The sequence below is a fragment of the Aplidium turbinatum genome, chromosome 14, assembly GCF_918807975.1.
Source record: "Aplidium turbinatum chromosome 14, kaAplTurb1.1, whole genome shotgun sequence".
NCBI classification, from domain to species: domain Eukaryota; kingdom Metazoa; phylum Chordata; class Ascidiacea; order Aplousobranchia; family Polyclinidae; genus Aplidium; species Aplidium turbinatum.
In genome coordinates, this window is record NC_137485.1 from 21528366 (window position 1) to 21672544 (window position 144179).

Below are 144179 nucleotides of genomic sequence, written 5' to 3' on the forward strand. Positions count from 1 at the left end.
ATCAGGTTTGCGATGTCATCACATCATTACCCGATTTATTCTCACTGCCTTCTGCAAGAAAGAACACAATCGGTACCGTTTGTAAAGTCCTCGATTTGACCCGATCTGGAATCGGTCTCAGATCTACCAGCACTAGAGGCAAAAGCAAACCATTCGGCCACTGAGCTGGTCAGCAATACTGTGACGTGTTTTCACCAGGAATTTAGTGAGCTCACTTAGCCTATTCACTACGATCCCGGGTTCCACGCAACCATTATTATGCAAACAAGTAAAAATTGGGAAATGGCGGAATATTGACAACAGCAAAAAAATTATCAATTTCAATCTCACAATCAAGTCCAAAAACTAAAAAGCTAGTTGAAAACGAAACAAGCCACCCGCAAATCTGAAACAACTCAAAGAAATACAAGCCCAAGTTTGAGGAAAAACACAAGGTTGGCAACACTGTTCAACACACTTTTAAGCAGGGAATGGAAGACAGATTTTGGGATGGAAAATGCCAAGGATGGAAAGGAATGGAAGATCTTGAAGATGGAATGGAAGACAATCTTCCATCCCAATTCCATCATTAACTTTCTAACGCTTTATCAAGACATGCAAAATATTACTTGTTGTTTCTTTCTGTATTTATAGAATCAATCTACGCTTCTAGTTCTAACACCAAACGATACGTAATCCTTAGGAAAATACTGCTGTTAAATTTTTAGCTTGAATTTAGCCTATGGTTTTTAGGTTTATTTGTGGCATACTCAACGCGGAGATCACAAAATGTGAAGATGGAAGAGATTTCTAAGATAGAATGGAAGATTTCTAAAATGGAATGGAAGAAAATCTCAGGATGGAAGATGGAAAAGCGTCTTCCATTCTATTCCATCTCATACCCTGCTTTTAAGTACTAAACTTGCATTGTGAAATTAAAAAGCAGCATTATTGTATCACAAATCTTCAGCGCAATATTACAAAGCGTGCGAAAAGTTATTCTTGATGCGAAAATGAGGTGCAATTCACAAACTTTTATGATTTATTCCGCGCCTCCCTCAGTCCTATTGTACGCCAATGCTGGAAACAATGAGATATAATTTGTGATATCTAGTATATAGAACACAATTTCAGTATTATTCTGAGTACCACGCGGCCTCACAGAACAACATGGCAGGCCGCACTGCGGATTGCACATGTCTGCACTAAGCCTTCCAAACAGAATATTCAAACACAAGCGGCTTACCAATGACGAATATTCGTTTTTTTTTTTACGAAGAGCATAGTAGCCTATCCCTGCATGCCCCAGACTCAGACAGTCATGTTTTGAAGAAGTAAAAACTCAAGACCAATGTGCATTTTTTGGATCGTAATATTGTTGCGCCATCTCATGAGTTCAACCTCCTCTTGTTTTTTGGTAATCGGCTCAACTCAATCTCTTAATCATATTATCTTTGAAACAATTACAGCTTGTTAAGTGTTTTTTCTAGTCAGTATTATCAGGTAACGCCCAACAAGTGTTGGTGTTTTGTACCCGAGAAGATTGGCCATATTGACAAACATTTTGTTCCTATTTTCAGACTGCTAATACTGTTTTTGCACGTTTGTATTTGTGATCCATAATAGTCATGGTTCCTGTAAACGACAAAGGCAACTACAACGGACAGAGAGTAGGAAGTGCAAATGAGCAAATTTCCACAAAGCTATTAAGAGAGGTAAGTTTTTACTATCCTATCTATTCACAGGCCCGTAGCCAGCCGGGGGCCATGGGGCCTCGCCCCCCCTGAAAAAAATTTCGCCCCCCTGGCAAAATCCCAACATTCTCGAGCAACAGCTACAATTATAATGATTTTTCCCATCTTTCCCGTTGCAGAGCTCCAACCTAGGCCCAATTACCTACAATTGTTTTGTTTAGTTAACAGCTAAGATGATTATACAATTTCGCCCCCCCCAATCCCCTCCTTTGGCAACCTCAACATGTTCAATTCAACCAAGGCCAACACGTGTTAGGTTGGTAGAAAAATTGTCAGAAACTGTTTTGGGAAAGAATGATAACTTAACAAAGAGGGCATGGTTTTCCAGCAGGCCTACAAACCGGTACAAATTAGGCTTTTTGATATCAGCTGTCGCTATTCTCGGTACCATACCTAATTGTAAGGGTCAGTGATAACCAATTTGTGCAGTGATAAACCAAATTTTTGCAGTGATAAATTGCAAAATGTGCAGTGGTAAAGCAAGTGGTTTTTGAAGACAACGCATACAAAATATAAACCCGTAATCTTTCAAGCAGTGTTTATTTTTTTTCTTCAATCCAATCAGTGTAAATAAATTTTGTTTCTAGTTTTCTGATCTGTTAAGTGTTCAACCTTGCAGCAGATATTGCTACATTTGGATCTATATAGCACTGCCGTTTGTGAGTGTGGATTCTCAGTGTTAACAAGGGTTGCGCTCCCACTATAGACGGAGCATGTTACAACCACGACAGACAAACTTGGTGCTTATGGCCTTTGAATATTCTGTATCGAACTCTATCGATTTAGGCTTGTTTGTGAGACGGTTTGCATCCAAACATCCGCGACTGCAATTGCAATAGACTAGCTCACGGGTGTATAGGCGGAATGTAATCATAGGCTATATATCAAAATCCTCGGCACTAGCTTCTTTGAGCTAGTTAAAGTTTTTGCTCATAACAAGTAACGCTATTTATACAACAAGTCAACAATTGCTGTGTTATGTTGGTCATTGTAATATGGTTGCCGTGATTTAACTAGCGGATAAAATAAGAGACCAGTGTTGGTCTTAACATTAATCTGATATATTGCAATCTTTGTGGATACCGGTGTTTAAGAGGTTAAAATGCCAAAATCATTTAAATTTTTTCGGCCCCCCCTAACAAAAAGTTGGCCCCCCTTGCTCTGCGGTCTGGCTACGGCCCTGTCTATTCACTATCTTTTCACTATCCTTCACTTTTGTGAAAGATAGTGAATTAAAACTTTTTAGACTTAAAGAAGCATAGAGAGTTTACGAAGTGCATTGTAGTAGTAAGTTAAATGCAACAATGTGCGCGTGTTGTACTAAAAACTCACTTGATAAGAATTGAAAAGTATTGCAGCGCACTTGAAATTGGTACCCGCAAGGTAGCTAACATGCTATTTGTTTATGCTGATCCACAGCCGAAACACTTGTATGTAGATGTATTATGTGAAGAGCCTAACTCTCTTTTTCAAGGTGAAACTTCAAAGTTTTCTTCCCTCACCAATTTTGTTTTAGAGTTAGTAAAGTCAACAATTTTTTTTTGAGCAATAGTTTCTATCATCTTTAGTCTATTAATTGTCTCCGTTTCAAAAATGATTAAGCTTGTAGACCTTTAAATTTTAAATGTGGCCCATATCATGTTCAACATCAATACCGTGACCTTTGTAGCGGACGTCGAATTGTCTGAACAACCGCCCACCATACCTAGCTGTAATTGCTACAGCAACATCCCGAGTACCAGCTTGGTAGTGTAGATGATCTGAGGAGTGAGGAATGATACCTTTGTTTTCTGCAAGTATGAGGTTATTGCAAGGAAAAGAACGATCTTCCAGACCGAAAACGTTGCAGCCAAATAATGCCTTGATTACAAATAGAACGAATTGAACTGATTCGGAACATAAAAACTAAACTATAACCAAACTGACACGGTGACTTCCAAGAAAAGAATCCGTGGTGAACTGACGCACCACCCAATTGACTGACAAAAACCATAGGCTACTGATACCGACTTTTGTTTAACAGTATGGACCGGGTGCCCGCGACGTCCACCCTAGGTGAAAAAGTTACCAATTTCTATTCATACAGCGATGTCCGGTGGTATGTGGGTACTCATAATCTGGAAGTCTGCCGGGCCGCCGGTGGTGGGTGTGGAAATGGGGGGCATTTTTCATCGCTGTATGAATAGAAATTGGTAACCTTTTCACCTAGGGTGTACGTCGCGGCTCCGGTCTAGTAGACGGTTGATTTAAGGGAAGCTCAGTGTGATCAGAATGCTTCAAGCAATGCAGCATGCGGCAGATGCACAACGCTGAGACGACATAAAGCTACGTATATGTGTGTCAAACCCTAATATGTGGCACAATTTCTTAAGGAAACGCCCAAATTCTAGCCAGCGTTTCAAATTCCTAACAAGCACAGGTTTCACAATGAAATGAGACGCAAGGGAACATAAAGACAAACAAAAACCACTTTAAGAGACAATATAAATAATAATGTTTATCTAAAAAAATCAAAAAATCCGATTTAAATCAATAAAATCTATATTTTTTTTTAAAAGATCATGATTTTTTCACCTTGTTTCACAGTTTTACATTCATCTCTTATTGTACCGTAGGTGAAAACTTGTTCCAAACTGCTGGCCCCATGTTGTAGGCCTACCATATCGATTATTTGCAAGGACTTAGTCTGCAATATATTAGAATTTAAGGAGAGTTACTTCTTTATTGTTAGGCTACTTGATCGTTTACACATAATTATATCATTGAATGTTGTTGGAAGTAGCTTTTTTGAATATTTAAACATGAAAGTTGCAATCTCTGTAGTTTTCATGTGGTTAATTGATTTTAAATTGTTGAGTTCCATTACATTTTTTATGCTTTCTATGCGGTCAATGCAATACGAAGAAAGTTATTGCATGTACTTTGTTGCTTTTGCAATGTAATTTTGTTTTCATGACACCATGTCATGAAACAATACAATATTTGACTCTCAACTAGGGAATGGTAAATGGCGAGGATTCCGAGGAATGCTTGTTTGTTTGCAAAATTCTTTTTAAAAAAATTGTACAGCTTTGATAGAGAGATAACTCTTGAGTAGGCTACCATAGCCAGACGATTGATAACAACTTGATAGGATTGAATTCCATAATTCAAACACAATACAATACATTTTTAGAAACTGAAGTTTTGTCTTCAAACTTTTAGCAAGTCCAAAACCTTAACAAGTTCAAAGTTTGAAGACAAAACTTCAGTTTCTAAAAATCATGAAAATTTAAGACCATTCGGCCCGTCAGCTTAATGGTTAAGCGTCCGACTCAAGATCACGCTGCGCTGGTTCGGCTCTTGTGGTGTGCGCTTGAGCAACGCATTTCAGGACTGTTCTTCATTCAGCGGCGCCTAGTAGCCAGAATAATTATGCGACAACAACATTTTAACAATCGGAAACTTTACTCTGCCAATCTCGGTAACCGGCCCTGCGCCAAGAGCCTTTACAGCAGTGGTTCCCAACCTTTTTGTTGTCACGGACCCCTTTAGACAAATTATTAATTCTGAGGACCCCTACCTAAATTTTGCCTGAAACCCAATTAACATACTATTGACTATTGTAATAATTATGCTACTCAACTACTGTAGGGGAAGGTATGGACCCATAACCATACCTGACCCATGAACCACCCCCTTCCAAATTCAAGTAAAACCTTATAGTACATTTTTTATCAACTAAATAAGTTGCATTTAGTTCAATTGTATTTCTTGGAAAGTTCTGGATGGAATCTTTTAAAATTTTGCAAGTTAGAGGGTGGGGTGTGATTTTGAGGTGTTTTAGTAAAATTTCTCGTTTGCGTTTGGAGCTTTACAGAAACTTAAATACAGCTAGCATCGAGATATAAAATTCAAAAATTGTAATGGGCTATATAGTGCAGGATTTAGTACAGTTCATTTATTCCAATTCTAATTAATTCATTCTAATTAAGTAAATCTAAGATGGAACTTTGTCACCAACAGTTCTGACCGATGATCCACCAAAAGTGTTGTCCCTTGAACCACATAGTTCATGGGTTAGCACAATGCCTATGTGAGGGACAATAAACATGTTTCATTTATTTTCCATTTTAGAAATTATTGTGTATTGTAAGTAGAGTGTAAAGTATTATAAAATGACTAGCGAAGCTGGTGATGCCTTATCAATTGTTTTTGTCCTCCCCCCACCACTTGCAGGAACGACAAAACAAACAGTCGACATTAAAAAGTTTTGAACCGACTTTTCGCAGTTTAATATTGTTTAATCTATTTTTGCAAACTGTTAGCAGTGTGCGCATTTGACAGTGTATTTATTGTATCATAAAAGTTTGCTCTAAACATCTTTAAGGTCAAACTTACCAGAGTGGTTCAAGGGTCCATACCCGGTGGACGGTGGTTCAAGGGTCCAAACGCGTTTGCACCCTTGAACCACTCTGATCACCGTCAATGTTGTCAAATATTTTTGTTGATCTTATAATTATATGTGGTTGAATTTTTTACACAATATACTGAAGTGATCACACTATGTTGTGAGGAAGTTTCGTCATCATAGAGTGATTGGCCAACTATAGCTTTTAATGTGAAAAAGTGGCTCATCAGTCCATACCTTCCCCTACTGTGTCATATTGCATTGCCGCTATGACTCCTGCGGCAAATACCTCTGCCTCATTCCTCATATCTATTTAACTCCACAATGGTGTTTTCATTAAAATATTGACTATGACTATGCATACCACTCACCTATATGCTTACCGGTACATAGCCTACAGTGGCGCGGGAAGTATTTTTCTCTAGGGGGGCTGAAGCTGCCGTAATTTTGTCAGCTTCTGGGGGCTTCTCCCCCCATACTCCCCTTATGTGGGGGAATATTTAAAACTGGTAGTAAGCATTCGAACCCTCTTGTGTACAAAACCGACGCCAAAGAAAAGACACATTGTAAATTGTAACAAATTAATGAAGAACAGCAACAACAAAGCAGCTGTTCAGGAAATTAGAGTGGAAAGCGAACAAATTAGAAAGTGATATAAAACGACAGTTTGCGGAAATGAGTTCCCATACGCTTCCGAAGATTGCTTTTCGCTCAGGTGTTTTCTCTATGAACTGTGTCATGAGTTCTTTGCATTAACGCTAGATAAGTAGCCTAAGTCTTTTTGTGTCATTGAACTTCTCAACCATGTTTTCTGGCGTCTTAGAGCAGAAAAAGAGCGTTCTGATGATGCCGCTGAAACCGGGAGGCAAAGGCAGAGCTCCAAGAATTTTCGCTTTCTTTGAAAAAAAATAAGTTAGTGTTTGAGGGTTTAGTTGCGATAGTATCTCAGCAACCTTTTGAACGGAGTTTGCGGTTTTTCTACTTACAACATCGCTGAGCAAGGTAGCCTAAGTTCCGTTTTTAGGCGATTTTTTCTGATGGCATCGGTTAAGCTGATCTCAGTATCAGATCTTTCCTCACTGTTTGCTCAGCTCAGAAGGGCCTTCTCTCTGTTGGCTGCTGTAAGCAGATCAGCCTGGTCGAATCATCGATCAAGCTCAGCTTGAACCGAATTAAGGGCTTCAATGTATTTCCGTTTCCACGCTCAGGGGCGTTGACAGGGGAGTCTAGGTGGTGGCCTACTTTTGGACCCGGGCCCGGAATATTTAAGGGGCCCCGATTAAAAAAATTTTCCGCGACTTCAAACATAATCAAGATTTTAATATAATCAGATCTAAAGGAATTGCCATCAGAGGTTAAAACAGTCCTTTTAGCTGTCAGATGGTAAAGTACCAGACCCCCTTCTGGGTACCGGGCCCACTTCAGCTTTCTGGTGGTAAAATAGCAACTTCTGCCACCAAACAGTAAAATGAGAACTTAGTCTAGTATACCGGTAGTGATTTCCCTAACCACGAATATTACCCGAACCACGAATTTCAAAATAAACAGGCTAATATTAGTTCAAACTCAAAAACTGAAATGCCACAGGTAAGAAGATTACTATCCCTATTTCTGCACTAAAATTTAGACTTTTAGCAAATGTTTGACCGAGGCCCAAACACCTTTCTCAAATCAAATTGAAAACTTTCTGACTGTCTGCAGTGCTGTAAATTTTCTTTTGGTGAGCCTAGAATGACCAGTAAAACATCAATGGAATCGGGAAGTAATACTCTAGCGCCATGTGGCAAATAGAAGTTCAAAAAAGCAACCGCTAGAAAGAGATTTGCGGTTCAAGAAATTTTAAGATTACACAAGATTTGTTAAATGACCAAGCTTAAACGACATCAATAAAAGTTGTACAAAACCTTTATATTCATAACTTTGTCGATAAAGGGGGCCCGAAAATAAATTGTTACCGGGCCCGAGAAACCCTGTCAACGGCCCTGTCCACGCTCCTCACGCAGACGACAAAGCATCCGATTCCTCTGTGTTTCGAAATCTTGCCGGAGTTTTGCTCACTTAAGGATCCTTTGGCGTATTTAGGTTATTGGCAGCAGTGCTGTGTTAAGCCCTTGGTGGGCCCCAGGGCCAAAATAATTTTGGGCCCCTTATCAGCAAGCAGACTTATGATAATATAGTGTGTATTTTAACTGCGCTGATATGGAAAGGTGGTTCACTTCACTAGATTTTCTCACCAGTTGAGAAAACAAAACAAATGTAAATAAGAGCAAACACAGGTCTATCAAGTCATAGCTACACCTTTGCTTGCAATGAAAGCCAAAAGTGTTAACGATTTCTAAACATACTGGCAATGGTCATGAAGCGTAGGGGTCATTCAACCCAGATCTTATATCACACAGTAGAAGTTAGCATAAAAATTTGACATGCTTATCACATTGAGTTCATACAATTTTTTATATCGAACAAGAATTGACAAAATTATGAGAATTTTAAATTGGTTAGTTACATTTGAAAGCAATTTTTTTCAAAAATTACAATTGGCATTTGAAATTTCACTAACCTATTATTTTTAAATGTATAGCCATAACATAGCAAAACAGTTTAAAAGTGCAAAAAAAAGTGAATTCACAAATGCTTTAACAAACAACATTTTAACACTTTCACCAAGTGGTAATTATGTTTTGCCTTATAGGATCACCGGGGTGGAGGCTGACTTGGTGACCTCATAAGGTCTTTCGCTTCCTTCCTCTCTCACTTTTATGCAATGTACCAGTGCATTTGGTGTAATATTTTGTGAAAAAACATAAACCAGTGATTGATTGATTAAACCACTCACCATTACAATACTTTCAAAAAGCTACCCAAGTACCCATTCAAAATGCTAACATGAAAACTCAAGTGTACTCAAAACTCAAATGTGCATAATCAGGAACTTTAGTATGATAAAAACAGTAGTTACCAATCTAGTGATATACTTTCAATTCACAACAGAACAGTGTTAATTTATAACAGCACAGAATGGCGTACATGGTTTATTAACTAGGCCTACTCACACAAGATACACTATTATTAGAAACCTGTTGTTAATCATGCTATATTTCACTAAAACATTTTTTTTATTAATTGCTTTATGTTTGGAACATTGTGGTTGTTGAATTTAAGAAGCACAATTATTATGAGCAGCAGTTGCTGTAATCTAACTGTTGAATTAACTTTACTACATGTAATTATTTTTTTCATATGCAAACACCATTGGTCATGCTAAAAACAGCTGTTATTGGAATGGTGCATGGGCATGAATGCTGACTTATGTAGACGAAGTTTAATAACTTTATCACATGTTGCAACTACTTCACAGGAATCACAGCATGCATAAGAAAATTACTATGAACTTTAACAAAACGGAGCAATATTTACAGTGCAACACTAGTTAAGAGGTTTCTAGGTAAGGTCTAACAGCTTCATTACTCACTGACAACTTTGCAGTACTCAGAAAGCCTTTATAGATTACTGGTGCTTAATGAAATGTTGTAATGCTTACTGCACAATAACTACTACCTAGTTAAACTTTTATAACTTCATAAACAACCATCAACCCAGCAGTGTACAGAACACAGCAGAAATATAACTTATAGTAAACACAGGTCTATCAAGTTATAGCTTCATCTTTGCTTAGAATGAAAGAAATGAAATATAAAGCAGCAACGATTTGAAATCACAAACAAAATCCTGGCAACTGTCATAAAATACTTATTATACTGGTATCTAAATGTATGCTGGTTACACTTGCCGATAGCTACCTCTGTTAAGTCAGAGATATTTATAATTACGGGATTGTAAATGCTAAAAATGAAATGCTAATTAATCTATGAGAAATGCTATTTTGTTTACTGTTTACAATTTTTTAGCAGTAAACAAAATATGACTGCAGAAATGGAATAGGCTACAAATAAGACAAACATTTTTATGGCCTACATCTAAAGCCAGGTGAATTGATTATTACACTACTCAATGTCTGCTGTCCGCTTATTACTTGCTGACCTTTGAGGTCAGTTTTTGAATTGTTTGCCTTACTTTTGGTGGTCGTTCTTCAGCTTGTGGCCTGCTGGTCACTTTATCTGGTTCTTACCACAGCAATTAAAGACATGGGTAAAGATCGCATTAAATGCTTCATGGTTTCTGGTACATTCAAGGCTTAACATTTGGCTCAACATAACTTTTGAAAAAAAAACTATGCAAAGAGCTTTGAGAAAAACATTCCCTTGTTTGGAACATCTGCAAAACTTTTGCAGCACGTCTGCACCATTGGTAATCATAGTAAACGAATGTACTTCAATGGCAATAATGGCAAAGCAAAGTTTGCTTGGTTCTGACAAACCTCCATGGTCAGCCATTTCAAAGAATTCCTCTTTGAGAGTTTTGTTTATAAATCTGAAATGTTCAAAGCAAGAATGTCGCTAGTTCAAACAAGACATCTTCTTTATGAAATGCTGAATGAAATCTTGGTACATAGCAATGTTACACCATTCTAGAACTAGACTACCAGTTGTAAACCAGTAACATTCACTTTGAAGTTAACTTAAGAAAACAAAACACCCTGTAAAACCAAAACGTTAAGCTAAAAGTGCAACAGCCTTAATGCAGCTTATGACACTTCAAAAAATACTTTTACCTTGCAAGTTATAGGCTACCAGTAGATGTAGAAAAATACTTTATTGTTAAAAGGGATATCAATAGACCAACCAAACTTTCAGCTAGTCCAGTATTACAAAAAGTATTTTATGTGTCTTGTTTAGTTATTGGCAGACTTCAAAATCAATCGTACCTCACTCTTAAAGTTTATGCTAAAGAGAAGGTAACCTACAAAACATGAACGCTTTCACCTTACCCGGTATGCTAAAGAAAGGTTTCAAACTATGCTTTTGCAAAATTTAGACAAGGCATTGCAATTAAGTTATGCAAATGTCTTATATACATAATTTTCCTATTTATGACAATCATTTTAAAATGAGCTGTCTACTTTGTGGTTTAACAGTAGCTTACAAAGTATGGCGATCCTACTAGTGTATAAAGTGGTTTCAGTTCAACAGTTGCCAATTCCAAAGTTCTACCACAAAATACGAAAAAATAAACAACCAAAATAATTAAAACACATTTATCTTAAACACACCTTTGTGGGAATTGGGCCCGTCTTGACTTCAAGTATTCAATTGCAACCAACCTGTTTTATTTCAAATATATACAGGTAATTTTACTAATGTTGTCATATTTTAACTTTTCTTTAAGATAATGAGGTGTTTTTAGAAATGTTTTGGTATAAGGGCCCAGCATCTCATTGGTACCGGGCCTAAATTATCTTCTTAATTGACAAGTAGGCTACACGCAGTAAACTTTAACAACTAAAAAACACATTGTTACTGAAACGCAAAAGCCTATTACCTGTGGGCCCCCTGAAATTCCATCACAAAATAACTACAACACATTTATTTTAAACACACCTTTGTGGGAATTGGGCCCTTCTTGATTTCAAATATTCAATTGCAACCAACCTGTTTTGTTTCAAATACAAATGATTTTACTAATGTTGTCGCAGCCGATTTTAACTTTGATTCAAGATAATATGGTAAGTTTTGAGATATTTTGGTACAAGGGCCCAGACCCGGCATCTCATTGATATTGGACCTAAATTATCTTCTCAATGGAAGTACACGCAGTAAACTTTAGCAGCTAAAAAACATGCCACTGACGCGCAAAAGTCTATTACTTGTGGGCCCCCTGAGATGGTGGGCCCGGGGGCCGGGCCCCCCTTGGCCCCCCCCTTGACACAGCACTGATTGGCAGACGCAAAGACGTTCGCTGCTTTCATAAGCTTGGAAACGGATTCATCTTTTCTGAGATTCTTGATCCGTTTGCGGAGAATGGTGATGGATTCCAAAGCTAAAGAAGCAGAGATCTTGTTTTGGAGCTGTCTTGCGACGGCTTTTGCAGGCTGAAAAACTTCACCGCTGCAGGTAATCGCAAAATAAAGCCGCATCGTGTATGCCTGTTTTACCAAGCCAAATATCTTTGCACGTGCGTCTCCTCTCATTGCACTAACTTCTGTCATGTCGGTCAGACATTGCAACAGGGTAGGGTAGCACTTAATAACACGAGCGAGAGCAGAAGCACGAACGTACCAACGAGTAGGACACAAACCCAGCAAATTGCAGGCAACTTCATCGGAACCAAAAAGTGATATAAATAAAGATTTATGTTTACTTTAGACCAGGGGTTCTCAAACTGGGGTACATGTACCCCCAGGGGTACATTTCGACTTTTCAATGGGTACATTAGATTAAGTATAAGGATATTCTTTCCATAACTTCTAATCTGCCTTAAAATATTTTTTATCACCTGTTGATGTTAATAATTTGAAGACATGAGGTTAAGAACTCCTTAGTAAGTCACACTTTCACCGGGGCAGTAGAAGCTTTAACTACAACTACAGTAACTACCAAGTTCACATGACTTATTTTGTCCAATCACAGCACACAAGACAAAACAGCTGATTGATTGCTATGAGAACCGTACGGTAATTACAAAGGCTAGCCTGCACTGCAGGCTGGGACAGGGATGCAAGAGGAACTGATTGAACTCCAACATGATGGCTTTGCACGCGATGTGTACTCTGAGAGAAATTTAAGTGATTTTTGGTTTACGATGTGCAAGTCGTACAAAAAGATTGCGGAACCTGCTATTCATGCATTGTTGTTGTTTTCATCAACATGGTTGTGTGAGTCAACATTTTCAGTGCTGCTTGGAATCAAATCAAAAAACAGATCACAGCTCAAAACACCTGAACATGATCTTCGTTGTGCTGTTGCTAATGTTTCACCTCGTATTAGTGAGCTTGTTGCTAAAAAGCAGGCTCATCTATCACATTAGCTAGGATTGCTGGGCTTATTCAGCCGATATATTGTTTGTTTGATTGATTGTAGTGTTTGTTTAACCTTGGATTACATTGTTATGAATAACTTTGTGTGCTTTGATTGGTAAAAAATATCATGTATGCAGTCTTCTAATGCAGCTCTACTGTTAATTTGTTGCAATATCTAAACTTTCTAAAGCCAAAAATATGACAAAATTTTGGGGGTACACGAGCGAATCTATAAATTGACCAAAGGGTAGGCTACCGATGAACAGAAAGTTTGGGAACCCCTGCTTTAGACGATTCGCAAAATACAACTGCAAAACTTTGAACGAAGTTTACGGCATCGGCAATAAGCCTCACCTTCTTTACAACGTCTTTTAAAATCAAATCGAGAGCACGATTACTTGATTGAATCTTTATCCTCGGACTGGGAAAGCTTCTTGCAGAGCTTAATCCTGGCAGTTTCGCATACTTGTTTGAATCACTGACGCAGGGCCGGTCACCGAAATTGACAGAGGGAAGTTTCCGATTGTTGAAGTCTTGTTGCCGGGGAATTATTCCATCCATTAAATGCCGCTGAATGGAGAGCAATCCTTAACGTGCGTTGCTCAGGCGCACACCCCGAGAGTCTAATCAGCGCCACTTGATCTTGAAGCTTCATCGTTCCAGAAGTCACGCGCTATAACCAACTGAGCTATTGGGGCGGACTGCTATTACTGCAGTGAATGTATAACGATCCAGGGCATAATGCTTTAAGTTTGACCCGCACTCCGTTATAGCAACCAGACATATTTGCTGCACCGTCAAAACAAGTCGGTAACAAAACAAAATATGTTATTTACCTTAAATTGTCAGAATTTTCCAGGGCGGGCTGAAGCAATTATCGAAAATTCTAGGGGTGGCTGAATTAGTTCTAGGGGGGCTGCAGCCCCTTGAGCACCTCTACTTTCCGCGCCACTGGGTACATATCTACTGGCCTACCAGTACAGCGTAGTTTCTAACTGCAAGCAGTGGTGTCGTTCCCGCCACTATGAGGTAAACTTTGGCTGCACCGCATGCTTTCTATTACGTAATAGACGACCCAATCCTGATTTGACTGTAATCGACATGCGTTGTGGTAGATGTAGTTTAAGGTCAATGTACACACTCTAGGCAGCAGCATAGATTTATTTTAATGCATACCGGCACAGTTTATTCTCGCGGGTTTGAGCTTGACACATTTGCATTTAAAGAGAGATATGAAAGTAAAAAGATCGATTTTCGTTTTTTATTTTTCAAAAATTCATCAAGGTAATCACGGACCCCCAAATGCTTTCTCACGGACCCCAGACTGGGAACCACTGCTTTACAGGTAGGTTATGCGAAACTACCAGGAATAACCTATCAAGGTTTTGTCAGTCCGAAGATAAAGATTCAAAACCAACCAACCGACTAATATTAATACAAATAGTACATTAAATATTTGTACAAATGTAGCAAAGTATAGGAATTGACAAAGTAAACAACATTGTATGTATTGGACTACTGCAGCAGGTGGAAACGTTTAAAGTAGTGTATGATTTGTTGCAAAAACTATTGATTATATTTGGCGCATTATATTTATACCAATATACCGAGGCCTGGGTCTCGGCCGGGGTACGGGGAGAAGTTAACACGTCCCTGTAATTATATCATTCGTGATGTCGTTTGTAATATCATAGAAACATTTGTTTGATGTAAATACAGTATATGTCTGATATACACTACAGTTGAAAAGAGTTTTCCTACGCAATGTGTTACTTCCCCACCAGGCGCAAATTTTATTTGCGATTGCCGAATGCCGATGTCTGCTGATAATAGCCTGCCCTTCTGTGATTGCTGGCTGCTGCATACACTTCAGATAATCTCCAATTTATCAGTTGTCTAGGCGCAATACACACACATGCGCATGTATTGAGTGACTGTTAATCATGAAGTTACCAATGCCTTAGCACGCTCGACTCCCTTTCAAGCACAGCGAGAAGGGTTGGTGGTTTTACATTGGAATGCATCTCAAATGGTTGGCGACACTGCTTGATTCAGAGCGTGATCGGTCACTGAAAAACTTACTTCGAAACTAAGCGAATTGAAATTAAGAAAAATACATTATTAAGTGAAGTAAAATTTCACACTATCTTATATCAGGGGTTCTTAAACTTTTTCTTAACGCCGGTCTCTAAAAATTATTTTTTTGGTTTGTGTGGACCTCCTTTGTGGCCTAGCACAAAACAACTATAGAACTGCATGAAAACTGGACAACACGCAATAAAATTGGTAACAAAATTTATGCTTTAATACATTGAACAAATAGCGAAAGTAATTTGTTTTCCAAAATCTTCGATTTAATCTCATGAATGTGAAGGGTGCTGCTGTTTGTCTTCAACAAGAACATGAAACTGTAGTTTCGTCTTTGATAGGGCTACACGCGTGTCATGCTTTGCATCGAACCTGACTCTTTGTTTTGGCTATCACCAAAGATAAAGATTCTGACTCACATAGTGGCAAAAATTCAGACACTATGTGGTCGCAAAAGGGATTACAACAGCCATGACTCTCTCTGAAAGAGGGTTTGCTTGCTTCAATGAAGTCCAAAAAATCGCCAATACGTTTCAAATTGAAGGATCTAAATAATTCTATTGCCCTCAATTCCATGAGCTCATGTCTTGGAAGATTCTTATCACTGGTAGACTCCAGTTCAACAAGGAATTTTAATATCCTCTGCGCTGAGCAGTTACCTTTGAAAGAGTTTTGCAATGCTTCCAAATGTCTGTGCAGAAACGATGCCAGAGCATTGCAAATAATTATTTACTTTTTTAACTTTTTTCTGTGTATGGTTTTAAAGATTATAGACTCCCAAATACCATCGCGTAATTGAAATGAAGCGTTTAGAACGAAAAGTGACTAAGTCACATTTTCACTCGAATTGAATTAAGTACAAAAACGTATTGTTTTCATTGTCCTTTGTCACCAGACACAAAAATATTTTGGTATGAAGTTTGCTAGGTCATCATTTTCGAATACAGGTTTTGAGCGGAAAGGTCATTTTTTCTTCTAAAAGTAACTAAGTCAGTTCTGACCATTAGCGTCGAGTCATTTAACCACGTGACATGATTTTTATATTGCTTTTTGATCGGGTTCCATTTTAGAGGACATAAAGCAGAGTTGCCAGATGGCTTTTTTAGGCCAAATTCCAAAAATCTGGCCTTTTTAAATTGCAGTTGGCTTAAAACAATTGATGCAAATAATGCCAGAAAATCTGGCCTTATTTGGCCTTTTTTATGGCTGCAAATTTTGACCGGTTAAAGAACCAATTTTATCAGAAACAGTTTTATTTTAATCATTTTTTTGAAAGGTTAAGGTGTAGGGTTTTACGTTCTAATTGTTATATTTTTTTGTTTATAAAAGTAAAATTTAAAAGGATAATTTAGGCTTCTGGCGTCTAGTCTAGGGGTATGACTTCCTACAAAAAGCAAACGAATTAAATAGAATCATACATTTTATTGTTTATCAATATTACAAGTTTTAGTATTCGGGGAGTTGAGAAAATTGACTAACTAATCTAGTTTATTGAGACGGGTGTCGGATGAGTGACATTCTCCCGGCGTGAATTTAACCTTCTCGTTCTAAAATTCAGTCCGTTCGTTTTTCCAGTCTAATTTCGAATGCCTGTCCTTTTCAATTCCCCGCTTACTTCATAATATACCGGTAGAGCCTTTTCATCAATAACAGCTATCGTAAGAATCAAGGGAAAAGCTATACCGGTTTCATAGTTATGTCGCTTTAGAAATACAGATGTGTTGAGCTAGATTCTGTGTGAGTGGCGTTTGTTAACAGGAAGCTTGACTTATGTTCTATGAGAACGTTAGGTTTTGAATTTGCAGCATTGAAATGCATTTTGCAATACTGATAATTTTCGGTTAAATGTTAAAATATAAATTTGTTAGTTAAAAACATGGTACATGTTACAAAGGTATAGCCTATTCCCAAGTATTGAAAGTGAGTAAGTATACAGTAAGTAAGGCATACTGATGATGAATTAAAGTGATAATGGTTTCTAGTTTTTCTGCTACTACAGTAATTTTTTATTAAACAGATTATGCAAAGGAGAGAGAGAAACCTTTTATTTTGTCTGCTGAGAAAAATAGTATACGGTACAAATATATTGTACCAAACGAACCGGTCATTATGCTCTGACAGCTAAATTATTTTTTGTTATGCTTGATCGTTAAATGGTATTTACAAAAAAATATTTTAATTAAGTTGTTAGCGTTTATTTAGCCTTAATAGAAGTAAATAAAAAATTTGGCCCTTTTTGGCCTTATTTTATAATGAATTTGGCCTTAATATAGCTCTGGTAACCCTGATATAAAGTCATTAGCTGGTTACCGGTTATTTAGACTGGGACACTGCCTCTGGTTTAGGTAGGGTAGGTGAAGGGTTGGGATCATTGGTAGTGTTAAAAACGGTAGTGTTTTTATCAGCTTTTAGTTGTAGATATTTTGCAAATAAGTGATCAAATACCGGTAGTATTTATAGGCCTACTGCTTTCGAATCAAATTCAGCAGTCCGCAGGTCCAGTTTGCAAGAAGTTTAGCAGTGCAGACTTCAATATTCATGGGACATGATTACTGATTAGGCTACTCGATGGAGTGTTAGTGCCAGCAGATAACGAAATGAAGTACACTTAACCGAAGATTAAGTAGCCTATTAGATTGGACTATTATTTTTAGAACTTATTCTGTAAAGGTCCTAGCCTATCTACCAGTCTTCTTTACTTCTATACTATAGCCTACACCAGGGCTTCCCAAAGTGGGGGTCGCGACCCCCAGAGGGGTCGCGTAACGAACTTCGGGGGTCGCAGAAAGTATACAAATTTTACACAAAGCACTGCATATTATCGCTTATATGCAAGATGCTGTGAAAGTTTTTAACTATTAAGAGTCGTGCACTCAATAGGCTACCAGTATTTTTTAAATTTATATAGCCTAGTGAAATATGGAATAGGAGTTTAAAATCCTCTTTTCTGCATTGTAAACGTGGATTTCAAAACTAAAGCCAATGCTTTAACAAGTTATTAGTGTTAAAAAATTAAGTCGTGAATTTTCCAACGGAAAAAGTGTAGCCTTTGTCCGCCGTGTTTGTAAAGACGTTTTTGGAAAGGCTTTTCAAATTATGCTATTTGTCAGGTTTCCCTGAAAAAAGGAAACGCATTTAATTTGTCCTTCCAAGGAGAAAACATTTATGTTTTTACATGGAAATCTAAAGTTGGAGCGTTTATCAAAAAATTAAACATCTAGAAACAAACATTAAAAATGATTTATTTGAAATAATCTGATTTACTAAAAAGTTTTTGGCTAACAATGGCGAGGAATCAAACGTTATATTAAGCCTCTGGTTATCGACACTTGTCAAGACTGTTGAAAGAGCTTAAAAGTATTTTCTTCCAGAATTGGACAATACTTTTAGATTGGATCCAAAACCCATTTGGTTGGTTTTGAATCTTTATCCTCGGACTGGCAAAGCCTTGATAGGTTATTCCTGGTAGTTTCGCATACTTGTAAAGACTCTTGACACAGCCGGTTACCGAGATTGGCAGAGTGAAGTTTTCCGATTGTTGCCGGGGAATTATTCCATTCACTAGGTGCCGCTTAATGGAGAGCAGTCCTAAAATGCGCTGCTCAAGCGCACACCCCGAGAGTCGAACTTGCGCGCGTGATCTTGAGCTGGTCACGTAACCACTGAGCTATCGGGGCGGACCATGCAAAAACAAAGTATCGATTACCTCTCTTTCAAATCCCAGGAAAAATTTGCAGATCTATCTTTCAACTAAGTTGTGGCTTGAATTTTCTGGAAAAAAGTTTCACACTTTTTGGCTTAGCCTAACGTTAGACCAGAATATTCACCATTAGGCCTATTTGGCTTAGCAGTAACCGCACTCCTGCCGTTTGTCTCCACGTATATGTGCGTGTTAGTGTTTTCAAAGTTGATAAAATACCGTTCCAGCGTAAATAACATTGAAGCTGCCTTGAGACCAGCATTGACAAACATCGAGCGCCGGCTAGACTTGCTTTGTCGCAGGGAGCAGTCGCACCCATCACAGTGAATAAATGTGTTTACCTTTTGTTTGGTTTTGTTTTCAGCAGGCTACAAGGCCTAGTAAAGTAGTAGACTTCGGGTACGGATAGCTTGCTTTTAGTTTTCGTTCAAATTAAACCTTTCAATAAATATCACAAACGTATATTTCGCATTGTTTATCCTTTTAACCGTAAAGGGGGTCGCGGAAAATTTTAGAAGATTAAAAGGGGTCGCGAGCAAAAAAGTTTGGGAAGCCCTGGCCTACACTATTAATGAAGGGAAGAAGGTTTTGAGAGTGTACCCAATTATTATTATGTAGTCTAGTTGGCCTAACCCAATTATTATTCTACTGTACATTGCCAATGAAGGTGGGGAAGTCTCTGTACTTTACCTGTACTTCAGTGGTCATGTAGGTCACGCAGTAAATCTTTGAAGGCACAAAACAATACAAATGTTTGCTAACTTGCTTGTACAAGATGATAAAGTTTTTCAGATGACTTGGCAATTTTAGGAGTAGGGTGTCTAAAACTGCTGATAACTAAAAAACTATACCACATAAAAATGTCATTTTATTACTAAAACAAAGATGAATAATTTTTAGGAAAAGTCATAAAACTTCAGCTAATTTGAGCCAGTAACTTTTATGTAATCGATGAAAGTTTTAAGTATGGACGAAACCCATCCACCCGTTAGTCCGAATAGGGTTAAACCATGATATTATTCAAGGGCAGTGCTATTTGCTTATTCGCTAAATTTTGTATAGTCGCTCTTTGCAAAAGTGCTTAAGTCCAGCATTTGTGTCTAAAAGTGCCTAAGTGCCAATTTTGAAGAAAAGTGCATAAGTCCAAAAAAGAATATTATCAATATTTTTTGACAAGTTCAACTAAAAAATCAATTAATAGTGCAATCAGAACTAGGTTGGGGTTGTAGACACTGACATATGGTAAAATCAAAAAAATCTTTTAAATCATGATTTTACAATGCAATTGAAAACTGTATATGTCAATATCTCCTTAGTAGTATTTTGTGACTTAGTCACTTTTCGTTCTAAACGCTTCAAATGCTTCTTTTTCTCTGTTCTTACCTTCCTTTCCTATCTCTTCAGGGTTGTCAGATTAGTTGTAGCCTTCCCTTCCAGATTGCATGTCAGTTTGATTCTAATTATTCTAAAATTTATTCTAGACATTTCATTTTAAGTCTAGAACAAAATACCATTAAATACGCAGTGTACGTTGTAAATATACAAGTAGTGGCAAGAATCTTCCTGTTGAAATGAAAATATCCCTGCGATAAGATGGTGCCAGCACATTCTTTTTATGAAGTTTGTCGCCTTTGTTCGCCCCATTTTTATATCTGTGCCTGCGTACGGTACTTGTTGAAAAAGTTTGTCAAATGATTAGCAGTGTTAAACGATGTAGGCCTATCCTAACAAATGAACACAGTACCGGTAAGTTAAATCGAGCAACTGTTTTTTCTTTGTATCATTAGAATTCTTGAAAAATGTACGTAGGGTTGCCTCCTGCTGAGAAACCTTGCCCAGTTTTTGTCCGTTCGTGTAAGAGCTTCCTGTAAGTTAATACCGTAGCTGTTTAGTTTATCTGCTAATAAATTTCATACGAATATTACCCTAAAAGTGTTTCCAGAAAGCACTATAATCCATTATTTGAATGTAACTTTGCAAAAATTTTCCGGGGGGCATGACCTCGGACCCCCCTAGAATACGCGTACCTTCGGCACGTTATTACCCTCCACGAGTTTTATTGTTTCCCTTCAATGCCTTGCTCAACCCACCAGGATACGCCACTGCGTAGAGCCATATTCTTCCTACAATAAACTTCATGTAGGCTACTCTTGGATTTTTGAACTTCTAATCTAACTTCTTCGATGCAACAAAATATGAAAATCAATAAATACCGTACTTAACAATAACTACGGTGTAACAACCTCAAAACATAACAGATTAAAACTAGTAAACTTAACATACATGGAAATATAACCCAGTGTTAGTGTGCGGAAAGTCCTGTCAGCTAACTGAGTTGCGTCACATTTCTCACAGACAGGCGTTCGCGCCAGAGAACGTGCAATTTAGCAACAAAGTTTCAAACAAAGAGACGGAACTAGTGCAGAAAGTTACCCGCACGCGTTGCAGCTTCTTCTTCTTCGTTTGAACCTTGTTCTTCGCCACTGCAAGGGTCGAGGGGCTCTGCCTTTTACCACCCTTGGGCAGTGGCGGCGACGCGGTCTAGATGTTTGGGCAGGTGTCGAGCAGCCATTGAATTGATTCGTCATCCAATTCACGCAGACCACGCACACCATTTGGCGCATGGTAGATGGCGCAGTTACAGATGGTGTGGTCTACGGTTTGTTCCTCCATGCCACACTCACAGATCGCGGATGGAGCCATCCCCCATTTGTGCATGTTGAAGCGAAATAGTCCGACGCCAGTACGCAGGCGGTTGAGCCGCACCCAGGCCTTCCTTGGCAAATGCATTCCGGTTGGATGGTGGCTGGTATCGGAGATGAAACTTTGGAGTCTTGAGGAGTTCTTCTTCCACTCCGAGCTCCATTGGTGATCCGCCCACGTAGCCGCACTGATGGATTGGTCTTCAGCACTTTTCATCAGGAGTTGTGCGGCACGTACAAATGGGTGTCTCGATTTCAGTCGCAGGGGTTTCTCGTTCACAGACTCGTAGAGACTTGAGTAGAGCAAGTGATTGGGGTTCGTAGCGCGACGAGAGAGAGACAGGATGGCTTCTTCGCGACGAAGCTCAGCTGGTTGGATGCCTGCAAGGACAGGGAGATTTTCCGATGGTGTAGGTCGCAGGCATCCTGTCACGATACGCAAGGCGTCGTTTATGGCAGTGTCGATTTGATGGCAGTGGGCACTGCGGCTCCAGACAGGTGCACAGTATTCTGCTGGAGCGTGAACTAGCGCGATGGTGGCAATGCGCAGGGTATCAACTCCGGCTCCCCAGCCAGAGCCGGCCAGACGCCTTAGCAAAGCTGTGCGTGTTGAGATCTTTTTGCGTAGTGACTCCAAATGTTGACGGTAAGTGAGCGACCTGTCCAGGACTACCCCTAGATATTTAGGGTTTGGGCAGAAGGGCAGGGTTTTTCCATTGGTGCTGATCTTGAGCTCGCGCTTTGCTTCCCGGTTGTTTAAGTGGAAGGCTGTCGTCACTGTTTTGGTTTCGCTGAGCTTCAGTCTCCATCTCTGGAGGTATGCCGAAAGTGTCGACATGTCCTGGTTTAGAGTCCCTTCTAATGTTTGCCATTGATTCGACAAGTGTAGAATGGCCAGATCATCGGCATAGGCGTACTTTGCGGATACCGTGATTGGCAAGTCGTGGGTGTAGATGTTAAACAGAAGGGGGGCCAGGACAGATCCCTGAGGGACGCCATTCTTAAGGCGTCGTAACCTGCTTGGCTTACCACTTCCGGTGGTGAGGGTAAAGCTTCTGTTGTAAACGAGCTCCATGATCATGCGGACCATGTGCCTGTCCGGGAGCAGGCGGAGCAGTTTGCAGGTGAGGCCTTGGTGCCATACGGTGTCGTATGCAGCTGTGAGGTCAAGAAACACAGCACCAGCCTTCTTCTTTGCCTCAAAGCAGTCTTCGATGTCTTGAGTCAAGAGAGTGACTTGGTCCACAGTAGATCTTCCACGTCGAAAACCAGCTTGCTCCCGGGGCAAGAGTGGGTCTATAATTGGTTCGACTCGAGTGTAGATAAGACGTTCGAAGATTTTAAAAGGGATGCAGAGAAGAGATATAGGTCGATAGCTCTTCGGATCCTCTTGTGGCTTATGAGGCTTAGGGATCGCGACTACTTTGGCTCGTCTCCAAATTTTGGGGATCTTGAGTTGGCATAAGCAGGAAGACAGGAATTTTCGCAGCCAAGACTTCATGGCGGTGCCAGCATGGAGTACAAGTTCGGGGCAGATGTTATCGGGACCAGGGGCTTTACGGGTCTTAGTAGATTGTAGGGCAGCGGTGAACTCATCTGACGTAAACTCTTCAGAGATGCTTTCCTCGTCTGGTGTTGGGATTTTCCAGAGATCAGACGTTTCCCTCTTTACAAGTTTGGAGAACTTGCGATCGCCTGTTTTGTAGGTCCCATTTTTCACCAGTTCTGATGCGATGTTATTGGCAGTAACGGGGCATTGGCGGGAAGGGCGTGCTGAACGACCCGTAAGGTTGTTGACAGTACTCCATGCTATCCGGCTAGAGTGTGTAAAGTCGATAGTGTTGACGGTGTTTTTCCATCGCTCTAGCCTCCGTGAGTCTAGCCGATCGAGCAGTTTTGTTGCGGCTGAGGTAGAGGCAGCACCTGGTGAGGCACGAACGTAAGAGCGGTATAAATTTTCGCACTCTGAATCCCAGCACGGCGTGTAGTTCTTTCGGCGGCCGCGAGGGATAGCTTGTTTAGCTGCGGATTTGATAGCACGGCAGAAGTCTTGGTAGGCCTCATCTACGTTGGCGGTAGAAGGTGATGGTAGTTCCGCCACATTTTGATTGGTTATGAGGTTGTAGCGATTCCAGTCGGCCTTTCTAAAGTTCCATCGCTTCACTGGGGCACTTGGGATGGGAGAGACAAGCTTAGGGGCAGTGATGAGCGAAGGTCGGTGTTGGGAACGTGGGAACTTCTCTAGCACACGTCTGTCAGGAAGAGAGCTGTCTGTGTCCATGCTTGCAAAGGCCAGGTCAGGGTTGGTGCCCGTTCCCCAGCGTCCGGACCAGAAGCTGGCTGGATCTTTTGGGTTGTAAAGGAGGGCGAGGTTGTTGTTCGCAGCCCAAGTAGCCAGGCATTCTCCGTCGCTGTTGATGTACTTGTAACCCCAGTCGGTGTGCTGGCAGTTAAAGTCACCAGCATAGATACTGGGTGAGGGGAATGCGGGTATAGATGATGGGTTCAGGCGTGAGGATGGTGGCTTGTATACATTGATGATGTTGTAATTTTCAATGCTCACACAAACCCATTCTATTTCTTCATTGACGGAGGAGTTTGCAAGCGTCCAGTTCAAGCTCTCATGGACGAACGTGGCGAGGCCATGTTTCCTGCTTTGGGTTGACCCAGCTAGTGAATAGTGTGGAATTACTAGCTTGTCTGCAGAAGTGCAGTGGGTCTCCTGGAGGAGGATGACAAGAGCTCGGTTCTTATGAGCGAGCTGCTCGATCACATCAATCTTGCTGGATGTGATGCCCTCAGCGTTCAGCTGTAAGATGGTGGGACGACGGTACTTGTCGACAGTGAGACTGCCGCGCTCTGAAAAGAGCGGTTCTCGTGGGGTCTTGTGCTGAGCGCTCCGGGTCGAGGTTCGGTTTTGACAGTCTTCGTTTCGCATATTTATAATGCTACTTACAGGGGGGACCGCGTGAAGGTGACTGTTCTTCCCCCCCAAAACATATATAGCTGCGTTGCAGCTACGAAATGCAATGAAAAAAAAGACAATTACCGAAACAATCTAGACTTGTCTAAACAATCCCAATTTGCTTCTAAAAATTATTCCAGATTCCAGACATTTTTTTTCCCTACTAGACAGTTCGTTTTGATTCCAGATCTGGAATCAATTATTCCAAACTGACAACCCTGTATCTCTTCTTGGATTTGGAACTACTAGCAGTCGGTCGCTGCGGAAACCACACAGTTATGACAAAACAAAGTGCATTATTACCCCAAAAGTATAAATTATTTATACCTTACGCAAGGTTCACTTGAGCACCATAATAGTATGCAATAAAACGATTATATAACTCTGATGATTTTTGCTCTGGCCAATTTTGATAAAAATCCGTAGAAATGTAAATACTGATAAAAATGATACATTGTCTGGATACTGTAGGCTAATGGTCAAATTTTCAAAAAATTTTTGCATCCGGCCGAATGGGCATAGTGAACCCACCTTGCCCCCCCCCCTAGCCGAAAACCTGCGGACGCCCATGGATGTGGGCCCACTAACCGGGGTTTTGGAAGCGGTAAATAGGGCCTTGCGTGTTCCTCTATCGCCCAACTCATCAAATTTGTTACGTTTAGAGTTTCTTTGTTTTATTGGTCAACAAAACAGATTTTCGCTTCATCACTCGCATCACCATATTTGTTACGTTTCCTATTTTTATTTTATTTTGGAAACTTTGAAAAAATCAAGCTTGTGTGTTCGAAATCAACTTTTCGTTTTTCTCTGTGTGAAGACTTGGCAGAGGCTGCTAACTTGTTCATTTGCTGGTATGGTTTAGCAGGTTTAGAAAAGAGTTGGAAAGGCAGTAATTTTATTTTGAGTAACTGCTTAGGTGTATATTTGATTATGCATGAAAATTTTTGTCAACTTGATTCCTGGAAGCATATATTAGCCTAGATCTAAACGTACCTAATTTGAGCACTTGGTTTTTTAGTCTATTAGTAATCCTGCCCATGTGGACAGTTTTTGTGGACCAACTGCAACAAAAGGATGTCATTGACATGGTGGCAGAGGTTAGCGAAGCCATAATATAAGTCAGTTGATTAGGTAAACTGTAATACTAACCTTATTTTTTTAGTATTGGCCCTAAATTGTACCGTACGGTACATTGTATTAGCTGACTAAAGGTGACATTTTGGTCTTTTGCTGCCATTCTTGCTGTGCAAATAATTTTTATTCATTTGCCAGCAGAAAAAATAAATAAACTGAACTGTATTTCAGCATTACAGTTTTTCAGTTACTATAAAAGAACAATGGAAAGTAGGACATTTTATGGTAAACGTAGGCCAAGAGTTCCATTATTTGCAACCGCTATTGCTGGAGGACATGCTGGAGAAAGTGATGATGAAAACTTATTTGATTCTGATGGGGAATACTAACCTGAATCTGAAGAAGTTGGCATTGGTGGAAGTGATGTTATGAATGAAAGTGATTCAGGTGAGGTTCGGTTCTTTGTTTACTATGTTTGATAATTCACTGACGGCATTTGATAACCTCATATTCATTGTGATGTTTATTGTTTTTTCAGATGATGATGAGAATGTGGTGGATGTCCCTATTCTAGATACTTCTAAGAAAACACTGTCTTGGAAGGAAATTAATGGAGCAGTTACATCTCGCATTGTACCACAATGGTTAGGAAGTCCACACAGGGCTGACTGCATCTTAGCACCCATCAACTATTTTCGTTCTTTTTTTGATGCTACTATCATGAGTCACATTGTGTTACAATCAAACTTGTATGCAGTGCAAGTTGATCCATCGAAACCGTTGGGAATTACTGCAGATGAACTTGAAAAATTCTTTGCAGTTGTAATGTTGATGTCGATAATTTATCTTCCAAACTCAAGACTTTATTGGTCTGTGGGCCTTGGAATAACTAAGGTTTCAGAAATTATGTCAAGGCGTCGTTTTGAAGAGATCAAAAGATTTCTTCATTTCAACAACAATACTGACATGCTGGCACCTGGTCACAATGAGTTTGATAAGTTGTTTAAACTGAGGCCACTGTTGAACCATCTTCAGAAGAAATATAATTCTATCCCAATGACACAAACACTTAGTATTGATGAGCAAATGGTCCCATTCAAGGGGAAGTTATGCATGAAGCAGTACATACCAAGCAAACCTCATAAATATGGCTACAAAGTTTTTGTTTTCTGCAACAGCAAAGGAGTCATGCATGACTTTGAGATATATACTGGCAAAATAAGTGTTCCTGTGAATGAACCTGACCTTGGAGCCAGCTCGAATATTGTGGTGCAGTTGTTGAAAGTTATCCCAGCTTGGTATTTGTTATTGGCTTTCAAACAGTTCAACCCAAGCAGGCCGGTGAAATACGGGTTTTTGTATTGAGAAATATCGCATCGAAAAGCACCGGTGCAGGTCGATCTCTAAGGAAGAAATATTTCTTTTGATAGATTCTACACCAGCATTTCTCTTGCAAACTGGTCGCTATCCCACAACATCACGTGCGTGGGAACTTTGCAAGCAAACAGGAGAGGGTTACCTGTTGAACTGAAAACCTGTGAAAATCGAGACGTTTACTCCTACGAATTGGGAAGAGCAGGAAAAAAAGATATAAATTTGCATTATTACGTCGTAAAGACAAAGAGCAAAGGTATGAGAAATGCCCTTCTTTTGTCAATAGTACAGCCATTGCTTGGAGGTACCAAAGACGAAAAGAAAAAACCCCGTCATTTACAAGCTTTACGACTTTACTAAAGGTGGTACAGATGTAATGGACCAGCGAATGAGAAATAGTAAAAAGACAGTAAAAATCAAAGCGATGGATAATCCCGGTAATTTCTGTTGGATGCTTGCTTGCCGCATAAATGCATCAACTGTATTTGCAATGAACAATGGGAAAGATCCTTGGAAATATTGCATTGTTTTGGTATTGACGGAAAAGACCTCAGAATTACCCCAAATCTCTACTGGGAACAAACGGCTGTAATACGTATACTGTAAATAGCGATCTTAGCGAATTCAAACTGATACGACGTGGCGTCAGACAAGGATGTGTCCTATCTCCAGACCTTTTCAGCGTTTACAGTGAGATGATTTTGAGAGACATTGGAGCTATAAATGGAGTAAAGGTTGAGAGACAGAATATAACAAACTTGAGATACGCTGATGATACAGTCCTGATAGCAGAATCTACAAACGATCCAACAGATTAATCATGTTTGATCAGCTGTGGCCTTCCATATGAACTTCCTCCATTTTGCTTTGTTTTTTCTTTTTGCTAGTAATTCTGGCATATTTTTTATTCCGGTAATTTGCTTGATATTGTCAAAATATTTCATACAGGACATACTAAATTTCGTTGTCAATAAAAATAAAAGCTTCGTATGCCTATGGTTCAACAAGACAAACTCTCTACCGAAGCTGTAAAAGTAAAACAATGGGTTTAGAGTTAAATTCAAGAAAAACAGAATGCATGACTGTATAAAAAAAGAAGACCATGGCCACCTAAAGATACGGCCTGATTTGTCACATTTTGCAGTAATTTCCAGGTTTTTCTAACTTTGAGCGAACGTTTAAATAAATTTTTCTAAAAATTAGATTTTTACGCTTTCTTTATTCTTTTCCCCAGATGACATAATAGGTTTTAACATACTCATATGTTGAAAAACAAAGAAAATTTGATTTCGAAGATTTTAGTCAGACTGTTAATTTTTAGGCGAGTAAGAAGTGACATTGGACCCGGACATTTTTGATAACAACCATTTTTTAGTTGCATGAGGCTTGTCTGGTAGTCACACCGACGGTTCCAAACTTTGGCAAAAATCGGACTTGGAGAACTGCCCCAAAACCGCATTTTAAATTTTCATAGCGCGGCCTCTAGCGGTTGTACATATTTGTTCTAAGTAAAATGCAATTTAAGTAGCATGTACACGTAATTAACACTCAAATAAGTGTATTAAAACTAGATAAGTGTATTAAATTTTTTTTAAAAAGGTTGTGATCATGGGTGTCGGCAGGGAGGGCACTTACCCCCCTCCCCCAGGATTATGATTTTACATGTAATTTGCTCGGGAGAGTTCAATTTTCAAAAATTGGATTTGTCTTCCACGCAAACACTTTCTCATAAGTTTTCAACCAACTCTACTTCAGTTTTTTGATTTCTCTAAATAGTTTTGGGCCGTAGGCGCAACAACCACTTCCATCATACGTTAAATAATAATTTTTTTCACAATTTTTGCACCTCACCACTCAAATGTTACTTCAAATTTAAAACTTTTCTTACCTATGTTGCAGCTTACAAGATGAATTTGGCTTCAAAAATTATGCCCTCCCAACCCCCGCTTCTCCCCCACCCCTGCATTTTTTCTGCCGACGCCCATGTTTGTGACGTATTTGGCCATATATTACAGTCTAATTATTTTCACGCAATTGAAATTGCCTACGTTAAAGTGTAATTCAAAATACGCTATATGACACTTCAACAACATTAGCAACTGAAACAAGTGGTGATACAACGTTGGCAGATGTAGAACCAACGTATAATAGAAAGATAAACATCAGCGATTTGAGAAAGTAATGCTTATAGAGACCATTTAATGTCGTTTATTCAGTACTATTGCCTTGCTTCAACAGAAAAGGCATCGTATATTTAATATATGCGTTTATTTTCATTTACAAATCATTCATTGCAACAAATATTTTACTTGCAAAAACTACCACAGTAACAATTTGAGGTCCCGTTCTAGGGATGCAACTATTTTTATTAAAGTAAATATATTTCTACACTCACAGCTCTTGGGTATTTAACACTTTTTCACACTGAGCTTCACAAGCACAGTGAATACTGCATTTAAAGCCTTTCTTGGAGCAACCACAAGATGTGTATAAACATTTAGCGCTCCTGCAATTGCGGCTATTTTCTTTCAGAAAGGTTTTGGGTGCACATTCATTATCTGTCATTATTGGGACCAGACCAGAAGCTGTTTGCTTATATCCATAGAAAGTAGGATTCAGCACAGTTTTCAAATGACGCCATGTTGACACTTGATGATGCACACAAAGGCTGTGAAAGTAGCATGCTCTACTTGTTGAAGGCATCCTTTCAACTGATATATATTTAGGGGATACAGCGTAATGGTAGCGCATTAAATTCAAAGTATTTATGGAAAACACTTGCTTGTACAGATTTTGGACAAATTCTTCTCCAATTCTGGAAGACGTGTCTTTTCTTTTAAAGCTTCCTTGTCTCCGAAGGCGGCACATTTAGCCTACGTTGCACTTTGTCAAGACCTCCCAAGATTTTAAGAACTTTTACTTTTCCTGTTTCCTAAAAGCAAGATGTTGTATTGCATCCAGAGAACGCGTGGCAAAATAGCAAAGATCGACACATATTTTCTCCGAGAAAGCTGATGTCGACGAATGGAAATTTTCACGTTAGACGTTATCATACAAATGCTGTTTCCGCATGGTGCCTGATAAAGCAAAAGGATGAGTATATCAGTATCGTCAGCCATCACAGTTAGATTATACTTGACCGCAGGTTTCATGTTCTTCCAAAACCTTACGAACGATAGCAACATCAGCGTCTCTTTTTCTTCGGCCTTGTCCACAGTAATGCCATTACTAAGTTACTAAGATTTTCCTAGAGTAAGTTTATAAATTTTTGCTTGTTACGTTTATTTAATAAAACGCGGGTTTATTTGCCGGGATGGGTGTGTCTAAGCGAATTGCTACGTCGGGACAAGATGTGGTCACCTTTATGCGCTTTTGCTTTGCTCCTTTGGTTGTTTCAATACCACAATTGTCAAAAACAACGCTGATATTGGTATTTTCCCCGCGTAGAAGATATTGAATGAAGATTTCAAACAAATTTTTCATATTCCCAACTTTTGGCCAGAGAAGTCGGTGAATGAGAGCACAGCCATCAAATACAATTGAAACACAAGATAATCGAGAATTAGTGCACAAAATATCCTCATTTTGTAAATTATGTATTTGAACAATGCAGATGTCTGAGATTTTCGCGTACTTCCGTCATCTGAGAAAAGTGATGGTGGAACATTGGCAAGTTCACACGGAAATTTATCCAGTTCCAGTGACCCCTGCGAACAAGCTATAGACAGTAATCTGTGAAAGATTTCAGTGGATGACATATGTATCTCTTCATCTACATATTTTAAGGTTTTTGCATCACGGCAAAGGTACTTGCTTGGTCAGATCTTTTTAGCGAATCTCCTTCAGTTTCTTTCCACATATTTTGCGAATAATATCGTTACCAATTAAGGCGTTATCCACATTTACACGAGTATCAGCATTAATGCCCTGTTGAAACGTTGTTGCCTACAAACCTTCTCCATCATTTTTGGCAAAGATTTCCATGCATAGCCTACACAGTTTTCCATAAATCATCTAAAGTCTAAACCACTTCTTTCCATCAGTTTGCACCCTACACGTGTCTATTGCTGAGTTCTTGCTACACTCGACTGCCGAGAAACAAAGGACATGAAAACCACCAAGTCGTACCTGTCTTTGCAGCAGTATACGATCACGACTTGATTAAATTGCCAAAATTGCCTGATTCCAGTAGTTTAGTTGCACTGACGTGTAGTTTTTCAATAACTAGTGGTCGAGTTGCCATTCTTGGTGTTTGACAATTTATAATTCCCATCACATGCGTTGTATCATGAGTTCATGACCTGTCAGAGTATCTTCGTTAAAATCGAAGATATTTGCTACCCACTGACAGAAAGAGCCAGGATGACTTGTAGAGTCCATTACCTCATTCGTATTATCACCATTCGCTTGGAAAAAAGTAGCTGATCGTTTAAACCAGGGGTTCCCCTGGGAGCCATGGCCCCTAGTGGGCCATAAGCCTTTTTCAAGGGGGCCATGAAAATATTTGAAAAATAATAATTTTTTTAATCTATCATCTCTAAGTCCACTTCAACACTACATGACAAAAGAAATAAATTAAAATTTAACAAAAATACTTGTATATTTTGCCCAGACCTTTATAGGCTACTGCATAAACAAGTTTTTTTGATTAAAATGACGTTTCTTAATTTTTTCAAGATTGAAAAAATAGGGGGCCATTGATTTTTTCAAAGGGGGCCACGGTGTAAAAAGGTTGGGAACCCCTGGTTTAAACGCTATTACTTGACCATAACTTGCACAAAGACCAAGGGATGATAGTACATTCAAGAGAATACTCGACCTTGTGACCTGATGTATAAAAATGCCAATTGACAATAAAAGTCTGGCGATATTGCATCAACGTAAGAATGGCTACAACCTACCTATGTAACGACCTGTTTCTTCTGGTAAGTATTTTTGTGCAGCTTTGGCGATGATGTAATGGATTTAATGACTTGGCTGGTATGATGTTATACTTGTTATCCAACTCCTTAATTATGCTTTTTCTAAAGTCTTTTCTTTGTGAAAGTTCAAGGTATAAATCAATACCAAATTTTATGTGCCCATAATTTTCATGTTTGTCAGATACTTTGTAACAGACGAAATTACATTTTCCGAAATCAATCTTAGTTAATTGGTATTTTGTAAAATTTTACAACCGCTACACTGTGGGATGGCACAAAGGATAAGGCGTTAGATTTCCAATTATGCAAACCTGGTTCGACTCCCGGCTTCAGCTGGTTGTTGAAAACACCGCTCACCTCTACCTAGGGTGTAATAAATTGGGTGGGCATAATTGCTGCAGGAAAGGAGGCCGAGAGAAAGAAACTTGCCACCCTACTCTCCTTAGTGCCGAAGGCTTAGTACAATGAAAACCTTCTTATACCCAACACTTGAATCAAGTATGGAACCACCTTTTTACATTATCATTAGAGCCTTATTTCTGTTACATGAGGCACTCAGCAAACAAAATACGTTATTTTGCGTCGAATCAACGTAAAATAACAAATTTTGCTGAAGGGTTATTCTAGACACTATGTTAATCATCCTTGTTTCAGTTGAAATTGCCTTGCCTTTGCTAGCACTGGCAACGACAATCAGCTTCCGGACAGACGTGTGCTACAGAAGTTCCCTCGGTCCCAACACCGACCTTTCCTCATTACCGCAATACCGCTCAAGACACCAAATCCGAGTGAACCAGTCAAGCGGTGGAACTTCCGTAAAGCCGACTGGAATCGCTTTAGCCTCCTTACCAACAAGTTCACAAACGAGTTACCTCCACCTAACTGTCACAATGTGGACGAGGCCTACCAGGACTTTTGCAACACCATCTTAACATGTGCCAAACAAGCCATCCCTCGAGGTCGTAGAAGTAACTACACTTCATGCTGGGATGCAGAGTGCGAGCGCCTCTACCAATCTTTTGTTAGCTCTTCAGATGGTCAAACAACACCCTCAGCCGCCAAGGCTCTTCTGGAAAGACTCGATGCAAAAAGAAAAGAACGCTGGACAGAGACCATCCAATCTATCGATCTCTCGCACTCAAGCCGTACAGCGTGGAGCACACTCAATAACCTTACGGGACGATCAAGACAATCACCCCGACAATGTCCCATTCCTGCTAATAAGATCGCATCGCAGGTAATAAAAAATGGGATATATAAGCCGTGTGATCGTACCTCCGATCGGTTTGTTACCAAAGAAGTGAAAAAGCTATGGAAGATCAACACACCCGACCAGGAGAGCATTTCTAGCTCCTTCTCACGGAGCGAATTTAATGCTGCCCTCAAGCACCTAAAACCTGGTAAGCATAGGCGTAGAGTTTTAGAAATTACCGGGGGTGCAGACCAGTCAGGTTTTTTTTCGCAGAGACTTTTCGGTCATTTGTCCGAAAGTTAAGAAACGTTGTTTTTTCGGACATTTTGACCGAATTGACTACATTTTTTTCGGACATTTTGCTAAAAAATCGGTCAAGGACCGATAAATGACCGAAAAAAAAACCAGGGTGCAGTTACATCAAAATATCACACGTGTCGCATAAACATTAAATGGCAACCAACGAAAAAAATGAAAACAGCGAAACAGACTAACAATCATACAACAATTCAACCACAAAACGTATCTTTTCGAACTGATGTTTTAGCAATAAATTCTGCCATCAGGTTTTCTCTGTCGAGACGATCGACTTTTTCTTTGTGTACATTAAGCACACATACGTGGTTTAGCCTGTTTTGGGTCATTGTTGACCTCAAATATGTCTTGATCCGTCTGAGTGTGCTGAACGAACGTTCGGCCTCGCAAGACGTGCATGGCAAAGTCAAGTACAATCGTATGAGGATTGCCACATTCGGAAACATGATTGGTAAGGTGTCGTCTTCATGAAATAAACTACACATTTGTTGAGGAGTTGCTTCTGATACATTTTTTGATTTCAAAAAAGCTCTGAGATTCCCAACCTCTCTCAAATATTGTGACGTATCAATATCGGGAAATTTGCAGGAAATTTGTTCTTCCGTCAAACTTGGGGAGCCGACTGTCATTTTCCAGTTGTGCGACATGGGACAGGTTTTCTTTATCGAACCTTTCGCCTAAATCGTGAATGGCAGCCATGAAAGTTTCCACATATATTTGTGGAAAGTAAACTTCATCATCAGTTTGGGACGCTGAACGGCCGCGTGGGACAGTGGGTAGTTGCAATTTCAGAGATACTGATTCTTGTTTGACTAATTCAAGGAACTGATAGGCAATTGAAATGTTGGATTTGGCTGTTAAGATGGCAATTGTGTTTTCAATCAAAGTTTTGCACTTTCCAATTGTGATACTGCGGCTTTGTACCTGGACGTGTACCGGGTGTAGTTTCAACTGCTTACAACGCAATAACAACGCTCGAGCACGTGGTTAACCACAAGACTGCTACACCAGGTTACATTTACATTAAACATGCGTCTGCATTGTTACGTCATAGCGAATCGAAGTCATTTAATAAGCGTGAGCTTCAAACGGCGGGGAAATGAACAAGTCAGCAATTCTTGATGCAACAGCTATTGTTGCGTTTGACTTGCGTTTAACGATATTATTGCGTGCTTCGAATGACAAAACTGTATAGTTATTAATGGACCCTAAACCTCAGGCGTTGTTATAGCATGCTGCGTAGGAAACGAACCAAATTAGTGTGAATTTGAAACAGCTATATTTTGAATACCCTATTAAAATGAAAAAAAAGAATTAAAATACCGATGAGAGCAGGGGGTGCGCCGCACCCCTGCACCCCCGTACTCTACGCCAGTGCTGGTAAGGCCCCTGGTCCAGATAGGATATGTCCAGAGCTTATCATGCACGCTGGTTATGCTCTAAAGTCCTGGTTATGTGATTTCCTGTCGTCCTGCCTGCGCCGCCTCAAGATTCCTAAAATATGGAGAAGATCTCTGGTCGTCGTGATCCCTAAGCCAAACAAACCACTAGACGATGCAAAGAGCTATCGCCCCATCTCCTTGCTCTGCATCCCTTTCAAGATCCTTGAGAGACTGATCTACGCTCGTGTCGAACCAATAATTGACCCACTGCTTCTCAAAGAACAAGCTGGATTCCGACACGGGAGGTCAACTGTAGACCAAGTCACACTACTAACTCAGGATATTGAGGAGAGTTTCTCGGCAAAAAAGAAAGCGGGGGCTGTCTTTATCGACCTAACAGCAGCCTATGACACTGTTTGGCACCGTGGCCTAGTCTACAAACTACTCCGCCTACTCCCTGACAGGCACATGGTCAAAATGATCATGGAACTGGTCCACAACAGGAGTTTTACCCTTACCACCGGAAGCGGAAAACCAAGTAGACTGCGGCGACTCAAAAACGGTGTCCCACAGGGATCAGTCTTGGCTCCCCTCCTTTTCAATGTCTATATGCATGACCTACCATCAACAACATCTGACAAATATGCATATGCTGATGACTTGGCCATCTTGCACTCTGCGAAAGACTGGCAATCATTAGAAATGACGTTGAGCCAAGACATGACGACCATATCTGGATACCTTCACCAATGGATACTGAAGCTCAGCGAAAGTAAAACTGTGACGGCAGCCTTCCATCTCAACAACAGGGAGGCAAAACGTGACCTGAAAGAGACCGTTAACGGCAAAATTTTGCCGCCCTGCCCAGAACCTACATACCTTGGGGTTACACTTGACAGGTCACTCACATACCGTCACCATTTACAGTCACTACGCAAAAAGCTGACATCTCCCTGCTGAGACGTTTGGCAGGCACAACTTGGGGTGCAGGTGCTGACACCTTGCGCACTGCAACCCTGGCGTTGGTCCACTCCACTGCTGAATACTGCGCCCCTGCCTGGTGCCGCAGTGCCCTCACCCGTCTCATCGACAGCCCAATCAACGACGCATTGCGAACTGTAACTGGATGCCTGCGCCCAACTCCAACAGAGTATTTACCAATCTTCGCAGGCATCCAACCTGCTGAGCTTCGCCGAAAGGGAGCCCTTATACACCTGGCTCGCCGGGCGGGGGATCCTAACCACTTGCTTCATGCAAAACTCAACATCCCACCTCAGGAACCTCCCCGGCAATTAAAGTCAAGACACCCCTTTGTGCCAGCTGCTGTTGAATTACTACATCCGTTCAGCGATCATGCCATCAGCGCAGCACACTTCATGGAAGACAATTGGAATGCAGCGTGGTGTGCCACCGACACGAAACTACATCGTTTTATACCTCACCCGGTGGCGCGCCCCCCTGGTATGGACCTGCCTCGGCCGACTTGGGTCAAGCTCAACAGAATCCGAACCGGAGTCGGTCGCTTCCATTCCAACATGCACAAGTGGGGTTTGGCTCCCTCACCGGCCTGCGAATGCACGCGGAGGAATAAACTGCTGATCATGTCGTTCTCGAATGTCCGATCTATAAGGCACCAAATGGAACGCATGGTATAGCAACGCTGGACAAAGCTACACTCACCTGGCTCTCCATCACCTGCCCTGAAATTTGATTTGATCTAGTCTCAAACGAAAGAAGAAGAAGAAGACTTGAAATTCAGGAATTAGCACTACAGAAAATGCATATGTTTTTCTTCCGCTAGATGGCGCGCCGATCAATAATTGCCCTAGCCATAAAGACCTTTCCCCATGTCCGATTTTTGCCGAATTTTAGATTTGGGGTGTCAAACAGGTAACCCATCTTTTTATGAAGAAAAATGGTTGTTATCAAAAATGTCCGGGTCGGCTATTTTTATGTCAATTCTTACTCGCCTATTTCAATAACAGTCTGATTTTGCGTTTTTTAGCTTACTTTTTCTTTATTTCAGCTTACTTTGCTACTGCTTCCCCAAGGCAACAAAAAAGTTTTATGTCATTAGGAAACCGCAAAAAGTAAAAACATCTCAAAAAATGTCAGTCAAGCACTAGCAGTGCTTGACTGTCAAGCACTAGCAGCACTAGCAGTCAGTCAAGCACTAGCAGATCCGCCCCGATAGCTCAATTGGTTAGCGCGTCACTTCTGGAACGAAGAAACTTCAAGATCAAGCGGCGCTGGTTCGACTCTCGGGGTGTGCGCTTGAGCAACGCACGTTAAGGACTGCTCTCCATTCAGCGGCATCTAATGGATGGAATAGTTCCCAGGCAACAAGACTTCAACAATCGGAAACATTTTGGTGTGTTTTGGTTCCAATAATATGTCTTTGCCCATTGAAAACATTCTTTCAACTGCAGCGCTGGAAGGTATTGGCGGGTTGTAGCGAAAAAAATACATTAAAAAGTATGTGCTGACGCTATGCGCTAAAAAATCGCGAAAATTTTACGGCGTAGCCTCAAGCGCAAACTATCCAAAAAAATGTGGCCGTAAGCGTCAGCGTAAACAAAAAGTCTACGCCGCATACTTGCGGCGTAGAATTCGCGACGTATACGTACATCTCTGATATTCACACACATGGAGATTTGGAAAAATTAGCACTCTTTAGCATGATACAAGGAAAAAGAAGTTGAGGTCTGCAAAAATTAACTTAGTTGAACTGCTTGAACCAATGGACTGCAACGCAGCAATCAAAACTACCGATTTTATAGGAATGTCAAATGACAGAGAAGTTTGGAAGACCATGATCGCCAACGTCTGCATCAGATCAGGCACATAATCATCATCTTAATGTGACATTGCATCAAAAGCAGTTTGAATTAAAACCAATCAAACGTTTTAATCGGCTTCAAAAAAATTCTAAGTATTTTTTCATACTTTTCATTTGTTTTACTTTTTCTTATTAAAATGCAACTTGAATCGTAATCGCTTCTTAGTTTCCCAATAAAAAACTGGATTTAACAGAGTAGGTAACTTAATTGAAACTGTGATGCATAGCAAACGAAACCAAAAGCGAGGTAACCGGAAAATCCGCTTCTACTTAAGATTGTAATTTCATAGTTTTCAAGCCAAATGACATTATGTAACTGTTTTCGAAAAAAATGTGCAATTTTAAAATTTCTTAGAATTAGGTATGGAAGGAAAATATTTCTGTTCCCTTCTCTTTAAGTGTCTTGCCGAGACATAGCCGTGTGCTCTGGAGCGGTGTCGAACCCACGTCCTTTCGAACGTCGCGCAAACGTTTTCACCACTAGGCACGCAGCTGACGATCATCACTTGAAAGGAGTATATTTTGATAAAAATTTTATCAAGCGGAACAACAGCTACATGTCATTGTAGGCTGTACACTGTGTTGTGTCCATATTGCCAAAACAAAAAATGAAAGTGACAAACATTGTAGCTGAGTTTTGTAATTAATAAAAGGATGACGTTTTATATACAATGTATGGAAAAAACACTTCAGAAGGCTTTCAACAATGTAAAATCAAGTTTTATGGTGCAGTTCTTTGTAATAAAAATATCTCTTTCAAAACAAGATCTAGAGTTTTAAAATGCTATATTTATCCTGTTTTTCATTACAACTCTGAAACCTGGAATATTTCAACAAAAATGGCAGAAAAGATTAATGCTTTTGAAATGTGGTGTTTCCGTAGAATGCAACGCATTTCATGGCTGGCAAAGAAAACAAATAAAGAAATTCTACACCAAGTGAACCAAACCAGAACTCTGTTAAAAAGTATGAAAACCAGACAATATAAATTTCTCGGCCATGTAATAAGAAAGCAAAAACTGGAGCATCTCTCTTTAACTGGTAAAATTTTTGGAAAGCGGGCACCTGGCAGACAAAGACAAACACATCTGGAACAATTTAACGACAAGACAGAAACAATTATCCATGCAACATATAATAGGAACATTTGGTCTAACTATTCATCTGAGGCCGTCGATGCCTGGTTCAGGCAAGGCAATTGAAGAAGAAGAAGGTAAGCCTATAAGGAAGCTGGTTGCACATGCCATGCTTGAAATTGCCCACTGAAAATGAGATCTGAAATCTCCAAAATTGGTGATGGAGAATGAAAACTTGTTGGTAGATGCTGATTCACCGTTTTAATCTGAGGTACAACTGAAACGCTTGGTTGGATTGTTCTTCAGTTTCACCAAAAACTTTAGATTTTTGGTGTTACAGTATTGATTGATGTGTTGCTCCATTTTTGGGCTGCCGACATTTGCGTAACACCCAACAGCACTAAGTGCAAAAAAGCACGACACAACGCAACGAAATTCTTTGCAAAGATTACTAATAGCTTACTATGTCACAAAAAATCTGTATCAAAAGAACGGAATAACTCAGCTTACAGCTTTTTCAACACAAATCAGCAAAGACGTTGTGTTGCATGGTGAAAAAGTGAATTACCGACTATAGTCTAGTTACTTTTTGTCAGACCTCACATATCAGTCACAAGCAATAGGCCTATTGAAAGTAGGCTATTCCATAACAAAAACACTTTTTCTGTTAATTGACGTAGCTGACTATAAGAGCATACAGACACTTTAAAATGTTAAATTCGTATGGAGTTGTAGCGCTGTTAATCACAGAATTTACTTTGTTGCTCTCGTTTACTGTACGTTAATACTTTCATCCCACTTGCAGGACGAAGTTACATCAGGCGGGGAGATCCTACAGCCAGACGGAATACTTTGTGATGACGCTTTTTCAACAGAGGATGATCTTCCAATGCAAAGAGAAAAGTGGACTAGAAAGACCGACTTTATCCTATCGGTCGCAGGAGGGTTTGTTGGACTAGGAAATGTTTGGAGGTTTCCTTACCTGTGCTATAAAAACGGAGGAGGTAATTCATGTCTAAGCTTATATTTAACCTTCGCAATGCAAGCAGGTTCTTCACTTTAAATAATCTTGTATGCGGCGTAGTGCACATGCATAGTATATTTAGTTCAGTTTATAAAAAAGAGGTTGACCTTAAGTAGTCGGACGATTTAAATCTTGAAATAGTACATCCCATGTATGTACGGTACACTGTGTGTAAGCATGTAGGGTTGTAGGCCATGTACACGTTAAGAAAAGAACAAGTAAAGTTGGAAAACCAAAAATATTACTTCGCTCTTTTCTCCTCATTAGCTTAGATAGCAAAGACCTTAAGATGTAAATGAATACCAGAATAATGTCTTTTATGTCCCGTGGAGTGTGCCGCTACCATCGCCTAAAGTTATTTTACGCTAGGTCATCTTCATAGCGAAATTTGTAGGAGAAAACCATTAATAGATAAATATGTTGCTGTACGTTGCTCTGGAATTAATTTTCATGTTTGTATGATATTGCAAAATACCTAATATCAATTATGAAACGCATACTGAAGATCAAAGTGTATGAGTAGGAGAAGAAAATATTCCAGAAAAATGCAACAAGGTCACATTCTTTCCCTTATTGTGTTTGATGATGTTCGCCCTTCGTTACTGAAGATGGCCAACGAGCCTCATCAAGCTTTAGTAGGCCTATGTAGTTGACGTGCATGGGTGCGTAAATGACTGATGAGGCCTATCTGTGCGGTGAAGGTTTTGCTGCAGGATGGACATAGGAAGGATGGACATAGGAAGGATGGTTGGCTAGAGCTCTTGTTCAAGGCTTGGATATTGCGCTGTTCCTGTTTATTTTTTTGACAGCAGATAGCGTACGTTATTTCTCCACTGCTTCTGTGCTTTCAGAAATGAGACTGCGCCATGTTGGTCGTTCTGCGGCTAAGTCTTCCCAAGAATCAACGTCGATAGAAAACTCTTTTATAGAGGCTTTTAGAATGTCTTTAAACTGTTTTCTTTGACCATCCACTTGGTGTCTGCCGTTTGTAAGTTCATCGTACATCAGTTGTTTTGGAATCCGGTGGACATGACCTGCCCATTTAATTTGTGCCTTTTTCGTGGAAGTGAAAGTGCTGGGCATGTTTGCTCTACTGACAACTTCAGTGTCTGGAACTTTGTACTGCCATCGAATCGAGAAGTTTTTGGAGGCAGGAAAGGTGGAAGTGGTTCACCTGCCTTTCACGCCTCCTGTAAACAATCGAGGTCACACACGTATAAAGAAGAGTGGTCAAAATAGCAGCATTATACTGTATACCTTTATCTTTGTGGAAAGCCTGATTCTTCGTCTCTCCCACACGTTAAATCAGGGGTTCTTAACCTTTTTGTCTCCTTTACCCCTTGCCGAATGAAAAAAGTAAAATTTACCCCCACCGTTTTGGTGGCCCCTTGTGATGTCATCGTGTCCACTGTCCAGTCAACCATGCGAAGAAATACGCAACAAAGGAAGTTGCAATCTTAGCAGAGTTGCAATTCACTTTGTGGTTGAAGTCCTAATTAGGTTGTGTACAGTAAAAATGTAGCGCACATACTACGCTGCTGAAATGAAACTGGTACCGTAGTCTACTTGCGTGGAGATAAAAGAAAAAGACGAAAACTTACATTAAGCATAAATTTAAATCAAAATCGAGTGCAACACTACCAGTATTTAAATAACTGAAAAAATGAAGTTTGCTTTAATTTATGATTCAATAAATTTACCCCCTTGGTAGGTGAAATTTACCCCGGTTAAGAACCCCTGCGTTAGATCAATCCACCGAAGGCGATAGATGCTCTCGAGATTCTGTTGTTTATTTTCAAGTCAATGGTGGCTGTGTTAGAAAGAGTATTCCCGAATCACTTGAAGCTTTGACATACATGAAACTTCTGATCGTTCACTGTGATGAATGATGAGGTTCGTCATACGATTTTCCTGGGGCTGGTTGATACACTGCCACTGTTTATTAGTGCTGATTGTAAGTCCAAAGTTATCGCACGTAGAAAAGAACTTAGTCATTTGTTGTTGAATTTCACTTTGGGAATGGGCATTCAGGGCACAGTCAATACAAAAGTTTTGAACTACAATTTCGGTTACTGTGGTGATTACTTTGAAGCGTCTCAGGTTAACTAGTTTTCCATCACAACGATAGAAAATTGATTTTTGAAAGCATTTGTTAGCATTGCTGAGAACATCATGCAAAACAAATTAGGTGCCAAGACACAGCCCTGTTTAAAGCCATTTGTGACTGGAAAGGCTTCAGAGAATTCATTGTCATCAACAACGTTGGCCATCATTCCATCATGAAATCGTCTTACAATGGAGATGTATGTGTTTGGGCATCCGTATTTGTGCATGATCTTCCACAATCCTTCCCTGCTCCTGTATCTAAAGCTTTTGTCAATTCAACAAGGACAGTGTAGAGGTCTTGGTGTTGCTCCATGCATTTTTCTTGAAGCTGTCTGGCCGCAGAGATCATATCTACAGTTCCTCAGCCCTGGCGAAATCCGTACTGGCTTTCAGGAAGAAGGCTTTGCTCAAGATAGTTCAAGAGGCGGTTCAATTGAACGCGAGCAAGAATTTTTCTAGGAATTGACAGGAGGGACATTAGTCGATGGTTGTCGCACAATTGAAGAGTTTCCTTAAAAGGTAAAGGTGGTGCCATACTTGATTGTAAGCGTCGGGGATGAGAAAATATGGTTCTCATTGTACCAAGCCTTCTGCACTAAAGAGAGTAGGGTGGCAGTTCATTTCCCTCGGCTGACTTTCTTCGGCAATTATGCCCACCCAATTTATTGCAACCAGCTAAAGCCAAGAGTCGAACCAGCCTTGCATTGTTGTATAGCCATCGTTTTAAAATTTGGCTCTTGTTTGTGAGTAACAAAGTTGATCTATCGGTTGAAAGTAGGATGTGGTTTGGAAGTGGACGGGTCATGCACAGTGTAGGGTAAATCGTTTTTCAATTTTTTTTTTTTAATCGCTTATTAATAGTGCGGAAAAGTTGCGCACTGACATTGTAAGCACAACGCAAAAAGAAATTTCCTTTTGATATTTGTTCATGTTAATGTGCTGAAATGGATAAATATATATTGTATATGTATAAAGACGCGAAAAGCTCCAACCATTGAGCAAGCATTCCTCAACTGGTGACTTATTAGCGACAGCGTCGGGTTCTCAACTTTTGCACTCATTCTGACCATATAAATTTTGGGAAAGAAGTATAACACGAAAGAAGTACAATAAGTCACATTGTAAAAAATACAAATACTCGTAAGGCAATAAGGTAGTAAAATACTTGTCGAAACATATTCAAACCAAGGAATGCAGACTTTCAAAACGGGATAGAAGTTCGGCAAACCAGCCCAACAAAAATTAAAGTGAATGTAAATAAGCTATAGGCCTCCCATAATTTTAACGGTGGTTTTGAACAATGTTGTGTATATGCATATATTAGTTCTGGAAAATGTCTCTTGTTGGGTGCTCAGCCAACTTTTACAACTTGGTTCTTCATTTGGTGTTTAGTTTTTATTTAAAAAATATAAATATCCCAATTTGTAGTAGCGGTTAGATTAGATGAGGGATCTGGGCGATGGAATGGCGCTGCAGAACTTGGTGAGGTTGTCGCTAGCAAGCTACGACCAGTTTCTGGTGCAGATGCAATTAAAAACATTCACAAAAATCATTCATTTGTTTAAGGTGCTTTTCTCATCCCTTACATCATCTTCTTGGTGTTTGGCGGCATCCCCATTTTTTTTCTCGAAGTATCCCTGGGCCAGTATATGAGCGAAGGAGGTGTGACAAGTTGGAGACTGGTTCCAATCGGAACGGGTGAGACGTTGTTAGAATTTTTCTTTCCTTCGCCCCATCATTTTAACCGCGTTTAATGGCTTTAATGCCTTAGTTCGTTTCAAACTAGCAGATATTCAAAGCCTGATGTGATATGAAGGATTGCTGCGGCTTAATTGTCTACTATTCTATCGTTATGCGTAGATTTTAACAAGGTAAACAGCTTTTTTACAGGATTTACATAGGTGAGTAAATTCGCTGAAATTAACATTTTTTGCTTGTCCTGTTGCTGACTAACGTTTAAAGTAAACAAATATACCTGTCTGTGTTTGCTCACTGTTTTCATGGCATCTTCTATTGCTATTTATCATGATTAGTATACTTTGCGTATTCTATCAACTTACCTGCAGAATGATCGCTGAATATGTAGCCTACAGTAGTCTATTTAGTCTCTGAACCTATTCAATTGATTGAACTCACTGAACCAGTAAGCATTAACAACCAATCTTATTCTCCAACGACTTTCAGTTACATGTGGTTTGTTGGAAACACATAAATTTTAGGCTGTCAGTTTACTTTCATGGACTAAAGCGTTTGATATCGATGCCAATCAGTTACAAGTCCTGCATGCTTGTTGAACCTATCCATGGTTTGCTCTCTTTCTTGCTTGCCTTTGTACTATCGTCTAATTTTGCATGCCGAATGACGTAGTTAAAAATTCAAACGGTTACAGTAAAATTGTTCCAGGAATCGGGTACGCTTCCATGGTTATCGTGTCTCTGCTCAACATTTACTACATTGTAATCCTTGCATGGGCGGTCTTCTACCTCTCACAAAGCTTTACACTCGACCTACCTTGGGCACAGTGCGGGCATTACTGGAACACTCCGTGCTGTACAGAAAGATTTTCGCAAACACCACCTGGTGTCAATGTTAGCGGCACAACGCCTAATCCAGCTCTTCTCGTCACCGCCATGACGTCATACAACGACTCCAGCTATTGCAGTGGAAACAGGACGACACCTGAAACAGAATATTGGGAGTCAGTAAACTTGTTGCCATACTCGTTTATTGTGTGCAAATTAATTCATTTCAGTTTCAAATGATGATAATGCTACATGCGACATTTCGCCATAAGCCTTCAATTGCGATAAAGCTTTATCAAAATCTTATGAGTTTCTTTGATGCAATCCCTTTCGTACAACGTTTGAAACAATCGATCTGACAGACACAGCCCAAGGTTGCCAATTAGCAGAACTACTAAATCAATTGGTAGATTTGTACTTGATTTTTTTGTTAATTTTCGTACTCCTACCTACCCTGAAAATTACGTTTCACATGTACTATGGTTACCAAGTCGCAAAAATTGCCTTACATTGCACTTACAGTAGATTTTTGATTAGGCAACGTCATTTCAATTCAAATAAGCTTTTTATAGGCAACTCACCAACATATTGCAAGATTGAATAATATGATACGTTCTACTGGTGCAAATTAAGCTGATCTATCACATGATGTATAAAGTGACAATCTGCTTTTGTTTCGACGTTTCGTCAGTCGGACACGACTGACTTCTTCAGGGAAAATAAATAAAAGCAGATTGTTACTGTATACATCTTGTGATAGTTTAGCATAATTTGCACCAGTAGAACGCATCATGTTATTTAACTAAATGCCTGGTGGACGGTCTCATTTACTTTTCAGCATATTGCAAAATTGCCGTAAACAGTTTTCTGGTCTAAATTTTGTGGTAAAATACGATAAAGTGAAAATACAAATAATGTGAACATACAAAGCTTATAAGCACGATTCATGCGCGTGCGTGACATCAATACAAGTAGTTTGTATGAACCGTTGCTAAAAACTTTGGCTTAAAATTCAGAAAGAAAAAAAGAAATTGGCCTAATTTTATCGGTAAAGGTTTTATAAGAAGAGGGAGGTTATTTTCACTGCATGTGGTGAATATAGCTTAATTCTGCCTATAGATTCGGCCAATTTGTCGTTTTCTGTCAGAATTTTAGGCCATCTGGTATGAAGCTGGTTATAGTTGAAGTTGAGCCTCCGTAATTTCACCAAAACTTATCTCCAAAAATTACTTTTTAATAGTAAAGTTGCGTTTAGCTTCTTTTTGTTGTGTTAACTGATCAAAAGTTTTCGGCTTCTGTCTACAAAAATGTATTTTGCAGTTTCAGTTTTAGCCTTCATTCAGAGATTCTCCACTCAATCCTTTTTTATATAGCTGTATGTTTCATTTGCTGGTTTCAGTTTGATCACATAGATTGACTTGCCTTTGCTGCAACAACCTATCGCAAACCTCAGGCTAACAACTACTGCTCAAGTTGCTTCTTAGCAGCAATATTGAGTGTAGAGTGGTTGGTTATTGACGCGAGGTGGCTGTTAAAAAAGGACACCAGACAATGCACCAATACTATAAAGAGCACATTCAAAAGTATTTCTATATCCATGGATGATGGGATGCACAATTGCACATTTGACTTGTTTTATAATTATACAAGTAGGCATTTGTCACCACACATTGACATAGGCCACATTAGGTCTTGTTACAATTCCTTCTATCTCTTACACGTAAAGAGACCTGGAAAAGATTGATGACGTAGTTTTTTGGGATATCAAACGTTAACCATCCAATTGAATATCTAATAGTTCTACTTTTGAGATTGGGTATTGCTTATAGAATTACAGCAAACTTCTTCGTTTTCAAAATAGATATGCGCTACTACTTGCAAAAGCGACTTTACAATAGGTAATAACTTTCACTTTCACAATCCATTCAATATCGGCTAAAACTCTGCAATCGTCTTCAATATACTTTTCATTACGTCTTCTGAACTTCTAATCCCCATAACACACAACTCTCAAAAATCATACTCAAATCATGTGATTATTTATAACAGGTTTGCTTTAACCAGAACCTTCCAGGAACTATGGTAATATTACATCACAAGCAATGCTGTGTTAAGCCTTTATGGGGGCCAAACTAATCTTGGTCCCTCTACATGAAAATCTATGATTATAATTATCAGGGCCGTTGAGAAGATACTTTTGGCCTGGTACCAATAAGATTCTCGGGCCCCAAACTAACTAAGGAACTGTTAAGAAAAACGCACCAGATCCAACGAATACATGGAGGGGGGCTGGTTCCACAAGTTTCTGAGTCTCTTGGAAAAATTTAGGGCCCTAAAACCATCTCGGGCCCTGACTCAATAGTACTGTAACTCCTGACTCCCCTGCCAACGGTACTGATGATAATATAGTGTTTATTTTCACTGCATCAATATGGATAGATGGTTTACTTCAATAGACTTTCTGACCAGTTTGGAAAGCAACACAAATGTAGGCTAGGCTATGTAATAGAAAACACGGATCTATTATGTCATAGCTACACCTTTGCTTGGAATGAAAGCCAAAAGCATTAAAGATTTTTAAACAAAAATATACTGGCAATGGTTATGAACATTGGGGTCATTCAAACCAGAACTTATATCACACAATATGAGCTAGCATGTAAATTTGGCATGCTCATGAAATTGACTGATTTTTTTTCAAATGGATAAATTAGGAGAATTTTAATTTGGTTAGCTACATTTCATAGCGATATTTCTCTAAAATTACAGTTATTTGAAATTTTACTAACCTATTATTTATAAATCATTCTTTTTTTAGTGTCGTGCTTGATTCCAAGCATAGACTGCCTCTTGTATAGGTTTTCCTTTATAAGTACGTAGGCCTAGGCATAACAGAGCAATACATTTTGGGAGGCAACAAAATAGGCTATGGCTTTCACTAAAAACATTTGAACACTTTCACCAAATGGTTATTATGTTTTGCCTGGAATGCCTGATATGTTTCAACTCGGAATGGCCCGTTTCGGCTAGTACGATTGGGTTAGTCCGATTCGGCTAGTCCGATTCGGCTATTACCCTATTCGGCTACAGCCCGATTCGGCTAGTCCGATTTGGCTAGTCCGATTGGGCTAGTACCCTATTTGGCTACAGTCTTTATCAGTTAGTTCCCTATTCGGCAATTTTTTGAAAATCCAACGATAATCCTTCTGTAATCCAACAAAATCCTTCTATAAATCCAACGACGCCATCTGCTTATTTAGAGAATTCGGTATTTTATTCCACAATATCGTTTCTTTTGCATTCTTGCATTTTATCCAGTGTTTACCTTTGAGTGCCTTCCCAGACGGAAAAATCCGTCATTTTTGTTGTCTGGGTTCGTTTAAAATATGTGTTTTACATCAAAACAACATTTTTCATGATTAACAATAGAGGTTAATCATGAGATAAACAGAAGTGTTTAGTAAGTTGTTCGAGTGCGTTATTGTTCAAAATCATAGGCGCCTAACTATTTTTTTGGCCGTGGGGGCGAAAGCGTGTTTCATCAGCAGCAACGTAAATTCAGCAAATGTCACGCAGATGGATGATGTAATTATGCCGTCACACTAGGATTGCTTTTATTGACATACTCGGAGTTATCGCTACGTTCGACCTACCGTTAATTATTATAAACAAAACTTGACCACTTCGGTTGAGCAAGCACATGCCATGCGTCTGCGTTAGCTAGCGGTTGATGGACTGCGACTTTTTAAGCTAAGCACAACATAAAGTTTAGCAACGAACTAGATTTATTAGCATGAAACAAGAGACGAAAAGGTTTACTAAATGGAATGACAATGTTTTGAAAATGGAATGCAAATACTAACTTGATCATACGCTTGAAAATATACCTGTGGAAAGTAAAATCATTCATGTTTACATCCATTCAGCAGCACGTCACCTTAAATATATTTAAAAGTTGGTGACATCCGTAAGCAGCCCTTGAAAAATAGTTACGGAGAGACGTTTGATTAAGTTTTCGACTTGACATTGCTCCCTTTTCACTACAATATCGCAACTCTGACCGCTGTAAAACGCCCGTTTTCGCGTTGCAGATGAAACAAAAGATGCGCATATTCCGCCTTTGATCTGGTTTCCATGGCAACGGTCGTGTGTGCGCCATTCAGTGTGCGTGAGTCCGTTACTGCGTTGATTATGCGGCGTGTGCGCAATGCGGTTTGTACCAGCCCTTGTTGCGTTGGTTAGTGGTTACCTCGGGCAGAGACTTCAAGTTCATTTTCACAGCGAGCGATTCACTGGGCACCACGCAATTCACTGAAATGCAGAGGTTTCGACTTTCGAAAGCGACATCAAGTCTGTTTGCAAGCTCATAAAGCTAAACGCACGCTCCGTCTACGTAGCAAGTTATGTTTTTTTTTGGGTGCATTCAACATCTGATGACATTGAATCGACACAAAATGGTAGATTTTTGCTATGTCTCAGGCAGCAAAATCAATCATATTTACATTGATTCAACGTCTGCAGACGTTAAATCAATGTAAAAATGACAGATTTTGTTGTCTGGTGTGGGATTGTAGCATCGCTACTCGTTCTAGTGATTATTTATTGTGAAGCTGTTGCGGTTTGCATTCAAAAAATGGTCTGCTGCCGATCGCTAGTTCATCTATTGTTTTATGTATCAATACAGCATAAAAAGTTGCCCCCATGCAGAAATATGCGTGGGGGCCAGGCCCCCATGTTCAAAATACATGTAAAAACTTACATACGAGTTATTAATTACGGAGGTAGCATAAATTTGATGTTCTAAGACAAAGGCTTTCCAGAATTTTGTTATTGCTTTGTGATTGTGACAAGCATTTCTATGGTAAACAAATTTACCTCGCTTCCCACTTTTTTCTCCGCTATTCTCTTTTAAATACCGGCGCGCGTAGTCTTGCTCCTCCGTCAAGGGTTGGTAATTACGCAATTCATTATGACGCAACCGAAGGCTTTGATTTATCACACGGCTCACCCAGACAGTAAAATCCGCCATTTTTACATTGATTTAACGTCTGCCGACGTTGAATCAATGTAAAAATGACTGATTTTGCCGTCTGGGAAGGCATTCAAAGGTAAACACTGGATAAAATGCAAGAATGCAAAAAAAACGATAGCTTATTGTGGAATAAAATACAAAATTCTCTAAATTAACAGAAGGCGTCGTTGGATTTACAGAAGGATTATCGTTGGATTTTCAAAAAATTGCCGAATAGGGAACTAACTGATAAAGACTGTAGCCAAATAGGGAACTAGCCGAATCAGGCTGTAGCCGAATCGGACTAGCCGAATCGGGCTAGCCGAATAGTAGCAGACTCGTTTCAACTATCCTATTGTAAGCCATGCACAAATAAACGTACCTGGCTGCCAGATACTACAAGAGCACAGCAATTAATACTAGGCTAGTGATATCACTTACCAAACTGTACCATCTGTGCTTGTTAACATTACGGTACTAACACATACAACTGTTCCATTTAAATCAGTAGTTTGCTACAAGTGATTTTGCACCAAACAACTTATGAAAAAAACATTGATCGAACCATAGTTCTAACACTACCAAACGAAAACAATACTAGAGAATACTGAGCAAAGAGCATGCATGCTATAGCTAACTACTAACATTGTATTTGTAGGCCTACCGAACCACAAACATTGACTGAAAAGCCAAAAGACCATTGACTAACAATCACATTCCTAACGCCACTCACTCATTGAAACAAATAGGCCTACTAGAGAATAGCCTACCAGGGAAAAAAGACCATTGATTGAAAATCGTCGTCGTCGTCGTCGGCTCCAGCTCGTGTCCGAGCATTGGTTTCGTCTTCAAATTGAATTTGGTTTTGGATGGTGATGTCTTATGTGGCTTTGGAGGCCCAGTCTATGATTGAAAAGACGTGGGCAAAAGTCACATTGTATGGAGGGTGGGAGATGTGGTAGTTTTAGCTTTTCTTTTCTAGTGTTTCGTTTTTCTTGGGCTTTTTGTATCCTGTTTTTTTTTCAAAAATTTCCGTGCCTTTCCTAATTCTTTTTCTCCAGAGTGGTCTGTCACTAGCAAGTTGTTCCCATGAATCCAGATCAATGTTTACATGGTTGAGGGAGACTTTCAGCTGATCTTTGTATCTCATTTTCGGTCTTCCGGGGGGTCTTTTCCCTGTCTCTAGTTCACCATAAAGCATTATTCGTGGAAGCCTCGCTGGGTCCATTCGTATAACATGCCCTGTCCAACGAAGGCGGTGTTGCAATATGGTGGCTTCCAAACTGGGCAGCCTAGCGCGACCTCTACGATTGAAAATACATTGACTTCAAACCACACCCCTAACACCACTCATCGAAAAAGTTTCTAGAGAATAGCGTACCAGAGAAAACTGAGAGTAAAAAATATGCAGGACAAAACTAACTACTGACATTGTTCCAAACCACAAACATTGACTGAAGAGCCCAATGATTATTGACTGAAACAACATTGATTGACAACCACAACCCCTAACACCACCGATCGAAAAGAAAACTAGAAAATGCTGAAAGCAAAGATTATGCATGCCAAACCTAACTAGTAACACTGTACCATGTGTGCTTGCTTGCATTGACCGAACCACACTTCTATCAGAATGAAAGTTTAAAGCAGTGCGATGAAACATGTTGTTACTGAAGCATAAAAGTCTATTATCTGTGGCCCCTCCTGAGATGGATGGTTCTTACCTTGTCCCCTTTCCACCCTTTGACACGGCACTGATCACAAGATTTTAACAAGAACACATTATTCTAGTGAACATGGCTAGAAGAAATACGTTTGTGATGTCATAACGGCATACATTGCTTGGGGATGTTTCTTCAAGTAAAATACAAGTAGAACTTGGTTAATCCGGATGCGATTTGACCGGCGATTCCATCCGGATTAGGCGAAGATCCGGATTAACCGATGACGGTTCTATCAAGCCTGACGTTACCAAGATAGAAGGGTATCGGTAAAAATCACCGAAATTGAACGCATTAGTGGTCATTTGCCAATTCCGAGACGCGCGATCACATTAGCAACCCAGTGATAAAGTTCTTTTGAAATGCATGTAAAATGAATGTATTTGTAGACTCTGCGTCTAACGCAAGCACACTGGCAAAGTTACATCTTCAGACATGCGTGTCGGAATAATCTGTAGTCACTCAAAACTTTTGAAAACAGTTACCGAAGACGAGTTTCTATGAAAAACTTACAAAAAATCGGGCAAATCCGGATAAAGCGATAGACAAAGCGCAACTTTTGTCCGGAATAGGCGAAGATCCGGATTAAATAATCCGGATAATCCAAAGCTGTTTTTCAAGAAAAAGATTACAAATCATTTGTACTTCCAGTTTTATCCGGATTAGGCAAAAACCGGATTAACCAAATCCGGATTAACCGAGTTCTACTGTGACTTTTCTCGATTTGCACCTACAGTAGGCCTACGCGATCTTCTAGAAGCAAATTTCCTATAAGGTTTATGTAACACTTGAGCAAAAAGATACTTTAGATTACAATGAACGACAATAACATATCGTAATATTATACAATTAATCCTGGGCTACTGGGCATGACCAACAAACGGACCTTGTCATTAAACATTTTATACAACATGCAACATAGGCCTATACGATGATTAAAGTGGCTGAATTTCCAACAAACAGACATGTCCCCGCCATCTTTTTACATGTCCCCGCCATCTTTTTATATGTCCCCGCCATCTTTTTTCATTATTTTTATAATGTAAAAGGAAAAATATTAACCTAGTGTCACAATTTTATTGGTCAGACGTTTAAAATCTGTTGAAAGGAGGATAGCCCACAACATTTTTGTTTTAAGCGAGGAAACTCCGACCGTAGTAGAAATGTTTTATTATGCGAGGAAACTCTGGTGCATCTCGCAATTTGTTTTAGTTACGCCAGGGCCAGACAGCGCGGAGTGTGAAAATTCATTCAGTGTTGAACGTTTTAACAAAGCCTTGCACGGTGGCTGACATGCTTGAAGATGCTGAACTTTGTAGTGCTGAACTCCACCATCTACGCAATGAAGAAGAATTTCATCGTGCCTTTGTAAATGCTGAAAGGCTAATGGAGGATTGTAACCTTGAGTCATTGAAACTGTCAGGTCCCAAAAAGATCCCAAATCGTCTTCAGCATGGCCATGGTCAACCTCCTCAACTTTAAACATCAGAAACGAAATATCGGTCAGAGCATTTTGCACAATTTGCAGTCATTGACAGCGCGCAGCAAAATCTTACTGACTATTTCAAGTAGACCGATCTTGATCAGTGATCACTACAAAATTCTACAAGAATCACTCTTTATGAATTGCTACAATGACATGTGGTAGACGATTATCCTGAGTTCTCTGAAACGAGTCTCTTGCACAAGAACTATGCTTCTTTTGAAAGCAGAACAATGGAAAGTTGGTGGAAGATTTTCGAATGATATTCAAGAAGATGCCATCCGCTGATCTGCAAATGTTTCCGCAAGTTGAACTTTTTGTGCGACTTTGCTCATTTCACCAGCCAGCTCGTGTTTAGCCGAACGGTCATTTTCAACTTTGCAACGTGTCAAAACTTGGTTACAATCTACCATGACCAGGGGCGCCGGAAGCGGAGAGGCAAGGGGAACGATCGCCTTCCTGCCCTCAAAATTTCTCTGGATGGGGGGGGCAAGGGAGGCAAAGGTGCCCTTTTAAGGTCATGTGAGCTACTGCACATTTTTCAATATAACAACTTCTGTAGGCCTACAACATTTTTCAATATACCAATTTTCAATATAACAATCTCTTCCATGCCATTGTTCTTTGTATACCGGTATGTAGTTCTTGTAGGCTATCATTACTCGATAATGAGCTATTGTGTAGGTCACAAACATAATTTATTGAAATTCTACCACTCCTATGCTTCTTCAAAGACGGTTTTGTCACAACCATGTTTGATGTTACCACCAACTGTGAAAATCAAACGCCAATGATTCGAGGCACCTCTAAGGACCGTTTTGCATTGCATAGGACCAGTCCAAAGGTAGGGCCGACGGCGGGGTATTGTTCATGGCTGATTTATGAGAAATAAAAATGTTCGTCGTGGTCTTGGGTTTAGTTAGAAAAAAGATGTGAGCGATACAAAATTGTAGGAAAGTTAAGTAATGGTAGCCTATAAACGTCTTTGCATAGCAAAGAGTGTGAGAACCTGGAAGTTAAAATTTTTTAGAAGGAAAAGTCTAAGTAAGCCGTTATGATATAGGGTCAAATTAGGAAAGGTGAATGCTGAACGCAGTTTTAGCGCCATGAGGAGAGTAACAATGTGGCTTCGTACCATAATGACAGACAACAGTTTAAACAACCGAATGTTTGCGACTATTCACAAACAGGTGATGGACACCATTGACTTAGAAGCTGTTGCAAATGAGCTCATTCGAGCAACCGACGCGCGTAAAATGTAGGCCTACTTTGGATTGGTTTGATGTTTGTCTACTGTCGGCCTATATACACTAATACAGTATACAAATTATCCCGTGGACACATTTTATACTTTGCAGCAGATTGTGACGCTATAAACGTTAAATTTATCTTTCGTTTCTTCTGGTTCAAGCTATTTCAACATATTTCATTCGTTTATCTTCATCTGTCTTACATTTCGATTTATATGGCTATGAGGGGAAAACAATTAACGAACTTCCCAGCATTATCGCTATACCTTATCTTTAAACTTTAAAAAAAGGGCCCTTTTTTCATAATCTTGCCCCCCCCCCAGTCAAAAATCGTTCCGCCCCCCCTGACCATGACACAGAAACGGCTAAATCACACAATGGTCTGCTATGTACACAACAAAGTTTTGAATTCGATCAACCTGCATAATCTCTAAAAGGAATTCGTTTTTATTTTGCCGTAGACTCGTTGCCGAGTGTTTTGACGTCTGCTGCCCAATGCTGACACTGATATTCAACACTGACACTGAGTTTCAATATATACATCGCATTACACTTGTACCTACTGTATTTATTTGTTTGTCAGAACAGACCCTCGATCTTTCTAGCTCGCTTCGCTCGTTGCCCCTTCCTACCTCTCCAATAGTAAATCTCCCTACCAATTTTAGAGAGCAATCGGAGCCCGTGGTCTATTATAAACATGGGTCTATTATAAACATGAGTCTATTGTAAACATGGATTTATTATAAACATGGATCTATTGTAAACATGTTTACGGTCATGGATTTTAACGTGGAGTTGAAATTTTCACACGTTTGCACGTGAATAATTGAGCTAAAAGCCTGTGAAAGTTTCTCAATGGAATATAAGTAGATATGGTTAGCCAACATGCCTGTGAAAGTTTCTCAATGGAATATAAGTAGATATGGTTAGCCAACATTTGTTTGAGTTGTTATGCTATTAACCTATTTGTTAATTTAGTCAGTCGATACAAAATTCCAAAATAGAACCTAGTGACTAGACTTTTACATTAGAAATCTTCTTTTGAATTTACCAACTATCCAAATGGATGCGTATTGCGATAAATACTAATCAAAACAATAAAGCAGCCCTTCTTAACCGGTGCGCTATGGAAGGTGGCCAAATGCGTGCAAAAATCTGCATTAAATTAAGCTTCTAAAAATGTAACTTGACAGATTTAACTTGTAATTAGGTGACAAATTGTTTTTGAGAACAATTATTTTTTTCGTAAAATATAGATGATTTTACTTCTGTCAGTTTCAACCAATGTTTCATAAACTTTTTTACCTCAGGGCGCACCTGCACAGTGCACACCCCTGAAAATGTGATGTTGCACAAAGTAAGCGCGAATTTTTTTGCTATACCGGTATTTCTTTTGAATTGCTTGCAAAGTTTTATTACATGGGTCTCATAGTTGCATTATCTTTAAAGTACTGTATGTTGAATGAAGTAAGCCAAAAAAGAAGCCAAAAAAGTACAAAAAATAAAGGCTTTGTATTGTAATAATTTCAAATTATAGAAACACACAAAACAAAACTTTTTGTAGAAAAAATAGTTTAATCAACAAAATATCACACCACTTAATTAGCTGAACTACCCATTTTATTGCCTCAGATTCAGAGAATACATACTTTTTATCCCTAATTCTAAAACTAATACAGATCTTTTTGAAATATTGTTTTTAATTTCCTTGTAGTGCACCCTGTAGTTGCTTTCGCAATAAAGGATTGCGTAATTAAAGGTTACTATTTATAGGTCAGTGTCGACGAAGCACCACACCAGAATTACACAATAAAATAGTTCACCCATTCTAGAACAAAAATGTAGTCTGCTTAGAGACTATGCATACTGATTGTGACAAATTGGTTGAAAGAACCATTTAAGATATAGTGCCCCTCTATGAAGTCGAATGTGGCTTTTCAAAGATTAGTTCTTTTAAACCTCTTCGCTCTCACTCATAATACTTTTTTTTTTGATTTCGGCAAGGTAGGCTACTTCAACCAGACTTATTTTTATCGGAATTTTTCAAAATCCCGTTAAGAGCCTAACGAGTTGGACCGTTTAACCCAGTGATTTCCAAACTTTTTCTATCCGCATACCATTTAGTCTACAAGACCTACAAGGTAAAATGTTCTACAATTGGCGACTGATTTTATGTGAAAACGAGATTTTTACATTGCATTTACTAAAGGCGCCCACGTTTCAGGTTTCTCCAAATTTTCACAAAACGCAAAAACTGAAGAAAGCAAAGAAGATCACAGTAAACTTGACATTTCGGTTTTCTAACAAAATTGGTTAAATTACCTTTATGCTTTTGCACTACGTATAGGTTGTCAAACCTTAGCACAGTGGTTCTTAACTTTTGTGTTAACACGCTTCTTTTCAACAATGATACAATTTTCTGCCCCCCCCCCCCCCTGGTTTTGAACAACTGTAACATCAAAAGTAAAATTTGATTTTTGTCAATCACGGTAGCCTACTTATTAGTGAGGAACTTGGAATTAAATAACTAGATTTTTAATGCAAGGTTTAACTCCGAAAGCTGTGCAGGGTTGCTAAACTTTTCAACTCTCAGTCTGTCCTTGGTCTTGACAGCAACTTCTGTAAAATATGTTGCTTCACAAGGATGTGTGGTTCCGAGCACTGTTAGTATTTGAATAACCTGAGTTGAGAAAAATGAGCAAACACAAAGTGGATGTCGAATACCTGATTCTTTAAAGTTTTTGTGCATCTTCAATAAAGATTTTGATAAACTTCCAGGTTTTCATCTTTGCCTGGAATTATTTCATTATCACAAAAAACCGCAGATCTTCAATCACCGGGCGTAAGTCTGGATACGACAAACAAAAACCCAACTTCTGTAGAATATGTTGCTCCACAACGATATGTGGATCCGAGCACTGTTTGTGTTTGAATGTTCGTTTGTTTAAACTCAAAGTAACCATCTGCAAGTGCAGCGTCCAACTAACTAAAGATCACTTGATTTTATCTAGGCCCACCTACTTTTAAAATGGTTCCTGTATGCCTGCAACTGACAAGAGAACACGAGACAGTGTTTTTCTTTCAAGGCTAAGGTTTATGATGGCATGAAGGTCGGTAGTATCGCAATGAAAATCAACATTTTAGGATCAAATAGCAGTAAACTTTTCATTGCATCCGATTTTGTTGTTCTCGTAATCTTTTCCTGATCTCATCACTTTGTTGAGATGTTTCTGAAATATTTGGACATATTTCACGCCATTGTGATTGGAATACGTTATTTGAGAGTAAAAACTGCTGTCTTCGATAAAGATGCATCAGACTCGGTTAAAATGCAGCAGGACAACTTTATTTTTTATTTGCTTCTTTGTCCTACAGTTAAACTTGCGCTTCAGCCAAGTCATTTATTATTTCTTCAAATTGATTCACATTTCTTTATATTTTCTTTACATGATTTTAATGGAACAGACGTCGCGTTCTTGGCCTCTCTACTGGACTTTCCGACGTCGGATCCATACGATGGGAACTTGCTCTCAGCCTTCTAGTGGTTTGGGTGATTTGTTACTTTTGCATATGGAAAGGAGTCAAATCCACGGGAAAGGTTGGCAACCCTTGTTTTATTTTGTTAGGATTTATTTCTGTGAATTGTAAAAGATCACACAAGTAAAATAAAAACAATGTAAAAACAAATTTTTGTGTCTGGGACGTTAGTTTGGGTTAATCTGGGGCGCCGAAAGTGCAATCAGTTTTGTCCTATTCGTTCTGGTATTCGATATGTGGTATAGTCCCTGCGGCGCGAGATTTTTCCTAGTTTTGATTTACCTCATCGACACCACATGATTTATCAAAAACTTCATTTTTTCAAGTAGGGGAAGGTATGGTCTAATGAGCCACTTTTTCACATTAAAAGCTATAGTTGGTTAACTAATTACTCTATGATGACGAAACTTCCACACAACATAGTGTGATCACTTCAGTATATTGTGTAAAAAATTCAACCACATATAATTATAGGATCAATAAAAATATTTGACAACATTGACGGTGATCAGAGTGGTTCAAGGGTGCAAACGCGTTTGGACCCTTGAACCACCTGGTATGGACTCTTGAACCACTCTGATAAGTTTGACCTTAAAGATGTTTAAAGCAAACTTTTATGATACAGTAAATACACTGTCAAATGTGCACACTGCTAACAGTTTGCAAAAATAGATTGAGCAATATTAAACTGCGAAAAGGTGGTTCAAAACTTTTTAATGTCGACTGTTTGTTTTGTCGTTCCTGCAAGTGGTGGGGGGAGGACAAAAACAATTGATAAGGCATCACCAGCTTCGCTAGTCATTTTATAATACTTTACACTCTACTTACAATACACAATAATTTCTAAAATAAAAAATAAATAAAACATGTTTATTGTCCCTCACTTAGGCATTGTGCTAACCCATGAACTATATAGTTCAAGGGACAACACTTTTGGCGGATCATGGGTCAGAACTGTTGGTGACAAAGTTCCATCTTAGATTTACTTAATTAGAATGAAGTAAAGTCTAAATGAACAGTACTAAATCCTGCACTATATAGCCCATTACAATTTTGAATTTTATATCTCGATGCTAGCTGTATTTAAGTTTCTGTAAAGCTCCAAACGCAAATGAGAAATTTTACTAAAACACCTCAAAATCACACCCCACCCTCTAACTTGCAAAATTTTAAAAGATTCAATCCAAAACTTTCCAAGAAATACTATTGAACTAAATGCAACTTATTTAGTTGATAAAAAATCTACTATAAGGTTTTATTCGAATTTGGAAGGGGGTGGCTCATGGGTCAGGTATGGTCATAGGTCCATACCTTCCCCTACACAAAAAAGTGACCTTGAAAGTGATCTTGATTGTCGAGATCACCAAAACTGGTGATCTTGCCCATCTCTGTATATTGTATATACGTACACAATTCTTTCCAACGTGCGCACTGGAGGCCGATGTAATTTCTATTCTAAACTCTAAGCTAAATTCTCTTTATGTCCCTTTGAAAGATGATTTTAAGAATCCAAATTGCCAAAGTCTGATCACTGATTTTCAAATTACTGCAAAACTTTTAATTTTACGTTGAAAGAATGGCAAAAATTTCTTTATTGTTAGTGTTTCCCGATGCTTGTCAGATTGCAAGCGCAAGTGTCTAAATAAAAATCTAGTTCATTGTTTGTATGACAATAGCACAAATGTAGCTCAAAAGAAAGGTCATCAATAAATAATGTTACAAGAGATCTAATTCAAAAACTGTCAAGGGAGGCAAACGTGGCCTATGAAACCATGTTCAGAGTTCTCAAAAAGGATTTGAAGATGAGCCCATTCAAACACATGAAGAAACAGTTGCTAAATGCCAATACCATTGAGAAACGTCTCTCCAGAGCCAGAATTCTGCTCTCACGCATTGAAGGGAAGAGGCACGCTGCCAAATCTTGTGCTCAGCGATGAGAAGACATTTGATGCCCGGCATCACTTTAATAGTCAGAGTGATCGTGTTTGGTCAAGAGATGGTGACGTGGAACCCCGGGTAGTCACTCGGAGACAAGGGGCGGCATCAGTGATGGTGTGGGCCGCAGTCAACAAATCAGGAAGAAGTCCATTGATTTTTGGAGACCAAAGAGTGAAATTGAACCAAGAAAACTACTGAAATGATATTCTTGAGGGTTCATTGCTGCCTTGAGCAAAGAAACACTTCAAAAAACGTAATTGGTTATTCCAACAAGATTCTTCCCCTTCACATGGAGCTAAGAGAAGCTAGGAGGAATTTTTCCGAAGGGATAGTTACGAGATGGATTTATACCTGAGAAACTTTTGCGTAGGACATTTTCCCTACATTCTCCTCTACTGCTGGTGCTAAATTCTCGTAGGGCTGAATCATGAATAACGAAGTTGAATCGTTGCACGTTTGCTGTGTGATTGGTTGCGTTATGATTTTAGCTTCGTAACTTTGCCCAACCAACACGATTGTTTCTACTCTTGGTTTCGTTAATTTCAATATACAAATGTGTAATTCTATACGAGAACAGTAAGTGTTATTCAGGTAGTCTACACTATTTGAAAAGGCTGCAAACTCTTGGGGAAGGATTGTTATTAACCATTTGCTCTATGTCACAATGATTCAACTATGTTTCAATGATGCCTTTGACTCAATCCTAAGCTATAGTTACCGATTCAGCACTTCATGAAAAATCATATTCAACAAATATACTTCGTATACGTTTCACCAGTTTCTATTTGATAGCAGTTTTATTCGTTGTGAATTTAAACGACAGTATGAAGATTTGATATAAACTGGCTGGCGTGTTTGCTTTTGAGAAGCGGTTATTAGACGATAGGCCTACATGGAATCACCAAAAATATAAGCATCATTGTAAATAACAAAAGACTGTTGTTCACAGTTGATATAAGGCTTAACCCTATCTGCAGCGACACGGGGTTTTATGAGGACGCCCCACTCTAGTAGAGAGATATTGTATAGAAGGAAATATGCTAGAAATGTGAAATTTCTTGACTTTTAGTTTTTATTCTTTGTGAATTTTCTAATCCTACACTGGTCATTTTTCTACCTTCCTGCCCTTCACAATAAGCATTTTGTCTCAGGTAGCTAGACATTTTCTTGCAATGCTAGTTATATATATGTTAATGTTAGTGCAATATAAATGTTATTACAATTACTTTGAAATGTAAAAACGCTCAAAAATACCTTATATTTATGAGCAGCAGTAATTTTTTGTTTAGTTTAGCATTATGCTTTATGTTATAATTCAAAAAATTCGAAGCTTTGAAGCTATTTTCGGGAAATTAGAATAATAACCAACTTTCTGCCGGTTTTTCATCTCAAACACTTTATTTCAATATTTTTTTGGGGTAAAAATTTAATTTCTGTACACACAATACACATGGTTATTATCTTGTCAAATATTTTGGCTCTGCGATTTTTGTAGCTCCCGTTATTAGCGATTAATTAACACGGGGCTAAGATAGCCCGTGACGTACTTTCCGCGTACGAAAACAGCCCGTAATAAGATAGTCTCGTCCAATCGTACTAAGATAGGGTTAATGTTTATTGGCATTGAGCTTATTTGACGGAGTATGCTCAATGTCGCAACCACTAGGTCAAAATTGAAAACCTTTCCTTGTTTCAAATAAATCAATAACCGCTGCTGCTTGCTGGAGTAAGAATTTCGAAACAATCCCAACACTTGTAATATCTGCGAAATCAAAATAAAAGTTCCGGGTCAAGTATCGGCCTTCGGCTTGTTCCGATGGTGCATTTGAACTTTGTATGTATTTGCATCTACAGTCCTAAAATGTGAACAGTTCCACAGAATAAAATACGTTGGATCTTGAAGCAATGACACCATCTCGTTTTGGAACAATTTTAATTAATATCTTTGTTGCTTTCGATGTATTGGTGGTTTGTTGTGCAGAATAAGGGGCAGTCGTTCATCACTTTCAATTGGGCAATATTGGTGTGTTAGCATAGAAGGTTGGGGCAATATTGGTGTGATAGCATAGAAGGTTGGGGCAATATTGGTGTGATAGCATAGAAGGTTGGGGCAATATTGGTGTGATAGCATAGAAGGTTGGGGCAATATTGGTGTGATAGCATAGAAGGTTGGGGCAATATTGGTGTGATAGCATAGAAGGTTGGGGCAATATTGGTGTGATAGCATAGAAGGTTGGGGCAATATTGGTGTGATAACATAGAAGGTTGGGGCAATATTGGTGTGATAGCATAGAAGGTTGGGGCAATATTGGTGTGTTAGCATAGAAGGTTGGGGCAATATTGGTGTGATAACATAGAAGGTTGGGGCAATATTGGTGTGATAGCATAGAAGGTTGGGGCAATATTGGTGTGTTAGCATAGAAGGTTGGGGCAATATTGGTGTGATAGCATAGAAGGTTGGGGAATCGGGATTACAGAATGATGAATTCCAAGAACATGATAGTGGATTTTTAGCTTTTGGCTGCTTTCAATAATCGAAAACGAATTTGATACTTGATTCTTGAATTTAGGTTGTCTATTTTACTGCCACTTTCCCTTTCTTAATGCTTATCATCCTTCTCGTACGAGGTGTGACTCTTCCAGGAGCAGCGAGTGGCATCCGCTTCTATCTCACTCCTGACGTATCTAAACTAAGAGACCCACAGGTGAGTACAAGACGCATTCACCATTACTATTGTGGACAAGGCTTACTAGAATAAACTGCATTGATGTCAAGTATGGTTGCTCATAAAATTAAATCAATATTTCATGTTGACAATGATCAAAAACCACGTCTTCCAATGTACTGCAGAGTCACGTTGGTGTTTCTTCGGTGATTCAGAGTGGTACTACTGTACAACCTTTTTTGTTTCTTGGTTCTAACCCACATTTCATGATTGCTTATGACTAGAAATATGGGAAAATTACATTTTTTGTTTTCAAAGTTTGTTTTTTTGGTTTGGAGAATGAGTTACTTAAATTATTAAATTTCTGTGAAAATGCAGCAAGTTTGGAAATTAGATTTAGTTTGGAAATTAGATTTATGGATTATGTGTTCATCGAGCGTTGTTAGGTGTACATATCTAATCTATCCTTGGGTCGGTATACAGGACATTGGTAGAGAATGTGGTAAGCAGTCTGAAAATCTGAACCACATGCACAAGATGGTGAGTCGGCGAGGTCCCATTGGAACATGTTGCTATTGAAAAGTTCCAGTTGGCAAGCGATTGAACTTCACCCATTCCTTTCAAGTTAGTTTTGCTGCGGATGGAGCATTGAGAAGGACCGTGAACTGAATTGGTCTCCCGACTTCTTTTCATTTGAATACTATTCCAATCTTCGGAAATGTGGAAGTTGGAGTTGCAAATAGCTGTAGCCATGGCCACCTGGAGATGCGGCCTGATTTGTCACATTTTGCAGATTTTGATTACAGCTACTGCTAGTGCTTGACTGACATTTTTTGAAATCTTTTTACTTTTTGCGGTTTCCTAATGACATAAAACTTTTTTGTTTTATGAAAGCGTAAAAATCTAATTTTTAGAAAATTTTATTTAAACGTTCGCCCAAAGTTAGAAAAACCTGGAATTTTTTGCAAAATGTGACAAATCAGGCCATATCTTTAGATGGCCATGCTGTAGCTTGGCCGGAAAAAAGGCGTCGAGATTTCAAGCGGTGGGGCCTTTCAAGGTGCGATTTTAAAACCATCTGGTTGAGGAGGTTGTCATCCCTTGACATAGCATGTAAAACCAACCTATGTACGTGATTTTTCCCTACGCAAACTAGCTGGAGGAATGCCTGATGGTACCAGCAGAAAGTCAGTTGGAGTGGAAAACAGGCAACCGGCGATTTTTCTCATGGTAGTGTTGAGGGCAGTGTCAATTTTGCTAGTGCGTACGCTGCGGCACCAAACGGAGAGAAGCATATTCGGAGGTAAACAAGTGCAAGAGCACTTGTAAGGAGTATGGAGTAAGATTGGGCTTCGGGATCAAATTTTAAATCCCGGGATTGGGATTTCCTGGGATCTTTACACCTGAACCCCGGGATTTTTTGAGATTAACAAAGTATTAAAATACACATGCAGGCTACATAAAGCACATTTATTTATTGTAATACTTCTTGCTATTGAGATTTTTTTGACTTCGATACTTCGGTGGTGTGGTTTTCTTGCAGGAGCAATGCTGTCACGTTATGCTCTTGTGTGAGATATTCCAACATGTTGCATTTGGCTTTGGTAAGGCCAGGGCTGCGATTTTTTCTTTCTTGCCGAACGACCAAAAATTCTGCGTTTGTTTGTCGAATAGTAATATGACGTCACAGGAGTCAGATTATAAATAAGCGTTTGGTCGCCAGTTACCGCACAAGTTGTGTGGTATCAGAATCACTTACTAAAGCTTTTAATCGCACGCTGGTTGAGTGATTGCAAAGGAGTATCAAGCGCTAAGTTATGTACCTACCGGACATGTATACAGCCCTCGAAATTAGCTTGTATCTACGACGGCAAAAACATTGCCGTCGCCAAATCAACAAACCTTGGATTACGGCGGCAATTGCCGTATGCTTTAATGTTTAATCAAACGAATTTTATGCGTTTCTTCATCGCGTGTCACACGGCGGTAGCCCAGAGCATCACGCAAGCTATTTTATGCGCTGACAATGCTCTTGTGAACTGTAAAAAGTTTGCAACCTTATAAATACCGGCTTATTGTTACGCAAAAGTTATTTTTTCATCGAATGCTTATTGTTTACCGATGTCGTTGCGAATATAAATTATAGTGAAAGAAGATACAGTTAAAAAGTAGAATTTACCTGCTATAGATTATCAAACAAAAGGAAAAGTTAGTGTGGTATTTTGCAAAATTTGTAAAGAATTTTATGACGGAAACAAATTGGAATTAGAAAAGCTACCGGGTCAAGTTAAAAAAGTAGTACGAAATTCGATAAATGGTTCTTGGGCAGTAAAGTAATGCTTCCGATCATATGGCATCGCGCGTTCATGAACGGGCAGTTTTGCGTCTTCAAGTATTCTAGTGACGAAGCGGCAACCTCATCCTCCGATACAGTATCTGATAATTCCGATTCTGACAGCTAGTTCTTTATCAAACAGACTCGTGTTTGCTCGCAGTGTCCCAATTGTGCCGAAATTATGTTAGTGTAAACGTAAATCGAGGCAATCATCTCGCAGTGAGCTATTAATTTGTTACTGGTACCTGGTTGAACAATTAACGTTATTTTATGATAATTGAATTCAACGTCGCTAGATGTCGAATTAATGTAAAACAAACGTAAATTTCTTCTTGGGCAGTGATACGCAGGCATCAAAATTCGTTATTTTTGCATTGACTTCACGTCTGTAGACGTTGAATCAATGTAAAATGATGACTTTTTGCTGTCTGGGTAGCCTACGCAATATAACCCTCCAGGAAATTTAAATCGATTTGTTCTGTTAACTTACTTTAAAGGTAACCCAAAATTAACTTACTTTTCCTCCCTGAGTTATTTAAGGTGAATTAACGTAACAGCGTGCGTATCGCTACTTTTGGTATTATTACATCACAACAAATCAAACAGTGCGGTCGTGATAGACTACTCTAGTATATTTTTCGCTTCTCGTTTTTTCGATTCAATGTCTACAGACGTTGAATCAATGTAAAAACGACGGGTTTTGCTAGCTAGGTTGTGTGCTTTTGTGAATGCAAGTGCAAAATCGCCCATTACGTAATCACAGAAACCCTTTTAGTGGAAGGAAGTCGAGTTGCAACCGTGTTTATCTGTCTACTATTCTTTATTCACATTGCAAAAAAATTCTCCATTCTTGGAACAACAAGTGCATAAGTCAGACATAAATACAAACTCGCATAGACGTTGACAAGTAAAAGTAGCCTACTTCGAAGAAAGTTAGAAACCCGTTGTGTTGAATAGCACGAAACGTGTGGGGTGAGATATTTAATGCCAGGCGTTAGAACTTCGATCAAAGCATTTTTCCGCAGTGTTCAAAATGTTCCTTTCCATAAAAATAGCGGCTTTTTTCATCTGTATTTCTGAACGTCTGGTCGGAAACTAGGCTGTTTTCTACATGTGAAAAACTTTCATAGCAAGTATCTAACAGTCATTTACCAGAGCAATATTGTTAATTAGCTCAAACTGCGAAATACAAACTGGCATAGACGTTGACAACTTATCGTAGCCTAGGTTATTTCATCTATAAAAGAAACCCGTTGTGTCGAATAGCACGAAACGTGTGTTGCGAAATGTTTGATGCCAGGCGTTGGAACTTCGATCAAAGCATTCTCCCGCAGTGTTCAAAATGGCGGCGCTGACGCCTTGGGAGTTTCTCGTGTGAAGCGTCGCTTTTAGACCTTGCTTTGAAGTACCTGGCAAAGGAAAGTTTACGTAGGTCAGCATTCTTATGATTGGATCACGTGATGCCCCCCCCCCCCGATTGTTTCTCGACCTGACGATGTTTAGTCCTCTCTCAGTTTTTTTCCTTTTTATTTTCCTTTTTTTTTTTTTCTGTAAGGCACGGCGTTTGTCGAATAGTGATGGCGCGTGTCGAGTGACCTCGTCACCGAAAAAGGCAAAAATCGCAGCCCTGGGTAAGGCCTTCAACGTTTAGCTGCAAGATAGTTACTCCGACAGGAGAATGAATTTTTCTCGTTGGACACCGGGGCCGAGGGTTTATCCTTTTACCACCCCAGGTGCCCTGTGAGTTGCGGTATCTGATTGTTGCCATTCGCTTCATTAATTTGAATTACCAGGACTCACCACGAGGAGGTTGGCAACATGAGTCCATTCAATACTGACGCAAAAACATGAGAACATCCAGAGTATCATCGTTAAGACGATTTTTAATTTTGCTGGCTAAATATCCAAGAGCTGAAAATGCACGTTCAGCCTCAACAGATGTTGGCATGAATACTGGAAAGTTTGGGTGTTCATCAGGACAATTATCGTTTCTAGCACTAACGTTCATCTGATGAAAGTGAAAGTAAAAGCAACACTAAACAGGTTGATTTATTGCTTTACTGACGTTTCGCGCACCATGACAATGCGCATCCTCAGAGCGAATAATGTACAAAATAAATATTACAAAGTTATATACTGCAGTGCGATTGAAGGCAGGAAAAAATAAAACACACAATATTTTAAAGATTGATGATGTGTGAGCGGTTACTTTCCACATTAAATTACGTAAAACTTCCAACAATAAACATAATTCGAAGCAGTGAAGACCAACAGAAATTCGAGACGAAATTAAATTACAACAACGTTTCCAACTGTGTTCAAATAGGCATGAAGCCTGCTTGTCAATCATTGTCTTGACACGCAGGCTTATTCCATTGAGCTTCACTCTTAGGTGAGGGCATGGGTTGTGTGGTAGGGGGTTTCCATTAAGAAAGACCGACAATTAGCACGTGGATTCCATGTTGCACAGGTGAAAAAGTGTGACGGTAGTCTTTGCCAGGCTCAGTTTCAACCTCCACAACCTCAGGTAGTCTGCGATTTGGGCGATGTCGTCTGTGAGGGCTTCCTCTACCACAGTGGTTCCCAACCTGGGGTCCGTGAGAAAGCATTTGGGGGTTCGTGATTACTTTGATGAATTTTGGAGAGAAAAAACGAAAAGCGATTTTTTTACTTTTATTTCTCTCTGTAAATGCAAATGTGTCAAGCTCAAGCCCGCGAGAATAAACTGTAGGCCTACTGGTAGGCTATGCACTAAAATAAATATATGATGCTGCCTGCATTGCGTACGTACATTGACCTTAAACTACATCTACCGCAACGCATGTCAATTACAGTTAAGTCAGGATTGACTCGTCTGTTACGTAATAGAAAGCAGAGAGAAAAATTTTGCGCACATTTGGAAACCCTGCAAATCTCATTTCAACGTTATTTTAATTTAGAACACCCGCCGAACGAAGTTGAAACATGGATTCGAAATCCTTTTCTTTTTGCCTTGAACAATATTAGCGATGACGATCTCAGTAAAGATGACCTAATTGATTTGAGATCAAAAGAGTTATTACGTATTGTACTTTATTCAAAAACTGTGGAAGAATTTTGGTGCTCACAAGTCACAACACTGCAAACCTATCCATTCTTGTCAAAGCAAGCGATTATTGTTTTGTTACCGTTCATAACCACTTACCTTTGCGAGGCAGGATTCTCAGCTCTTGTTACAATAAAAACTAAACATCGAAATCGCCTGGACGTTGAAGATGACATGCGTGTTGCATTGTCAAAAACTCAACCACAGTTCAGTCGTTAGTTCAGGAAAAGCAACAACAGTCCTCTCATTAAATTTGCTTACGTTGAAAAAGTTTCGGCATGGCACTTTGGGTCACCTTAATATTCAAATACTGATGACATTTCTTGAACAATTGATTCATTTTCTTATTTGAGCAACTATTTAACCTGATATTTGCCGCAGGAGTCATAGCTGCAATGCAATATGACACAGTAACTTACAGTAGTTGAGTAGCGTTAATAGTATGTTAGGCCTAATTGAGTTTCAGGCAAAATTAGGTAGGGGTCCGCAGAATTAATAATTTGTCTAAAGGGGTCCGTGACAACAAAAAGGTTGGGAACCACTGACCACATGCCAGGACTTGTCAGAATGGAATAGTGCCAGATCATCAGCATAGCCGTACTGGCGTGACGTAGTCTCTGGCATGTCGCTAATGTAGATGTTAAATAGTAGGAGTGATAAGCATGATCCTTGCGGAACACCGTTTCTTTAGCGGCAAGGCCGGCTGCAATGCCCATCACTCGTCTTCAGTAAAAAGGTCCTATTTTCCAGAATATTTGTGGGAAATTGCACAACATTTTTGTCTGGAATCATAAGGAGGAGCTTTTGTGTTAGTCCTTGGTACCAAAAAACATCAAACCTTCATAATCGCTCAACTAGATGTTCAATCAAAAATGATAATTACTTTGTTCCTCTGTATGTTACTACAAGACTTCAACGAAGCATCAAGTATAGTGGAGTAAAAATATGGAACTCAATCCCACTAGATATTAAAAAAAAATCTTTTGACTCATTTAAAAAACTTTACCAAAACTATCTAATTGCAGAATATTAAAGTTGATTGCAGTGTAATTTACTAATGTGGACCGATACTCTTTAAGCTTTTAATCTTTGACCATCAACACCTAATATTGGAACTTGTAATTTTGATATATCATGGATGCAAGTTTGTTTCTGTCTTGACTCTTTGTTGCTAGTGTAGATATTTTAGTGTAATGTTTACTAAATGTTTATCATCGACTTGGCTGAGGGTGGCTGCTTAACTCGAAGACCATCATGGTCACTTCGCAGCTTCCCGTTGTGATTTACTTACTTCAACGATGCAGTGTACATTTGTAATTTTTCTTTGTTTCAATTGTGTTCGTTAAACATGCTGCATCATTTAATGATTTTTCTGTTATGATATTGCACAACAAAAATTAAACTAATCAATCACAGTGTCATAAGCAGCAGTGAGGTCCACCAAGGTAAGTCCTGTCTTGTTGCCCTTCTTGAAACTTTCCTCAATATCCTCGGTCTGCTTGACTGCTTGAGCCGTTCAGCGTCCGTGCCGAAACCCAGCTTGTTCTTCAAGAAACTGAAGATCAACAACTGGTTCGAGTAGTTAGCAGGAGCCGTTCCAGGACCTCATATGGGACGCAGAGTAATGATATCGCGCGATAGTTCTTGGGATCATCAGCTAGCTTGTTTGGTTTAGGTAATGCCACTACAATGGTTTTTCACCAGATTTTAGGTATGGCCTGAAGGGTTAGGCAAGCAAAATAGAAGATTTTCAACCACGCCATTTGGTGCCACAAGGAATAGGGATGTTATCAAGCTCTTGTGCTTTCCCGCTTTTAACTTGCTTGAGGAGCTGACTATTGACTAATGGCTATCTCCGCTTGGGGCGTTCCAGAGTCTGATGCATTGGTACTTCACTGCAAGGGTGTGTTTCTTATTTGCCACTTTACGTTTGCTATTGGCTAGGAACTGTTGTGCTATGGCGTTAGCAGTTACAGGGCATAATTTAGGATTGGAGGTATGGCCTGTAAGGCGATTGAAAGTTTTCCAAGCAGTTCTGCTTGAGTGGGTGAAGTCAATGCCTTGCACTGTATCTTCCCAACGCTGCTTATGTTTTACGTTGAGGTTTTCCAACAGATCAGTGGCAGTCATGGACGTCTCTTCAAAGCTTTTTGAGGCCAGGAACGCATCATAGCGTTTGTTACATTTTTAATCCCAGGTAGGGATAAACTGATGACGAAAACCACAGGAGATGGACTTTTTGCTGCCATGAGTAAAGTTTGCAGGAGGCTTTGTAAAACTTCTCCAACCCGTCAGATCTTGGTTCTAGAAGGTGGCGGGTTTTCTTTTCAACCAGGAGTGTAAATCACTTGATTAGAGAACTTGGTCTTAAAAATACAATGTGAAGTTGTTGATGCCTTGACTCAAACAATGAAACTTGCCGGATCCATCTGTTCGAGTCACTGAGCAGCGTAAGCGCCATCTAAATTTTTCGAGCGTTTTTGCCACAGATAATGGACTTTGCTTGTATTGTATTCAACTGGCAAGTAGATGGAGATTTCAAAATGCTGGCATTCGTAATGCGTGTCTATCGCAAGTTTATCACGTTTTTATGTTATTTATGCCATTGAGATAGTGAGGATACTTCTGCACACAACCATAGACGAATGTGGCAAAAACAAACCGACTTTTCTGTTGGGAAAAGTGACGTCACATAAACCCTTTGATTGACCGTGGTAAAATATTGATTTGCACATAAACTGGACCTTATCAACCAATTTGTTAAAACATTGAACAAATGCTCAGATGCATTCAAACACATACAAATAATACTTTCTAAGATTTCTAAAGCAAAAATAAAAGCTGGTATTTTACAAGCCAGCAGACAAGAAAGATCCTGGAGTGCAAAACATTTCTTAAAGAATAAACAGAAAAGAAGAGAAAAGCTTGGAACAACGTTTCAACGCACAACGTGAAGAAGTTTCAATAAAACTCGTATTACGCTACCAGCCACCATTCCAGGGATTCGAGGAAGCTAAAACACCACACGAAGCATTATGCCACGAAATTCCAGTCATGCGCTGGGTAGCTCGAGAAAGCAATGACCATTTCTGCCCATTAGGATGTAAGTTCATCAACTTACATTGCAACACCAACAAGTAACCATTGTTGGATTGTGGACAGTGGTATACTCTTCAGCCAACTCTCATGGTCCACAAGGTGCGCTACACACTACAGCTGCTATCCAAGTGAAGCCTGCCGACTGCCGTATGTTCGATTGTTACAGCAAAGTAGTTACTTTGATATTTCACAAAATTCATCCGCTTGTTGCATAAAAGTAGTAGCCAGTTAGTTTAGTAAAATAGGTTTATGTTGATATCACAGACACTGTATTGTAAACAGGAGTACTTTTCTGAAAAATCAGTTTCTTTCATCTAGCGTGAAATCTAGATTAGCTACACCTATATATGATGTATTAAAGTTGGATAGGAAACCAAACATTCTGCGTCTTTTGATAATAATTAAATGAAGCTTTTACCATTTGTGATGAGATATGGACGTTGGAGCCATTTGCACCCCTGCAGAAAAAAGAGGGATTTTGAGCTACCTCAAAACATGAAAAAAAAATAATTTGCATGTAATATTGTTTTCACCAAAAAGAACACTTTAACCCTATATGGACATTTGTGACAGATCTGTTACGTTTCAAATTATCGCAATTTATTTTACTGTAAAAGCATTCATAAGTTTTAATTTTGAAGAATTTGATTCTGTGACATTTGACTATAGTGCTATTTCATTTTGGAAACACTGCGGTCTCGCTTCACTGATTTTTTTCGAACACAAAGTTCTTTGAGTCAGGTTCATAGCAACAGCAGCTTAGCCTAGACGTTCTCTCGTAAAGTTTTGGATTTTCGAAACACCCAGGTGCGTTGGATTTTTTGTTTTATTTGAAAAAAAAACTGTTGGAGTAGTTGATAACAAAATATTTCATAAATGATCTTTATATATGCTACAGTCATCCTAAGTTCAAACGTAACAAATCTGTTGACTTCGTCCATCATGCAACTGTTTTTTTGACCTCAAAACTTTTGTTTTGTTAGATTTGTAATCAATAAAGTTTTATTTTCATAGGTGCAAAATGAATGCATGATCTTTTTACGGAAAAAATCGGTATACAACACCAGTTGGTGGAAAAAGAAAAGATTAATGTTTTGATATTTTGGAGTCTGACACTAAGACTGTTCCAGTAGTGGACCCTTCTACCTTTGTTGATGTGCCAGATGACAGCTTTAGTGATTCAGGTAAGTTTTATACAAATAAACACTATCAGTGAACACGTATAATGGCTGGCCTTCCATATAACCAAGCATTAACTCAGCTTTAGTGGACTTTGTCACAAAAAAAACTTACATGTACTATTGTACTGCAAAAAAATCCATTCCATGTTATAATGATAACCAGAGGCCCACACAGCGACGACAACTAAAAATATAAATCATACCTCTCTACTATCAAACTGATGTGTTCGATATATACTCTGATGGTAAAAAGGACTCTCCACCATGCTCTCTTGAGCCACATTGAGTTTTGTATTTGTTTGAAAATGTCTCACTTATTTCTCAGTCCCACAATAGGTAATGTTTGTACAATGCATAATTGCATATGTATGTCAAATTCATAAATGGAAAATGATAGTGATTCTTGTCATTTACTTTTATACTGCAGCTTTGTAGTATTTTTCCTTACTCTTTTACAACTTGTTATTTTTAGATGAAGGCATAATGGAATCCATCAATCCATCAATCCACCAACAAGGACAACCAAACCACCCTGTTCAATTTGGAGCTGTGTAAGAAAAAGTCCTTCCATGAGAAACACCCCTTCGATGACCACTGTGAGTGAACAAGCTGACCCACATTTCATCATCAGCCAATTACTTCAAACTGTTATATGATGAAGCTATTGTGGAGCAGTCCTATTAGTATTTGGTCCAGTTAGACCCTTCCAAACGTCTCGGAAAAACAGCTAAGAAGTTTGCATATATATTTACAAAGAAAGGGGATTATGCAAAATGTCTGGCTGGACAAGCTGCCTATACTTTTGTTAGAAGTGTGAAGAACACCTTTGCATAGACAAAACGAAACACTGTTTTGAAATTCCACAAAAAATGAACAATTTTGTGCTGTTTGAGTGAAAATAAACTAGTTGCTTGTTACTGTTTATTGTGTGCTTTTGTTGCTAGAGCGCCTGACGTTACAGATCTGCTACGTTTCAAAATTCTGTAGGTAGTGCGAATGTGCCTGACGTAACAGATTTGCTACGTTTGAAAAAAAATTAAAGTACTCGAAAAAAAAAAATTTAAAATAGCCTACAACATGTTTTGACTGGACTAAAATGTTTTCAAAAAATAGAAAAAAAATTTTTTTTTCAACTAAACGATAAATTTGTCCATATAGGGACATCTGGCACCAACAAAATTCCAAAAAAGTGTTTTTAAGGACCACCCTAACCCGCAGTTGATTTTTTTGATACAGCACCAGTATTGCTTTTAAGCTTTTATTTATATTTTTCCGAATCTTATTATTTGACTTTCAATCACACTACTTGTAGCTACACTTAATGTAGAAGTTTTATTTGAATGACATAACAATTTTCTGGACAAAAAGCGCAAATTAATGGCAAGACAAGTGACTGAAACTACTTTTCAACTAAATGCTCTACAAAAGCAATCGGTATCGGAAACAAAATAATCAACTGCTTTCACCCTTTTTCACTGACTTGATTAGCTATTTGTAATTTAGGTTATCATTAAATTCCTAAAAACCAGTTGCTTACACAATTCAAAAAATATATTTCAAAAGTGTAGATACAAACGACCTGTTTTAGCCTGATGCTGCGAGTTCGCTGTGGTAGGCTACTAGCGGTTTGTCACTAGCTTTCGGAACACAATTCCCTAGTTATGTGCAATGGCAAGAAATGTATGTATTTGGGGACCTGGTCACCGGATTCATAATGTAAACCATCAAACAAGCAAAGCTGTGCATCAGGGCAATTTTTGTAAAAATGAACTGAGAATTTCACACTTCACAATCATTCTTGCTGGTCAGCTGAAACCGTATGTGGCCAATAGGACACCTTGGTCAAAACGGCTTAATAAACAAAAAATGAAAAACTATGTAATTTTTTTATGATAGAAGAATGAAGGTGCAAGTGATAAACGTTGAAAGACAAAAGCAAAAAATCCTAATCTTAAACCTTTTAGTGATAAAATATATAAAATCAAGTTTTGTTTGTTACATATTATGCATTTTCGCATTAACTCTCTTTTCTAAAAAAAAAAGTTCTAACATTAACAAAAACATTTGAATTTTCGTTCATTTGTAGGCGTAACCAATCAGGAAATGACACTTACACCCCAGGAACAAAATTGAGTTATACAGAATACAGTGTTATATAATTATAATGACTTTGCCAATTAAATATCCTAGTTTAGGTGATCTAAAGTTTGTATATTCATGCCAAAGCATATCCAAACGAACTGTGGTTGTTCAGGTGTGGATTGATGCTGGAACTCAAATCTTTTTTTCGTTTGCCATTTGCTTGGGAGCATTAGTATCTCTTGGAAGTTATAATAAATTCAAAAACAATTGTTACAAGGTAAGCAGAATTGTGACATTAATTAAGAAGAATTATTGTATGATAATTATACCAGTAGCCTACAGTATCCATGCAATGGAAAAACACAATAGGATTACAGACCCAGACAGCCACCAGATCTGGTAAAGATCTCATCAGATTCGTACCCGATCTGATGAAGACCTGGACCAGGTGAAGTGGCTGTTCAGGGAATGACTTTTAATTGATGGAAAACGTGAGTCAATCATAGGAGTCAATACAAGATTTGGTGAATGAAATGGTATGAAAAATGGTTGGGTTCACTTGGCTTACACAAACATTATTGACGCACACTTTAACAAAGCGACAAAATAGGATTTGTTGTATATGACTTGTAGCCCTGAATTTAATCTTCCCGCTTTGACAGGACTGTGTTGTTCTGAGCCTGGTAAACTCTGGCACCAGTTTCATCAGTGGTTTTGCGATCTTCAGTGTGCTCGGATTCATGGCAGAGGAACAGGGCGTCGACATTTCCGAAGTTGCCGAGTCAGGTTTGCAATTTTCCAAACTAGTTTCCAAGTTATTAACTAGACTATTTATGTGTTTAAGTTTTGGAACGCCCTTGTCCTGCAACTGGATTTAAGTAGTCTATTTTACAGTAATCATGAAATTGATGGGGTGGCACAGCGAAAAGCTCGTTATCCAATCATTCATTTTGGATCTACCCCCGGCTATGATATAACTGTTGAATAAATATCGATCTCCTTTACTCGCGTGTAGACTTCTCGCGAGTTTATGACGCCAATCTCATTGGTGACGATTAAGTGAAATAGAGATGGCTTTGCAGGACCCGGTTTGGCCTTCATAGTCTACCCGAGAGCAATCGCAATGATGCCAGCTTCCCCGGTGTGGGCTGTGCTATTTTTTTTCATGCTACTACTGCTTGGTCTAGACAGTCAGGTGAGGTCAAAATAGTTGTGTTGATGCTTTTAAACTTGTTTATATTGTTCATCATTTATCTTAACCTATTCAGATGGCCAGCGCTAAGCTGTAGCGCTACATTGACAAACGTTCAATATCAAATCAACTAACAATGATCCAATTTTCTTTCATCGGCACTTGCTGAGAGGAAATTGTTTACATACTGCAACCCTAGAAACAACCGGTGAAAAATGCAAACCAAAATTGTCAACCTTCCGTTGCCTGACTTATGTCAGTAATTCAATGTAGTCGTCCGTTTAAGTACTTTTTTCGAATAAGCAAGCAAAAATTGTCAATAAATTTGGATTCAACTTCATCGAGATTTTTTATCAATTGATTTTAGAAATAAAATCAGATATTGCTAAACTTTACTTTTCAACTACTCCTGATATAAAAGTAAAAAGTCGCCAATTAACAACTGTATTAACAAATTCAAAACATATCATCGATAAGTTTGAAGATCTACGGTATGGAAATTTCATCGTACCGATATGTTTGATGTGCAGCTGCGGGCATGTGGAAAAAATTTAAACAAGTTGTGGGCTACAATAATGACACTTTGGATGAGTTGGTATTTTTGAAAAAAGCTACACAGCAAACCTGAGCTGCAAACCGGAACACACCACCCCTTGATCTCTACTCAACAAATCATTGAAAGCAATTTTCGAAACACTTTTCCAAATATTTTTGTTGCTTTGAAAACTTTTGACGTAAACTGGTAGGCTACTTACAGCGGTTGCTAGTTGACAACCTATTTTTAGGGCACAGAAATTTCTAAAAAATTGTTTACGATTCACCATCAAAACCATGGCCACGCTCAAAACCGATTGAACAGCCTATGCATGATGTGCATTAAATCAGACGCTGCAAAATCTTCATTACTTGACGCTGGGACCCGCAACTTTGTATTGCAAAAGGTCCAGAATAGATTGAATGCTTTGATTTTTTCTCCACTTATACTAAAATTACCAGCTACAATAAGTTCGATTTGCATCATGATTGAAACGAATAGGCAGGGCCTCCAAGAGCCCTGCCGGGCCCCGGTGCAGATGTTGCTGCCGGGCCCCCCAGCGCGACATGTCGCGTGATATCTCACCAATCACAAGCAAAATTTGCGGTGCGCGTTCTTACAAACGATAAATTAGGTTAAAGTATTAACACTCCATTATTTCACAAACAATGCACTATTGTAAATATAACTTTAAATTCACAGATACACACCAGTTATACACAAAGATAGAATACTGTAAAATGCTAAAACACTACATAGTGTAAATATAGCCTCAATAGCTTTGTCAGATACGGAATTCTGCCCTAATTTGAGGAAAAGTTTATAGCTGTTGAAAACAAAAAATTGTATTTTGGAAATTTTTTTTAGTTCTGGGCAAAGATCAAAACCCTAAGTTTTCCTAACTCTGGCAACACCTGATTGTAACCATGGCAACAAGTGGGTAAAATCAGCCATTTCGAAGATAAAAATTGCAATAGGCTACTATCCGACTAGCATTGCATATGTGTGCATACAGCTTTACATTAACATAGGCCTACAATACCATTTCTGACCTTAAAATCTGCAGAGACTAGGGCAGCAAACTTAGGATGAATGCATTGCTATTGTTCATGACATTAAGAAATACCAACTTCATATAAGAAATACCAACTTCAAAATAGAAAAACATTTTATGCAAAATTGACCTTAACACGCAAATTTAAACATTTTATTGGCCCCCTGAATGCAAAAAAATGAAAATTTTGTTTTAAAAAAGGGCATACCCATGAGGGGGCCCAATCAAAATACAAAACTAATATTCATATAAAAAACAATATTTTATGCAAAATCGACCTGAGCACGCAAATTTAAACATTTTGTCGGGCCCCCTTAAACTAAAAAATTGAAAATTCTGTAATTTTAAAAAAGGGCATAGCCTAGGCTACCCATAAGGGGACCCCATTCAACATACGGAACTAATATAAAAACAATATTTTATGCAAAATTGTTGAAATCAATCTTTTTATCGCGTGAATTTAGACATTGTTTCGGACCCCCTTAAACTCACCGGGCCCCGGTGCAATGCACCGGTTGTCCCCCCCTCTTGTGGACCCTGCGAATAGGCTACTGGCACGCAGACTTGTCAAGAAGATGAGACGTCATCACCAACCCAACAACGGCTCTTTTAAAATTTCACTCAACAATCAGACAAAAGTGGATAACAGGATCATCAGCAAACACGCCCGCACTGCCCAAACACTACATAGGTAGGGTAGCCTACTTTCAGCAGTCCTGGATGCCCAGCACACTGCGAATCTATCATTCAGGACGTCGATCACCTGGTCAAGGATTTCCCAGTCACCGAAATCAGTGTCGGATATGGAGCAGTAGGCTATGTGTAGATGTTGATGGGCTATATGACAGTATATATGTGACGACATTTTTAAACACTGGTTGAATGTGCCAAAGGCACCGCGTATGAGATGTGCAAACTACAATCTTTTCTAGACAAAATAGTGAACAACCTTAGCAATTTTGCTGCTAGTGCAGTCGAGTGAATTTTGTTGATTTTCATATTGAAAGAATAATTTTTTTTTCATATGTTGTTAAAATCTAAACAAGGAATTCAATTTCACATTGAGGAAACTTAAAACATATAATGGTACAATGCATGGTATGTATGGTAATAAGCATAAAAAAGAAATTTTGAAAAAAAAAATTTATGAGGCCCGTTTTACCTATTGTTTCCCGACCAGTCCTGTGTTCTCTCGGAGGCCCTGGGGATGCCACAAAGTATTTTTGTCTTCTACAGAGTTCCGTTAGCCTAAAAAGGTTGAGAACCACCATAGTAGCCTACACACTCGCTCAAATAAAGAATTATCGAGACAAGTCTAATACACATAATTTCAAATATGCAATTAAGCCGATAGCCTGACTTACACAGCTGACAACTTCAAAGCAAAAACCAAATGTCTATCTGAGTGGTGAAAGGGTCACAATGCTGCAATCAGAAGGGTCACAATGCTGCAATCAGAAGGGTCACAATGCTGCAATTCGACTTTCTGACGTTTTTTTTTATCTCAAAAACTTTATTTCAATAAGTTTGTTGGGTAAAAAAATCATTTTTTTTACTCACAATACCAGGGCCGGATGTAGACGATGGGGGCCCGGGGCACTTGGGGGGGGGGGCGTACGAAAAACCACCTCTACGTCTACAGTAGCATTAATCCAGCACTGCACTGCACAGCATTAGAAACTTCAAAGGCTGAAAGAAAAAAATTAATAACACAAAATCACATTTTTTCCACGTAGGGGGGCCCGGGGTATCTGCACCCTCTGTCCCCCCCCCAAATCTGGGCCTGCACAATACACATGCTATTATCTTGTAAAATATTTTGGCTCTGTGATTTTTATAGCTCCCATTATTAGCGATTAATTAACACGGGGCTAATATAGCCCGTGACGAGCTTCCGCGTACGAAAACAGCTCGTACTAAGATAGGGTTAATTGTCCAAGAGACAAAAACAATTGAGAACCAACGGTTTATAATGTCTACCGGTCAAAACACTCCGTCTGTTGCTGCGACCTACAGATTACAAATACCCGTACTGCAATTTTCATTGTAGTCAGTTATAGCATTTTTTAACCATATTTACAAGAGTCTGAACAAATGGAATATGGATTGGTCAAAATGTTACCGCTTTGATACATTATTCCTTTCTATTTGTAGTTCGTGGAGACGGAGGGATTCATAACGTCTGTGGTTGACTTGTTTCCTGGCCACCTACGCAGAGGATATAACCGGGAGATTTTCATTGGAGCTACGTGTTTCCTCTCTTATCTGGTTGGCTTAACTATGGTCACTAACGTGAGCAGATTGTTGCTTTTTTGCATGGGTGTATTTTAATCGTACGTTAACATTGACGAATACATTGTGCAACCGGCAATCTTCAAACATTTTCTATACAAAGAATGAAATTATTTCATATCTTATAATAATCTCATTGCGCAAGGTTTCCGATCCCGAACCATTGCCGGCCACGTATAAATAATGTTATGGTTTTATTTATTGTCGCTCTACAACAGTTAAGTCTTTCAGCGACAGGGCTCATGTTTAATTTTATGTCAGGTTTACGATGTCATCACGTTATTACCCGAGATAGTCTCACTGCGTTATGCAAGAAAGAACACAATCGGTACCGTTTTTTAAAATCTTTGGTTTGACCCGACTGGAATCGATCTCCGATCTACCATGCAGCACCAGAGGCGAAAGCGATAACCACTCGGCTACTGAGCTGGTGTCACTTGTAAAAGAAAATGCTTTATTTCATTGCACACCGGGAAAGCAATTTCATTAAAAAAGAGTTTATTTTTATTTGAGAAAGAGTTTGTGATAAAACCATTTTCTACTTTAGGTAGTAAAATACTGTAGGCCTACAGCGCAATAGCCGAAGGAAGTGACGAAGCGAGGTTAATCAGCCTAAACAGCGAAATTTGCATGGTACTCTCTATAAACATCAAAGGCAACAATAGCGTGAGCTGAGGTATTGTTCGAAACGAACTTCTTTTGTCGAAATAAGACGAAATCTTCTGAGAAAAGAAAGCTAATTTTGCTTCAAAACGATTTTTTTTGTAACGTTTGTATTTAAAAATTACTACGTCAAACCCATATTTAAAAAATACTCAAACGTAGAAAACTCGATCGGTTAAGCGCATGAAACTGTGACTGGGGTTTGTTTTGTTGAGCATGGCTCTAACGTTGAGAGCTCTTGAATTGCAATCAAGTGCCGGGTTTTTTTGAGTCTTCCTTGTACGAACAAAAAAGGTTTTTAACAAAACTTTCTGAGACAGACTCAAAGGATTCGATAAAAAAAAATCTAAAAAACTCTAAAAATTAAAATTAATTAAAATTAAAAAAATGTTTTAACTAAAAAACCTGATAAGATAGACAAAAAGTAATGCCAGATTCGAAATCTGCGCCGCTAAATTAACAACTGACATCAGCTGTCAAATTCAATCCAACCGAAACTGCGTTGGCCAGTGCACTATAGTGAACTCTGCAGCTTAATTAATTTCGCAACTTAGCAAATGCACTTCAGGGAAAGCCCTGTAATTTCGAGCAGTACTCTTCAAATTTTCTTGTTATGATGCGCCCTTAAAAATGTTGTGGCCAACTCATGTACCCTATGTTCGTACTTATGTACTTTGTTTGGCAAACTGCGGAACCACTGTACAAGATTTTTTAAGAAACAGAGGAAGTCACAAAGTTGCATTTGTTTTGATCAAAATTCAAGGTTTAGTTATAACATAAGATTCACTTTAGTTTCATTGTTGACTTGCATTTAGACCACTGTGTGATTCGGATCAACGCCCATTTTTATTTCATAAATGTTTTTTCGTTTGGTTGCGGTTTGTGAACAACTCTAATCAATAGTTAAAATAACACATCTCGATCCACTTCATTGGGAAAGGCGGGGGCTTTGTTCGAATTTGTGCTACGGTACTTTTTAAATTGGTTTAGTTTTGTGACTGAAAGTTCAAGGATGGGACTTTAAAAAGATTTTTGGCGAAAAGCCATGGGCTAAAAATATGGGTCATGAAGGGTTAAAAAGAAGACTTAATGTTGACCACAACAAAAAAAAATTCACCTCAACTCTCAACAACATACCCAAAAATAAAAAAAACTCAAGACTGGAAAAAACTAAACCCAAAAACAAACAACTCGCAAATTAAAAAAACAACCACTCAAACTCGAAGAGTTGAAATCAGTTTAAGCAGGTAAGTAGGTAGGCTATATACAGGTAAGTTGCAAGCATATGGTCAGTTATGGCGATGTCAGAAAATAAGTTAAGTTTTGCCGACCTCTGCTTTTTTTCCTTATAAAATGCCCAGTAGTGCTAATTTTTCCAAATCTCCGTGTCTGAATATGACCTACAAATCCATCTGGCGCTTTCTCATCATCATCATCATAATCCATCGTCGGTTTGTTCCCCACTAGTGGGGGTGGCCGATTGTTTCCGCGCAGCAATTGTTTTTATCCGTCTTCTCCATTTCACCCTGTCCCTTGCATCTTCCTCCTTCAGTCCGACTTTTTTAAATTCATCCTTCACTTGTTGTTTCCACGTTCTTCTTGGACGACCGCGTTTCCTCTTCCCATCCACCTTTAGATCTAGTGCCTTTCTAATAAAACTTCCTTCCTCCCTCCTTATCACATGTCCATACCATCTTACTCCATTTGCCCTTGCCATTTGGTCTATGGTCTCTCTCATCTCTAGCATATCCAACAATTCTTCAGTCCTTTTTTCCCTTCTCGTTTTCACCCCACACACTGCTCTCACCATTGACCTTTCCGTTCTTCTCAGGATTGCCAGTTCACTCTCTCTCAATACCCATGTCTCGCTACCATATAGCATTGCAGGCCGCACACAGCTCCGATATACTTTTCCTTTCATTCTTAGTGAAAATTTTCTGCCATACAACATTTCCCCACATTTCCTAAACTTTGCCCAGCCCAATTTTGCCCTTGTTGTCACCGCTGCTTCACATCCACCACTTCCATCTATCCGATCACCCAGATAACAGAAGTCTGTCACTGTTTCGATGCCATGGCAGAACTCATCATCATGGCCTTCCACTTCATTCCTTCCTTTACTGCATTTCCCACACACAAAACACTTCGCCAATCTTGTTGCGGCTCTCTTGACATTAGCACATCTTGCATGTACCCACTTTCCACATTCCTTGCATTGCATTGAATTTCTCATCACTCTCTTGCCACATATTCCACAGGGATCTACTTTTCTAACTGTTGGTTTACTGTTACTTTTCTAACTGTTGGTATTAATCTCCTTTCTGTTTTTTCCAATTCCAGAACTTTCTCATTGCTCTTCTTTTTAGTCCAAGAGATCTTCAACATTCTTCTGAGAAACCACATCTCAGCAGCCTCTAATTTTTTTTTCATTTTGTTACAATCATGTCGTCGTCGCATTCGCACCCGTAGTTCGGTCCGACAATCCACATATGTTTTAAAATTTTAATTTTGGGCTTTATTGTTATTTAGTAAAATAAAATGTGAAAAGTAGCAGTAAAAATATTTTACTCAGTAAGCTCCCGTGTACTGTAATAGAAGCCGGCACACTATTATTCATGGACATTGATAGGTTCGTCACGAGTTTTAAGTAATTTGAATTTAGGCATTACTGATTGTTGCGCTGCTAGCAAAAGTTGCAGACTTTGTTTGAATAAGGACCTTCTGATGATCCTCCTTTCAGTGGGAAACAGGCTGTAGAGGTTTTAGAGATTAATAACTACATTTGATTTAATTCGCTCTGCTTGGCTTTTTGCTTGGCATTGTGCACTTTTTGTAGTATTCAGTATTTATTGTTTATTCTCTAATTTATGTGCACAAGCGTTGTAAAAAAACGTTTTGAGATATCAATATTTGCATACATCGGATAATCGCTTAAAAAAACTGGTGAACTTGACCAATGACCATGAACCTCGTCTACAAGTAGGCTAGTATTGTTTCAAGTACCAGGGTTTAAGTACATTATTAGCATTTTAAGACAACACGAACAGGTTGTTTTGTTAACGTATTTCAAAACGTTTTTTGTTGCACCAGCTACTTTTTGTAGGTAGGCTACATACAGTAGGCTACATGTTTTATGGTAGGCTATACCTGTTGCTGAATTGAAGAATGTTTTACAAAACTGCTGTAATTGAGTAATTTTTCTGGGTGTCTTTAAAGTTCTTTTGTCGCCCAAAGTAGCATTTATTGTATGACCGTCACAAAGTAAGGTTAAATATAATTAAACATGCTCACCACATCTTTTACACATTACAGGGTGGTATGTACGTTTTTCAACTCTTCGACTACTACGCTGCCAGCGGTGTGTGCTTGCTGTGGGTCGCCTTCTTCGAATGCTTCGCCATTGCCTGGATCTATGGTTTGTTTTCATGCAAGCTAAATAAAACTGACAGGCCGAAAATCTTCCAAATACATCATTCAATTCAGCTGCTTAAGTTCTGTGTACACGAAGAAACGGGAAGATCAACCGTTGCTGTAGATCGACTCTTTGGGTGTACGCTTGAAGAACGCACTTTCAACGACAGCTCTCCAGTCAGCGGCAAGTAATGGATTGAACAAGTTACAAACAACAATACTTCACTTTGTCAATCTTGGAGGCCAGACCTGCTTCAGTAGTTCAAGGCCTCTGCAAGTATGCGAAATAGCCAGGCGTAAGCTTTTTCAGTCAGAGGATAAAGATTCTCACAATTGAAATCAAGATACTGTAACGTTTGTTTTTGTTTATTCAGCGTACATAGATAAATGCAGATAATATCACCACTGATATTTTTTTCGCGCACTGATATCACCATCATTATCAATGCAGAATGCCTACACGCTGTCTTACAGTACATTGAATAGTCAAGGGTAATGATTTTCCATTTGTGATACGTAGTCCCCACATATGATACTTGCCACAGCGCTGGAACAGCGAAATCAGTGAACAATTCCTAAGCAATCAGTGAGGCAATTCTTTGCCTTCAACGCAGGAAATACATATCATGTTGAGAAGAAACGTGTCAAATACAAATAGAAATTCTTGTTGAATTAGAAACATGTTATTTGGATTCGAGTGTTGACCCTGATGATTGCCGGGCCACCCAACATGAAACCTTACGTAGCTACACAAATAACATAATAAGAACCTACATACACACACACACACACACACACACACACACACACACACACACACACACACACACATCCCAAAACTGAATGCTTCGCGAAGCATGCGACACTTTGCTTCATGGAAAACAACGTGATCACTAATTTTGATACTGACACCAGGTCACTAATTGATAACGATTAAACAAAAAAGCACACGGTGCTTCAGCAACACCCATCCGCAGGTCAAGTATCGTACCAAGGTGGATGCTTTGCACGTAGACGTTTTTTTTAGTTAATTTAACATATCAAATGCAGTTACCGCACCCGTATTTATAATCTGCAGGTCGCTATAGCAAATGAGGTTTATTAACCAATCAGAAGCTAAAATTTAAATCAGCTGATTGCAGTCATGTGACTCATGCGCCTTAGAAAGTAAATTAATTGAACGTTTCGCCGTCGTCGGCGTGGTCTTCAGAGTAAGGAAAGTAGTTGATTCGATGACGGTGATTCGATTTTTCACCTCTGCAATTACTTGTTTTTCTTCTAAAAGCTGATTATCAAACGAAGTGCAAAGCAAGAAGCAAATCTCTGGCTGAGCTCTAGAAAGGTCACAATGACTGCAGTCAGCTGGTTCATAGGGAAATTTGTCCTTTGTTAAAGTTTCTACCGGTCAAAACACCACATCTGCTGCAGCGACCTGCAGATTACAAATACGCTTATTGTTCACTAAAATCATTGACAGGCTGTTTCACCCTCTTTGGGATCATCAGAAGGTTCTGAAAAGCATGCAAAGTAATATATCGGTAATACTTACGGATGTCAATAATCATAATGTTTATTTACAGTTTAGGTGTTTCATACTTTGCAAATTAACAGTCTCAAACTATTAAAATACTTCATTCCAATACCTCATTAAGCATAAAAAAACAGTTTTCAATTATACCACTGTTTTAAAACTGGTTATCCATGGGAAGACTTCAAAGTATAATTTTTTTAGTTATTGGAATCTACGAAAAGAAGCTTTATTTTGTATTATTTTGTATTGTTTTGTATCGTTTGTAGGATTTTTTTTGACAAATTTTCTTCAAAATATGTTATTGAAAGTTTTTTCCTAAATTTTGTTTCCCATGAATTGTAGAATAAGATCCCCTTAAAATGAAATTATGTCATTTACAAGTGGAAGTAATATCAATGTTTACGAGCTATAGTAAACTTGCACACTGGTTCGGTAAATACAAATCGATGAACACAATTGCATTACACCAAGTTGTATAACAAACCTGTTAAAAACTAGATAGGGCCTACAGCCTACCTACAAAAAAAGGCTCCAATCAACGTTTACGGATAGTCCGTGGGTATGTTGTATATTATTTGTGCAGGCGCAGAGCGCATGTGGAGCAACGTGTCCAGGATGATCGGTTACAGACCCTTCCCCTTGATTAAGTACATTTGGCTGTTCGGAACTCCTATTTTAACTACGGTAAGAATTTCAGTTATTTTGCAACTACTAGTTTCTAAAATTGCTCTTAGACGTTGTACTAAAGACTTTTTCAGTCGCATATTGTGACAACATTGTGTAAGACTTTTCCACAAAACAAGATTACCGGCCCGAGCACCATACCGATTTTGATGCAGAAATGAAGTTGTTGGTACTTTTTTTATGGAAATTTTTTAATCACGTAGTGTTTAGAGCAGGGATCTCTAACTTAAATTTCTTTGAGGGCCAAGTGCATACTTGTGAATTAACCTGAGGGCCGCAATACCTTTTTGTAATGTGGAAAGTTAAGCCTATCTTCCTGGCCAGTTCCGCCATTCTAAATTTTGCGGACGGGTACTACAGCCACGAATTTTTTATCCACAGTTTCCTTCCACAGGCACCTCGACTCCACAGCCTGGTCCCAGAGTGCTAAGCTGTTTGACCTTCCTCCGGGAGCATCGCCACTCCAAAAGCACACCGCTCCCGCCACCGTAAGTGTGACAGGCCAATTTTTTTGGAGTCTCTGACCTTACTATGTTTATTGTGCTCTTCTTGCAGTGTCAATTCTTTTGCACCCGTACGTTGTCTGTGCTGCTAAAACAGTTCATCACCGTTCAACAAGCAAAATAACACAGTAATGATTCAATAAAAGGGGATAGTAAGAACGTAGCAAGGACGTAAGGTCGCAAAAAAAATAGTAGTAAGACAGAGATAAAATAATATTGTAAAATCAAAAAAAGCAAACAGAACGACTTGGACCAGGAGAGCAAAAATGCAGTCCTGCAACCGACTCTCATAAAGCGAGGGGCAAACGAAATTCTTAAAGAACTGACTGCCGCAGAGACTATCGATGTTGCTATTGCGATAACGGCACAAGAAGTGAATAGGTAATGTGTGTTATGCAACAATATGGGCTTCTTGTACGTAATAAAAAGGCGCGACAATAGGCTGGCACTTGGAAGTAATGTGAAGTTTGATGGGCATTTTCAGATTTTTTAAGCATTTTTAGGGTAAGAAGTAGTTTCGTTTGGCGTTGATACACTTGAAACTCGTTCACTTTAGCCAGTTTTTAAATATGTTTCCGCATTAGTAAACTGGGTTGAAACCACTGGGTATTGCAGTCTATGGATATCGGACAGTCCAAAATCAAATGATTAACAGTTGGCTTGCTTTTTTCGCAATTTGGATAAATTGGTGTGTTTTGATTCAATAGTGTTGAATTGTTGAAGAGAAATTTGCCAGGGAGGGGTAACGTTAGATCGTCAATAATGTCTCCACTATATGGTAGATTTTTTGTCCACTCTTCTTTCCATTCATAATTTAGAATCATAGTTCTTGGTTGTTTGATTATAAAAAGGACATGATTTTAGTCGGTGGGTGTTGGTTTTATTGAGTTATGTTTTGTAATGGTGAGTTACTCCAAGTAGGTATTGCCAGCTTCTTGAAGTCTTTGATTTAATTTGACTGTGGTTTCTCTTCTTCTCGAATGTGGTCGGGAAATTCCGCTTATCGTGGGTAACCATTGTATTGGAGTCGACTTGAGCGCTCCGGTGATTGTGCGCACTGACTCTCGTAATTGAACGTCAACGTTTTCTGTGTGTGCACATCGCTCCCACACAGGAGCACAGTATTTCGCCACTGAATTGCACAGTGCTAGAGTGAAGTGTGCAAGATGTTTTGAGACGCACTCCAGCTTGCTCCAGATAGTTTTTTGAATAACGAATTGTTTGTTTTGAGTTTAGCTGCAATATTTTGGAGATGGTGTTTGGAGGTTTAGCTCCTGTCAAGTGTAACTCCGACATATTTGGAATGTTTTTTACATGGCAGTGTTATTCCTTCTGTTCTAATGTTTAGTCTCAGTTCTGTAAGGTGGTTGGGTGAAAAAGAGTTGCAATTGTTTTGGCGATGTTTATACGCAGCTACCATTGTTAAAATTTTCAGTCCTGATAAATCTTCAGTTAGTGTTTCTTCTATTGCTTGTAAGGATTTAGACTGGGTGGCAATAACCCAGCGTATCCAAATTTGAGTGACTTTATCGTCGGCATACCACTATGTCGACAATATGTTGAAGAGGGTTGGCGCCAGTACTGGTCTTTGAGGAACAGAAATTTTTAGGATGAACTTGATGAGTGAATAGAGTCAATCAAACATCACACGACTTTGAAGCGCTGACCTATATTGTCACGCCATTTTATTGCGTATGAGAAACCCATACTGCTGCTTCACAATCACATTGCCTATTTACTCCTTGTGCCATTATTGCAATAGCAACTTGATAGCCTATTTGCGGCAGTCAGTTCTTCAAGAATTTCGTTTTTTCCTTGCTATTTGAAAGTCGATTGCAAGATTTTTGCTCTTCAGGTCCAGGTCGTTCTGTTTGCATTTTTTTGTTTTTACAGTGTCTATTTGTTCTTACTGCTATTTCTTTTTTTGCAATCTTACGTTTGTTGCGTCCTTACTGTGTTAATTTGTTCATTGAACAGTGATGAACTGTTTTATCAGCATGGACAACGCACGGGTACAAAAGAGTAGATACACCGTGAAGATTACAATAAACATAGCAAGGTCATAACTTCAAAGAACCGGCCTGTCACACCTGCGGCGGCGGAGCGGTGAGCTTTTAGAGTGGCTATGCTCCCGGGGAAGGTCCACCAGCTTAGGTTACGGGGACGGGGTATGGAATGGAATAGAAGACGTTTTTTCCATCTTCCATCCTGACATTTTCTTCCATCCCATTTCCATTTCATCATATAAATCTTCCCTTCCATCTCCAAAATTTCTTCCATCTTCCATCATCAAATTTTGTGATTTCTGCATTGTACATTCAACAAGTGCGCCCGCTGACTATAGGCTAAATTTAAACTAAACTACATAATATGGATTTTGCAATCAAAGGTCACTATAGGACAGTAACCGGTAATAACATTTCGTAAGAAATATACAATAAAAACAGTACGCTTGGTCAAGACACTGTTCCCGACAATTTTCACCAAATCAAACGTCATATAAAAACCGTTCAAGTCTACTGAATATTACGTCATGGAAATTCCTAAAACATGAGCCAAAATTGCACCAGCGTTAATAAGACTTGTGTCAGACCTGTTTAAATCTGTTTGGACCTGTTTGGGCCTGTTTAAACATGAATGCATTGGTTCACTAGCTCGAACACCTGTTGAATGACTTCATAATTGTTTTTCATTATTGCGTCACAGTACTGCATACGTGAATTTGAGATATTGATATCTATTCTGGTCATTCGTAAAATGATTGCTTGAAAGTTGGCCGCTCATTTAACTGTTGGCTTAGTGCTTGCTAGCTGGACAAAAGTTCCGTCTTTTATCCAATTAATCTGTATTGTAGTGACAGTTTTTTTAGAGGTGTAGGCGTTACACCTATTTTCGATAGCCTCGGGCTAATTTTACTGGAATACACTGTTTGAATAGACGTTTCGAAAGTGTGTTTATTTTTGGGTCATTGCATGCAGACGAACGGATTTGGGAATCTTACGTTACAATTTTCCCACGAAGAGATTATGGTTTACCGCTGTGACCATAAAAAATAAAAGACGATTTTGTTAGCTGGTAGGCCAAGAAGCACTTAGAAGCATAAAAAAATAAAAGACGATTCTCTGTCTAGTGTTTGGCACAGAAGCACTTAAAAGCAAAGAAATAATAAAAGAAGATCTTATTGGTTGGTAGTCTAAAGAAGTAAAGAAAAGTAAAGACATTTCTTCTCAGTTTGGTACAGAAGAAAAATAACTTTGACATTTATTGGCAAGAAAGAAGATTAAAGGCAATCCATCTGTGCTTGAAGATTCAAGTGGAAGAATCCAAGCAAGTTTTGTGGACGTTTGGACTTCACATACTCGTACAGCTACGGTATCGTGCATTTAAATTCTTTTTTGTATTTTTTACGGTCTTTGCAGTTAAGTTTTTTATAACTACTGTAATTTGTGTGTTTGTGTAACTTAATTTTTTAATTGTTAAATTTAGCCCTAACATTTAATATGTCTACACTCGGTGGCGACAGGGACTCGACCGCCGTCGACTCGACTGAGTTTAAGCCTGATGATGTTCTTTGCGGTCGGGCAGGCCATTCTGGGGAGGGACCCATTAACGATGAGGCTAAGTCAGTTCGAGAGGCCCGGCATCTTAGACGGGATATTTTGACTCAAATTGGGAAACTTTCTGTGGCCCTAGGTTCTTTGAGTGATAAGCAGGAACTGTTAATTTTTAGATCTAAGTTATCTACTTTAGAAGAGGAATTACGGCATTTCCATGCTCTTTTGAGTAAAATTGTTAACTCTGCAATCTTGGCAGAACTTCGTGATAGGGTAGATCCCGAATTTAACTCGTTAAAAAATAACTTCGAACAAAAAGAAAGTGAGTTGTCAGATAGGTTGGATGCTGACATACATCCTGAGGATAGCGCCTCAAATGTAAGCACTAGGATGTCTGAGAGCTCGTCACGGATAGTTGCACAAATTAACCTACAGTTAAGACGAGAGGAGCTCCAGATCCAAGCTGAGGCCGAAGCAAGAGCTGCTGAGGCCATCGCAAGAGCTGAAGCCATACGAGCTGAGGCTGCCGCACGAGCAGAGGCTGCCGCAAGAGCTGAGGCCATACGAGCTGAGGCCATACGAGCTGAGGCCATACGAGCTGAGGCTGCCGCGAGAGCTGAGGCCGACGCGAGAGCTGCTGAGGCCGAAGCGAGAGCTGCTGAGGCCGCCGCGAGAGCCGAAGCTAGAGCTGCTGAGTTCGCACTCAAAGACGCTCAGTTGAGGGCCGAACAACGTAAAGAGGTAGTTTTAGCTGAATATCGTTCTGAGTTGGGCTCCCGGCGTAGCTCTAGGAAGGGCTCTTCTAGGCATTCCAGAAGTGAACATCAATCACAGTTTAATTTACCTAACCTTTTCCACACGCCTGTTCAATCCGTAAGTGGACCTGTACAATCCACATGTTTTCCAGCTGTTTCAGGAGGTCTCGGGGCCGCGGCTAAGGATCTTCCGAAGGCTGTAGAGCCAAGGTCTGCAAATTACAACCGAACTCCTCCCCCAGAGCGTACAGGTCACGGGGCCGCCATTAGCAGTAATGCTTTGCCCCCTTCAAAGTTTTCTGCGCCGCTAGTTGCTGATCGCCCAGCTACACGTAATTTAGGTGGTTGTGAGAGGCGTATCGTGTCTCCTGATTTTAACGTGTTTGAGGATCGTGATCAGGCTGTGCATGTGACTGAGCCCACTCAGCCCCTTAAGGGATATAGCTTGTCTTCTCCCGCTAAATCGAGTTCTCAACAGCAGGATTGCTTTTTTGAATACCAAAATAGTAGGACGTTCTTCGATAAGGCGGCCTTGATTGGTTACGATGGTAATAATATGCCATTTGTCTTCTTTAAAAATCGTGTTATGGCCTTGATGGCAGCTTCGCCCTTTAAGGGAACTCGTTTGACTTTGTTGCAAGCAGCTTGTGTTAGAACAGCTGCACAAACGATTGCTAATTTGGTTTCTGACACTCCTGGCTTGTCAGAGGAAGACAGGATAGAAATGTCGTTAGCTCGCTTGTCCCAACGTTTTGGGGTTCGTGGAGGTCTTTTCGCAGAACCAGAAATTAGAAAGTATCGCTATGGTAGCAAATTGACTTCTATCTCTTCCAGTGATTTGAAAGAGTTTAAAGATGAATTGTCGCAGTGTTTGCTTTACGCGAAAGCTTATGGTCAGCGTGATAAATTAGAAGGACGTTTTGTTTTGGATTTGGCTAAGCGACTCCCGTTTGACGCTAAGCAGCGTTATCTTGACTTTTTAGGTGATCAGTATGGTAGCACTGAGGAACCTACCTTTCAGAGTTTGTTTGATTTTGTAGTACGGGAGGAAACGCGCAAGTCGACTGATTTTAGCATTATGCTAATGGGCGATTCTGGTGAGTCGCAGCATTTTAAAAAGTTTGGCAAAGGAAAATTGCCTTCATGTCCGGTTAGGCAGACGTCGGTAAAACCCCATGATAATGTGATTTCAGGGAGTTCGCAGTACTCGACTGCTGTTGGCGCACCGCGCGGCGGTGTGGCCAGACGTAGTGACATACCGGCATGTTTTTGTTGTTCGTCACGTGGTCAAGTTGAATATCATTTTTTGTCTAATTGTAAAGAATTTTTGCGCTTGACACCTAAAGATCGGAGAGATGTCATTGTGAAAGCTGGCAAATGCTTGAATTGTTTGCGCCAGCATATGGTTAGAGACTGTAATCATGCAAATAACTGTCGTAAGTGTGGACCTACCAACGATAGGAAACACTATTTTCTTCTGCATGATTTTTATGTGACGTCACGTGATTCTCTGGATTCGGTCGGTAAAGATGATGCTGGTGCCAGAGTTCCTGTGCGTAATGTTAAGATTGGAAATGTTAAAGCAGCCTTTAACCGCGTTACTGCTGCTCGTGTTTTGAATCCAATGACTGGCAAATCGAAGTTGGTGTATTGTCAGCATGATCCTGGTTCGCAGTTGACTTTTGTTTCGAGTGACTTGGTGTGCGAACTTGGTCTTAAACCATATGATAAAGCGTCGTTTAAAATGGATACTCTGGCTGGTCAGAAACCTACTTGTGCTGAACTTGTTAAACTCAACATCCAGTCGTTAGAGACTGATGAACTGTTTTGTGATATAACCTCGGTGGTTAACCCAGCTTGGGCTGACGATGTTAAAACTTTACCTCATAAACAAGATTTAAGTGGTTTCCGTCATTTTCATGACGTGAATATGTTTCATTTGAATGATTGTAGTACTGTAGATGTACTGATTGGCAATGACAACGCTTATTTGATGTGTGCAAAAGAAGAGCGTGTTGGTGACAATCGTAGTGAACCGCATGCTTTGCTCACTCCTCTCGGTTGGTTGGCTTGTGGTGGTAAGTCACCCTTAGTTGAAAGCGTTGCTAAAGTGTGCAGAGTGCAGACGTCTTCAGAGTCGGATGTCATCTCTGGCTTTCAGCGTAAAATTGAGTCTCGTGATATGGAAATAGCAGACCTGAATAAAGTCATTCAGGATTTGACTTTGCAAAATGAAACCTGTGAATTGTCTCGCAATGATATTTTGGCTAGAGAACTTGTCGAACCGAATATTGAGTTGAAAGATGGTCGATTTGAGATACCTGTTCCGTTGAAGGAAGATATTGATCTACCTAACAATTTTGTGTTGGCGTCAGATAGAGCTGCTGCTTTAAGAAAGAAGGCTTTAAAACAATCTGAATTTCGAGGAACTTGTGTTAATGATGTAATGTCTTCTTGTCCTGATTTGTCTGACTTGTTAAACCCTTTGGCAGATGTCTTGGCTAGATTTCGGCTTGAAAGATTTGGTTTCATGGCTGATGTGACCAAATACTTTTTTCACATTTTGGACTCTTCAGTACGTAAGCCCAGTTTTATTGAACTGCTTACGTACACAGGCAGTGCCGTTCGGATCGTGAACGAACGCCCTTTGGTACCTTTGAGTGACGACCCTAGGGATTTTACTGTCATCACCCCTGCCTCACTTTTGACCCCATACTTAGACCCATACTGTGCTGTTGGGCAACCACATGATCGTGACCAATTAAGAAGGGATTATCGGTTCAATTTGTCACTTTCTCAGCAGTTTTGGAATAAATGGATCGATTTTTACTTGCCAGGTCTTCAGGGCCGGAAAAAATGGCTAAAAATGGCCGAGAATTTGGAGCCTGGTCAACTTGTAGTGGTAGGTTCTCTCCAAGACATTGGTAAACGTGGGAAGTATCAACTTGGGAGGGTGCATGAGGTAGTTCCACAAATTAGGAAAGGGAAGCCTGTGGTTCGTAGAGCCAAAGTTGCCGTCTGCAACTATGATGAGAGTACGGGGAAAGTGAAAGTAGACTACGTGTTGAGGGATATTTCGTGCCTCGCCCCCGTAAAGAACACCTAAGTGTTAGGGTTTGAGCCTGGTTTTGTCTGCGGTGGCCGACCCTTGTCTGAGCCCGGAACAGTCGGTTATTATCGCAACTATTGTATATAGCGTCATTTTAGCGTGTACCTATGGTACCAATTTCATGTATCGTCGTGTTTATTCTTATTGTTGTTCATTCTTTGCATGCCCTTTGTATTTACGTATTAACTTAAACGTGAGTGATTCAAACAATTAGTGTATCATGTGTTTTTATTCATTGGCTCACAATTGTCGTCAATTCTTTTTAGTTATGCCATGTCAGACTGTCATAACTAGGGGCCGCTATGTTCCCGACAATTTTCACCAAATCAAACGTCATATAAAAACCGTTCAAGTCTACTGAATATTACGTCATGGAAATTCCTAAAACATGAGCCAAAATTGCACCAGCGTTAATAAGACTTGTGTCAGACCTGTTTAAATCTGTTTGGACCTGTTTGGGCCTGTTTAAACATGAATGCATTGGTTCACTAGCTCGAACACCTGTTGAATGACTTCATAATTGTTTTTCATTATTGCGTCACAGTACTGCATACGTGAATTTGAGATATTGATATCTATTCTGGTCATTCGTAAAATGATTGCTTGAAAGTTGGCCGCTCATTTAACTGTTGGCTTAGTGCTTGCTAGCTGGACAAAAGTTCCGTCTTTTATCCAATTAATCTGTATTGTAGTGACAGTTTTTTTAGAGGTGTAGGCGTTACACCTATTTTCGATAGCCTCGGGCTAATTTTACTGGAATACACTGTTTGAATAGACGTTTCGAAAGTGTGTTTATTTTTGGGTCATTGCATGCAGACGAACGGATTTGGGAATCTTACGTTACAATTTTCCCACGAAGAGATTATGGTTTACCGCTGTGACCAGACACAAGCCTGTCGTGTGAGCTGTAAGTCAATAATGTAATAAAGATGTCCATTTCAGAAAAACGAATTCCTTAGAACCGGTTCTAAATTTGAACCTGACCCAAATTATGGAACCGGAATAATATTTGCCGCTGCTGCACTGCGTTTAGGCTTTGGTTACACAACCTTTTTGTACCAAGTGAGGGGACATTTACCGAGTTTTTTAATCTTTGCTAAACCTTGCAGTGCGAAGGTCATACGAGGAACATCTTTCTTTTTAGTACTCAGTGATTCAATCAGCACTCAATGATTATTCAATCACGCGGCGACAATGTTTCTTACACTAAATAATAGGCCATGCGGGTTTGCAACAGGGACGATTGTGAATGCTGTTCGGCCAAGTTTAAACATCCTCCAACATGTTGACCGCCTAACCAACGTTCTTGCTGGCCAAATAGGACGCGGGGACAAGGTGTTGAAAGAGTTAGTGTCTCCTACATATAGTTCGATGTGATGATTGCTCTTGTTGTGGATCTTGGAGATCTAACCGGAAAGTAATTTTCAGAGGCCGTTTCCTTCCGACGCCGTACCCTGTAGTCCACACCTCACATGGACTTCATGTTTTAGGTCTGGCAATTACTGTGTAACCGATACTAATTCCATAAAGTTTGGTTCCTTGTCTCAGAAGATTGTAGTTACCAGAAGAGGGCAATGTCATCCAAAAGCAGAAGAGGCATATTTGGCAATAGGAGAAATTCCATATAACCTGTTCAACCCTCTAACACCAGCAGACAAAGTTGAAGCCACGTATCTGTTCTACACGTCATATGTATTTTGAATGTGCGGCCGAAGTCACGCGTCTCAGAAAGGTAACACACAATTGCAATAAAGATGTTGACTCACAAGTCGAGGAAGAGAATGAAGTTGAATTGGAGAAAATTTGTGAGTGTGAGTGTGGTCAGTGATGATCCACAGAAACATTTTTGATGCCTTCAGTACCCTTGGATCAAAAATGGTTAAATTAGGCCTACCGTGCATGTTTTTCATGCTGTCGTCAAAGTGTTGTGTGTACAGTAGGCTACTTGAAAAGTGTGGTATTGCAACGTAGGTTTCTATAAAGCCTTTTAAACTTGAATACACTTCATGGGGGTCTGAAATAGTTAACGTTAAAAGATTTCGCCACTTAACTTAAAAGAACCGCCACTCCAGTAGAAGTGGTATATTTGTAGTCTTACGCAAGCAATAAAACTTTATAGAACAGTCAAGGTCACTTACACTTTGGAGATGTTGGTAATGTTGTCCGCACAGGCAAGAGGGGAGAGGGTTGACACAATGCAAACTTTTTCGGAAATGTTTGCAAAATTGCACAGTGCGGACTTTACAAACTTTGAATAGTAATAGTTAAAGTGTATGCTAGGAGTCGGTATCCTACGGCAGGCATGCCACACTTGACATCCTCAGGAAACTATACGTTTCATTGGCACCTAATCTCATCTTACTACTCGGGTGTCGGTTGTCAAGACTAAAATTTCACAAAGTGTTCTTTGGTTTGGTTTTGAATTCTTATCCTCAAACTGACAAAGCTTTTAATAGGTGATCCATGACGGTTTTGCATACTTGTACCACTTTGAATCACTGACACAGAGCCGGTTACCAAAGAATAATCATGTTTTAGCGCATATTGTGACAACCGAGACTGACAAAGTGAAGTTTTCGATAGTTGTTGAAATGTTGTTGCCGGAAAATTATTCCATCCATCAAGTGCCACCGAACGCAGAGCAGTCCTGGAACGCGTTGCTCAAACGCACATCCCGAAAGACTTGATTTTGTTGCTAGTGGCTTTGGGTTGTTCGCTTACTAATGTAACATTAACTTTGCTGTTGTATATTAATTATTATTATGATTAATCAGTTTTGCACATTTAATGGTAACAATAAAAATAAAATAGGTAGCCTACAGTTGTCAAATAATAAATAGACAATTTTATATAAAATCGACTCCTTGAATTTCCCTGTCAAGTGCAAGGAACTAAGTATTTCATTGCAATTTTTAAACAAATCCTGGGAGAGCCACCCGATCTCTCAGTAAGAAAGGGATGCTCCATCTCGGAATCTGTGGTCGTCTTTTCGAGCCCAGATTATGATATGCGCCCTCTCCTTCGGTTGCTCAGCTCTCCTGTTGTTGGAATGATCGAAAGCCCTGAAGTTGGCACATAGTTACCAAAAGTTTACCTTTCCTATTCCTGCTTTGCGCGCATCTCAGAAACATTGTCTTCATCTATTGTTGTAGACGGAGTCTGTAATCAGCAACCTCACTTACTGAAATTTCAATTTCCGGCTTCATTTATCGTGTCTGTGTCGCTAATTCACGGCCTGTATAACAAGTCGTGGATTATTTTTCAAAGTCAATTTTTAGAAAAATTTTCTGGACAACGATCAATATCAATCAATAGCCTTAACTTTTGTTATAGCTACTCTGTTATATCCAATAATGGGAATTATCGAATTACTTTTTGAGTACCGATACCGGCAATAAATCTATTTTCGAATACCGACGCTAAACTACTTTTACTTAAGTAAAATCGTTACTTTTTGTCGGTACTTGTTGGTCACAGCGGTAAATCATAATCTCTTCGTGGGAAAATTGTAACGTAAGATTCCCGAATCCGTTCGTCTGCATGTAATGACCGAAAAAGAAACACTCCTTCGAAACGTCTATTCAAATTTGTATTTCTGTAAAATTAGCCACCTGGCAGTCGAAATTGGATGTAACGCCGTACACCACTAAAACTTGTCACTACAGAACAGATTACTTAGATAAAAGACGGAAAATTTGTCCAGCTAGCAAGCACCAAGCAAACAGTTAAATATGCGACTGACTTCCAACAAACAATTTTACGAATGACTAGAATAATTTGCGATATCTCAAATGCACGTAGACAGTAACTGTGACGCAATAATGAAAGACATTGTCACGCAATTCAAACCGGTGTTCAAAGGTAGTGATGCAATATTTCATCAGGTCTTACGACCGATGGTGCAATATTTGGACATTTTCTAGCAATTTCCATGACGTAAGATGCCAGCTAGGTTAAGTAGACCATAACGGTTTTTATATGACGTTTGATTTGGTGAAAATTGTCGGGAACACTTGTTTCTTTCGCGTTTTGACAACATAAAAATGTGATTTTATACTTTTGTCCAACGTTACCAAGTTAGCATTTTAATGCGAAATCTAGCATACAATTTTGGTAGAGAGGTGGTTTGTTTTAAGCATAGACAAATAAAACCTAACAACCAGACGGCATTTAACATAATAACACGAAAATAAACTGAAAATTGCAAACCTGCAGAAGAGGTTCAGTTTATCTTTACACATTAGGATGGAAGACTGTTTGAGCTGAAAGTTAAAAATTATTGAATAAGAAATATTTTGTTTTGCAAAAAATATGTCGTTTGCCCCTCTTGAAATTTCACGCTTTGATAAAGTTATAAAGGTGCTAGCATCGAATTACTTTTGAAGTACCGATGCCTATCTCTAGTTGTATGAACATAGCCACTTATTCCATGTGTGGTGATTGGAAGATGGATCTTGTTTGGCTTAGTCGTGTTTCAGTGTAAAAGTAATTTTGTTTTGCTTACATGGAATATGTCTCCAGGCCACATTTTTATACGCGATGATCAAATTCAAGCCATTGGTCTACAACAAGACATACGAGTATCCGCCTTGGGGAATGGCTATAGGGTGGGCTCTTGCTTTAAGTTCAATGGTGATCATTCCCGTCTACGCCATCTACCGGTTGCTTACTACTAGCGGAAGCTTACTAGAGGTGTGTACTGTATGGAATGTGTTGCTAAACACGTAAAAAATGTTTGTGGTCCTGCAGCAAATTTCAAGTCGTACATAGAGAATAATCGGCAACTGTTCATCTGCCACCTTCCAACTAGAAAATCACTTCTGCAAACGTTGAATCAGTGTAAAAAACACTGCTTTGCTGGCAAAACTAGAACAAAATACTACAACTCAGTTCCCAATTTGATAGGGCTAGAAAATATAAACTAAGCCTAAGTTGTTATTAAGTTGTTGCCTTATCTTTAATTAAACTTTTTAAACTGACCGGGTGTTTGTGCTCGGAACTGTCATGTAGGCTACAGAATCTTTCACATGGTACTTATTGTTTTAGCGCTTCCGCAAATTGACATCTCCTCACTTACGTCGAACCCATGAAGACTATGGACTACCGAATTATGTCTACGACAACCATTTCAGCAAAGTCTTTGGCGGAAAATTGTCAGTAGATGAATACTCGAAAACAGAATTAAATCATCCACTTTCTCTGAAAATAATCAACAAACAACTCTCCGACAAGTTAGAGGAGTCCCCAATCAGCTCTCCCCCTGGTTATGAGGCGGCCACATCTAACGCGGAATTTTACTCGATGCCAAACAACCTTCAGAACTAAGTTGATCAACAACAAAAAACGATGGTTCTCATTCTCGTGTTACATTAAAATTGCAAGAAGGTTTTTCATAGCTTGAAGCATCGATTGATTAATCTTAAGCAGAAAATATAAATCGATTTGAGAGTTATTTCCAAAATTATCGCTTTTGTGTCGTTTGCAGATGTGCTGGGCGGCATATTCACAAAAGGTTCCCTGTTGCGTGTCATCTCGAAAATTGACCAATCAGGAGCCGCATTGCTTTGTTATGTCATTTTGCCAGCGCAGTGGCCGAGTGTTTTAGCCTGCCGTTCTGGTGCTGGTGGATCTGAGATTGATTCCAGGTCGGGTCAAACCAAAGACTCTTAAAACTGTATCGATTGTATTCTTTCTTCCATGACGCAGTGAGAATAAGTCGGTTAATAAACTAATAACATCGTAAACCAGATGAGCCCTGTCGGTAAAAGACCTCAGCTGTTGCAGTGCGATGATAAATAGGCTACAACTATAAAATTACTATTACTTGCAAAATGGCTTCGCGTCTTGAAAAAGAGTTTGCAGGATTGCTCAATGTTGAGCAGGCTGATAGGTTTTGGTGAATTAGTCAGTTAACTGGAGTAAACTTTTAAATATATCCACCTGCAGTGTAAGCAAAGATGATCTTTCAGCAGGTCAGGCTATTTACACGCAACACAACTCTGCAAAAGCTCGTAGCTTACTTACTCGTGCGTATCTTCACTACTGACATAAATCAACGCGGTTTCTGATTGATGAATTTTCAAAATAAGACACCAATTGGAGAACCTTTTATAAATATGCCGCCAGACAGTCTTGGTAACTTCTAAGCTGACAGTAACTTCCAGACTGGAACGATGCACCGCGGTAGCAGTCTAGAACTAGAAGTTATACTGCTATATTGTAAGTGGGCATGCTATTTCGAAATTGGTTTAACAAAAATTGTAAAAGGACAGAAAATTATGCAGTTAAAACTTTTTTTGGCATATTTTATAACCAGATCACAGAGCAAAACTGTGGCTGATAAAGTCATTGGCTATGTGGTGAAAGGTGAAGGCTTTGCAAACGTATCTTTTTTTAGGGGCAGACGGACAGCCGGCTGCATCACAGGACACGCAACTCCGCTGTTCCGCCAACATTAGAAGGGTCAAACACTATAGTTTGACATTTTTTACGCTTTGCTGCTGGCTTGTTTTCAACTAAAAACCTTAAATTACTTTAAAACCAACTTCACTCTTCTTATATAACCCATAAAAAGTAAATTATTTCGTAAATCAATAAAAAACGTAACTTTTCTAGTATTGCGGATAAGCCAAAAGCGGATGTAGTAGCCTACCGCATCCCTATCATCTGCAATGCCTACTTTTGTCAAAGAACATTCTAAAAATTTAAATGAGTTATGGTCTTACACTTTGTCGGTAAGGACCTCAGTTTTGTATAGTCTACGATGGTACGTCAATTGATCGAATATAGCCTGATGTAAATTTGGTTTTAACTTTAATAAAATTACAAAAATTTTCAGTTACACCAGATCGTCGTTTGAGTTTCAGCATAATTTTCTCAGCTCTTCGTTATAAAAACTCGTCCACTTGAAATGTGGTGATATTTAGGTATTTTTTTGAAAATCTTAGCTTTTCTTGTAGTTTTGAAAATTAGAAAGCTTTTAATTACAGACTTTCTTGGGTAGCTTGTTTGAGACAAAACGGACTATGAATGGTTGAAGCAAAACGGACATATCGATGTGACCTTACCTACAATACAGCTTCAAGGAAACAGTAGTTTTATTTACCATGAAAATAGTTTTCAAACAGATAGCTAGTCTGTTTTGGAGACTTGCAGGCTACACAGAAAAAATGCATTTGTCAAACTCTTTTGTTTGATTTTGTCTGAATAAGAATACTGCCGTACCGATGAAGCTGCCTGAAACGGCGAAGACTGTGTTTATAGCAAATATTTACTGGTTACCAAACTTCACTGTTTTCGTTTGTAGAATTCATTTTAACAGGTTCATAAAAAATCCGCTTGATCTCGATAACCAAGAAAAACACATTAAGTTTTATACTCTGGGCAGTTGTTGTGACGTGACACGTTAATTCAAAAAAAACGCAATAACTCCATGATATCTGGTTTGTTTGCTCAAATAGAGCACTTTGAAGTTAGCATGTCCGTTTTGCCTTCCCCCATCTCGAGCTTCAAATGAAAATAAAAGGCGTAAGCCTATATGATTATGTAACCAGTAGGCCTAAGCATCAAAACAGCAATTCTAAAATTTGGTGTTCCTCGATCTGCTGCGGTGGATTATTATCAAAGAATTCATAAGACACAGAAGACTACGTTTCGAAGCTTTTTAAGATAAAATAATTAATCGTTTAAAAGATTGTGATGACCCGGACAAGGAAGGTGACTGAAGTTCAGTGAATTTTATAAAAGAAAATCAGAAAAGATCGAAAACGACTTTCATTTTTTGAGAACTTTGGTGCAGCAATTTACATATTAGGCTGGTTACATTGATACAAGAGGTCTACGTGAAGTGTGGTAGAGTTGATGATGATGGCGTATGAGCAGATCTTTCCAGGCTAGATTGGAGGGTAGGAAATCTTCAGCCACTCAGCAGTCTCGTCGTCCAGGACCCTCAGACCAGTGCCGGTCTTAGGGTATTTCGGGCCCTGTGCGAAATATGCTTTGCGGGCCCCAATGACAATGATCCAATTCAGTAGCGTAGCTAGGTACTTTGAAAGGGGAGGGGTAGTGGTGGAGGTGTGATCGCCGAAGGCGACAACCAGCGGCGGGGGGTCTGGGGGGCCACTCCCAGAAAATTTTGAAAATTTACTTTGAATTTGGGGCATTCTGAGAGCATGTTCAACAAATATTTAGGTATGAATATTACTGTAAAATGGTGCTGTCCGATGGCATAGCAAAAAGATAAGATCATGCTTGCTTTGGCATTTTTCGGAAATAAAGCTATGTCTCTGTGTTGAGTCTGGATGCAACCTATTTTGTGCCCTAAAAAATTCGTACCCCAATTTCGTACCCTGAAATCGTGTAACAAAATCAAATTTCGACCTATTTCGTCCCCTGAAAAGATCGAGAAATTTTGAAATGTTTGCGGCAACTCCGATCAGCGAATTCGGCTATGTCGTGTTTTTTCTCGATTTTTTCATGGTACGAAATGTTCGGGGACGAAATAGGTTGAATTCGTTGAGTCTCTATGTTTTTTTGTTGCTTATTTCTTTGTTGAATTCACTTGCTGAATTTTTCCATTGAAAATGACAAAATTACTGCATTTTCTGAGTAAATTGCGGGCCCCCTAATTTGCGGGCCCTGTGCGATCGCACGGTTTGCACACCCCAAAGACCGGCACTGCTCAGACCATTGGGAGTGTGGAGGCCGGTGGGTTAGGCAGTGGTGGATGACTTGGTCTGCGGTCTGTTCAGTGGCACCACACTCGCATTCTGATGAAGGAGCCAGGCCCCACTTGTGCATGTCCGAACGAAAGCGACCGACGCCAGTTCGCAGGCGGTTAAGCCTGACCCACGCAAGCCTTGCGAGGGACATCCCTGGTGGATGGGGATCGGCGTCGGGTATGAAGTCACGAAGCGTGGAGGTGTGATTTTGCCACTCCGTGTTCCACATATGGTTCGTCCAGTGTGCCGCACTTAAACCAAGTTCTTCTGCGTTCTTAAGTAGTTGCTGTGCGGCAGGCACAAAGGGGCGTCTTGATTTCAGCCGCTGCTTTATAGGTGGTGGTCTCTTGACTGTTGCATGGAGGAAATGGTCGGGGTCCAAAGCGCGGCGAGCGAGAGAAATCGTGGCTTCTTTACGGCGTAGCTCAGCGGGTTGGATGCCTGCTAGGATGGGTAGGCAGTCCGTTGGAGTGGGACGCAGGCATCCAGTCACAGTACGCAGTGCGTCGTTGATGGCGGTATCAATCTGGTGGGTGTGAGAACTACCTCAAAAGTGCGACGCGTGTAGATAGTTTTTTGCGCAGTGACTTCAAGTGCCGGCGGTACGTGAGTGACCTGTCCAGGATTATGCCGAGGTATGTAGGTTCGGCACAGTAGGGTTGGCGTTCCCCATCAATGTTGATGTTTATCTCACGCTGCGCCTCCCGATTGTTAAGGTGGAAGGCCGCCGACACTGTCTTTGACTTGCTGAGCTGTAGCTTCCATTTCTGGAGGTATGCTGATAGTGTTTGCATGTCTTGGCTGAGGTTCCTCTCCACTGACTGCCAGTTTCCTGCTGAGTGCAGGAGTGCCAGGTCGTCTGCGTAAGCATATTTCCTGGAGATGGTGGGGGACAAGTCGTAGGTGTATATGTTGAACAGGAGAGGAGCCCAGATTGAGCCCTGTGGGACGCCGTTATTAAATCGGCGTGGTCTGCTTTGACGACCGCTACTAGTTTTGAGGGTAAAACTGCGGTTTTGCACAAGTTCCATCATCATATGGACCATGTGTCTGTCAGGGAGCAGACGGAGTAACTTGCAGGTAAGGCCGTTATGCCATACGGTATCATTGGCAGCCGTGAAATCAACAAACACGGCGCCAGCCTTCTTCTTAGCCGAGAAGCTGTCCTCAATGTCTTGGCTCATAAGTGTGACCTGATCTACGGTTGATCGTCCGTGTCGGAAACCAGCTTGTTCATGGGGGAGCTGCGGATCTATTATCGGTTCGACACGGGCGTAGATGAGTCTCTCGAGGATCTTGAAAGGGATACAGAGCAGTGAGATTGGACGGTAGCTCTTCGGGTCCCCTGGGGGCTTATTCGGCTTAGGAACTGCAACCACAAGGGCTCTTCTCCAGATTCTGGGAATTCTCAGGTGGCTCAAACAGCAGGAAAGGAAGTCTTTTAACCAGGACTTTAAGGAGGCAGCAGCATGGAGTAGCAGCTCCGGGCAAAGGTGGTCAGGGCCCGGGGCTTTACCTGGCTTTATGTGCTGGAGGGCGGCGGAAAATTTTTCCAGGGTGAACTCACCCGAGATGTTGTCCCCGTCTGGGGTTGTTACCCTCCAGAGGTCCGTCATTTCTTGCAAGACGGATCTATCTGATTCACGGTCTCTCGATTTGTATTTCCCGTTCTCCACAAGTTGTGAGGCGATGGAATTTGCTGAAACGGGACATTGTTGACGAGAGGCACGTGATCTGCCAGTTAGGTTGTTCAGTGTACGGTACTCCATGCTATGCGGCTGGAGTGCGTGAAGTCGATTGATTCAACAGCTTCTGTCCAGCGCTCCTTCCTCTTTGAGTCCAGCCTTGCCAGCAGAGCTGTGGCTGAGCTGTTGGTGTCATTGCCCTGAGGGGCGTGGAGGAAGTCGGAGTAGAGGCTTTCGCACTCCTTATCCCAGCACGGTATGTAAGTCTTTCGTCGGCCGCGGGGGATGGATTGTTTTGCCGCTGATGTTATTGCATCACAAAAGTCCTGGTAGGCTTTTTCCACGTTGTTGGTGTGAGGTGATGGGAGATACTGTGTGGCTTCATTTGTGAGGAGGCTATAGTACTCCCAGTTAGCCATTCTGAAGTTCCATCGCTTAACAGGCTTGCTCTGGACAAGCATTATGAGCGTTGGAGCCGTGATAATCGAGGGTTGATGTTGGGACCTGGGGAACTTCTCTAGCACACGTCTGTCCGGTTAGCAATTATCGAGGTCATCACTTGCGAAAGCCAAATCGGGGTTTGTACCAGTGTTCCAGCGTCCGGAGAAGAAGCTCGCTGCACCCTTGGGATCGTGGAGTAGGGTGAGGTTATTATTGGCTGACCATGAGGCCAGGCTTTCTCCGTCGATGTTGGTGGTGTTGTAGCCCCAGTCAACGTGGTGGCAATTAAAATCGCCAGCATAGAGGCTGGGTTGGGGGAACACTGGGATGGCTGTTGGTGTTAAGCGTGAGGGTGGTGGCTTATAGACATTGATGATGTGATAGCCTGATATGTCTATGCATAGCCACTCTATCTCCGATTGGGCACTGGACTGGTCTATTGGCGTCCAGCTCAGTTGCTCATGGACAAACGTGGCGAGGGCGTGTTTCCTGCTGATGGTTGCGCCTGCGAGTGTGAAGTTGGGTAATACCAACTTATCCACAGATGCGCAGTGGGTCTCCTGGAGGAGAATGACGAGGGCCTGATGTTTTGTGGCCAGATACTCGATGATGCTGAGCTTGCTGGCCGTAATGCCCTCGGTGTTCAGCTGCAGTACGGTGAGTCGTCGGTACTTTTCGACAGAGGAGCTGCCGCGCCCTGAGAAGGGCGTTTCCCTATCCACCCTGCGCTGAACCTGGGCCTGGTTTGCTCGAGTATGACAAGCTTCGCTTCGCATATCTTTTTTTCTTGAAGATATGGTACTGACGGGAGGGACCACGAGAAGGTACTTGTTCTTCTCCCCGTAGAGTTGATGAGCATCATGGATGGCAATGATGAAGATGCAGGGTATGCAGTAGCCTACTTAGATCTGCGGTGTGTAAAAAGTGTCTACGCAGAGAAGTGACTAGAGGATGGTGGGAAGCGTAAAAAACGTTTCGTGAGTGAAGGTTAGTCTAAAAACCTAGAATGTTGGACGATAATGCGTCCTCTACGAGTCGCCTTATGTTAAAAACGGATGAACGAAAATTAGTGTGCAATGGATTCTGTAAGTGGGAAGGGCAATTGAGATAAAGTGGATAAGTTGACTTTTCTCTGATCGTTCAACACGAAAAGGTCCTTGATAGGGACGCTGAAGTAGTGATCGAACTGTGTCGTCGCGAACAAAACATGAGAGCAGGTAAATAAAGCATCGTCATTGTGTGTTTGGCGGTTGCGCGTTACGCGAGTGGGAGCATATCGTAGTGAGGCCATGAACTTGATAAAGTCATTGACGAGTGGAGTGTGAGATGACGGTGGATCATCGGAAGGCGTGAAAAAGTGGCCAGGCAAACGTAGTTATGTGCCGAGAGTCAATTCTGCGGCAGAACAGTCGATTTGTTCTTAAGGGCAAAGCGTAAGCCTAATAAAACCCATGGAAGGTTGGAGACCCAGTCTGCGGCGGAAGGTTGTGCTTTTAAAGCCCATTTAATCAGTATTGGTTACTTGATGATGTGCACGAAGAGCATGGTAATAAGCTTCTCTGCTTGTTGGCAGTATGGCGTAGCAACGCAATCCTTTGGATTTTTGCTCGAAATGCCGCCCTCTCTTGACACCGTCGTAAAAGCTGATTAAAATTCCACACAACAGAAGAATTAAATCAGTGTTTGTTTAGTTTTGTTGAAAGTTCAAAATAAAACCATTTCTTACTCAGAGAGCTGAAGGATTCTTTTTCTTTGTCTCCTTCTTTAATTACTCTAATCGCTGGCTTGAATGTTCCTTCTTTATTCTGAAACCTTTCGGGCCCTAATTTGTTCACCCAACTCTCATGTTATGAATAAATGTTTCTGGCCATGTAGCCACATCGTTATGAGAATAATAGATATCATCTGTTTTATCTTTATCTGAAAGTGTTTCAATCATAGGCTGAGTTCTTTCAATAATCACTTGTTATTGTTTTGCTCGAGGTAGGCTACACTTCTTCCGTCTCAACTTGAGGTAGGCTACGGTAGCGATTTTCTGTGGTTGCTAACCTCTTCTGTTTTTTTAGCTGAGGCAATTTTTACGAACTTCAAAATGGCTCCTTTATGCTTTTTTAGTTCCTCTTCTCTAGCTTTTTAAAAAAAGCTCCACTTTGTTTTATTCTCTTCATACCGTAGGTAAAATTAACTTAAAAAATTTGCAACTTAGGATCTTATTTTGGAATCTGCAGCACAATAGTTAAAAAATAATAACCTTAATTGCAAATTTGTTGAGTTAAGCTAAGTGTTCTATTTCAGACCTGAAACTTTAAACCTTTCACAAACCTAACCCATCTTCACTCATGAAGATGAAGCGATCCCGTCTATCTACCACAGACGGAGGGTAAAGGTGGCAGTTGACTCGATGAACTCACGGCCCCTTCTTGTCTCCTCGCGAAAGTGAAATAAACTGAAAAATAATCTAAACTTACAAAACAATGCTATAGCTTACAAGTTACAACTGATATTCTATTATGACTTCTACGGCATGAGCATCATTATACCGTCACAAATACCCAGAGATGTACGTATACGCCGCAAATTCTACGCCGCATACTTGCAGTGTAGGCTTTTTGTTTGCGCTAACGCTTGCGGCCACATTTTTTTGGATAGTTTGCGCTTGAGGCCACGCCGTCAAGTTTTTGCGGTTTTTTAGCGCATAGCGTCAACGCATACTTTTTAATGTCTTAGTTGTTGTTTGCATTTTTTTTTATCAAACTTTCCAAATTTTAGATAAGTTGAAAGAATGTTTTTAATGGGCAAAGATCTATTGGAACCAAAACGCAGCAAAATGTCAGATGAACACTTTCAGATGCTTGTGTTTCTTCGTGGAAATTCAAAATAAAACTTGTTTGTTTCGAGTGGTTTATACCTTGTGAATGTTTGGCACCTAGCAAACAAAAGGAGTTTACGCTAGTGTATGCGCTGACGCTGACGCCGCCAACTTTTTTTACAAGTTACGTTGACGCATACGGCGTATGGTTTTTCGAGCGTTTGCGCTGACGGCGTCAATATTTTTTTCATTGACGCCGTTGAATATGAAACATTAGATTGAATATGAAACATCAGAGAGGATTGGAGATTCAGTGATTCCGACAATTATCAGATTCATCAGTGCCAAGTAGTCGCTGCCAAGTTTCATCTCCTGTGCCTGCACGCGTCAGATGGTCCACTCGAAATGTTCCATCCCCATTATCGTCGAGGTAAAACCCAACGTACCATCTTTTGTTTTCTCCCACACCCGATATGACGACAAGTTATTGGTTTGGCTGGAACACCAAACCTTCCTTATCCTGACCCTCTGCCTCTTTACATGTTCCTCTTCACAAGGGAAGACCACTGCTTCCTCAACTTGGAAGTCATCTCCAAGGCGTAGCCTACAGTGAGGTTCTCTATCATCACCTCTTGGGAACTTGTTGACCTGGTAAAGATCGCTGCTGACATCTGCATCATGTTAGTCGGTGACTCTCTGATATTGGATTTTTTTGTCTTAAGAATGTCTTTAGCTAAGCTTTTTAGAAACAAGAGTTTTTACTTCATGGCCAAATGTAAAAGGCCCCCAATGTTTTTTACATTTCACAACGAGATGGTCAATAAAATCACTGGCTCTCACTTTCTTTTGTAAATTCTCTTTCAACCTTTGCTTTTTCTTCTGTTTCTGCTTGTTGCTTCAGGTCACCTCCATTAAATCTAGTTGTTTGAGAATAGTAGGCCTACTGGTTGACCGCTCAACTTCATTGATCTGTCTTTCTGATAGCATAAGGTCATATTTGATCCCCTTTGCCTTGAAGATCCTGTTTGAGTGTTTTTGCCGATTGTGAAGCAAGATAACCAAACTTAGCCAAGTACCTCTCTGCATTCAAGTTTTTTGTCGGCAGGTTTTTTCGTTGGTCTGATACCAATGTATGAAGAGAAGTTGCTCTAGCAGCATTAAGATCAACATCTCAATACTCGCGCTTGTAGTGCAGTTCTACTCCTTTTCCAGCCTAGATGCACATCTCTCCAAGAGATGATAAAGATCGCTTTGTGGAGCATTGTCTTCCATTTTCACATGCCTCCGTTCTACATGGTAATCTGGAAGAGTGTGTGTCTTTTTTTCAGCAAGGTTACTGCAGAGTTGAGGAAGGATGTCAATTAACAAATCCTGGTTTGCTCATTCTACACAGTTAAGAAAGGGCATTGTCACTCGGCATGTAAAATTTGCAAGTGCTTTGAATCCTGCTAAGATGAAATCATTCTCAAGGTAAATTTTACAAGCTCGAACAAGATTATTTAGCGGTGTCTTGGCAAGTAACTGCTTCATGTACGGAATGCAATCATAGACTGCATCTGCCTGACATCCAAGTCGGGTAAAGCGTCGCTCTTTGTAGAAGCTAAACGATTTATATACCGTACCGTACTCCAGCTTCCTCTAAAATCAAATCAAACTGTTCTGCTAAAGTTGCTGTCTTGCCATCTCCTTCATGGGCTACGAGCTTTAAAAGAGCTGCCAGAGTAGTTTCAACCACAGATTTGTTTTGCCAGAGGTAGGCCTGCAATGCTGGCTCTCTCTTTAAAATGAGTTTCCGAAGACCAATTTTGTTTTCGAGAGCAGCCATAGCTTTGAGATTGTCTGTATCGAACCGTTCACATGTGTGGAAGTTACAAAGAAAATAATATGGCACATGCTTTGATGCAAGTTGTTCTGCAACACCTATCTCAATCTTGAGATTGTTTCTTGCGGCAGCTGTCACGAGGGCATCAATCATAGAAAGAGCTCAACACCTGCTCTCCTGGGCCACATCGAAACGGGCTTTTGCCTGAGGATGGGTTTTTTTTATGTCCGGTTGGACGAACCCCGAGGTATGTGGGTGTGGCTTCAAAAGGAAGTGTCCGGCCGTTATTTTGGATGTTAATTTCCCTGTTTGAGTCTCTATTACATAGGTGGAAGGCAGAAGTCACAGTCTTCGCTTCACTCAACTTGAGATGCCATTGGTGCAGATAGGAAGATAGAATGTCCATATCCTTAGTCAAGGTGTTCTGCACTGTTTCCCATTTGCGGTGGGAATAAAGAATAGCCAGGTCATCTGCATATGCGTATTTATTAGAGGAAGTATTTGGAAGGTCATAAATGTAGATGTTGGACAACATTGGGGAGAGAACAGATCCCTGCGGAACTCCATTTCTTAAACGCCTCTGTCGGCTTTTCTTTCCGTCGCTGGCTTTGAGGATGAAGCTAAGGTTGGAGATGAGTTCGACAATAAACTTAACCATGTGTCTATCTGGGATTATCTGCATTCTGCAGCAGTTTGTAAGTGAGGCCCCTGTGCCAAACCGTATCATATGCCGCAGTAAGGTCGACGAAGACCGCTCCCGACTTCAAGTTGGCCTCAAACTCATCTTCAATGTTTTGTGTGAGCAAGGTTACTTGGTCGACTGTTGATCTTCCTCTCCTAAACCCCACCTGTTCTTGTGGGAGTTTGGGGTCAATAACGGTGGTCACAGCGGTAAACCATAATCTCTTCGTGGGAAAATTGTAACATAAGATTCCCGAATCCGTTCGTCTGTATGTATCGACCGAAAAAGAAACACTCCATGAAACGTCTATTCAATAAGGGTATTCCTGTAAAATTAGCCCGCGGCTATCGAAATCGAGATGCAACGCCGTGCACCTCTAAAAACTGTCACTACGATACAGATTACTTGGATAAAAGACGGAACTTTTGTCCAGTTAGCAAGCACTAAGCAAACAGTTAAATGTGAGGCCAACTTTCAAACAATCATTTTACGAATGACCAGAATAGATAGCAATATCTCAAACTCACATATGCAGTACTGTGACGCAATAATGAAAGACAATTATGAAGTCATTCAAACAGGTGTTTAAAGCTGATGTAATATTTCCTGTTTAAACAGGTTTCAAACTGAAACAGGCCCAAACAGGTCCAAACAGGTTTGACACAAGTCTTATGAACGATGGTGCAATTTTGGCACATTTTCTAGTAACTTCCATGACGTAATATTCAGTAGATTTGAACGGTTTTTTATATGACGTTTGATTAGGTGAACCATTGTCTGGAACATAGCGGCCCCTAGTTATGACAGTCTTACATGGCATAACTAAAAAAGAATTGACGACAATTGTGAGCCAATGAATAAAAACACATGATACACAAATTGTTTGAATCACTCACGTTTAAGTTAATACGCAAATACAAAGGGCATGCAAAGAATGAACAGCAATAAGAATAAACACGACGATACATGAAATTGGTACCATAGGTACACACTAAAATGACGCTATATACAATGGTTGCGATAATAACCGACTGTTCCGGGCTCAGACAAGGGTCGGCCACCGCAGACAAAACCAGGCTCAAACCCTAACACTTAGGTGTTCTTTACGGGGGCGAGGCACGAAATATCCCTCAACACATAGTCTACTTTCACTTTCCCCGTACTCTCATCATAGTTGCAGACGGCAACTTTAGCTCTACGAACCACAGGCTTCCCTTTCCTAATTTGTGGAACTACCTCATGCACCCTCCCAAGTTGATACTTCCCACGTTTACCAATGTCCTGGAGAGAACCTACCACTACAAGTTGACCAGGCTCCAAATTCTCGGCCATTTTTAGCCATTTTTTCCGGCCCTGAAGACCTGGCAAGTAAAAATCGATCCATTTACTCCAAAACTGCTGAGAAAGTGACAAATTGAACCGATAATCCCTTCTTAATTGGTCACGATCATGTGGTTGCCCAACAGCACAGTATGGGTCTAAGTATGGGGTCAAAAGTGAGGCAGGGGTGATGACAGTAAAGTCCCTAGGGTCGTCACTCAAAGGTACCAAAGGGCGTTCGTTCACGATCCGAACGGCACTGCCTGTGTACGTAAGCAGTTCAATAAAATTGGGCTTACGAATTGAAGAGTCCAAAATGTGAAAAAATGCAATTTTAAATTGTTTAACCATTGCCTCTCAGGCGCCACCTTGCGCCGAAGCATACGGAGGTATAAATTCCCAGTTTATCTCTCTCTGTCTCAGGGCTTTGTGAAATTCAGCTGATTCTATCAACTCGGGTAACTTCTTAGATGCTGCTTGAAAAGTACTTCCATTATCGGAATAGATAGCAATAACCTGCCCACGTAAATCTGTAAACCTTGTAAAGGCAAGTAAAAAATCACTCAGCAACAATGACGTAACCAGCTCAACATGAATAGCTCGAGATGCCATACATGTGAACAAGAGTCCCCAAGCTTTTTTGTGACTTCTACCTTCAACAAAGGTTAAAGGTCCAAGATAGTCTAAGCCGCAATCAAAAAAAGGTTTCCTATGCGCAGTTGTGCGAGACAAAGGTAAATCAGACATGAGCTGCCTTATAGGCCGTGCTTTCTCAATCGCACATACACCACAATCATTAAGATACCTCTTCACGGAGGCATTACCATTAGCGATCCAAAACTTCTGTCGCGTAGACAACAAAGTGTGCTGTACTCCACAGTGCGCATTTCCATTATGATGCGACAGTACAACAAGCCTAGTGAAGGGGTGCTTCGAAGGCAAAACAATCGGATGCTTTGCTTCAAGAGAGATCTCGGGAGAATTACTTAAGCGCCCTTCAATGCGGATTACACCAGCGTCATCTACACAAGGTCTGTACTTTTTAAGTGAACGTAATTCTTTCAAGCGTTCCTTCTCACGTTGCGAAGCGCCAACACTACCTCGCTTTATCACTTCCTCAAGGGCATCCGGCGATCGTTTGGTCATTAAATGTACCACATCGCCATACACGCCCTTCTGAACAAACTTCACAGCCAACTCTGAAGCACTGTTAAGATAAAATGCATCCAGTTTTGGCTTCACAAAGCTACGCTTTCTCGTTTTACAGCACAAAAATTCAACAAAAGCAACCAAATAAGCGATTCTCTTTTTCATAACATACAAAGAAGGTGCGGCCTCGATCAATCTGTGAAGACCACCCTGTCCAACGTCAAGCGACTCCTCTTCGTCACAAAGATATAGGCTATGGACAGGTACTGGAGTGGCATTTTCTACAGATGGAATTTCCTCACACTGGTAGAGAAGACTAGAACCATTTAACCACAACTCTCGAAATTCTTTCTTTGTAATAAGATTTGGCCTTGTGCCAACATCAGCTGGGTTCATATCGGTAGGGCAAAAACGCCAATCCTGGGCTCCAGACAACAATAAAATATGCTCAACTCGACGCGTAATAAACTTATTCAAACGTAAATCAGGGTTTTTAACCCACTGCAACACAGTACGAGAATCACACCAAAAATACTTTAGGCAGTCGGGCATCTTCAATGCCTCGTAGGCCTGCTTCACGAGTCTTGCTGTATTTAAAGCGGCAACAAGCTCTTTCCTAGCTATCGGCCAAGAAAACTGATTTTTTACAACAATGGTAGATTTACCCAGAACGAAAGACACACTCGGAACTCCGTTAACCAGTCTACGTAAGTAAACAACAGAAGAGAAAGCTTGATTCGAAGCATCACTAAACCCATGCAATTGATATGAAACAATATCATCTGGACTGCACACACCAGAGTTTGCAAAATACCATCTCGGTAACGAAAAATCCTTAAGCAGGTCCAAAGAGCGAAGCCACGACTCCCACTCTTTAACAAAGCTATCAGGGACCTCGGTGTCCTAATCAAACTTGTCTATCGCCAATTGCTGAAGTATAAGGCGTGCTTTTAGAAAAAATGGCGCTCCAAAGCCTAGCGGATCAAAATTTTGTCCAAGCTGACTGAGCATACTTCGGCGCGTGTGTTTAGCTAAGGGCTTTAAGGAACATGCGATACGCATCTCGTCAGACTCGGTTTGCCACACACAACCCATGTCTTCGCTGATGGCAAAGTCATATTTTCAGTCTGAAAGTCAATGTCACGAATCAAAGGTGAAAGCATCTCATTATCCAAATTTGACAAGACAATCATAGCCTCCTTGTTAGCACTCCACTTAACAAGTTTAAACCCACGGCTATCAAACAAAGCAATTGATTCATGAGTGATTTTCTGAGCTTCCTCTAAGCTATCAGCCGAAAATATAAAATCATCCATGTACATATTATTTGCAATATTGCAGAGAGTCAATTCACCAGCACTGCTGGGATTCTGCTCGATCATTTTCTTTATAGCCAAGCAAGCGATATATGGGCTACTCTTTATTCCCCAAGGGTGTACACAAAAACGAAAGGGTACCATCCTACCACTCTCAAGGTCATCATCTTCAAACCACAATATACGAAACAAATTCCTTTGCGACTCAGGTAACTTTATTTGAAAGAAGCATTTCGTCACATCAGCCATGAGACCAAATCTACCAAGCCGAAATCTAGCCAAGACATCTACCAGAGGGTTTAACAAGTCAGGACCCGAAAACATTACATCATTAACACAAGTTTCTCGAAATTCAGACTTGCCATCGTAAACAATACGCTTTTTTAATTGTGACGTCACAAAGTATGGTAAATACCATTCAAATCCCTTGACATTTCCTGCTTCACCAGCACGCTCAATATAGCCATTAGATTTAAGATCTTTCATGGTGTCAGTAAGGAAATCACGAAGTTCAGGTTGTTTTAAAGCCTTCTTCCTTAAAGCAGCAGCTCTATCTGACGCCAACACAAAATTGTTAGGTAGATCAATATCTTCCTTCAACGGAACAGGTATCTCAAATCGACCATCTTTCAACTCAATATTCGGTTCAACAAGTTCTCTAGCCAAAATGTCATTGCGAGACAATTCACAGGTTTCATTTTGCAAGGTCAAATCCTGAAGGACTTTATTCAGGTCTGCTATTTCCATATCACGAGACTCAATTTTACGCTGAAAGCCAGAGATGACATCCGACTCTGAAGACGTCTGCACTCTGCACACTTTAGCAACGCTTTCATCTAAGGGTGACTTACCACCACAAGCCAACCAGCCGAGAGGAGTGAGTAAAGCATGCGGTTCACTACGATTTTCACCAACACGCTCCTCCTTGGCCCACATCAAATAAGCGTTGTCGTTGCCAATCAGTACATCTACTGTAATATCCATAAAGCGACCGCGTCGCCCCTTTTTGTTTTATTCATAATTTTCTCTTGACGTCACAACCACGTTTTCTTATGACGTCACAATCAATTGCTTTGCTGGTTTTTCAGTTCATCGCTTACCAGCAACTAGGTAGCCGTAACTAAGATAAGAAGTAGCTGGCATAATATTTAGTAGTTGAGATTGTGTTTATCAAGGTTTGTAGTGAATTGCCGTTTCTATTTCTAACTGTTTGTTAATTATGCAGAAAATCTAAATTAAGCTTAAGTCAATAATTAATTGTGTCGGTTAAAAAACTAGTTTAACCGCTAGCATTTGGACCTGTTCTGTGTGTTGAATACATTTTATTAAAGTCACAGCAATCGAGTGCAAAGCGCGTTGACAGTGTAATACCGACAGAAAGTGCAAGCTGTTTCAAGAAATAGAAAAAACTGTGTTTGGATTGCTAAACTAATACAAACATCTATGTCAATCTTCGGGTCTGACCGACACCCTAATAGAAGACTACATCTACAGTACTACAATCATTCAAATGAAACATATTTACGTCATGAAAATGACGGAAACCATTTAAATCTTGTTTATGCGGTAAAGTTTTAACATCGTCAGCCCAAGCTGGGTTAACCACCGAAGTTATATCACAAAACAATTCATCTGTCTCTAACGACTGGATGTTGAGTTTAACAAGGTTAGCACAAGTAGGTTTCTGACCAGCCAGGGTATCCATTTTAAACGACGCTTTATCGTACGGTTTAAGACCAAGTTCGCACACTAAATCACTCGAAACAAACGTCAACTGCGAACCAGGATCATGCTGACAATACACCAACTTCGATTTGCCAGTCATTGGATTCAAAACACGAGCAGCAGTAACGCGGTTAAAAGCTGCTTTAACATTTCCAATCTTAACATTACGCACAGGAACTCTGGCACGAGCATCATCTTTCCCAACCGAATCCAGAGAATCACGTAACGTCACATAAAAATCATGCAGAAGAAAATAGTGTTTCCTATCGTTGTTAGGCCCACACTTACGACAGTTATTTGCATGAACGCAATCCCTAACCATATGCTGGCGCAAACAATTCAAGCATTTGCCAGCTTTCACAATGACATCTCTCCGATCTTTAGGTGTCAAGCGCAAAAATTCTTTACAATTAGACAAAAAATGATATTCAACTTGACCACGTGACGAACAACAAATACATGCCGGCAGGTCTTTACGTCTAGCCTCACCACCGCGCGGTGCGCCAACAACAGTCGAGTACTGCGAACTCCCTGACATCACATCATCATGGGGTTTTACGGACGTCTGCCTAACCGGACATGAAGGCAATTTTCCTTTGCCAAACTTTTTAAAATGCTGCGACTCACCTGAATCGCCCATTAGCATAATGCTAAAATCAGTCGACTTGCGCGTTTCCTCCCGTACTACAAATTCAAACAAACTCTGAAAAGTAGGCTCATCAGTGCCACCATAGGCTACTGATCACCTAAAAAGTCAAGATAACGCTGCTTAGCGTCAAACGGGAGTCGCTTAGCCAAATCCAAAACAAAACGTCCTTCTAATTTATCACGCTGACCATAAGCTTGCGCGTAAAGTAAACACTGCGACAATTCATCTTTAAACTCTTTCAAATCACTGGAAGAGATTGAATTCAATTTGCTACCATAGCGATACTTTCTAATTTCCGGTTCTGCGAAAAGACCTCCACGAACTCCAAAACGTTGGGACAAGCGAGCTAATGACATTTCTATCCTGTCTTCCTCTGACAAGCCAGGAGTGTCGGAAACCAAATTAGCAATCGTTTGCGCAGCTGTTCTAACACAAGCTGCTTGTAACAAAGTCAAACGAGTTTCTTTAAAGGGCGAAGCTGCCATTAAGGCCGTAACACGATTTTTAAAGAAGATAAATGGCATATTATTACCATCGTAACCAATCAAGGCCGCCTTATCGAAAAACGTCCTACTATTTTGGTATTCAAAAAAGCAATCCTGCTGTTGAGAACTCGATTTAGCGGGAGAAGACAAGCTATATCCCTTAAGGGGCTGAGGGGGCTCAGTCACATGCACAGCGCGATCACGATCCTCACACACGTTAAAATCAGGAGACACGATACGCCTCTCACAACCACCCAAATTACGTGTAGCTGGGCGATCAACAACTAGCGGCGCAGAAAACTTTGAAGGGGGCAAAGCATTACTGCTAATGGCGGCCCCGTGACCTGTACGCTCTGGGGGAGGAGTTCGGTTGTAATTTGCAGACCTTGGCTCTACAGCCTTCGGAAGACCCTTAGCCGCGGCCCCAAGACCTCCTGAAACAGCTGGAAAACATGTGGATTGTACAGGTCCACTTACGGATTCAACAGGCGTCTGGAAAAGGTTAGGTAAATTAAACTGCGATTGATGTTCACTTCTGGAATGCCTAGAAGAGCCCTTCCTAGAGCTACGCCGGGAGCCCAACTCAGAACGATATTCAGCTAAAACTACCTCTTTACGTTGTTCGGCCCTCAACTGAGCGTCTTTGAGTGCGAACTCAGCAGCTCTAGCTTCAGCTTTCGCGGCGGCCTCAGCAGCTCTCGCTTCGGCCTCAGCAGCTCTCGCGGCAGCCTCAGCTCGTATGGCCTCAGCTCTCGCGATGGCCTCAGCAGCTCTTGCTTCGGCCTCAGCTTGTATCTGGAGCTCCTCTCGTTTTAACTGTAGGTTAATTTGTGTAACTATCCGTGACGAGCTCTCAGACATCCTAGTGCTTACATTTGAGGCGCTATCCTCAGGATGTATGTCAGCATCCAACCTATCTGAGAACTCACTTTCTTTTTGTTCGAAGTTATGTTTTAACGAGTTAAATTCCGGATCTACCCTATCACGAAGTTCTGCCAAGATTGCAGAGTTAACAATTTTACTCAAAAGAGCATGGAAATGCCTTAATTCCTCTTCTAAAGTAGAGAACTTAGATCGAAAAATTAACAGTTCCTGCTTATCACTTAAAGAATCTAGGGCTACAGAAAGTTTCCCAATTTGAGTCAAAATATCCCGTCTAAGATGCCGGGCCTCTCGAACTGACTTAGCCTCATCGTTACTGGGTCCCTCCCCAGAATGGCCTGCCCGACCGCAAAGAACATCATCAGGCTTAAACTCAGTCGAGTCGACGGCGGTCGAGTCCCTGTCGCCACCGAGTGTAGACATATTAAATGTTGGGGCTAAATTTAACAATTAAAAAGTTAAATTACACAAACACACAAATTTAAGTTATAAAAAACTTAACTGTAAAGACCGTAAAAAATACAAAAAAGAATTTAAATGCACGATACCGTAGCTGTACGGGTATGAAGTCCTAAAGTCCACAAAACTTGCTTGGATTCTTCCACTTGAATCTACAAGCACAGATGGATTGTCTTTAATCTTCTTTCTTGCCAATGAATGTCAAAGTTATTTTTCTTCAGTACCAAACTGAGAAGAAATGTCTTTACTTTTCCTTGCTTCTATAAGAGTGTAGACTACCAACCAACAAATCTTCTTTTATTATTTCTTGTACTTCTAAGTAGTTCTTCTGCACTAGCTGACAACAAACACGTCTTTTATTTTTTATGGTCACAGCGGTAAACCATAATCTCTTCGTGGGAAAATTGTAACATAAGATTCCCGAATCCGTTCGTCTGTATGTATCGACCGAAAAAGAAACACTCCTTGAAACGTCTATTCAATAAGTGTATTCCTGTAAAATTAGCCCGCGGCTATCGAAATCGAGATGCAACGCCGTACACCTCTAAAAACTGTCACTACGATACAGATTACTTGGATAAAAGACGGAAATTTTTTCCAGTTAGCAAGCCTTCTTCTTCTTTCGTTTGAGACCAGATCAAATCAAATTTCAGGGCAGGTGATGGAGAGCCGGGTGAGTGTAGCTTCGTCCAGCGTTGCTATACCATGCGTTCCATTTGGTGCCTTATAGATCGGACATTCGAGAACGACATGGTCAGCAGTTTGTTCCTCCGCGCCGCATTCGCAGGCCGGTGAGGGAGCCAAACCCCACTTGTGCATGTTGGAATGGAAGCGACCGACTCCGGTTCGGATTCTGTTGAGCTTGACCCAAGTCGGCCGAGGCAGGTCCATACCAGGGGGGCGCGCCACCGGGTGAGGTATAAAACGATGTAGTTTCGTGTCGGTGGCACACCACGCTGCATTCCAATTGTCTTCCATGAAGTGTGCTGCACTGATGGCATGATCGCTGAATGGATGTAGTAATTCAACAGCAGCTGGCACAAAGGGGTGTCTTGACTTTAATTGCCGGGGAGATTCCTGAGGTGGGATGTTGAGTTTTGCATGAAGCAAGTGGTTAGGATCTCCCGCCCGGCGAGCCAGGTGTATAAGGGCTCCCTTTCGGCGAAGCTCAGCAGGTTGGATGCCTGCGAGGATTGGTAAATACTCTGTTGGAGTTGGGCGCAGGCATCCAGTTACAGTTCGCAATGCGTCGTTGATTGGGCTGTCGATGAGACGGGTGTGGGCACTGCGGCACCAGGCAGGGGCGCAGTATTCAGCAGTGGAGTGGACCAACGCCAGGGTTGCAGTGCGCAAGGTGTCAGCACCTGCACCCCAAGTTGTGCCTGCCAAACGTCTCAGCAGGGCGACGCGAGATGTCAGCTTTTTGCGTAGTGACTGTAAATGGTGACGGTATGTGAGTGACCTGTCAAGTGTAACCCCAAGGTATGTAGGTTCTGGGCAGGGCGGCAAAATTTTGCCGTTAACGGTCACTTTCAGGTCACGTTTTGCCTCCCTGTTGTTGAGATGGAAGGCTGCCGTCACAGTTTTACTTTCGCTGAGCTTCAGTTTCCATTGGTGAAGGTATCCAGATATGGTCGTCATGTCTTGGCTCAACGTCATTTCTAATGATTGCCAGTCTTTCGCAGAGTGCAAGATGGCCAAGTCATCAGCATATGCATATTTGTCAGATGTTGTTGATGGTAGGTCATGCATATAGACATTGAAAAAGCACTAAGCAAGCACTAAGCAAACAGTTAAATGTGCGGCCAACTTTCAAACAATCATTTTACGAATGACCAGAATAGATAGCAATATCTCAAACTCACATATGCAGTACTGTGACGCAATAATGAAAGACAATTATGAAGTCATTCAAACAGGTGTTTAAAGCTGATGTAATATTTCCTGTTTAAACAGGTTTCAAACTGAAACAGGCCCAAACAGGTCCAAACAGGTTTGACACAAGTCTTATGAACGATGGTGCAATTTTGGCACATTTTCTAGCAACTTCCATGACGTAATATTCAGTAGACTTGAACGGTTTTTTATATGACGTTTGATTAGGTGAACCATTGTCTGGAACAAACGGGTTCCATTCTTCGGTGTAAGACGCACTCCAGTAGTTTGAATGGCACGCACAATAGGGAGATGGGGCGATACCTCTTTGGGTCAGTTACCGGTTTGTTTGGTTTTGGGACTGCAACAATCAATGCTTTCCGCCAGAGGTTGGGGATCTTTAGGGTTCGCATGCAATGAGAATAAAAATTTCGTAGCCAATTAATTGTTTCCTTTCCTAAGTTTTGCATGAATTCGGGGTGAATCAGGTCTGGACCTGGAGCCTTCCCTGCTTTCAGTAACTTTATGGCTTCAGTCATTTCTTCGGTCGAAAAGTCTTCGGTTAGTTCGTTGTTATGCGTGTCATCCTTCCACATGCTAATATTAAGTGCTGAATTATCGTCATTATATTGTTTTGGCAGCCATCTTCAAAATGACAAATTTCCGGTGCTCTGATTCTCCTAGATTTTTAATATATTATTCTTGATGATAAATACTACAAAATACCGTTGGAAAACCTTTTGTAGGAATTTTTCGGGGTCAAACCCATAGACATCTTATTATAACTAGACTGCGCTTCTCGTATTTCGATTGAAGAAATTGAAAAAAGGCGTCGGCCATTGTTAGTGTCTCAAACTCGCGTGAAAGCTGCGCTGTTAACGATAACATTTCTGAGCTGGTTGCGCTTCTGCAGAAAACTAATTTGTTAACTATAATTTAGAACTTTGGTGTAATAGAGGTTTTATTCATCTATGAAATGAATAAAAGCATGTGTTAAATTGCACAGAATTATACATACAGTCTATAATATAAAGCAAAAACACTGCGATGCGAGAGCACGTATAGGCTATGATACACTGAATTCATCATTTCCAGCAGTTCAGCAGAACTCTTATTCAATTTGGCGTTACAGCTGAGCTGATGATTAGCCTATTGTAAAATAAAAATAGCAATAGCAACAAACAGTTTATTACATCAAACCTAAGCGAATGATACGCTAGATTAGCGGCTTTAATGTATAGCTCAACAAAATCAAAACAAATTAAATATTCACCAATACTGATGTGATGTCGAAAGGAAGTGGTTTATTGGTGTTTGAAAAGTACTGTTTTGTTAAGCGTTTTACGAACCAATTTGCCTTGTATTTGCTTGCAGGTTTCCTTACCAATGTGGTAAAACCTAATTTTTAAATAACATTTGGACACAGTTTTGACTAGCGTAAAAATGTGATTATCGGTAACGGTGCATTCAAACACATGATCCGTGAGATTAGTAGCCTAAATATCTTGGAATGATTTATATTTCCAAGCACAGCTACCGCAATAGCTTCCACTATGCTTCCACAATGCCTGGACGAAGAGGTAATCTCCCAGCTGTGGTAGTTAGTAACCGTTTAATGCAAAATTCAGTTTCCTCACAAATATATACAACACTGAAAGAAGGTTTAAAAAGTCCACTTCTATCTTTAAACGATAAGAAGCTGGGTTGAACAGGTAAAGTGTGTGAACTCAGTTCAAATATCTAAAGTCCAGGGGTTTAAGGTTTTTATTGAAATTTTATCAACCCCAGAATTTGAAACACCAATTTTTGAACTAGCGTTTTTTTAGAATAAATAGATTTTTGAACTTGAAACGTAAGAATTATCGTAATTGTCATACTATACTATAGGCCTACTATATTATATGTAAAACTTGTTTGTGCGGAGGTATATAAAGCACTTTCAAAATGAAAGAAAAAGCAAGCAATTACGTAATTTAAATTTAACAAATTCCAACAATAGGCTATGTTTGCGATTGTAGAACAGCAAAGGTGAAATCATATAAAGATTTCGTCATAGAGGTGAATTGCGGAGATATTTATTAGTTGTGATTTCACAGCAACTTGAAACTGAAGCTATTTCTTTAAAAGTTATTGTTGATGAAATCACACGAATTTACGTCATAATGCAACGTTTTGCTACAACGGAGAAAATCGAAAGCCATCAATCTCTATTGAACAGAACCCTGGTAAAAGCTGCGGTTGTGTTGTTGCATAGAAAACTATTTGTTTTGTCAATTATTTGTTCACAACAACTGAGTTTTTTAAGAAACGCAAATATTATAGGAGAATTACATTTTGTAGAAAGTTGAGTTGTGTTCAGTCTTGTTCTCATTGCTTTAAGAATTGGCGCTCCAGTTGTTTCAGGAACGAGGAGGCGACTGATTCTTAACTAATTAATTCATCTACTTCTACTTGTTTTAAAGTATCAGGTTTGGTGGCCGTGCTTAACTAGCCTACTGTATATTTATCGATTCATATACCGCAATATTAGATCGTTTCATGCACGTCTTAAACCATTATGGTTTTGCCACCTTTTCCTTTTGTTCCTGTATTTCTTTTTCACAATATCATTTCTTTTGCATTCTGACAAGGAAAAATAAATTGAATTCAAAACAATGAAAATTCATTACGGGTCCCTACAAAAGCATTGGCAAACGCGCGGAATAGGTACACTAATAATGGCTGACGTCTGAACCTGCTTTCTTCAAAAATCGTAAACGAGAGAAGTGACGATGCGCGGTCTAGTTATAATAAGATGTCTATGGTCAAACCATATATTGACCTGACTATCAGGGTTGCCAGATGGCCTTTTTTTAGGCCAAATTCCAGAAAACTGGCCTTTTTAAATTGCAGTTGGCCTAAAAAATTGATGCAAATAAGGCCAGAAAATCCGGCCTTATTTGGCCCTTTTTATGGCTGCAAGTTTTGACCGGTTTAGAAAATATTATTTTAAGCAAAATTCAATTTCAATTGTAATATAAAAGTATCACTTATCATCACTTAGTCTTAGAGCCTGACCTATATTCGTTTTAATTTTAATTAGTGAGTAGAGACATAGGTAGAGAGTAGCGAATGTGTTAGCGGTGGACAGGGCGGTTCTATTCAGTTGTACCCGCCGTAAACCGTAAAGTATACACTTGCCTTGTTTGTTAATGTGATGTGTTTGCATTCCATTTGTGCAATCTTGTCGTATTTTGTTTGCTGCTAAATAATTTCAAAACCGAGTATTAGTTTTAGTTCTTATGACATTTTAAACGTATTGATTTCGTACTGGGTTGGTCTGTGAATAAGTTTATTATAAAAGCCTACGACAACACATTTCACTGATTGTTGAACACTCCACGTTTACTTCTGATCCGGTTTGCAATACGCAAAATGCTACAGAACGACACGGAATCTTTGCATTCGTTTATTTTTGATTTTTTAGATTCGTGGTTTTAAACTTCTATACATCAAATAAGTTTTGATGTGAGTGAAGGCTATATTTTATATTGTTATTGAAAAATTGAATTTTATACATTCTTTAGTTGATACAAACAGTGTTTTATTTTAATAATTCTTCTGTAGTCATGTATAGCACTGAAAATAGTTTCCAATCCTGTAGTTGTAGACATCTCTGGTACATATACTCAATAAGACAAATTCATGCTTATTGCTTAGCTAGATGTTCCGAATAGCACTGTTCATGAATTGAAGTAATAATGGTTTCTAGTTTATCTGCTACTACCAATCAATCAATCAATCAATCAATCAATCAATGTTTTATTTGTCAGTAACAGAAACATAGGTACATGTTTGAAATATGCAATATACACAGTACAAAAGTTACACAAGTTCCCATACCGACAGGGAGACAACGAGACGACCATACGGTCTACTAGTCAATTGCCACCCTACGGAAATTACGATTTTGCCATTTAAAATAAGCTTGCAATAGAAAAATAATAATTGAAACGAAAACTACAGTAATTACAGTAAACTACAGTAATTTTTCATTAATCAAATTATGCAAACGAACCGGTCATTATGCTCTGACAGTGCTAAATTATTATCTGTCATATTTGATCGTAAAATGGCATTTTCAAAAAAATATTTCAATTAAGTTGTTAGCGTTTATTTAGCTTTAGAAATAAATAAAAAATTTGGCCTTTTTTTGGCCTTATTTTATAATGGATTTGGCCTTACTATAGCTTGAGTATCTGGCAACCCTGCTGACTATACTTGCCATCCATCTTTCTTCCAACTCTCAGAAATCAGATTAATAGATTGAGCTTTGTTCTTTGTTGTGTTCATCCGAAAACGATCCTGTGTAGCTGGTACAGAATTGATAGATGCCACTTAATGATAAAACGTGCGTTTTCGTTAGAAATTTAAACCTTAACTTATGATAGTTCAATGAATCATAACATCAAAAGTGGACACTTTTGGACCACAGTTCTTTTGAAGGTTGAAGTCTGGCCACAGAACTATTTTGTATCTGGCAACTTTGATCAAGAAGTCGGACTTGTGTATGTATATTTTTTGTCTGACTACTGACTCCACAGCTCTGGTTCCACCCCCTTGTTCCCACCCCACTAACAAATTACTGTAATTTGTACAGCACCGTACGAGTTTTAAAAAAGGAAGTGGCAATTTTTCCACACTTTATGCCATGGTTATGGGTTGAGTTAGGAAGTTTAGTTGAGGTTGAGTTATGAAGGGTTGAGGTAAGGTTTAGAGTTAGGCATAAGATCAGGGTTTTGATCTTTCCCCAGAACTGATGATTGAATCTTTATCCTCGGACTAGGAAACAGGGCCGTAGCCAGACCGCAGAGCAAGGGGGGCCAACTTTTTTTTAGGGGGGACCAAAAAAATTGAATCATTATAATTGTAGCTGTTGCTTGAGAATGTTGGGATTTTGCCAAGGGAGCCACAATTTTATTCAGGGGGGCGAGACCCCCCTGGCCCCCGGCTGGCTACGGGCCTGCTGGGAAAGCTTCTTGCAGAGCTTAATCCTGGCAGTTTCGCATACTTGATACTTGTAGAGGCTTTCAATCAGTGACGCAGACCCGGTCACTGAGATTGACAGAGTGAAGTTTCCGATTGTTGAAGTGTTATTGCCTGGATATTATTCCAGGCCTCAAAATTTGTACTTTTTTCCGGCAGTCAAGCATGTCCTACCGGACTGGCCCTTTCCACGGACATTTAATATCTCAACCGGACATATTTTTTGCATGTAGATTTTGCACATAATCACACTACAGTATTGTGTAGTCTGGGTTTTTTTTTCAGTCATTTATCGGTCATTGACCGATTTTTTAGCAAAATGACCGAAAAAAATATAGTCAATTCGGTCAAAATGTCCGAAAAAATATATAGTCAATTGACTATATATGACCAAAAATGACTAAAAATGACCAAAATAAATAAAAATGACCAAATTTTTTCAAGTCATTTCGGACAAATAACCAAAAAGTCTCAGCGAAAAAATAAACCCAGAAGTGTAGTCGTGTTTGTAGAAGAAGATTTTCTACAACAGAATAACTCTGCAATGGTTGATGGCTCAATTAACCGACCCTGAAGTATACTGGAGCAGATTGCTTGCAAATAAATCAGTGTGTTAATGACAGTCGTGTAATGACGCAATAAACACAATTGAAAACAACAATCCAAATTTTCTTATTACAAAAGCAACTACGATCACTTATTCCGTGGTTTTCGCGTTATAGAATCGTTGTGCCAAGCGATTACTGCCGGCGCGGGTCGTAAATCTCCAGCTCAGGACCGTCCAGACAAATGCGCATTAGTGACTCAATAGTGTTAGCCCTCAAGGATGTACGCCAATCACCCCATATTCTTTTCAGCAAAGAAAAACATCTCTCAACATGTGAGGAAGACGATGGCAGTGTTAGTAAAATCTCAATAATATGCAAAATGTTCAAGAAGGACCCGCGATAGTTTTCATCAGCTCGTTAACCACGCCACTCTAATGTGATCTTTCTCCGTATTTGTTCGCGTTAAACAAACATTTGTAACAATCCAAATTTAAAATATATTTTTGCTGCATTAGCTCTATTTTTGTCAAGAATTTTGCGGCGGTCATTTATAACCGACCAATGAGTCGGCTTCGGCAGACATTCGAGGTCATTCCAGGGGTCATGACCGCCGGATATTTCGAGGCCTGTTATTCCAATCCAGAATCTGGAACAATCGCGTTGTGTTGGATGTGAATAGATCATTCCAGTACGTGGCAGCTCGTGATCATTTGTAATAGAGCAGTGGTTCCCAACCTGGAGTTCGCGGACCCCTTGGGGGTCCATGAGAAAGCATTTGGGGGTATGTGATTACCTTGATCAATTTTAACAGCAAAAACTTTACCAGCAAGTCTCAAAGAAATTCTGACGAATTGCGTGAGTCGTTAATTTCACGCAATTTGTCAGCTCGTAGAGAATTTCTCTGGGCAATTTTCCGTTTGTCATAAGAGGATGTGACCGTGTTTGCCGAATGACGCAAAAATGTAATGCGTCGTTCTCGTTCGGCAAACACGGTCACATCTTCTTATGACGAACAAAAAATTATTCAGAGAAATTCTCAAATTCAAGAAAATTAAAAAACTCTAACTTTATTACTCATATTTGAAAAGACATAAAAAATTGGGCTGTAGGCTACTCAAATTAAAAATTGAAAATGCAGCAGCCTAACGATGGAGTCACTTCGGGTCAAAATTTAGTTAAAAATTAAAAAAAAAAAACGCTTCCGCGTAGCTTCGAACTCATTCCCTCTGGAACACCAGCCCAAGACTTATCCTACGCGCCACCGAATCAGTTGAACATAATTGTAGAATTTGGAACTTATATAGGCACTCTTCTCGTCTTTTGCTTTGAAAGAGAAAAAGAAAAAAGTGCCTATATAGTGATGTCATGACCGGTCAAATAGTGTTTCAGATTCAAAGACCGGAGCTGGTCAAATAGCCACTTGCCTTCGAAAATCCATACGCCGTATGCGTCAACGTGACTTCTAAAAAAAGTTGGCGGCATCAGCGCATACACTAGCGTAAACTCCTTTTGTTTGCTAGGTGCCAAACATTCACATGGTATAAACCACTCGAAACAAACAAGTTTTACTTTTATTTTGAATTTTCACAAAGAAACAAGCATCTGAAAGTGTTCATCTGACATTTTGCTGCGTTTTGGTTCCAATATGTTTTTGCCCATTGAAAACATTCTTTCAACTGCAGCGCCGGAAGGTATTGGCGTGTTGTTTTGTAGCGAAAAAAATACATTAAAAAGTATGCGTTTGACGCTATACGCTAAAAAACCGCAAAAACTTTACGGCGTAGCCTCAAGCGCAAACTATCCAAAAAGTGTGGCCGCAAGCGTTAGCGAAAACAAAAAGTCTACACCGCAAGTCTGCAGCGTAGAATTTGCGGCGTATACGTTAGGGTGGAATGAAAAAACCTTTTTATGAAATTTTTATTAGCTCGGGGTTGGAAAACTTGCCAATTACTACTAAAACTAATTGTGTGCAAAATTAGAATGTAATCTGACGAGAGTTTGATCTGCCACCAGCCACTTGAAAATTTACCATTGGGCCATTCCGTGTCAATTCACACAGTCAAGAAATTCAACCTCTTCAATTTTTCTTAAATTTTACACACCTTTTCACTATCTTATATGATGAATGTGTCTGCAAAATTTGAGTGAAATTTATTGAGAAACACGAGAGTTATAAAGCATTTAGTTTGGGTGGGTCTGCCGAGGGGGCACAATTTTTTTATTTTTGACCATGTTTGAGGTCCTATTACTGCTTAAGTAAATTAGGTAAGAACCTAATTTTTTTACAGGTGATAGTACTTCTGCCAAATATTGAAAAAAACAACATCGTTCATATTGTCACTTTAAAAGGTCATAGACATCCAAATGTGGCCGTTTCCAGCTCTCGGTTAAAATTTTTAAAACCTTGCTAAGACCTTATTTTTAATTGGTTTTGGCAGAAATTTAGTAGAAGTGTTGTTTACAGGATTCTTTATGAAAATAGAGAATCCTGTAAACAACATTTCTACTGCCAAAACCAGGCAATTAAAAATAGGGTCTTGGCAAGGTTTTAAAATTTTGGAAAATTTTAGCCGAGAGCTGGAAACGGCCACATTTGGATGTCTTTGACCTTTTAGAGTGACAATGTGAACGGTGTTGTGTTTTCAATACTTGTCAGCAGTACTATCACCTGTAAAAAAATTGGGTTCTTACCTAATTTACTTAAGCCAGTGGTTCCCAACCTGTGGGTTGTGACCCCAACTGGGGTTGCCTGACAATTTGCCTGGGGTCACCTGAGGCCTTCTGAAAAGTTTAGAATTTCATTAGTTTAGAAATTTAGAATGTTAACTCTTAACAATGGGCAGCTCACCACAGAGTGCATCGCGATTTTACTAGAGTCTAGTAAAAATCGCGATTTTACCATGGTTTCAAACCTGAACACCCTGGGCAAAAATAATGCATTTTTTATGCAAAAGTTGGACTTGAGGTCGCAATTTTTGTTGATATTTGTGAGAAAAAAGTTAAATTTTCAAACATTGAGCAGCTAGGATGCAAGTTGAGAGCTAGGCTATTGTTTCTGCATCAGTTTATAGCCTAGGCAAGCCAGTGTAGGCTCAGTGGCGTAGTAGCCACTTGGCGGTTCTGGCTCTGCGCCAGGGGCGGCAAGCTGCAAGGGGGCGGCAAAATGAGGCTGCACAGTGCACACAGCACGAGAAATGAATCAATGCAACAATAAATAAAAAGTAAAACAAGAAAATGATTTACAAAGAGACAGCTAGCACACCTTAAAAAATTTAAGGATAGAACAACAGCTAAAAAGCTCGAGTTGCTTCGTGCGTGATGTTGGATAGCTGTAGCCTAGCTGTAGACACACCATTTGCCCTTGCTAGAAGCCCATTCACCATCAGAGTTGAAGATGTTCCTGACATTGCACAAGAGGAGTTCATTGAACTCATTACCAGCGATGCAGCAAAAACTGATTTTTCTTCAATGTCAGTTACCAAATTTTGGATCAAAAGTTTGCAGTCATATCCCGTTCTGTCTGAGATCGCATTGCACTTGATTCTTCCTTTTCCAACAACATACCTTTGTGAAACAGGCTTTTCAAGCTTGTTTGTTATCAAATCTAAATACAGGAGCAGACTTGATGCAGAAGATGATCTGCGTTGTGCTCTTGCAAAGACTGCTCTAAGGATTTCAGATCTGGGTAAAAAGAAGCAAGCACAGCCTTCTCACTGAACAAATTGTTGTGGTGTTTATTTATTTATTTAGAAATCAAAATTAATATATAGCCTAGTAGCCTACTAGTTAGCTCCAAAAGTGCAGTGAAGGAGGATCAACATAACTAATTTTATCCCTGGGGTCACCGCAACTTGGCAAATGTTATAAAAGGGTCACGGCACCAAAAAAGTTGGGAACCGCTGACTTAAGCAGTAATAGGACCTCAAACATGGCCAAAAATAAAAAAATTGTGCCCCCTCGGCAGACCCACCCAAACTAAATGCTTTATAACTCTCGTGTTTCTGAATAAATTTCACTCAAATTTTGCAGGTGTTTATCATATAAGATAATGAAAAGGTGTGTAAAATTAAAGAAAAATTGAAGAGGTTGAATTTCTTGACTGTGTGAATTGACACGGAATGGCCCAATGGTAAATTTTCAAGTGGCTGGTGGCAGATCAAGCTCTTGTCAGATTACATTCTAATTTTGCACAACTAGTTTTAGTAGGAATTGGCAAGTTGAATACTGAAAAGTTTGGGTGTTCATCAGGACAAACGTAGCAACTAGTGCTAGAAACGATAATTGGCAAGTTTTCCAACCCCAAGCTAATAAAAATTTTATAAAAAGGTTTTTTCACTCCACCCTAGTATACGTACATCTCTGCCTAAAACACATTTGGTTATCTAAGAAAAGTGCCCCACTAATAAAACTTAAGTGTTAGAAGAGAGTAAGCTTTCCCCCAGTGGCGTACCTAGGGAATGGCAGGCATTGCTCGAGCCATGGGTGCCACATTGATAGAGGCGCAAAAATCGGTTGGTAAACATTAAAATTTGTGGGTGCAACCTAGTTCGTACCGTGAAAAGATCGAGAGAAAAAAGGCGAAGTTGCTGATTGCAGTTTCCGCAAGCATTTTAAAATTTTCCCCCTGAAAAGATTAAGAGAAAAAAATAGAACAAAACCGAAGTCGCTGATCGGAGTTTCCGTTTTTCCGCAAACATTTTAAAATTTCCGGTATTGATCCTAAGAGTTTGCCGAAGTCGCTGATCGCAGCTTCAGCAAACATTTTAAAAGGTTAAGGGTTAGGAAAAAATCGAGAAGAAAAAATTAAAAATAGCCGAAGTCGCTGATCAGAGTTTCCGCAAACAAACAAACTGAAAAGATCGAGAGAAAAAATAGAACAAAGCCGAAGTCGCTGATCGCAGTTTCCGCAAACATTTTAAAATTTCTGGTAATGATCCTAAGAGTTTGCCGAAGTCACTGATCGCAGTTTCCGCAAACATTTTAAAAGGGGTTAGGGTTAGGAAACGATCGAGAGAAAAAAATTTAAAAAAGCCGAAGTCGCTGATCGGAGTTTCCGCAACAAACAAACTGAAAAGATCGAGAGAAAAAAATAGAACCGTTTTCCGCAGTTTCCGCAAACATTTTAAAATTTCCAGTAATGATCCTAAGAGTTTGCCAAAGTCGCAGTTTCCGCAAACATTTTAAAATTTCTGGTAATGATCCTAAGAGTTTTTGTTTGTTTGCGGAAACTACGATCAGCGACTTCGGCTTTTTTTAATTTTTTTACTCGGTCTTTCAGGGTACGAACTGTTCAGGGTACGAACTAGGTTGCATCCAAAATTTGTTACTTACACTTTCTTCAAAATCTGATTTGCGCCCATTACCGTGCATTACAGAGATCAAAGAGGAGTCTCTCTTTTACTGTAGCCATTGTTAAACAATGGAATTGTGACATTGCAAAAGCAGCATTGTGCCTCTCCTGGCTCATTTTGCGTTCAGCCAGCAACAATTGGAAGTTCAGTAAAGTCGCTTAGCAGCGATTAGTTGAAGCTTAGAAGTAGCACCAGAACTTACTTATTCCTTTTACAAGAATTCGTGTAATGAAAAAGAGAGGGGAAGCCGCAATTAGTTAGTTTTTTATGTGGGAAATAACTTAGAATGCTACACTTTGTGCCTTCTTTCCATCAAATTTTTATCAAAAAAATAGCACAAAGCCGAAATCGCTGATCGCAACAAAGCTGATGTCGCTAATCGGTGTTTCCGCAAAAATTTTAAAGTTAGGGTTAAGCGGAAACTCCGATCCGTGTGGTATTTTGGCTGTTTTTAATTTTTTTCTGCATTTTTTCAAGGTACGAAGTGAGGGTATGAATTAGGTTGCATCTGTAGAGTTGCACTGAAACAGACCACTTTCAAGATCACAGATATATATAGCTCTTCTAGTTCTAACTTCCAACACCAGATGGCATGCAATTCCTACAAAAATACTAATGCTGCTGTTGAATTTTTAGCTCAAATTTTGCCTATACTTGTGGCAATTACAAGGCAGAAATCACAAAATTTGCAGATGGAAGAAATTTTTAAGATATTATATAGAATGGAAGTTTTGTAATAGCCCTGCACTGCAGTAAGTTTACGTTTTGAAGAGAATTAGTTTGTTTCCGCAAACCTTGCCTTTATTTTCTTTGGTGTTAATATGTAGAATCAGTCGAATCTAGAATATCAATATTGTATATTCTAGATTCAATATTCTGGTGGTAATAGGATAGGCTATTCTAGAATAGATTTGAATTGTCAACTATTCGAAAATGCCCTTAGATATATACATCCAGACATAAATAGGTTACATTTCAATTTTTGGTTATAGATGATATGATTTGATGATACACTATCCTAGTGTTGCCTGATTTTTAATTACAAATGGCAAAACATGTTAAATTTTTATCTCGAACTGTTTTATTAAATTTGAAACCCATCTCCTCTGTGACGATTGAATCAGCACCACATGAGCAAGCTTATGCAGAACTAACATATAAGCTGAACAAGGAGGACATTATTCAAACAACAAAACGAAATCGATACTATGAGAAGATGTGGATGCGCCGTCGCAGACTGGCATATGAAAGTTGTCAAAGCATCATGCGGCAAGAAACACAAAGAAAGACTCAGTTTATTATTCGTCAGAATAGAAAAGAGCCATGGCGGGCATAATATATGTAATTTGAAACCATACAGGTTGATGTGAACTTGAAACAATGATCATATTAGCAAGAACTATATAGTTTGATGACATTGGTTTGTGTATATTTGTTTAGACAATAACACCAGATTTGCTTGTTATCAATTTGAAATAGTCTGCTTCATTGTAAAGTTTTTAAAACACTGGCTTATATTGTTTATTCTTGTAGCCTTAGACCTGTTCAAAAAGATTTTTTTTTTGCTTCTTGCAGTGTGGGGGCATTAAGAAGCAGCACTAGTGGTGAAAATACGTTTTGCACATTTCAGACAACCTATGCACAATTGCACATCTTTTGAAGTTTCTCAATGGGTCTAGTCGGACAGAAAGAGGGTGCAACCTATTTCGTTCCCTGAACACTTTGTCCCCCGATTTCGTCCCCTGAAATGATCACGAAAAAAATAACAACAGAGGCGAAGTCGCTGAATCGGAGTTGTCGAAACAGTTGACCACGCTAAGTTTTTTGAAATAATAGTTAATAAACTGAAGCTCACTTTCGGGTTAGGGTTATCGAATTATGATTGAATTAAGAATGATCACGAGCTGCCACACTGGAATGATCTATTCACTTCCAACTAACATTTCTAGACAAAATTACAAAGAAAAACTCACACTTATTTTGTGGTAGCCCATAAAAATTCAATGATTGATTCAACGGAAAATTTTTTACTTTTTGCATGTTTTACATGTTTGCGGAAACTCCAATCAGCAACTTCAGCTTTGTTGTATTTTTTCTCTTGGTCTTTTCAGGGGACGAAATAGGTTGCATCCACAGAAAGGGTCCATTTCTTTTAGGTGCAGGCAATTAGGAGCTGGTCAAATAGGTGTGCACACTGTGGCGTCAGGATATTTAGATGCGGCGTACTGTGGCGCCCGGTCACTTAGGTGCTATTCCCAGTAAAGTCTATTTCATTAGGTGCTTGATGGTAATACTGCAGAGTGCAGATTATATCAGCTTGGCAGGTTATATCAGCCCTCGAAATTAGCTTCCATCTACTGCGGCAAAAACATTGCCGTCGCCATATCAACAAACCTTGGATTGCGGCGGCAATTGCCGTGTGCTATTGCCGCTGTTTTTCATTAAGTGTTTGAGCATGCTGAACTATGCTTGTTTGACTTGTGGGAATAGAAAGCGTCACCCTTTCTGCTGAAGTTAAATCGTTATTTCCTAGGGTTCTTTCTTTTACTCGAATAAGTGCCCGTTCATGGACGCGTGTTCCTGCATGATCAGACGCATTGGCTGATCACTTTAGTTCCACCGATCCAGTTCTCTACTTGTTTATTAACGTTACCTCTGCAAACTTTATCTGCTACTGTACAAAGTGGCTCATTCATTGGGATTGTTATTTGTTTGTAACAAAAATTTTAAGGAGTGATAATTTTTTGGTTAGGCATTAGTTGTTTAGAAGTTTGGACAGTTTGCCAATTTCACATCAATTCAACATTGTCATACGTTGATTTAACATGAAAATGAAAAAGTTACGTGTCTGGGGCACTGAGTGTTCACAGCAAGTAAAATAGTCCGAGCTAAGTATTGGTGCGATGTTTCTGCTGAATAAAATCCCTCTGCGAGTGAATAACACAGGAAGAAATGTGAAACAATTTTTGTCCTAATTAAGTGCTCATTTTGCGACGGCATTTTTATTGCCGTAGCAGAATTGCCATTATGACGTTTGCGGCAGCATTTGCCACGGCAATTGCCGTGTGCCGCCGCTAATTTTGAGGACTGGGTATATTGAGCAGAAAAATGTATTGTTTTGTTAATGTGCGTGTCCTGCATTTATTTGTTAGTCCAGGTTTGCATCGGCGAAAGCTTTACCTTAAATAAATTATTGAAGTTCCAAACATGACGGAGTTCACTTTTAGTTAAGTCACATAATAACTAAGTAGTGGTAGAAGAAGTAATCCCAAATAGAAGTAATTATTAAAGATTACAGAATGCACAAAGCTGCGGCTTTAAACTGGTGACTTCTACTCCAGCAGTACATGTCCTGTGGAGATCAGGTAGCCTACCGCTCTAATTGCCCTACATATAAGCCGCGTTGGCGCATTAACAAAACAATGTATTTTTCTGTTCAATATAACATGTTGTGTGAAAAGCATTACCCTACCTGCCAAGCTGATATAATCTGCAGACTTTATTGGGAATAGCACCTAAAAGACCGGGCGCCACAGTGCTCCGCACCTAAATATCCTGACGCCACAGTGTGCGCACCTAAAAGACCTGCTCCCCACAGAAAGATACCTCAAATTTATCTGTGACGATGACGTCATGAAAAGCCATAAGGACATTAGGACATCTTAAAATCTTAACTTGCATAATAGACTTGTTCAAAATTTTTTAGCTTGCATTGTTTCCCGTTGTTTTAACTGAAAAATTCGAAAGTGGCAACCAGTTTGCTCTCAGATGATTTGATACCCTGCCTAAAGAGCTCTGCATTTTTTTTTGCCAAAATTACCCATTTTTGACATGATCCTGACGGTTGAACTCTTTATTTTAGCAAAAAATACTTTCATCTGATGCCTTTCAAATAGCGAACAAACTGTGCTAGATCAATTTGTGAATGTTTGGCATGCTTTTGGGAGGTGTGAGTGAATTAAACTTAGTGGGCCACTAGTGCTAAAAGAGTAAAATGGATCTAGTCTAACAGAAGGAGACCTTAAATTTATTTTGACAATGACATCAAACAGGATTAAGTAGTGTTGCAGTTAACATTAATTGACGTTACTTCTATGTATTTCCAGCATCGCTGCAACAAGACCTCATGTGTTTGTGGTACAGATGTTGGAATTGATTGCATTCGTACTACCGCGTTGCAATCAATCAGCGTTCTGCACCAAGTTCCTCATGTTACATTCTCTGCTTATCTTAAAGTGCAACTGCACGATCGAATTAAATTGGCTAGAATCCATTGCCAAGACATCCGGGGTAGCCACTTTAACAAGTCGAAATTCTGCCACTGAAATTGATTAGAATGAAACCGCCAACCAATCAGAACATGTCATAAGAGGCTACCGTCCAATTGTGATCCTTCTCGCACTCATCCAGAGAGTTAATGCTTGTTTTGAACTTTATTTGGTAATTACAGAAGATAAAGAGCAATAGCAGTAGTGGGAATCGAACCCACGTCAATGAAATGACTGCTTTCTAGCCCGAACTCTAACCCCTAAGCCAACCAGCTTACAAAAAATCCATCACTTAATTTGCTTTGGCTCGGGTTCCAAATAGCGACTGTCAGAACAGCGACTGTCAATAGAGCGACTACACGACAGCGATTCATCAAAAACAGCGACTGTCAATAGAGCGACTACACGACAGCGATTCATTTAAAACAGCGACTGTCAATAGAGCGACTACACGACAGCGATTCATCAAAAACAGCGACTGCCACAACAGCGACGTCACTTCTTTTATTAAATCCAAGGCTTACGCGCACACGCACTCTTTCACCCCCTCCACACATACCTTCCATCCCCCACACCTCTCTACACACGTATGCACGCACAAATAGGCAAACACTGCGTAGTGAAAGATTGAAACCAAAAGGGACTTTAAAACAACATTTTATTTGGACTATCCATAGAAGTCACATGATTTAAAAAGAAATAGGCTAGTCAAGCCAAACAACAGAAAGTCGTCAAGCCTTGCAATAAAATTCAGGGTCTAGAAAAAGATTGAAACCAAAAGGGACTTTAAAAAAACCAAAAGTCTTGCAATAAAAATCAAGCCACGTTTATTTCTAAATTGTGAGCAAGGGCTCGAAGGAACTGCCGCAGATCATACTGGCCTCGATTTTGCTGTACAACAGTGATTCGTGTGTTCATTGTCACGTATCTTTTCATTCGCTGAGTCAGGTCTCTGCCTTGTAGTAGCTGGGTTCGGTTTGGTTCGGTTTAAAGTGTTAAGTCGCTATCATAACAGTCGCTGTTTTAATGCAGTCGCCATTATGACAGTCGCTGTTTTGACAGTCGCTCACTTCATTACGTCGCTATTATGAAGTCGCCATTATGACAGTCGCTGTTTTGACAGTCGCTATCCGGCCTGGATGCCATTTGCTTTCTATCATCGTTTTTTCGCCATTTTTACGTCACCTAAACCGTAGCTTATGATTGGTTGGCGGTTTCATTCTAATCAATTTCAGTGGCAGAATTTCGACTTGTTAAAGTGGCTACCGACATCCGGTACCTGTTGAAAAACTCACTTCCTTACAATTGAGGCCCACAGCCGAGAAACCGACCCTTTTCCCACGCTCTCTAGCGCTTCCTGGAAGTGGCAAACTCGTCAACGCCACCTAGTGATATGACTTCAGTTGGAGTCGAGCTTAGTGGAGACCAAACTAGCCGAGATAGGCTTGGTTGCTAGTGAATGCGCAAATTTATAAAGCATCCATAATGAAGACTCATCTTTCAGTCAGCATTGTACAAATTTAGTTGCTTATGCCTGTGTGCCAGGAGTGGTTTGCGAAGCCCATCGCCGAAGGCTAGTTTCGTAGATTACAACAGCCAAACTTGGTTATATCGAAAACATTTTGTATTGTATTGTAGGACATGGTACAGTCGACTATCTTGCGATAAACGCTTTAGCATTGATTTGGACTGTCTTCGGCAGTGTTGACATCTAGTTTTTTTTTGAATAATTTAGATGAAGCTAAAAAAAGACCAAAATAAACCAAATTGAAGCAGAAATAAACTTAAAAATAAACCAACATACAATACTGATGCAAAATCGCATTACGACACATGAAGCTAAACAAAAAAGACCAGAATAAGCCAAATTGAAGCAGAAATAAACCAGATTTGGTTTTAAAAAGACTAAAATGGTAACACTGGTCTTCGGAACCCAGCATAATCTCCATCGTCGCTGGGGTACTCTCTGGCAGCACGACTCTGTTCGACTTGCCCAGAACTTCTTCATCCAACAGCCACTCCAGCACGTGCCTATAAGCGACCAGCCTGAATTGCCTGGGAGATATAACAGCTTCGTTTAATAAAATGAATGGAACAATTACGCAATCAGCTCTTGAAAGGCTGTTGAACAGTAAACAAGCTCAAGTAAACTCACTCATTCGACAACTTTCCATCGCGTCCTCTGGGCTTGCCATCTTTTTCCCAATTCTTCCTATCAACCCTAAAGAAGTTTTGTAGGACTGCTGGATTGACCATTGCATGGAAGTCGTCCAACACAGTGATGCAAGCTTCTCCGCCATGCCGTTAAGCACCCTTACACACTGCTCGATTTTGTGGTTTGAATGTCACAGTATAACATTGGTTACGACGTACCGTACTACCTCGCATGGGCCTATGACAGCTTTGGTCTGTCCTTTAAGCAACAATTTCAATGGATAAGACAACAGACCTGGCATATTTTTTCAAACTTGAGATTGCAAAGAGCCTATACTACCTGCTTTCACATAAAAAGCACGTGCAACAAGATCGAAGCAGCGAAAAAAAAAACCTCCTTCCTCTAGGACGGTGGTCGGCAACCTGCGGCTCTTTAGCTCAGGGTTGATCGGTTTAAACCGCCCGGTTAAAACCTGGTTTAAACCGGGCAGTTTTGACCACCAATTGCTGGTCAAAACCCCTTTAGTGTATGAATCAAGTTGCTTTTCAATTGAATTAAAAGTATTACCCTCCATGTTATTAGTAATGATGTTCAACTATATTTTGTTTTGATCAACACAACCTAAATGCTGGATTTGGAACAAAAAATATTCAACTTCTCTGTTTGTTAATTCAAATTCTAAAAATAAGTTTCTGATGAACCAAAAAATGCTTGGTAGAACGATGAACAATTTGCACAGCCAACTGAAGTACAAGAATTTATTCCAACAATTTTTTTTATGAAAAACATTTGCCATCAAATTTTATCCAGTTAAAATAAAACAATGCGAATGCATATTCTGAGATGCTTTAAAAATTAAAGACAGGATAGTTTATGATTCGTTCTTTGAAGCAAAGTACACTAGGGCAGGTCGATTTTATACTTTTTTTGGAATATTAAAGTGAATAATGTACCGGTAGTTAGATTTAGCTGAAAAACTCACTTCTGTGAAATATCAGCCATACCGGATGAGAAACGGCTTGCGGAAATTGATTTGAATTTTTGAAAGAAAATTGCATTACCGCTAGATGGCGCAAAACCAACCTCGAAAATGGCTGCTTATTTTTCGTTTAAACTGCTTTGACTCGATCCTTCGGGAACTCAAAATGAAAACTTTTATGTTTAGGCGTACTCTTCGAAGTAAAAAATTAAACAAATATTCAGTATACGCGAACTACAGTAAGTGAAAGTTGGTTAGCTGAGCTACAGCTCGGACTGCAATTCGTCGTAAGAGTGACGATAATGACCTTAAGAGTTAAGACGGAAACGGCCGGTGCATATTTCTACTGAGAGCTTTGGCAACAATTGTTTTGTGACGATTTTCGAAACCGTAGGAAACTTGCAAAGCTTCCGAAACCAGTTTTACACATCTCTCCACACTTTGCGAATGTGAAGGTGGGCTACATCACTCATCAGAAATGTTCAGTTTCCGATCGTTGTCAACGAATGATTGAAGGTCCTAATTTGAAACTTTCTGTGTCAGTGGTGGGTTTGGGCTTTCAAGATCGCAGATATCCACTAACTCTTGCCACTCGTTTGCATTCCAGTTGACTAATGGAGTCTTTTTTGCTGCCCTGTGCTCGCTAGAAAAATACAAAAATAAGTTAGCGACTGCTAAAATTTTTACTATCCACGCCAAGAAAAAACAGTTCAGATTTTGCTGCTGTCTGTAATTTTTCGCCGATAACTTTGGTTTTTGCTTTGGCTCGATCCAGTTTGGACTTATTCATAATAATGTGACGGAGATCAATTTCCGGTCTCAAAAGATGTTTTATGTCATGTAAGAATGCATTGCCAAGCGAGGATACAGTCACTCCTCACAAGCTCTAAACGGAAAAAAGGAAATTTTACGGTACTGTATTCGCAGGCCGGCACTCTTTCTTGTGCTAAAATAAAACATGATGACATTAAAAAAAAGTAACTTACGGTAATAATAAATCTGTGATACAAATCAAATGTTAATTAGCCTACTGGCCTAAATTATAAACATTCAAACATCAGGGATTTATGGCAAACAAAGGTAGAATAGTTTCGGTATATAAATTTTTAGGTTACTTATACTTTTTGTGCACTGAGCTTATTAAATAACATCAATATGATGAACGTGCAGTGGCGTATATTCAGGGTGTTCAAGGTGTGCACTGCACAGTGCACACCCCAAGAAATCCAGAAAAAAAGAAAATTTCCATCGGTTGTCGATGTTCTTTACTTTCATGATATTCTAACATCTTGCTGCATGCTGATTGCTTTTTTTTCAATTGCAAAACTCTTCCCCTTCTAATTTTAATACTCCAACGTTTGAGGTCATTGCCTTTAATTTTTTTCGGTCATTACCTTTAAGCTGGGTGTGCACTGACAGCTTTGCGAGTGCTATTTAAAATAAACAATTAAGAAAAATGACGTCACAAGGCAGCTAAAACAGCAATGGTTTTAGGTCAGCCAGGCTGTGCACTCGCTGATCTGCACACCTTGGCGCGTCATTGGGGGAATCCCAGGCAATAGCAAGTTTTAGCTTGTTGGATTAGAGTTTGAGGTGATCAGCGTTGGAAACAACTTTTGCTAGAACTGAAGCAAAAGCAAGCTTTCTACGACAATGTAATTCAAAAATTTATTGCACAAACAAGAAGAATCGAATTATGCTATAGATGAATTTTCCTTCTGTAGTCGAGGTGTTAAACATTTTCGTTTTTAGGCTACTAAGTAGTACGGCGGATAAAAGTACAGCCGACCAACATAGCAGTCGACTTTCTTTTCTTGTTTATTATCGAGTTGCTTTGCTATTGTTTTTTGTTTTAACTTTCACCTGTTTGTTTTTAATTCGCTTGTACATTTCTCAAGGTGTTGCAACCGTGCCTAATCCTTGCATGAAGTATATCATTTCCATCTCGAGCACGCTTTAACTTTCGCGTTTTTTCAGACTCCTGCTGTGTTATGGCAAGTAATATTGTTCGTTTTGATGGTCGGAAATAAAAAGTGAACTGAAGTATGTGACTTTAGAAATGCAACTTAATGTTTGATATTATTAAGTCTTTCATTCAATGCGCTGTTAAATAAATATCTATTCTGTATTCTTTTCCATTCCGACAACATTATTTTTGTCAGTTCTGTTCATGTTCAGAATTTGTGCTGAAAATGCTCTCTGAACGCACCAAATTCAATGTTAATTTTAAAAATTTTCTGGGGGAGGCCCCCCAGACCCCCCCGCTGTTGCTTTGCCGTCACTGAACACCCTGTCAAAGTGGTCACGGTACGCCACTGTGAACGTGTTGATTTTTTCATTGTGGTACCAATTCATATGTAGCCTATCACTTTCAATCGACTAAATAAATCGTGCTTACCTTGTCTGTCGCCGAACTTGACGTGTTTGAACTACTTATTCATTCGGGTAATTCTGATGGTCCCAGGTATGTCGCCTTCCTCCTCGTGGAAGTCATGGGGAAGTTTTTGTAGCCGTTTTTCATTATTTTGTGCTTTTGAAACTGCTGATCGATCAACCAATAACATTTGAAAGATACCTTTAGGACCAATTTTTAGCGTTTGATCCATCAGATAAGCTCTTTCTTCCAATGGAATTTTGGCATTTGCAGAGAATACACAGAGAATGTTCTCTTTCTTGCAATCCAAGAGCTTGCAGTTGACTCGAGTATCCCTGCATGCCACAACTTCCAGCGAACAAATACATGCCCAGATTAGCTTTTGCTCGGCCTTTTGCGTGTATGCAGTTTATATTCTTAACCAATTTCAATAAATCTTTAATTTTTCTGTTGATGGCTTTGTCAGAAATCAAACGTAGGCGAGGATTTAGCTTACTGCCTGCCAGATACTAATTTCATTCTCGCTGATGCGCAAAACAATACCCATAGCCGTAGGAGATGGGGGGGCAGGGGGGGCGGTCGCTCCCCCGCTGAAAAAAAAACGCCGCGAATTTGGGCAAAAATCTGCACTTATTTGGGCAAATCAACCTTATCGTGATGTTTCGACATTTTACCAGTTTAGAAACTTTACGTAATTGTCATAATTTATGAGATATAACACATTAATATCTTCCAATCAATGTAAAATGCATTTTCATCGATTTTGAAAATTGTTGCATGTGGTACTGCAATTTGGGCACAATGATAAGTTTCGATTCAACACCACCTGCAAAATGTAAAGTGTAAAAGAACATAATTGGCAATTTTGAAACCCTGCTGGGTACTGGTAATCTTATGAGGTTTTTTCTTCTTTCTCTATATTCTACTAATGTATTTATTTGTAAAAATATTTGGGCAAAAATGTCCAGCAATTGGGCAAATCAATCTTATCATGAGTTTTCAAAATCTTTCTAGTTTAGGAATTTGTTGATATTGTTGCATTTGGTATGAAATACATTAACATTTTTCTTTAAATGTTAAATGTAGTGTCATCAATTTTCGAACTTTTGTAGCCTATTTGGTATACAGTATTGCAATTTGCGAAGAATATTAAGCTTTGATTCAGTATATAACTGCAAAATGTAAAATAAAGCAATTAGCAAGCAGAGGTAAGCTATTACTAACAATCATTAGGATATACACTACATTTCTTCATTGGTGGAATTTTGAAACCCTGCTGGGTACTTGTAATCTTATGAGATTTTTATCTATATTCTACTAATGTATATATTTTTGAAAATTTTTGAAATGATCTGACGACATGGATATTTAGCCACTGCTGTCCAGTTATTGTTGATTTCTCAGTTTAAATTGTTGTTGAATCCAGTTAGGCCTAATATACATACATATTTTTGTGCCACAAGAAAATTATTTCAATTTGATGGTTTATTTAGTTTAAAGTTAATTCAGCCTTGTTTTGCTGCCTGTGTTTTTGTACACTGCCAAGTTGATGACTGTGGAGTTCTTAGACTACGCTATTTCAGAGATTGTGAATAGTATTGCGTTTTTGACAATATATTTGCAAAGGCAAAATTTGGGCAAAATTTGGAAAATTTGGGCAAATTTTGTTCGCCCCCCTAAAATTTTTTACTCTCCTACGGCTATGACAATACCCCAAGTATTTCTTTTGATTTTAGCATTGTTAAGGTGGTAATAATATTGAATTAGTTGTTTATAAGTGCTAGGTTCCGTTTTGGCAAGCTGGCAAGGGCCTCCTCCATGATGCTGTTCACTTTGTCGTGTTAAACGCGGATTTTCTTTTGGCATGTTTCAGTAAGAGTTTGTAAACAAGAAAGTTTATCACATACTAGCTGAAATTATAAATAAGATTTAAAAAAAACTTCATTTAGATCAACTGATTCACTGGCTTGTCAAATCATTGCTCAAAACGATCTATTATATTCATATGAAGTGCATCTCCAATGCTGTAATGATAAGCTGGTTAGGCTACTCAATCTAATTAACAGCCTAAGTACGTAGAGACGCGTCAGGCTTATAACAAGCACTAGGCCTACAGTCTATCACTGAATTAAGTGCTTAATTTCAATTCGAGCTAAACAACAACTTTTTCACTGTTCAGGTCTCCTATTCTTATAAAATTCCACTGATAAAGTAGGTAGGCACTTTAACATTACCCACTGGTCGAAGAGGTACGCAATCATGCGTGACATGTTCATTCGCGATTCAGCTGATTTCAGTCATGTGACTCGTGACGTGATATTCTGATCGAAAAATTTTGATACAAAGAAATTTAACTGAATGCTTCGCTGCAACCAGCGTTGCCTAATGGCTAGGGCAGAGGAGTAGTAATTTCGATTTCGTGGGTTCGATTCCCACCCTCTGCTAATACTATTTTTTCTTCTGCAACTGAACTGAGTGCAAGAAGGATTTTAATGACTGCAATCAATGGAGTTTATAAGGAGAATTGTGACTAAAACACAAAGCAATTTCACATTGAAAAGCAGGCACTCTTCGACGAGTGGGTGATGTTAAAGTGCCTACCGATGCAAGACAGTGATATATTATTTAATTTCTCTTGTTTTCTACTGCTATTGTCTACTGCAATACAACCTACCAAAAGTCCCACATTTTTGACATGTCTGGTTTGTTGAAAAAATAAAATTCAAAATAAATCACAGTTTAATTCCGTATGGGACTTGCAACAGCCATGGCTAGCGAAATTCTGCGTAGCTTTTTTCCAGATTGAAAAACCATTTTTTTACAAATGCACTTTCTGATTACCCAACAGTCTGTTAGTTGAATATGCCTCATGATTTTGACTAGTCTGTTAGTTGACAGAGAAATTATCAAATACTGTACTGAAACGCTGTGAAAACGTTTTTCCATGCTTGGAAAATACAGATGTCAAAACATAATAGCCTAGATATATCAAACGCAGAGGCGGTCACATGCATATTGCGTAGCCTATGACTAGGAATATTAGACTGTCTAGGACTCTAGGTATCCCGGTACCCGGTCATTTGGTCGACAGGACGTTTGGTCGACAGACATTTGGTCGACAGGACGTTTGGTCGACAGGACGTTAGGTCGACAGAACGATTTATTTTAGGGTTAGTTAACTAACCATAACCCTAATCTAATTGATTTTAATTTGCCTCATGCCCTTTTCTGGACCGCTGTTATATTTAGCATGTTCTTTGTTTTTGCTGTGATGGTTAGACATAAAAACAAACTTAACTAAAACGCCTGTTTTCGTGTTCAGCAGATGAAACAAAAGATGCGCATAAATTCCCGCCTTTGATCGGGTTTCTATGGCAACGGTCGTGTGTGCGCCATGCAGTTTGCGCGAGTCCGTTGCTGCGTGGATTATGCCGCGTGCCCGCAATGCGGTTTGTACCAGCCCTTGTTGCGTTGGTTAGTCGTTATCTCGGGCCGAGACTTCAAGTTCATTTTCACATTTTCAAGCGATTCACTGCCGCACAATTCACTGCAGAGGTTTCGACTTTCGAAAGCGTGCAAGCGCATAAGCTAAACGCACGCTCCGTCTACGTAGCAAATTATGTTGTTTTTGGGTGCATTCAACATCTGATGGCACTGAATCGACACAAAATGGTAGATTTTTGCTATGTCCCAGGCAGCAAAATCAGTCATTTTTACATTGCTTCAACGTCTGCAGACGTTAAATCAATGTAAAAATGACAAATTTTGTCTGGTGTGGGATTGTAGCATCCTACTCGTTCTAGTGATTATTTTTCGCGAAGCTGTTGTGGTTTGCATTCACAAAATGTTGTCCTGCTGCCGATCGCTAGTTCATCTATTGTTTTATGCATCAATACAGCATAAAAAGTTGCCCCCATGCAGAAATATGCGTGGGGGCCTGGCCCCCACGGCTTAGGCGCCTATGTTGTAGCTAGTCAGGAAGGGCAAATTTTGGTTTGTATCAGCTACTTGAAAGGAAATATTTTCATCAGAAAAAATGACCGAAATAAATAAAAAATGACCGAATTTTTTCAAGTCATTTCGGACAAATGACCGAAAAGTGTCAGCGAAAAAAAAACCCAGCAGTTGTTGATAGTTTTTGATGCAAAATAGAGATGCAGCTGTGAGTAGCAAAACAAAATAAAGTATCTACCTAGCTGTAGCTACCGTAGGCTACGGCCGCTACGCTATGCTACGTAAATTCAGTCAGCTTGCAAGTTTTCTATCGTATTTACCGGCAGAGGTGGGCAAAGTTACTTTCAAAAGTAACTGAGTTACAGTTACAGTTACTTGGCCAAAATAGTAACTGAGTTACCGTTACAGTTACCGATTTCAAAAATGTAACTAGTTACAGTTACTACCCAAGTAGCAAAGATTGGCGTCTAGCCAGCACCACGCTAGCGAAGTTATTGGCGACGCGCCAGCGATAA

At 39.7% G+C, this 144179-nt stretch overlaps 1 protein-coding gene and 1 long non-coding RNA gene across 2 annotated transcripts; one reads left to right on the forward strand and one right to left on the reverse strand.

The window, feature by feature from the left end:
* Positions 1-1558: 1558 nt before the first annotated feature.
* Positions 1559-99839, forward strand: LOC145783247 (sodium- and chloride-dependent taurine transporter-like). The gene is made up of 14 exons (XM_082595065.1): positions 1559-1694; positions 39474-39672; positions 43365-43496; positions 44202-44496; positions 57251-57383; positions 61831-61965; positions 73881-73985; positions 74371-74494; positions 74791-74903; positions 78644-78781; positions 82757-82859; positions 84970-85070; positions 97513-97683; positions 98038-99839. The coding sequence occupies exons 1-14, from the start codon at positions 1608-1610 to the stop codon at positions 98314-98316; spliced, it is 2115 nt and encodes a 704-aa protein (XP_082451191.1). The 5' UTR covers positions 1559-1607; the 3' UTR covers positions 98317-99839.
* LOC145783252 (uncharacterized) lies at positions 20354-51094 on the reverse strand. Its single transcript, XR_014290916.1, has 4 exons — positions 51056-51094; positions 44310-44477; positions 20572-20692; positions 20354-20485 (listed from the first exon to the last, which is right to left on the reverse strand). It is a non-coding gene; the product is annotated as an uncharacterized LOC145783252 (long non-coding RNA).
* Positions 99840-144179: the final 44340 nt, after the last annotated feature.

Excerpts from the sequence above, each read along its gene's own strand:
- LOC145783247 (XM_082595065.1), top strand. The coding sequence starts at position 1,608 with ATGGTTCCTGTAAACGACAAAGGCAACTACAACGGACAGAGAGTAGGA. Across the intron at positions 82,860-84,969 it reads CGCCATTGCCTGGATCTATG|GCGCAGAGCGCATGTGGAGC; the intron begins GTTTGTTTTCAT and ends TTATTTGTGCAG. Across the intron at positions 97,684-98,037 it reads CTAGCGGAAGCTTACTAGAG|CGCTTCCGCAAATTGACATC; the intron begins GTGTGTACTGTA and ends TTATTGTTTTAG.